General features: G+C 39.0%; 11 protein-coding genes and 1 long non-coding RNA gene across 13 annotated transcripts; 9 read left to right on the top strand and 3 right to left on the bottom strand.

Moving 5' to 3' along the window:
• Window positions 1-2,922: 2,922 nt before the first annotated feature.
• Window positions 2,923-8,175, top strand: LOC131331507 (uncharacterized). Its single transcript, XM_058365499.1, has 15 exons — window positions 2,923-3,029; window positions 3,136-3,187; window positions 3,295-3,426; window positions 3,520-4,128; window positions 4,230-5,513; window positions 5,610-5,681; window positions 5,764-5,876; window positions 5,962-6,061; window positions 6,168-6,263; window positions 6,356-6,463; window positions 6,566-6,703; window positions 6,779-6,894; window positions 7,127-7,193; window positions 7,280-7,388; window positions 7,937-8,175. Exons 1-15 carry the CDS (start codon window positions 2,962-2,964, stop codon window positions 8,173-8,175), a joined length of 3,303 nt encoding a protein of 1,100 aa, XP_058221482.1. The 5' UTR covers window positions 2,923-2,961.
• Window positions 8,176-11,200: 3,025 nt separating this feature from the next.
• LOC131336212 (uncharacterized) lies at window positions 11,201-12,336 on the bottom strand. The gene is made up of 4 exons (XR_009202764.1): window positions 12,290-12,336; window positions 12,132-12,192; window positions 11,937-12,024; window positions 11,201-11,264 (listed from the first exon to the last, which is right to left on the bottom strand). It is a non-coding gene; the product is annotated as an uncharacterized LOC131336212 (long non-coding RNA).
• Window positions 12,337-13,269: 933 nt separating this feature from the next.
• Window positions 13,270-14,805, bottom strand: LOC131336217 (pre-mRNA-processing factor 39-2-like). Its single transcript, XM_058371970.1, has 2 exons — window positions 14,733-14,805; window positions 13,270-13,907 (listed from the first exon to the last, which is right to left on the bottom strand). Exon 2 carries the CDS (start codon window positions 13,871-13,873, stop codon window positions 13,541-13,543), a length of 333 nt encoding a protein of 110 aa, XP_058227953.1. The 5' UTR covers window positions 13,874-13,907; window positions 14,733-14,805; the 3' UTR covers window positions 13,270-13,540.
• A 2,014-nt stretch (window positions 14,806-16,819) lies between these two features.
• Window positions 16,820-19,129, bottom strand: LOC131331512 (protein FAR1-RELATED SEQUENCE 5-like). Its single transcript, XM_058365508.1, has one exon. The coding sequence runs from the start codon at window positions 19,127-19,129 to the stop codon at window positions 16,820-16,822; it is 2,310 nt and encodes a 769-aa protein (XP_058221491.1).
• Window positions 19,130-32,208: 13,079 nt separating this feature from the next.
• On the top strand, window positions 32,209-35,841 carry LOC131324049 (probable glucuronoxylan glucuronosyltransferase IRX7). The gene is made up of 3 exons (XM_058355877.1): window positions 32,209-33,357; window positions 33,820-34,070; window positions 34,935-35,841. Exons 1-3 carry the CDS (start codon window positions 32,713-32,715, stop codon window positions 35,398-35,400), a joined length of 1,362 nt encoding a protein of 453 aa, XP_058211860.1. The 5' UTR covers window positions 32,209-32,712; the 3' UTR covers window positions 35,401-35,841.
• A 10,154-nt stretch (window positions 35,842-45,995) lies between these two features.
• LOC131335856 (uncharacterized) lies at window positions 45,996-50,018 on the top strand. The gene is made up of 4 exons (XM_058371402.1): window positions 45,996-46,303; window positions 46,390-46,462; window positions 49,310-49,375; window positions 49,589-50,018. The coding sequence occupies exons 1-4, from the start codon at window positions 46,272-46,274 to the stop codon at window positions 49,790-49,792; spliced, it is 375 nt and encodes a 124-aa protein (XP_058227385.1). The 5' UTR covers window positions 45,996-46,271; the 3' UTR covers window positions 49,793-50,018.
• A 912-nt stretch (window positions 50,019-50,930) lies between these two features.
• On the top strand, window positions 50,931-59,000 carry LOC131308503 (vacuolar protein sorting-associated protein 24 homolog 1-like). Its single transcript, XM_058335449.1, has 6 exons — window positions 50,931-52,073; window positions 52,222-52,298; window positions 55,943-56,045; window positions 56,877-56,998; window positions 57,952-58,146; window positions 58,591-59,000. The coding sequence occupies exons 1-6, from the start codon at window positions 51,962-51,964 to the stop codon at window positions 58,669-58,671; spliced, it is 690 nt and encodes a 229-aa protein (XP_058191432.1). The 5' UTR covers window positions 50,931-51,961; the 3' UTR covers window positions 58,672-59,000.
• Window positions 52,305-55,998, top strand: LOC131308490 (uncharacterized). Of its 2 annotated transcripts, none has more exons than XM_058335433.1 (2): window positions 52,305-55,528; window positions 55,773-55,998. In XM_058335433.1, exon 1 carries the CDS (start codon window positions 53,698-53,700, stop codon window positions 54,484-54,486), a length of 789 nt encoding a protein of 262 aa, XP_058191416.1. In that variant the 5' UTR covers window positions 52,305-53,697; the 3' UTR covers window positions 54,487-55,528; window positions 55,773-55,998. The 2 variants fall into 2 exon arrangements, with proteins under 2 accessions (XP_058191416.1, XP_058191425.1); XM_058335442.1 differs by having other exon boundaries at window positions 52,305-55,083; window positions 55,151-55,998.
• Window positions 59,001-67,446: 8,446 nt separating the features above from the next.
• LOC131308486 (transcription factor RAX1-like) lies at window positions 67,447-69,288 on the top strand. The gene is made up of 3 exons (XM_058335429.1): window positions 67,447-67,749; window positions 67,880-68,009; window positions 68,569-69,288. Exons 1-3 carry the CDS (start codon window positions 67,614-67,616, stop codon window positions 69,134-69,136), a joined length of 834 nt encoding a protein of 277 aa, XP_058191412.1. The 5' UTR covers window positions 67,447-67,613; the 3' UTR covers window positions 69,137-69,288.
• A 5,297-nt stretch (window positions 69,289-74,585) lies between these two features.
• On the top strand, window positions 74,586-79,214 carry LOC131308451 (probable CoA ligase CCL7). The gene is made up of 6 exons (XM_058335388.1): window positions 74,586-75,656; window positions 76,149-76,338; window positions 76,609-76,754; window positions 78,049-78,116; window positions 78,204-78,306; window positions 78,895-79,214. The coding sequence occupies exons 1-6, from the start codon at window positions 74,634-74,636 to the stop codon at window positions 79,006-79,008; spliced, it is 1,644 nt and encodes a 547-aa protein (XP_058191371.1). The 5' UTR covers window positions 74,586-74,633; the 3' UTR covers window positions 79,009-79,214.
• Window positions 79,215-86,280: 7,066 nt separating this feature from the next.
• Window positions 86,281-110,966, top strand: LOC131308459 (probable CoA ligase CCL7). Its single transcript, XM_058335400.1, has 6 exons — window positions 86,281-87,360; window positions 106,132-106,321; window positions 106,591-106,736; window positions 109,836-109,903; window positions 109,992-110,094; window positions 110,646-110,966. The coding sequence occupies exons 1-6, from the start codon at window positions 86,338-86,340 to the stop codon at window positions 110,757-110,759; spliced, it is 1,644 nt and encodes a 547-aa protein (XP_058191383.1). The 5' UTR covers window positions 86,281-86,337; the 3' UTR covers window positions 110,760-110,966.
• Window positions 110,967-116,004: 5,038 nt separating this feature from the next.
• LOC131308468 (probable CoA ligase CCL7) lies at window positions 116,005-120,566 on the top strand. The gene is made up of 6 exons (XM_058335410.1): window positions 116,005-117,070; window positions 118,065-118,254; window positions 118,903-119,048; window positions 119,821-119,888; window positions 119,985-120,087; window positions 120,231-120,566. The coding sequence occupies exons 1-6, from the start codon at window positions 116,048-116,050 to the stop codon at window positions 120,342-120,344; spliced, it is 1,644 nt and encodes a 547-aa protein (XP_058191393.1). The 5' UTR covers window positions 116,005-116,047; the 3' UTR covers window positions 120,345-120,566.
• The last annotated feature ends 5,409 nt before the right edge of the window (window positions 120,567-125,975 follow it).

Raw genomic sequence — 125,975 nt, forward strand, 5'->3', positions numbered from 1 at the left:
TCTAATCTTTGTTACGTAAAGTATAGACGGTCCCGATTCGGGAAAAAATAGCCAAGGCGGCCCAAGAGTGGTGCAGTATGGGACTTTAACGCTTCTGGAAGCACCAAATGTATTCCGATTATGTGGTTGTCGACATCCGATTATCACCGATTTTGGTGACAATGATTAAATAAACAAGATGTTAAATCCCATCGGTTTAGATCGAGCATTTGAAAATAAATTAGTTGCCAACCACCTTTAAAATCTATACATTACACTTTTTTTATTATGAACCAAGATCTTGTGCTGTAGTCTAATGTACAGTAGTCACACGACCGCATCACTATCACGACGATCGATACCGTTAATTTTATTGTACTTGTTGTTTTAATCATTCTCATAAAATTTTGGGTCTAACGGATTTTGAAAACTTTTTCATCAGAATGCAGATTCAATATTGTATGTTCGATTTTCCGATTATGTATGCAATTGGTCCCACCCATACAAGGAGAATCCCCCAAAATTTTGAAATCAGACCTTTTTACGGCAAAATTTTTGGGATTCAGATCCTCTACGAGGATTTCTCTGTTAGGATCATGTGATGCTTTTAATATGGAGCTACCAACACATTAATGAGAAGATCGAAGGGCCCAAAACAACTCATCTTTGTTTTTGACAGAACACGCTGCTGTAGGGAATAATTGTCTACCGGAAAAAAAACCCTACGTCCTAATCTTCTTCTTCTCCGTCGCTCTCAGTCCGTCGCTCTCAGTAAGTGTAACTTGCATCTTGACTTACGTTTCATCGCTGGTTTGATTTATCCAGAATTTGGAGGTGTTTCCTGAAGACAAGGCTATTAGTGAAGATGGGTCAGTTGAGGCAGGAGGATCTACTCGGAGTTTCAAGCTCTTTGGGAAGAATGTGCTAGTCAAAGATTCTAACAAGCCAAGTGAGGCATTTTGTGATCTGGCTTACATTAGTGAGAAAGGAGTGAACTTATCAGGTGGACAGAGAGCTCGTCTTGCTCTGGCCAGGTAACCATTGCTACTGTAAATAGGGTTCGTAGGGTTTTTTTCATGTTCCTGCACTTTTTTTTGGTTTCTTTGTTCATTAGAATAGTTAGGGTTCTCCTGCAATTCATCCGAATAGTTTTGTACGGCCGTGTGTTTCGATCTTCGGGGCTACGTGGTAAGAATATTTGTGGTATCAAACGCGTGATGATACAAATGCACATGTGCTCGAGCACACACTACCTCCACGGGCAGGGGATTGTTTTTTTTGAGTATTGGTTTCTAATAATTGGTTATTCCATAGAGTTTGACTTCCTTCTATGGCCGAACTGTGATGAATTTATTTGTTACGCAAGAATTGGACTTTTGTGTTCCACTGTGTTTGGAATTGAAATTTTGAATTAGGTTGAGCTATTTGTTACAACATTATGCAGTTCTCTACATGGGAACTAGTAACTCCAAATCCCTCGGTGTTACTACCATTCCCGGCTTTTAGAATTTCAGCAATAGGCAAATGGTTTGGATGAAAGTTCCCCATCTCTTTCTACAATTTCGGCTATGCAGTTGATTTGCCTATTCCATGTAGGTTTGGTATCATTTTGAGTAGTTATTTGATAGGAATAGTTATGATGGTGCCTGGCAAGAGGTTTTGAAGGGTGAATGTATCAGGAACATCACTTGCTTTGATGGCCTGTAATTTGTAAGTGGTTTCCAATGCAACGGCAGGAGCCACGATTCTAAATGCGCAACATTTGAGTTTCAGTGCACAGTTGTGTAATTCACTTTTACATTAGCCATACATAACTTACGGTCTTGACCAGTATTATAAATATTACGATTTTGATCATTGCAGTTGGTTAAAAAAAACGATACAAAGATGATCCAAAAGGAGGGATTAGTCCCTACAAGGGGCGGTAGAGGAGTTCCTTTGTAGAATGCCAGGGACTGCCCAGAAGTGGGAAGCAACTGCAGAATTGTAAACCAAACATTAGAAAATTAAATACCCTTTTTCTTCTTCTCTCTCATTTTAGAACTCATTCTTATCTCTCCATTCTCTATCATCTGCAATTCATATATTGTTAGGTCACATACTGTTACCAACACTCCTCATAGCTTGACCAAAGAAGTATATTCCACAATGGTTAGAAAATGCATGCTGCTGCGAAAAATTCTCAATACTGCGACACTAATAATCAGAGAATGTATAGCAAAACTTTTGGGAATCTTTCACCGTAACTAGAGAACGCAATTGCTATTGAAAAAATCATGGATTTGCACAATTTGATTGTTTTTTTGAGTATTGGTTTCAACTTGAGGTTGGATGCAATCCGGTCGTGAGTTGGGCATTCAATTGCTATTGAAAAAAACATGCCCAGATTTTAATGGAGTGGGTTGTCTCTTTGTGGCAAACTTGGAAAGACTGAAATAAGAAAAGTTTTAACAACTTGAATTCTAATGTTTACTCTAGCTACACGAACATCATTGCCTATGCCTCTGAAATGAATGAGGCATTCAAGTCCCCTCTTCACAATGTGGTAGTATATTTAGTTACCACTTTGAGCTTCATGGATTTGCACACTTTGAGTAATCCTAGAAACTTACATTTGGAGATGAAATGCTTTGTTACTATTATGTTTTGTCATATGTAGGCAGATGGTTATTTCTTTTTGCTAACTTTTGAGAATGTCACTAAAAGATTTGATCTCCATCCAGTTTATTAGGAAGGGGTAGCCCTAAGGCACGAGCAAGAAGGTCCATTCGGGACTATTCAATTCTTTGTAGCTATAAGGGTGTTTAATAACTAGTGACTCGTGCCATTAGCATGTCCTTGCACTAAATAGGGATTCTATTTCCAATTGAAGTTGTACGATTCCATTTCCAATTGATGATTAAACATTTTAAGCTGATTACATTTTCATCTCGATATTATGTTTGATTGTAACACGGCCATGATGAATTATGTATTTTCAGCATGACAGACGAGATCATTCAGAAGTATGCTTTGAAAGGAAGGGTGCCATCGGCCTTCATTCTATATAAGTATTCCTTGTTAATGAAAATTTAATTCATTTAACACTGATTTGGTGTTTAATTATGTATTTTCCTATGACAATGTTTGACTACTACTTTATGTTTGTGCAAGTAGCAATGAAACCATAGCCAATCTAAAAGATGCTGGTACCTTAATAACAAATCAGGTAAAATTATAATTTTAACTTAACATTTTGTCATCTAATTGCATCTATTTGATCTAATGTTGATGATGACAAATGATCATTGGTGCATGATTTGGTATGTATTGCAGACGAAGAGGGACATTGGTGAGCAATGGAAAAACCTGTCGAACGAACACAGGCAAAAGTACAAAGATTTGGCTGAGTTGGCCAAAGAGGAACTCACCAAGCATAAAGCTGTACTTCTGCCAAAACCCAAAAAAGTGAGTACAAATTGTTGGAACTTGTCTAGGTGAACATGATTTGACCTGATTTTGGAATGCCAACTTATTTGATGATGTTTGTTAAATTTGCAGAAAAAGATACAGAACCGTATTTCCTTAAAGTCCATCGTTCGAATAGTACAAAAGTTAAGCCCAGATCAACGTCGTGCTATTCAGCTTATTGGGTTGGGTGGAATATTAGAATTGAGGTGTACGGCTCTTAACCATCCGCTATGTAATTGGTTGGTGCATAAATTTGATCCTGTTTCTCGTTCACTTACTGTTCATGGGCAGACATTCCTTCTCACTGATTCCCATGTTCATGAGTGCTTGGGCATTAATGCACAAGGCAACCTTATTGAGTTGGAGGGAAATACGTCGGTAGAATTTTCAGAAGTTTATAAAAACCTTGGAATGACGAATGGGGTAGTCCAACTGAAAGAGTTGAGAGAGTACTTGGAGAAAACGGAGGAAGTAGATGATGTTTTCAAGAGGAAATTTGCCTTGTACATCTTGGGATGTTTTTTATGCCCAACCACAAAGTCGGGTGTTACTCGATCCCTTATTAATGTTGTTAGTGATGTTGCGGCAATGGCCAATCAGAATTGGGCGAACCTGACCCTAGACTTCTTATGCAAGGGTATACTAGACCAACGCAATAAGGATCATGCACAACCAAGCGGGTGCCTATTCCTCCTGGTGGTAGGTATTGAGTGATTCTGCATTAACGCATTTCATATTCCTTATTTCACTTTGGTTATTTATTTGTTATGCATTATTACTTTAATTGTCTCATAATGCAGGTTTTCTACTTGGATCGTGTCTCTCCAAGGCCTATAGTTATGCCTTATGTTCGAAAATTCCCTTCTTTGCTTGCTTGGGGTGATTCTGAAATTAAGAGTGTCTTGCATCGGTTTGACCAAATTGGAGGTTATGACAGGGAGGGGGTGGTGGTTCATTTTACACTAGAGGAAAAAACAAGTGGCAATGAAGGCGGTGTGTCCCAAATTTCAACTGGAGATGTAACTGTGATGACAAATACTCTTGCAACTATAGCAGGTCTTTTGTTGCGTCAAAATATATTAATGGCGAAGCACTTTGGCTCTGAAACGCCTTCTAAGCTACAACCACAAATGGGTCAAGAAATGGACCTAAACAATGTCCACCTTCAGGGAGAATTCTCTGCCCTCCTCGCGGGAGTACATGCATGTCAAACTTCAACACCGAACTTGTTTCAAACCCCTGATCTTGCACTCAACCAATCATCCAAGGCTGTCTCAACAAATCCATGGCTGGCCAGCCATGTTAGCGCTGAAACACCTTCTAAGCTGGAACCACAAACAGCTCAAGAAATGGACCCGAACCATGTCCACCTTGAAGGAGTATCTTCTCCCCTCCTCACGCAAGTGCATACATGTCAAAGTTCAAGTCCGAACTTGTTTGAAACCCTTGATCATGGCTCTGAAATGCCGTCTCAGCTGCAACCACAAACGACTCAAGAAATGGACTTGAACCAAGTCCACCATTCAGGAGAATCCTCTCCCCAATTAATGGGAGTACACAAAAGTGAAACCTCAATACCCAACCAGTTTAAAACTCCCGATCCCAACCAGTTTGATCAATATAACATGGGGATTGACACTCGAAAGAGGAGGATACAATTTGAGGTGGATGAGATCCTAGTTTTACCTTCAGCAGTATCAGACTTTAAGTCATGCGGTGGTTTGAGTAGAGGTACCGACACTCGAAAGAGGAAGATACAACAGGACATGGATGTGGCTGTATGTTCACCTTCACCGGTAAAGGGCTTTAAGTCGCGTGGTGGTTTGAGTAGAGGTAGGAAAAAAAAGTTGCTGAATGCCAACTATGTCCCGTCTTTCTGTGTTAATGATAATGTGGAAGTGTATGATGAACCACCGCGGTTGCGACAGCCTAATGAGTTGAAGAAAAGCCAATTCCAACGTTCCCCCTTTACGAAGGATGGTCTTAAAAAGAGGAACCCTCCTAACAAACAAGCACAAACTCAGTCAACGATTATTGCGGACCAACATCAAATTGTGGACAACCTGGATGTCAACGTTCCCACTGTATGAATCTTAATATCATTTACATTTATTGTCCCTTGTATACAATGTATTTCCAATTCATGGTTCTTATATTGTTTTTCCTGTCCAATTAAACAGTTTTGTGGACGCTATGGAAAATTCAAGTCTTTGCAGTTTGCTGGTGTGCAACAGTTGAATCTACAAACCAAGGTTACTAGTGATTCCCAATTTCCCTTCTACATTCTAGTATTTAGTCTAACTTGTTTTTCTTTTCTATTTGTTTCTTGTATAGCCGTATATTCGAGAAACACCTGATTATGCAAGGAAGTCAACCTCGGTACCCTTAAATGACCTTGAAAAGTTGTTCGCGGCATTCATCTTTGATCCTTGCGATCCATTTACTGAGTACATTTTTCTAATTATGTGTTTTCCTTTGTTTTCCCTTGTAAACTATGAGGATTGTTTTTCATTACCACAATCATTCTTGTAGGGATTCTTACGTGCATTTGAAATTGTTTTCCACCGAAAGATTTTTTGCAACCCGGTCTGAATTGTGCAGCTTGAAACCCGGAGTATGGATACTAGACACGGTTTGTGTAAATATGATTTTGCCACTTGGTTTAAGTTGAAGTATTCAATTTGTTATTACTTTTTGCATTTTAGTCCAATGTGGTTACCTATCATGTATGGTTGTAGATTCTAAATTTGGTAGCCGTGCAAATGACAAATGCGGAAAGGTTGCTCTATCCAGACAAGCGCCACTTCATGTGGTATTTGCCGGTTACTGTATCAGTGAGTATAATCAATTTTCCCTTTGTTTCTTATACTACTGGCATTGTTTTTTATTCCCGTAAATTTGCCTCTTTATTCCCATAAATTTGCAGAGGCAGATATTAGACAATCCCAACCTCAATGATTGTGATTTGAAGAAGTTATGCGGTAGCTACTTTGGAGATACAAATTTTACTGCTGATCTTAGCTCATGCTCTATGGTAAAGTTATAAAATGTTGAACTAAGTTAGTACTTTTGCAAATCAATTATAAAATAAGATTTCAATTGGTCTTGAATCATGATTGTTTACCTTTGATCGTAGATATACATACCAACAAATGATCGTGGGAACCACTGGTTTTGCATCAAAATAGACATGGGCATCCATATGGTTTATATTTTTGATTCAAAGCCCGCTACTCGATCCAATTTGTTTCGTAAGAAACTGACACAACGAGTGGTATGGCACACCTCGTTTAGACCATGTTTTACGATATGCCCGGTTTGTATTCTAACTACTTGTTTTTACGATTAGCTGGAGGGATTACATCGCGCGTTGCTCTTCCAATATGGAGAGCTCTATCAGGTTGATGTCACGAAGTTTAACATTGCTAATGTTGAAAAGCAACCCTTGCAGCATGAGGAGGACGGGTAATTTATTAAACATAATCTTTTTTAAGGCTTCACTTTTATGCCTATGAGACTAATAATTATGAAAATGTATCCCCGATGTATCCGTATCCTTTTTTTTAGTTTTTGCCATATTGCCGTATCCGTATCGTGTCGTATCCCGTATCTGTATCTGTGCTTTATAGGTTACTTGTGTTAATTGTGTTACTAGTGTTTGAAGTGGTTTACTTTATTCCTTTCTGCACATTTTTAGGTATGATTGTGGGCTATTTGTTATAAAATTCATGCAAGGGTTCAATTTCCCATCCGGTGTACACAAGGTTAGTGCTCGTAAAGTAACATCGTTATGTTGTATTTAACTGGTTGTGATAGTGTTGGATTTCTAAGCTAGCTTTGGGTTTTGTAGATGGACAATATTGAAAGGCCAAGGTTGTTATTGGAATTGTGTGGTGACAAGAATAATCGGGATGCCTTGGAGGTTTTAAAAAAATTTGAGGCATGGAAGGCAGAAAGAGGTAAAACGGGCTTTGTGTACGCAGGTGGTCACGTGATTCGTATATAACTAACAATCTGTAGGCATATTTTGTAAAGGTTAAGTTTTTTGGGGGCCTGATTTTACATGGGTTATCAAGTATCGTTCCGTATGGTAGTTTTAACATTTTAGGGTAATCCACTTTGTAATATATGGCGCATGATTGGAACCTAATGCTATGTTGTTTCGTATTTATTTAGGTGCAATATTTTGGTTATGTAATTTCCTTGTTCCATATGGGTGATCAAACTTAATGGGTATTCATTAATGCCTGCGTGATGGGAAAGAGTTACCTCACTACTTTCGAATACTTCTCGGGGATTCGCACATATGGTTATCCAAATTCTTGATTATACTATCATTACCCGTTCTTTCCATGTGAATCAATTGGCAAAGATAGTGTAATAGGAATTTGGACAACTTGGGGCAGGATCGGCAGGTTTTTGGAGGAGTCTGTTTTTGTTTTGCAAATCCAGGGGCTGCGTTTGTTTAGGTAGAGTAAGTTTATTGGTTCATGTGAGTTGTATACAGAGGTTTTGGCAGTTCATAGGAAGGGAAGTTCAGGGGGTGGTCATGGAAGTGTGTTAATGGAGTATGAGTTTTTCCCGGCTAGGAAAAGTGGGTGCAAAGGAGCTACTAGCACTTGTTCCAAGGCTGTGGAATTTGGGTTATTACCACCAGAAGAAGATTCAGTTGTAGTTAGAGTAATGGATGGTGGTGATTATGATGATCAAGAGGGTTCTTGCAGAATGGTGTTGCTAATGGAGTGATTACTTCTTTTTTACTGTGGAATTCTGCACCATTGTAACTGCTGCTTCTACTGTTGTTGTTACGGTACGAGTGCGGATGTAAGCCCAAGAGTCGAGTTTACCAAAGATTAGGTGCCAATTTGACAGAAGGAAGATTTTCCCAAGGACAGTCCACTGATTTGTAAGCCATTTTGATCATCTTGCTTCTACTTGTGCTATATATCAGCAAGGCAGGCTTAAAAAATTAGAGGGTTGCCACCAACTTCAATCAGAAATGACATCAATTCCAAAAGTATATGGCACTCCATCGGGCCGATCGATTACGATCTCTCGAAAATCAAATCGATTGCTTCTTCTTTTTTTATATAACTCAGGCGCCCGGACCAATTTTGTCAAGACCGCAATTGATGAAAATGTGTGTTTACTAGCTCTTCCTGTGTTTCAATCCTTGTGCTTCCGGTAGACAAAATCCTACAATACTTCTCCTTGCGTTACAAATTTTAACATTGATAGTATCTATTTTGAAGATGTCAGGTTCTCCTCAATTTGAACCAATTGGACGTCTTCCACCTCACATTCTCTCCTCTCATTTTGTTACGAAAAAGTTCGCATCACCTTAGCACGAACACAGCTGTATCAAAAGCAAACAACGAACACAAATCAACAAAGTGTAGTCCTTTACTGATTATAAATGGACAGATTCAAACAGCAATATGCCACACTTCAACTCATCCGTTGGACGTTATCATAAATGGATAGATTCAAACAGCTACTTTAATAGAACTCAATACAACCATCCGCTAAGCATTACAAAGTGCAGTCCTTTACTGATTATTGGATTCATAGGTAAAAATATAGTAATTCAAGCCAAGGAACAAATGCTCTCTCCCCGTAATTGAGACTACAACAACTAAGTCTGCAGCGATTGAATCTGACAAATGCTCTCTCTGCCCGTTGTCGCTGGGGCGCCTACACCCCTCACCCGGGTGCCGTGCACGGGTCTTCTCCTTGCACACAATGACTCAAACTTCCCATTTCCTGCATGCATCTTCTGGTGATCGCGAAAACACAAATAGACATTCACTAATCATAGATGCCTCCCAAGCTGGACATGAGTCCTTTGGAAACGTCACATTTGTCCTGGAATAATACAGTTGACATACACATACTAAAGCACAAAATTTAAAAATCAAACTAGTGAAACCATTGACAAGAGCATCCATGGGCAGACTAACAGCGTGTTAATACAAAAGAGAACCAAAATCAGCCAGTGATCACCAATACCTCACTTAATTACTGCTTCTTCTGACCGTCAATGATTTCCTTTTTGCGTAGAAGATAATACTTTTGCAGCATTGGAGACATCCCACTTGAATCCAACATCATGATTCTACGCTCGTCTCTCAATCGCTCTATTCGAATCTCTTCAGCTTGATTACGGTAGAGTTTCTCAAACATTTCGACTTGCATCTTGAATACTCTTTTTCTTTCTTCGAGCATCTCATTCATTAACTCCCTGATTTGAGAACTTGCACAACTATGGCTCTTTACTTTTTTCAACCGTCCCTTTTCAGCCTCACTGCCTATCGGTCTCTCCAACGCGCATAGGTATCGAGTGAGACATCATCTTCTGCTAGGTTGATTGACTCTTGTGTCCAAGGAGAAGATGGTGTAGCATTTCTACTTCTTTTCGGGTTTTTTCTTCCGGCCTTCAGCAACTGGAAGAGGCTGATTACGGGAAGAGCAAGGTCTGCTTGTGAATCCATCCCTGTTATAGAATGAAAAGAAACAAATGGAAAGAGAATGATGGTGGTGAAAGAAGGCCAATTCCAATTCTCACAAGAAAAAGAGAAGGCATATGAAAATTAAACCAACCAATGCTAAACTGAATCACTGAAATCCTCACTATTCACATTTCTATCTGCGAATAAAGCTTTCAAGTTTCAACCCCATATTACTTGTATAGATCTATGGAAAGGAAGCCAACATCAAAAGATTCAAAACCACATAAGATAGAACCTAAAGTATTGCACTCTTCTTTTACGACGAAGATACAGCTGCAAACCAGAGCCATACCAAACACAAGACCAGAAACCATCACATTTGGCACTAGGTAAATTCAAATAGATTAAGCAATTAGAAGGTCTACGCCTATGATAACTAACCATTCCATTTACAACAAACCAAAAACAGTTACTTGCTTCTCACTGTTTTTCTATCCACTGTAAAAAAGACATTTCATTCAAGAACAGTTACTCAGAAATTTATATTATTCCTTTTGGAAAAAAGTAAGCGATCTGATTGCCATTACCAAGCACGTTTTATTCATCTTTCATAGTGAACTTTCTAAGCCAATACACGAAAAAGGTTAAATCCAAATAGTACCAACTTTTCAACTAATTTATGTATATTCCCCAACTTATATTAGATAATATCAGCAGCCAAACATGAAGCCAAGCTTCCAATGATACTGAGCAATCTAAAACACTACTATTCTGGGATCAGTATAATAAAGAGCTCTAGTTTTAGATCATAGACAGCTTTAAACTACTAAAAAAACTCAACCATGCACATTTTTATGTATACAATGTATGACTACGTCAACAGCCACTAGTAACTAGTCTTGTGACACGGGCATCCCTATGAACTACCCAACTCCCATCCACCATAACAAGCAATGCTCATCTACTCAAGTTTCAACAAATTTTACTGCCTTTAGTTTATAAAACAATTTTCTATCTACTAGGTGAACAATTTTCACATAGTCCCATCCCATCCTCAAGAAATTGGATATCCATGGTTTTCGAAAATCGATATCCATCACATTTGCGAAAAGGAATTACTAAGATCAGGAAAGATATTTTTACCAGAGATTTTTGATGGTCGCTGCTATAGCTAGTACTCCTTGAGGACCAAAGATTTTTCACCACCAGCTGCTATGATAATTCTTAAACAGTGTTCAGAACCGTTAGTTGCACATGGATTCACATGCATTTAACGGTTCCGGACACAGTTGTGTCCAGAGTTGTGAAGACCTTAATGTCTTACGGCATGCAAGTTCAGAAGTTTTTCGTTTGTCAACTTCTCCAAAGACAGCGCAAGCTCCATTGCTATATCAACAAAATAGAGGAATTAGTTCTAATCAAATAAACTGAACAGATTCTGAATAATGCTTAGAATAAGAGTTCATGTGTGAGGAGAATGAATGCACGCGAAGTCGCAAACAAACAAACAAAATAATCTTGCCCTTTGCGAGAACCAACTTCTTGGCTTCTTGTTCATTCAGCATTAGCAACACCAATATATACAGAGCAATAACCAGAAAGAACTAATGTGGGAAGCACATCAGCAGTTAGAACACTACAAACTAACATAGGTATAACAAGGAAGTCCATATGGAAGAATTTGCACATATGCCCAAATGAAAGCTTCCTACTTTATCAGAACACAGATAAATACTGCCGCTTGAAGTTCAACCACATTCATGTCTCCAAAGGGACATAGAGAGGAACAAGGCTAGGCACGAGACAGCAACTTAAAGAATGGACCAAACTTTGTGACCTATACATATTATAATCTAACGCTAAATTGATCTCTTTTTAACAGAATAATGACCTCCTGGAAGTTTGTCTCTCTATATGTTTCAATTTCCATAAGATACTCAGTTACAAAAACCAATCTAAGACCAAGAAGATGAACATCTGGATATAACTATATGCGTAAAAGCTGTAGAAAAGCATGTTTAATTCGCACCATATTGCAAAAAGAGCATTAAAACCTACCATACAATGCATCTCCTTTCTCAACGTGATCAAACTCGGACAATGGCATCTGAATGGATTGCAGTTTCACTTTCCCACCACGTTTGTTCTGAAATTGATAGGACGGTAAATATCAGGATTCACCTGTGAAACAAAACCTACTCCAATTTTTCCAAACGAATTGAGAAACACCAAAACAATAATCACAAATCACACCTGATACTCCATCAACTTCTCCGCGTGCTCTCTTTCCTCTTCGCTTGATTCCTGGAAAAACCTACAACAAAAAATCACAAACTACAAGTCAGATTCCCATTCTACCAGAACATAGAGGAAAACCCCACGTGGAAATCAAGAACTGATGGAATGATTACCTTGCAAGACCCTTAAGAGCTACGTTGTCTCGATTAAAGTAGGCAAATCTGTTAACATCTGTTCGAATCGATAGATCATTCATAAAAAGGCATCCATAAAAAACGGAGCAACGTTATCGTTTCGGATTGAAGAATGACACTTTAACCATTGAAAAGTAAAACTGGTGCAGAGACAGATTTTGGGTCAACTTTAATAGCAAATCTATTATTGCTCAGGCATAACTGAAGCGCACGGGTTGCATCGTTGGAAAGCTCTACGTGTCTAGTTTCTAGCAAAGCAAGCGGAATGTGATTTCGAGTCTCAAGCTAGGAGATATGACTGTTTTTCCAACTTGTGTCGGTGCTGACTGCTCAATTCCGAATTTGAGCGATGCTAGGTTAAAAATTTCTATAGAGCTCAATACTTTGAACTAGATTCTGGAGGTGGGTTTAGGTTCCAGAGGAGAGTAGGAGAATTATCAATAATTGGTTTGTGGAGGTGGGTTTAGGTTCCATTAAGGTCTTTTTGTGAAGATACGGAAGCGGTAGTATTCAACTGCCTAAAGTCTCTTAAACAGCTCCACATTAAGCAGTGTCAATTTAAGCAGATGAAGTAAAAAGAATACTATGCAATGTTGCAGTCCAGTTCCACCCATGGCACATGCAGTACCTGTAGCAAAATCCTTGTGTGTTTCCTATTAAAATAGAAAACACATTTTATGCCGATTTCAACATATTTTCTTTTGAACATCAACGTAGATACTCTCATTGTCCTCCTGGCACAGAAGAAAAATCCTAAAAATTAGCATGTGCATGTGCCTATTGATTCAAATTTACTGTAGAAATTAACCTGGATATTATTTAGTGAATAATGAGCTCCACAAAACCGAATCATTCTTATTTTGGATCAAACACTAAGCCATTGTAGTTGTAACAAGACTAGCACAGAAAACTTGGAAAGTAGAAACTACCAGATGTGACAAGGTACAAGTCACCACCATGTCATCTTATCCTTCTTAAATGTGGGGTGGGTGGCCCGCAAAGGGACACATACCTTAAGAAATACTTCTGTTGCTCGGTCAAGGGCAAAGTTTGCTAGCTCTCTCCCTCCCTTAGCTTCCATAAATTCAACATAACGCATCCAGAATTCAGGGTAATCAGCGCAGGGGATTAAGCATCTTTCATAAAGCTTTACGGCCGACAAGTGGAAAGAGTTTCAGATACGGAATAGAAATAGGACATAGTCTAGATAAGGACCAGAACAGCAGATTTTCATACCCAATCAAAATCTTCTTGCATCTCAACAAAATCTAGATAGTGATGCCAGTTTTCTAGTTGATTATCATCAAGTGGTATAACATGAAAATAAGGCCTTCGAATGTTTTTCTCAAAACTACTTATTTTACTTTCTAATTCACAAGCTTCTTGGTAGAACCTCTCCCCAATAGATTTATACCTCTGCAGAGCTTTATAACAAAGGTAGCCAGTAGAAGGATCCAGCAGGTTGTTAATGACAGAGGAGATTTCATCGGTAAGTGCTGTGAATGCAGCATCATTGACATATTCTGACTCTATTTCAGCACTGTGGTTTTCATGCCGTTCCATCTCTGCTTCCAGAATGGCCGCAAACTTTTTAAAACTGAAATAAAGGGATCCAAGGTGTGTAAAAGTTAAAGTCAAAGTCATGACTCATTCGTCTACCAAGCAGATGTAACCGACAATGGAAAAACATGTGTGTCGATAGTAATATTGTTCAAAGTTCAAACCCTATCCCCTAATGTTCACATCAAATGATCAAGGAAGCCTCAAATTTTAGATCTGCAGAAAGGGGAAACTACAAGTAGATGGATACAAGCATAACAGAACTCCAATCACATACATAAGCTATAGCCATAATAGAATTAAACAAAAGCATGACAGAGAAATGGGGGTGTTTCTTGGTGTTGGTGGCGAGGGAGTGACATTCAGTGGAGGTTGTTGGCTGATGCAATGTTGGCTTTGGTTGCTGCTTCAGAAAAAGCTGGTGGGGTTGTCAGTCACTGCTGAGTGTTAGAAAGAGACGAGGCACCAGAAAAGCTTGATGATCCTATCTAATATGACGGTTTTGATTGCTGGTTATGCTATAATGTGACCCACCCTGGTCTTTACATATGTTGATCACGTCATCAGTCAGTGCGTTTGCTACTCGTTCTACTCAGTTCTTCCGTTTAAGTACACAAGTCACAAAGTTCAAAAAACAAGTTCTAAGACGTCCGTGTTGGGTAGCAAGTTCTCTATCCTTTTATTTTCCTTATATTTATTCAAGCTTTAAAAAGGATTGGGAAAATTCTTTCTTACCACCAAACTATTATTAGAACAAAAGAGACAAAAGTGAACAGAAACATTACTCATTACAGGAAAGCTACCACAATGCACAGCTGAAAAACCTACATTCATATTTCACCAAAAAAAGTGTGAGGCATACTTATCATAATAGCGATGTAATTTTTTCGTAGGAAACTTCAGAGTTTGGATATATATCAGGGCAAGTAAGCTCCACTCCTTTTACAGTAAAAGATACTGGAAGTAGTACTTAATATCAATTCTAATCATTCCAATACAGCAGGGCACCTGTTCAGTTGGTGAGCTTGGCCACGATAATGGCACAATAACCAGGTCTGTCCAGTGACTCCAGTTTCAACTCTCTTAATGTTTCCTTGATGCATGTGCTATGTGGGTGATCGAATGCATTTGAGGGATTAATCTAACCTCCGTGAGAGTAGTAACATGTTTTTATGAACCACCTCCAATATCATAAAAGTTAATTTGCAACTTCTCGAAAAAAATTAATTTGCAACTTTTCAGCAATCTTTCCACCACCAATATCATAAAAGTTTATGATCCAAAACACGTATGCAAAGATGCCATCAACCATGGAATCTAAGAATCCATTAGTTTTCCTCAAAGGATTGAACCCTACCCATGCTTTAGATGATCAACTAGGAAAAGAAAACTGAAAAGCTATACTAGTTCATAATGTTGGCTAATGGCCTGTGTTGTTTCATAAGGGTTCTCTATTTTCTGTAAATACCTCTCTGTCTATTGGTTAAATTAATCTCTTTCCTGAAAATGCTTGCTTACTCAATTGGTCATGTTATAGCACGTTTTACCACAGTAGGTTGAAGCTCTATCTGCTTCTATGGGACAACATCCTCAATTTCTGCTTACACCTTCTCATGTCCCCTAATGGTCTTGTTTTGCTGGACTCCTTCCTTTTGTGATAGTACAGAGAAGTAAATTGCTTGTGCATAACTGATAATTGATGGTCGATGAAATGAAGGATAAAAAAAAGGAATTTTTCAAAGCTGAAACCAAAATGTCCACAATGCTAAGATATGTGCCACTAACAGAGAATGTAACTGTAAGTTTGTGAATATTAATATGAAAGCTATAAAACTAATCACATAAGGAATTGAATACTTACGGGATATATTTTCTCAATCTTTGAGATAATCGAAGTCCAAGTATCAAAGTCTAATGACCCTCTGCGCATCAGTTCCTGAAGTTGTTCATCAAAACCTTGGGAAGGTGCCAACAAATTATATCCTACAGAATTTCATAAGGAAGTTACTAACTTGCTTAGTGAATAATAAGTAGCAAAAAGAACAAGTTCCGTTAATAAGACAATATTGTGTGCTGAGTATGATAATCATAAAGCATCAGTGCATAACACACGAATGTACAAAACCATAGTCAAAGAATACTATCTTCAATCTTAAAGAATCTCCCTAAGTATGTTTAAAGAGTGGAGTGACTATCTTACAGGGGACTGTTTTATTACCATTGTTAAGAAGTGGAGAAGCCCTGGAACAACCAAAAACACAATCAAACATTATAGCTCAAAGGGCTACCCATATTGTGCACATTGAGGGTACCAAGTCAAACCCAGCAGAATTTAGCAATCTATGCAAATTGAGGGTACCAAGTCATGGTATATTTAACTACAGACATGAAAATTGTGGAATAAAACATGACACAACAATATCACAAACCTCTGGAAGACGATAAAAATTGAAATAAGAAATTTGAGCCGAATGACATATAAACTACTTATCTCGAGCTAATGAAGGAAGATTGAATTGTACCTTTGTATTTGGATTCCGTAAAGAATGTGAGAGAGAACATCTATTCTCTTCCATGTTTGAGACATGTCAATAATCGACCTCGAGCATATGGGGCAACAATATCTGTATGACATATCAGCAAAACTATTTTTCATAGGTAAACAAACTACATCAACCTATGAAAAAACCTAAACCATTTCAACAGATTAAGACACTAACTAACATAGATTAACACACAAACACAAATCAACATCAACTAGGCCAAGGAAAATGAGTAATAAACATCTGCAATACAAATATTCCAACTGAACTTAGTAATTGAACTTACTAACTACTACAACAGTGAATAAGTTAAAGAGATCCATTTCTCATGATAATGCTCATACATTGAGGCCTTGAGTTTTAAAGTTCCACAGTACATCAACTTTAGGCAAATATAAAAATATGGCTAAATAGGAAGGTCGTCAATTGGATGCTTTGATGACAACTTTGGACATGTTCGCTTATCGTGACCTCGGCACTTGCAGTGGCTACATTTCCTGGGATTCCGAGAATGTTGGGCACTGGACTTCTTCCCAGGGTTGCCTTTGGTCTTGACCACAGGTGGATCGCCCACACCAAACAAAATTTGGCCATCACTTGATTTGCCAATCTCTGTGTTGCACTCCTTATTCTTTCCCATCTCCCAACGCTTCCTCATCCAGGATGTCATTTCGTGTTCCATTTGCCTAGCATCTTCAAATGAGTCCTGTGCATGTGACGCATAGAATGACATCAATTTGTAACCCGAACTCAATATCCCATACCTAGCCATGTGGGATATACTGCGAGAAATTTGGCATACATTTGGTTGTTGGGTCAGAGGTCGACCACGCCTTGTCCATCTTTGCATGACTAAACTAGGGGGAATGGTCGGTAGGTGTTCATATTTCATGACCACAATCATATGGCAACAAGGTAGACCAAAAGACTCAAACATCAAACAACTACAATTGATTCTGCTATCAATTGGATAATACTCGACCGTCCAATTGGATTCTGGATGCGAGTACATCTCAATGAAGTACAACCGACGCTCCATCTCATCAACACGACGCGCCACAATCAATGCAGATGCACGCTGTATTTCATCCTGAAAGAATCTGAATATGTATTGTGTGTACACCTCGGTTCCATTCTTCTCCAAGCTTTTCAATTGCGTGATCAAGACAGGGGTACTATGCTCCGTTGCCGTCTCAGCCTTTGCATCGGCAACTCGCATCCTAGCTAGACCACGGTGGTACTGTTGGACAAATTCAAAAAGCCGTAGCCTTACTGTTAAGAACCGATTTAAATAACGGTTCATACCTTCACAGCGCTGAGTACTCCTCATCCCTGCAAAGAAATGGCCGAGAAGATATGCCTCGGCCCATCTTTCGCGGTCGCTATACATCTCTACCACCCAAGTGTTTGTCTCTAGGCCGTAGTGTGATACCATATCAGCCCAAAGAGTTTCAAATTCTTCAACATCACATTCCATTTGCATCAAAATGGTAAAGTCAGATACGAATTCCGGTATATGAACATTTTTAGCGGCATTTCGCTCCAGATGCCACGAACATAGGCGATGCCTTACATCAGGAAAAATGTTTCTAATTGCATTGCGCATCGCCAAATCACCATCTGTGACCACCGAGATGGGCCGTTTACCATCCATAGCCTCTAAAAACGTTGAAAGAACCCAATTGTACGTATCCTCCGTCTCTTTTGACAACAATGCACAACCAAATATGGTCGTTGTAAAGTTATTACTCACACCTGCCAGTATGACAAATGGCTTCTTGTACGCATTGGTTCGATAGGTCGTGTCGAAAACTAACACATCTCCGAATGCAGCATAATCCATCTTAGACCTCCCATCTGTCCAGAAAAGTGTCTCCAACCGGTCATCCTCGTCAACAGTGTACTTGAAGAAAAATAACGGATCATTACTTACTTGAGCAGACAAGTATCCCAATGCACCCTCAGCATCCCCATTTCTTATTTCTTCTTTACGAATGCTATGCAATTTGTTACGCAAATCTTTTACAGTGAACCCCACATTATGGAAACCCCCAGACTGACATGTCATATAGTCCATAATTTGCGCTGGCTTCATGCCTACATTCCGCATGGCCATTACCTGAGCTATGTCTGCATCATCCACACGTCTATGCGATCGCAGAAAGGGAACACAATGTGGTGCTGCTAAGGGATGATTGTGGGTACTCACAAACTCTGTGACAACGTAATTTTTCATGGTTTTGCTCATACGACAAACCCGGAATTTAGCACCACAACCAGTTCTTGTTTCAGCTTTATGACGTCGTTTTCGATCAGTGCGTTCTAAATGCTTCTTATTTCTTTTACCTTCCCCAGAACAAACCCAAGTCCTCCACCTTACGTACATTTCATTGCCTTTTTGTGGTCTACTTTTATATTTGCGTACGCTAAAACCAATTGCCTTGGCATATGCATTGTAGAATTGACCAGCTTCATCTTCAGAAACAAATTTCATTTCCATAATCTCCATATCAGTGAGCAAGCGAAAACTATCATCTACACTGGAAACTAACCCATCCCCTTCCTTTTCCCCATCCACATCATTATTTTCATCTTCAGAAACAAATGTATTACTCTGCGAATCTTCCGAACTAGAACAAGAGTCAGAATTGGATTCCCAATCGTATGAATCTACCTTCACACCCTTGCTGTTGGTACTACTAATGGGAGTTTCCATTGTACCCCTAAATAATAAACCACATGCCACAACTTTTAATCCACAAGACTAGTTACATACAGAGGTGAAATAGGTTGCATACACATGACCTATAATTAAAGTGCATTACTTACACAATTGTCAGCTTCATAGTGATAAACAAAATAAATCTATTTCGTGACACCTCATATGCCTTCTAAATGGGTTTTCAAGAGACTTATGTCACCAAATCTACACAAACATTATAGACTTCGATGTCAAACTTTTGCATTACTATTTCTCAAAAAAAAAAAGAAAAGAAACGGAGAGTTGTTTGATTATTATTTGGACAAAACTGAGACTAAATTATCAATGGACCATAAACACCATTACTATATCTCACACTAACATCAAGATTCTGAAATTTGGAATACCTACAAATAATAATTGACCACTACAGAATCAACAATACATTTTGACAAACAACTTATATGCAAACACCTTAACCAACAACATATAAGGGCATTTGTGTGATCAAATAGTGTAACAAACAAAGAAAAATACTCTTCTCCCACTTCCTCACCGCCAACCATATGATTTTTGTAGAAACACAATACACCAGATTGTTTATGCTGTCTTTCTTTACAGTCCAAAGAAATTGGACTGTTATTTATGGCACAACAAAGTCCAAAGTGAACCAACATTCAACTAAACCATCATCTTAAATATAATGTATGGTAAAACAAGTTTACCACATCGGTATCTATTGGTCTTGTGTACGCTGATTGCACCCCCTTGGTGTTTTTTTCACACATTGTTTCTTAACAGATAAAACAAGAACAAAATATAAGCGCACTATGTTGTTCAATACTCAAGTACAAATGTAGGTGTCTACATGGCCTACTCGTAAAAGTTTCTAAGCACTAACTCACTAGACATGACTTTCAAAAAAAAATTCAAGGACAAACAGGGGCGGCAATGTATACGAATTAAGAGTTTGCTCTTCTTGGGTCTCAAGTTCGAAATCTCTTAGATAACATCTTATTCTTGGTGTTTTTTTCACACATTGTTTCTTAACAGATAAACAAGAACAAAATGTAAGCACACTATGTTGTTCAATATGCAAGTACAAATGTCGGTGTCTACGTGACCTACTCATAAAAGTTTCTAAGCACTAACTCGCTAGACATGACTTCCAAAAAAAAAAGAGTCATGGACAAACAGGGGCGGCAATGTATACGAATTAAGAGTTTGCTCTTCTTGGGTCTCAAGTTCGAAATCTCTTAGATAACATCTTATTTTTGTAAGGCAAGTTCGTATAGGACTTTAACCATCGTTTCTATTAATCACCTCTGTTAGGTATTTACAAGTACATACTAGTGGGATCCTTCAATTGGAATGTTGTGTCCAGTGTTCTATCTTTCTTGATTGAGAAACCAAGTTCAACCAATTGATTGATAAAGATGATTGACCACATTATTGAACCTCCCATGCGACAAAATCCTTGTGTGATTCTTCATGTGATGCAATGAAACCCACCCACCGCATTAGTTAACAATATGAGATGTGCATGTTGTAGGCCTCGATGTGTTTATCATCTAAATTCTCTATTGTGAGGGCACCAATTATTCATAACTTTAAACAAAAATTCATAATCAAGCTCAATTATATAAAAACAAAAAGAGTTTATCATATGCAAAAAAATTTGTAGTATACATGCTTCAAGGAGTTTCTAAACATAAATAAGCACAAAAATCTAAATATTCCTCGATCGCTAAATACTTCAATGTGCACTGTCATAGTTGACCCTATCGAGATTTTATATCTTGATCAAAGTGTGATTGTCTCACTAAGCTTCCATCAACAACATAACCATATCGATCCACACACACACATAGCACCAAGGTATCATTCGTCCATTGTCACGCTTAAGTAGCAGCAACAACAAGTCACAGCATAGGAGTGCTATAATCGTTAATTTGTGTTGCCCTAAAGTTAACACAAATTAGAAGATTTCAACAAATATGGGCCGTAAATAAAATTTGTTCAGAAATAAAATAGGGAATCAGATTATACCCAAACACAAATACTGGGTTTGACGTGGGCGTGGGGGAGCTTCAGGATCTCGGCCTTGTTCTCGTTGAAGGTGGGTTTCGGATTTGGATTGAAACCGGGTTGTCCGATGGCGGCCCGACGCCGTTGTTGTTGGTTGTGGGGGCGGCGGCGACGTCCACGGGGTGGATGTAAGGTGGGGAGGAGGGGACGGAGGAAGAGAAGAGAACAGAGAGAGAGAGAGAGAGAGAGAGAGAGAGAGAGAGGAGTTGCTCAGATCAATCCATTCCTCGACACCAGACGAGGAGTCATGATGGGTGGGAGATGAACATGGTTAAAGGGCGTGGGTTTTCTTTCTGGGTCGGAGTCTGGGAGATGAACGAAGTGCAGAGGGATTTTCCCTGGTTAAAGGGAATGATTTAGGGAAAAGATGTAGAGGATGATAGATGTAGGGGATAAAACTCTCTTAACCATGGTTAAACCCTGGTTAAAGGGGGCTAATTTCTTGTTCTTTTTTTTTTCACCGGCTCTTTAAGTATCCGGGAAATTTGTTATACCTTGGTTATGCACTATATGGTTTTGGTTATGTTCATAATGATTTTGTCATGCCAATTATTACGGTGTCCCCAAAATGACCGGGGACACCGTAGCATCATCCTATAAGGTTTGCATGAATTTTCCCTTTCAATCTGTTCCGTAGCACTGCAGCAGGCCAGCACATGCACGTGGAGACAGTGAGACACATGACAGATGCCCATATTTGTTTCCCTCCCAAAGGCACTTTGTACAATTCTTCTAATTTAATTTCTTCGACGGTCAAGTTGTTCGGGCTATAGCTTGCGTACACCGTAACTAATTTATTTCCCGGTATGGTCAAAAATAAATCATCCATACCAGAACAAGAGAATTCACAATAATTTATTTTCTTAAGACCTATCCCAATAATCAAACCATAGTGAACAAACCCATCAGCCAATCGGGCTTAACCTTTGGGGCCACTTTGTTCAATGCTACTCTGGTACCAATTGGTCACATGCACTTGACCACTATCTCTCTCTCTCTCTCAACTTTGCTTACTATGCATGTGCTCGCACAGCTCACACCCCAAACTTCAGTAGGGTCACTGTCCTTAAATCTCCAACGATTAGGACCTTCTCAATTAGAGGGAACCCCCACACTTCCGATTCTTTTCTGTAGGGTATGGAACCCCACAGTCCACAACACATTTTATATTTGGTTAGATTTATGTACATCGTCACCAATGTGTGTATTTGGGTGAGTGCCCTACCTGCCAAAGGAATATGATCCAAATTAAGGAGGGGCAAATGTGGACCTTAATGTTGTTCACTTTTGGAGGGTTATTTCCAGCTAGTTCGGCCCCACAATTGTCTCGATTGAGCCTTTACATAATCTTGTTCAGCTTGAACTCAAGGGGTTGGCCCTTTGATCTTACATATACGTTTACTTTTTCTCTCAGGTGTTATCGAATTTTTATAAGACTAGTTTATTCAAAACTTTAATTTGCTCTAGCTTTAGTTGAACATCTGCTTATAAACGGTGATATCGGTCTCCCATAATTATTTGAGGTACGCTTAAGTTATCCTAAATACGCTTAAGTTGCCTTGTGTTGATATGCCGTACCTTAGGGGATATGGGGCTGCCAGGCTGGCAACTGGGGTAGTGGCATTGGACAAAAAGGCCTTGTGCATGGAGTTGTGTGGTCGTCCATGTGTGGTACTTGAATGACCTTTTATTCTTTCTTATGCACAAAAATAATTGTATGGGGTCACCTTACTTTTGCCAGCCTGTCTCTCAAGGTGGTTCATTACATGAGAACAGGGGGGGCTATCGGACCTTGGGATGCTGCCGAGCATTCTGTTTGGCAGCAGTGTGGAGCGGCTCATTCGGTCATTCATTTCGACAATGGAATGGTTACATTCCAACAATTTCCCTTTCAACATTTTTGAAAAGTTACTTAGATTGAGTTTTAAATTTTTTTTTGAAAAATAGTAGGGATAATAAGTGGAGAGAGATAAAGAGAGAAATGTTGGAAGTATGGAGAATCTAGAGGGAATTTTTTGAAAAATTCTTTTTGAAAAGTGAAGAGAACAAGGCATTAATTTCAAAGAAAATAAGGGCAAAAAGGGAATTATATCCGTTTAAAAGTCAAATGGACAAACAAATTATATAAGAAGGGACAAATAAATTGGAACGGATGGAGTAATGGATCATTCGTTATTCAAATATTTATTCCATGGGTAGGATTTTCACACCGCTTTTTAATAACAACACTTTTTTTTTTATCTTATTGTTATGTGAATTCATGATATTGTTCTTCCAAATGTAAAAGACTGTACAAATAAAAAGGTTAATGTTATAATTTCACATTATAAGAGGACAAAAAATGAGCATGGCTATAAAAAAGGGAAATGTGAAAAGAGTTATGCTATATGTACCGACCATGGGGGAGGAAAATCGTACCGACGGCCGCCGGCGGGCCGTCTCCGGCCACCGGACAACCGATCCGAGCTGTCCAAAAATTCTAAAAAAAAAAACTGATGGGGCTTACGCGGGAATCATATACATATATACACGAAAAAAGGGTGCTCGAATCAAGCACCCTACACACCTCGGATGCCGTTGATTCCCGTAGAGGCCCCATCGGTTTTTTTTTTAGAATTTTTGGACGGCTCGGATCGGCCGTCCGGTGGCTGGAGACGGCCCGCCGGCGGCCGTCGATACGATTTCCCTCCCCCATGGTCGGTACTCATAGCTTTTCTGATGTGAAAATATATTACTACCATATTTATTTTATATATAAACTCAGCCTATAAACTTTTGTTCGTTTTGCATCAAATTATTTAAGGTCGTTTATTTGTATTGATGAGACAAGCTTTTAAAAAGTTATCTAAAGCAAAAAATAAAAATAAAAATACAGATATTTGAATTATTTTGTATTCTAAAATTTTTATTTTTATTTTTATTTTTATTTTTCTAATTCCTCTTATCAAAAGACAAATAAAAAATCCAATGACACAAAACTAGAGATATTTGTATAGTAGTATTTGTTTGTTAGATGTTGGTTTCACTAGTTTAATACCTGACGAGGCCTATATATCTTCCCTGCAGGCTGCACATGGTACATTTATTTTCTTGGATGGGTGTTGTTGCTCCATAAAGGCATTCTACTGTCTTCTTGATATTATCATCCAGCCAACTAAGATGACTATTAATTTGATGAGAATGAGAGCTATTAAGGGGGTGTTTGGACCCATTTTGTTTTGAATTTTAGATCATGATCGAATTGTAGATTTTGAATGATAATTAGAATAGATTACGAGTAGGTTGAAGTGTTTGAAATATATGTGCAGAATAGATGACTCAAGAGAATAAAGTTTAATTTGGTGATATAATTTAGAGAATACTATGATGGTAATTACATAGTAGTTACTTTTAGAAAATAATCGGAGTAAAGTGGTCTGTGCCGTTGTATACAAAACGAGAATTCAAAAACTCGTTTTTAGAGCTTATTTGTCACTCGTCAGAGATTGTCCATCTATATCTCATTTTTAAGAATGTATTTTAGCATAATATATTTTAAATTTTCTCCCAAACACTCAAAATCTTAAAATAAAAATCTAAATAATACTCCCAAACACCCCACAAGACTGTTGATCCTATGATATTATCAATTTATCATTCAGAATCCTTCGGGGCCAAAACATTCCGAACTCTATTCTGGCATTAATTGAACTCCTCGTAAATGAGCGGCATAATTGAGCCCTCGTAATTAGAGATGCGCGTAACCTGGCTAGCTACCCGTCGGGACACCTGAGTTATAAAAAAAAATTATACTATTATCATGGGTCTGGCGCCTCCTATTCTTAGCCATCACCATAGTTACTTCTCCCCACTGTAAAATTACCCTTAATTTCTTGGCCTTGATCAGACTCGAGTTGACATGGTCACATGGTTAAGGTTGCCAAAAAAGTGATGATGGGCGGCCATCATGGTAAAACTCAAACTAGATTTGTAACAAACCCTAACCGTACGTATGTGACTGGTCCAGATAATGATTAGGGCGATGATCAAGGATGGGATCAGGGGGTCTAGTGGCGGCGACCGCCACGACAAGAATTTAAAAAAATGGAATTATTATATGTAAAAAAAAACATTTATGCCCAACTTTTATAGTCTCGTCACCACTAGAATTTTTTAGTATACATTTCGCCACTGCTAGGGTAAAATCCTGGTTCCATCCTTGATCGGGATTATAATTAATTAATTATCCATGAGTTTTTAGATGGCCACAGAGCTCTAGGATCAATTGAGTAATGAATTATGAGGATTAATAATGAGCTTATCACTGTCTAGTTACTTTAGATGGATTTGGTTTGACCCGTCTTATGATTTCCTTAACATATTGCATGGTGGTCCATAGAATACCTCCCGTTGTTCTAATCAAGGGATGTCACTTTTGTGGAATAGTAAACATAGGTAGTATTCTTCAATTCCGACGTATATTCCGTCGAAACATAACTTTTGATTAAAAAGGGATCATAGACCGCATATAGAGACTCGGTTACCATCTTGAGTTCGGAAATCTGACTCTCAATGCCAACGAATAAAAACAAATTTTGGGGTCACTGAATATTTTGTTAGTTATTATTAACTTAAAACTCAAATTTTGAACAACCGGTTATCCGAATTAAGAAAACCAAAAAGATGTGGGGCAATATCTATGTCATTGGTGGCCGGGTGCTCAATAGAAAAGGAAAATTATTCCCTTTTGAGTTGGTGATCCGGTGATACCCCGGCCTTGCTTGTGTTGAACCGTAAAAGAGTTCTGAGGTACCGTAAAAAATTACTCACTCTTTTTTTTTTCAACTTTTTTATGCAAATCATATGGCAATTGAAGTAGCTAGGCCGGGGAATAATATATAGAAAAATGTTAGTTACAATTGCAGCTAGCAGGGGAGTAGAATAGAAGAAATTCATCAATTGCAAGTCCTTTTCAACGCCATTGGACTTTTTTCACCAAATCCTCTATATGATCCCTTATCGAATAAACGTAAGCTGAAGTCAGTAGTAGCAATATTGTCAATTCCAAAAAGAAATACCGTTCAGTTACATCACTATTTGTCATTAGTTTATACAGAGGTGCTACTGGTAGAGATATAATAATATTTGTACCGGTGCGTTCGTACAAACTCCTTTTTGGTCCTGTTTTGAGTCTAAAAAAGTAATCAGAATCGCTCATTTTGTTTAGAATATTTTATTTACGGCTCTTATGAAGAATAAGCTCAATCCGGTATCAGTTAGGACGTCTACAAAACATCCAACTTTGTCCTAGAATTCAAGCCTGAATTTTAAAGTAAAATTGGATGTTTCGTATATGTTCATACCAATATCGGATTGAGTTTTTTTTTTTTGCAAGAACCATAAGTAAAGTATTTTAAACAAAATGGGCGACCCCAAACAATTTTTTAAAGACCCAAAACCGGCCACAAAGGGGTTTGTACCATTAGACTTTATGTAGTTTATAACTATTCCAAAACACCATTCTATCTTACATAGTATTATGGTTTGGTACCTAGTCCTTTCATGCACAGATATATTTCTCCAGTATTAGGTTTGCAGTGGTTGTTGATTTAAATGCAAGTATTGATGAGGACTGCTACAATTGTTCTGATTAGTCCATACCTTAGTATAACGAAATAGGAGTATATATATTTTTCAATAGATAGATGGGATCATTTACATTGAATATGAAGTACAAAGCATAAACTCGGGATACTACATTAATTGTAAGAGTCCACGAGGCAACAAAGCCTGACAACTCAATCAATATGAAAAATAAGCCGATTATAGGATAGATACAATAAAAAATTAAGTAGGAAACCCCTTCTAAAAAGAGAACACCCACACGTAAGTAGGGAAATTCGAACTCTTAATCTCATGATAAGAGATGCAAGAGTACTGACTAATTGAGCTAGTCCCAATTAATTTTATTTTTATATAATACCGAAATAAAACAAGCGTAAATAATACTGTATCACAGTTTGTTCTCCATTTTACAGTATCTTTTAGTGAGCGATTTTGATGTTTTACCAATCTGACATGTACATAATTGCAACTTCTATGAAGCTCTGAAGAGAAAACTGACATTCTAATTCCACATTTCCACTTTATGCACTACAAATCAAATTCTTTTTTGTATGGATTGAGATTTTTGTCTTGTGTAATTTTGGACTATAAAAATACTTTTTTTTGGGTCATTTACGACCAAGGAAGGTGGGAATTCATTCTTTTGTGATATTAGAGGCATCATTGCCAGAGTAGTATCGGCCACTTCCACTATATAGGTACTCCTTCGAAACAACGTATTTGCTCTGAAACTAAATGTTTGACACGAAAGTAATTTCTTGTGAATCCCCAAATTCTGACGTGGATGGCCAGCCGCTTTTAACTGGACTAGTCAATGTGCACGTAAATTGACCAAGCCATCCAGCAAAACAAAAACAATGAAAATAATCAATTATTTTGGGGACATTGTTTGGCATAGTAATTAGTGGTTATATCCCGTGCACTCTGGGCACCACCTCATGAGGTTATGGACTTATCTCCTTTCTGTTACCTCTTTTTCTAATCTTGGATTTAGGCTAGAGATTGTACTCTCATTGCCAATTATGCAGAGTCAAGTATGCGGGTGTGATTAGTGTTGTGATGGAGTATTGTGTTCCTAGCATTATTATAAAATATATATCTTCAACACTCGAACAAAGTGAGCAAAATTAACTAACTCGAAAGCGACAAGATTAAACAACTATGGGTATTATTGTATTGACAAAATAAAAGTTGCATACTTTTTAACCTACAATTAAGAGTGTCTATATGAGTCGGATTGGGCAGGTTGACGGTGCATTTTTCAACCAACCCATACTTGGCTGGTTGACAATATTTTAACCATACGCCAACCCGCCGGCCTTTAAAACTAGCAGATTGCTTGATTTTTTTGGCTGTTTCGTCGCAGCGGTTGAGGCTGGTTGAAATATTTGAGAGTCTTTTTAGAAACTTTCTTTTTTACAACTTTTTATAATATTTAGCTCATCAAAAAAACACTCTACTGGTTACTATTTGCCCTAATAAAAAGTCGGAAGAATGGAATGAGGTGGGAACCGTAGGGTACTAGGCTAGATTTGGATTTTTATTTATGAGCAGGTGGGGCTAGTAAAGTGTAGTAGGGTCATGTACCTTACCATTGGTATGATGGCATCTTGTTTCTACTTGCGTAGATATAGCAAATTGGGTCAGGCTAAAGACAAGTTAGAGAAATTTTACCTATCAACCTGCTTAAAAATTGTGATTCATCCATCCAACTCAACTCGCTCGTGATTTTTATCCGTGATATTTGGCCAGTCGGTGCAAGTTGTCGAATTTTCTACACGCCAGCCCCTACCTACAATTACAGGTGAGTCATGCACTTTGGCATGAGTAGTAGCACTATCAAAGGCTCTCCTTGAAAAGCCATATAGAGATGAGAAATTAATGAAGAAGAGATAAAGTTAGCTAAACCCAATTCCGTAATTACCTCCACGGGCAAACGGCTTGTCCCAAAGTGTTGGAAATTACCAAAGTGCTTATCCAACCAAACAACAAAAGCAAGTTACATGCGTCACATCTATGCCTTCCGGTCACAACTCACAAGTGTTCCAATAATCCAATTACTCCAGAAAAGATGATGACAACGTTTAACTTAAAGCATAAGCATTTAAGCCACTTATTGTAGTAGTCAATTTGATCTTTATTTTTGTGTGTGGTGCCTTTAGCTCCCAACTCACACGCAACTTGAGTCATCGCTATCTACGACCAAACAAAACCTTAGGATTTTTATTGGTCGAGGTCTTATTCCCCCGAGTCATCATTCCCAAGTATTTTTTTATTCGACGGTCAGACGTGTCCAAACCAGCTTACGCTCACCACAAATATATTCCTCCCTCTCAGACCCGGCCCGGCCCAGCCAAAGGATGGCCATCTAGGTAGGGACTGTAAAATTCACCAAAAATTACTTTTATTGCGTCCCGACTCCAATAACCGAACCCTGATCGATCAATTGTGTACGAAGCAAACCTACCGATTCACAAACCAACCACCAAGTCATCATTCTAGAACATACTCAACATAGAGTATTCAAGCCGGCATTGAAGTGGACTGAGTATTACTCCTAGATAGACCCACTTATCAAAACTATATTAATTGGATATATCCTTTTGTTATTTTGATATACATGAGGGTGGATTTTTTTCCTTCATATTGCAACACATTCACACTCGTATTTTTCCAACTGCAGTAACGCGCGTATATATGGGACGTAAATTTGAAGGTTGCCCTCGTGGCCAAGACCTAATGCTTAAAGTCTAGGATACGAAATTTTCTATGTGCTAAAAACTTGTGTGTGCTAATAATCCACATGAGGTTTTATAATGGCTTTAATCGAGTCCTCCAATATTGGACGGTTCAATTAATTCACATGAATTAGTTGAGGTGCACAAAATTTGTCTAACCAATAACCTTAGTTATGAGGAAAACATTTACTACTATATAGATTGACCGAAATAAACACATGCACTGTCAAGAGATGGTGTATGTATTCACTTTTAATCAAAGAGTAATTTTTTAAGATTGAGAAGGACAGAGAGCATTTATATAAGGATATAAAATACGTAGTAGCTAGGAGCCTAGGATGTACCTCAGAAGATTCGAATTTTGCTTTTTCCTTGTTTATAAAGTTATAACCTTTATCCTGAAAATTGAACTAAGTTTTTAAAAAGGCTATTGATATAGCTTTTCAAATGTTTTTGTTTTCAAAGATTACACTTTGTTTGGTTTTTATTTTTTAGAAAATTTTTGATGTAATGAATGATAATGAATGAAGAGATGGATAGAAAAATTTATTGAGAATCGTGCAGAGAATAAATTTGTTTCTAAAAACTTGTAAAAGAACAAATGAAATAAACTTGTAAATTTGAAGGATGCAAATTTACATAGTGCACAAATACCCTTCCAGAAAATCAAAACGAAATAAATTAGGATGGTGTACTTTCATGGTTTTACCTACTTTACAATAACTATATTGGACCCTTCCACCAACCCCAACCCAAAATTTGTCAAAAAATATGCCTCAACAAAATTTCCCTCGACATTTTTAAGCTAAATGGACAATGGCGATAGGATGTCATAGCCACAGTAGCTAGGGGTGTGCAAAAAAATAAAAAATGGAAAATTGTGAACCCGTGGACCCGACCCGACCCACATGGTCTCGGGCAGGGCAAAACATGTGGTTCAGACGGGTGCGGGTTTACTTTATGTCAAAAATCAGATTTCAGTTCGGGGTTCGGGTTGATGCGTTCTTTACCCGTCAGGACCTGACCAACCCAAAAAGCCCAATTCAATTTTCGTGCAACCCGACCCCAAGTAAAGAATCAGGTGGACTGTTCTTACCACCTGTGCCATTCGGTTGCGAGCCTAAATATTTCTTACATGGCATGGTCAGGTTCAGGTTAAAACCGACCCGACTCAACCCGTGTACACTCCTAACAATAGTGCATGCATAAACCCTTGGCTCTACTGTTTTGATGATCGGATTTTGTCGAAATTTTAAGTTGAAAGTCTTCTTTTGGGTCCGGAATGTTTACGTTGAAAGTTAAAAGTCATATATTTTCTCATTCTAAATGATCATTTGACGTTTCACATTATTTGTTTCATTGTCAATTTAGTTATTTATTTATTTTTGTTTTTAATTGATTGACGCATATGCTTTGGGCACCAAATTATTCAACTTTTGCAGGCCTTTTAAAATTTCTTTTTAAGTACACTCGCTTTTTGAAGCTTTCTTGGTGGCACTATTTATTGTACTGCTACGTTAAATTCCAACTTTGCCATTATGAAGCTTTGCTGCTAGCATTTCATTAAATGTGGAAAATGCGAAATCGTACGTCTACAACTCTCAAGAGTCAAGACTCAACCATCGGATTGAGGTCCAGTCCATATTTTTTAGCGTCAAGTTTAGTTTTGGGCCTTTGTGGGTCCATTTTAGTCCCATAATTATGATCGAAATTGTTTATTTTGTGAAGATTATCAAGTATGACGTTCCTGCACAAAATTAGCTTGGTTGAATATCGATAAATATCTGAATAAAATAGATTTGTATAAAAAAATGGTCCATTATAAGTTTCAATTATGAATCATATGTATCTTGATCATCCATCCTATTAAATCGTCACTGCAAGCTAGCTGGTCCTACCACCTTAATCGACAATCATAACAAGTTCGTCCTTAATGCGGCTTCAATAGTGTCATAATATTTATAGAATACCGATAAATGCATGATCATAAAATAAAATAAAAAACTAACTCGCACAAGATAAATGTGTGTTTTGATCACGCATCTATCAAAAAAAGATAAACATGAATTTTGGCATGACTAATATTTTCGATGTGCTCTATGAGGTGGACATTTTCGATCAACAAAATGATAAAGCATATATATGCTGATGTGACAAAACAATTATAAGTTTGGCAGTAAAAAATGAGATCAATAAAAACTATAGGCACACCATTTGGTATACATCAAATATATACCGCATTGTGTGGGATCCATGTTGAAATCCAACAAATGATCGTAGTCCTTCAATTCATTTAAAATGTATTTTTAAGAATCTCTATAAAAAATTAGCTCAGTCAAATATCGGTAAATGCTTGAACAGCTTCTTTGTTCATTTTTTAAACAGGAAATTGAGCAAAAAATTAATTAAGTCCTTACCGATATTTAACTGAACTGATTTTTTTACAAAAAATATTCAAAAAATATTTTAAACAAATTAAACAGTTCTTATAACTTATAAGAAATCCTGAGATGACTCTGACATAACTCCGTGTGCAAACGGTGTACCCGTTGAAAGACTCAAATGGGATTGTGTGTAGACTTTTCCATTACACAAGAATCACAATCTTAAAAATCTCTGGGAATAAGAAAGGGTATTACAGTAATTTTATCAGAATAGAAAGACTCAAATGGGTGTGTAGACTTTTCTCTTTCTAATGGGATTGTGTGTAGATTTTTCCATTACACAAGAATCTATGGGAATGAGAAAGGGTATTACAGTAATTTTATCAGAATAACATTTCGAAGGACTACAAACCTGCTGATAAACCGAGACCTTTGGCGATGTTTCATCTGCTCCACCACAATGTGACTCCCCTGTAAATTCTCTCTCTCTCTCTCTCCCCTCTGCAACTGCAACACCTTCATTATCACTCTTATTTCTTTCTTGAAAACAACACAAGACTTCCACCAAACCCATTACTCTTACCAAAAATAAAAGACAGACCCTACCAAATTCGATTAGTTCCTAATTTCATCAAAACCTTTTCCTTTCCAACAAAGAAAACGAACTTCTACCAAAACCCGCATCTCCCCATTCCCCGTTTCTTGATTTCCACTTCATATCCCCACCAAGAACAACGAAAGCTTCGCCTCAACAAATTTGTCGTGGGTATCTCAATAAGAAGAGATGGCTAAAGAGCCCAACAAACTAACCAGAAACAACAGGGGATTCTACGTGAAAATGAGATTCATACACAGAAGGCAAGCGGAGAAGGCCTACTGTTACCGATACTCCAAATGGGTCCTCTGGTTTTCCCTCTCTTTCTACTTCCTCTCCTATTACCTCATCACCCACCTCAAATCCCCAAACTCTCTCTCTAAGACCACCGTCTCTCTCTCCAAATCCATCCTGGCCTCCCGTGCCCTCTTTGAATCCCCCAACAAGAAAATCCCATCCTCTGTTCTCGCCGGACAATTGAATGGTACGAGGGTTTACGTTTACGACTTGCCGTCGAGATATAACACGGATTGGTTATCCAACGAGCGGTGTTCGAACCACCTGTTTGCTTCGGAGGTGGCCATACACAAGGCCCTGATGAACAGCGATGTGAGGACGATGGACCCACTTGAAGCCGATTTCTTCTTCGTACCGGTCTACGTTTCTTGCAATTTCAGCACCGTTAATGGGTTTCCGGCGATCGGCCACGCGCGGGGCCTCATATCGTCCGCGGTGGAACTCATTTCGTCGGAGTACCCGTTTTGGAACCGGTCCCGGGGCTCCGACCACGTCTTCGTCGCTTCTCACGATTTCGGATCTTGTTTTCACACAATGGTGAGATATTAGGTCCGCAAAACGAAAATTTAAAAATAATACGAATTTTTCAAGAAAGATTCAAACTTTTTTTGACAATTTATTAGATATTCATAATTTCTTTTAACTTATTAGAAAAGTTAGCATTTTTTTCTCGTAGAATACGTATTATTTTTAAGTTCTCATCTTACGGATTCATTGGACATTTATTTTGGGACATATGTAGCAGTATTATTTGCTTTGGTAATGCAAGGTGCTTATGCGCTCCGTTGAGTCCCTTTTCATAAGCTTACACTTTGGGTGACCTGAGACCTTAGAAAAGAGAAAACCTGTAAACTCCTCTCAACCTTAGACCACTTGACCAATCCTGAGATATTATTTTGTTTAGGATTTGTGTTGGAAATTAAATATTTTTTTGTTTTATGGGAAATGGTTTTTTTTTTTTTTTTTTTTTTGATTTTTCGTTGGTTTTTGTTTTGGAAGGAGGATGTGGCGATTGCGGATGGGGTGCCGGAGATTCTGAGGAAATCGATTGTGTTACAGACGTTCGGAGTGAAATATCAGCACCCGTGTCAGGAGGTGGAGAATGTGGTGATTCCGCCGTATGTCTCGCCGGAGACAGTGCGGTCAACGCTGGCAAAATCTCCGGCGAATGGGCGGCGAGATATATTCGCGTTTTTCAGGGGCAAGATGGAAGTGCATCCCAAGAATGTCAGCGGCCGGTTTTACAGCAAGTAATTACTTTAATCCATTCCTTAATTAAAAATAATCTTGTTTGGTAAACTGACAGCCTTTTTTATTTCTACTAATCTTAAGCTTTCAAAATTAAGTTTCTTGAAGCTTATGTGGCAATTTGATGATAAAATATAAGTTTGACATCATTAAGATTACACTTCATCAAATATGGGGATTTTATATACTTTTAATTTTATAACTTATCAAGTTTTGATTGAGATAGGGTTTCTCATCCAAGTCCGTTAAAAACTCTTGCTAACAGACAAGTTTTTCTTTTTTGCTTCCGAAAAATGATTTTAGTACTTCATGTTTTGATAACAAAATGTAGAATATTTATCTTGTAGTGTGCATGTAATGTGATTTTTGAAGACTGAAAGACAAATTCAAGAGTATGATTATAAAAAAAAGTGGGGTGTGACTATCAATAATGTGACGTATTATAAGTGGAGGAACTATTTAATTTTTAAATTAAAAGTGACGTATTATAAAAAAATAATATGTCTCGTAAAATGATATTTAAAAAATAATAATCTAATCAGAATAGTGCCTAAATAAATTTTCGCAAGATGGAGACATTTTCACTCTTCTTGTACTTGAGAACAGTGTGGTAATTTTGCATGGTCTCGTAATTGTCAATTTTGTATAGCTTTTAACAAACGGTTCTTGAGACCATACAAAATTACTGTACCATTCACAGTTCTCAAGTACTACTAGAAAGTTGACAAATAATCTTTTAATTTCTACTTATTTTTTAAACCAAAAAAAAAAAAAAAACGAGCCTAGGTAGTTGCAACTGTTCTTCTTCGAAACTACTAACAAATTAGTCCTGCTGTGCTGGTGGTCCGATGTGTCTTTCTTTGCAGGCGTGTGAGGACGGTGATATGGGAGGGGTACGGCGGCGACCGGAGGTTTTACCTCAAGCGGCACAGATTTCCCGGTTACCAGACAGAGATCGTTCGCTCCGTCTTTTGTTTGTGCCCGCTGGGGTGGGCCCCGTGGAGTCCGAGACTGGTGGAATCCGTCGTTCTGGGTTGCGTGCCGGTCATCATAGCCGACGGCATCCGGCTGCCGTTCCCCTCCGCCGTGAGGTGGCCGGAGATATCACTCACGGTGGCAGAAGGCGACGTCGGAAAGTTGGGATCCATCCTCGAACACGTGGCGGCGACCAACCTCTCCGCCATTCAGAGGAACCTCATGGACCCCGCCGTGAGCCGGGCCCTACTCTTCAACGATCACGTGCAGGACGGCGACGCCACGTGGCAGGTGCTCCGTGCTCTCTCCGGCAAGCTGCACCGGTCCCGCAGGCGGTCGAGGGTTTCCAGCGAATGAGGTGTTGACACGTACGGGGTTTTGATTGGCGGGGAAGAGTTGACAGCTGGATAGTGGTAGACAGCTGGAATTCATTGGGACCTCTGACAAGTCAGATGGGTTAGACTAGAATATGTATATGTGCACTGCAGAGATTTGGATCCATGCAATGTGGGTCCCGATAAGGAGCATAGGTTCATGGCAATGTGGGGTCCCAGTTGAGGTGGCCTACGGGAATTGGTTGGGTTTCCGGTTGGGTGGGACAATTGACGATACTGTACAGGCGTAGAGGAATATTTTATTTTTTGTTAAATACTACTACTAAACATGTGGTACGATATGGTAGGGTCGTCTCTTGTGAGATGCTTTGAAAAGAGGATTCATTTTGTTTGTGAAACGAAAATTACGAAAAAGGAGGAATAGAATTATAATGGTCAAAAGAAGAATCGATTTTTGAGCTAATTTATGGGGTCCTTCTATAGGCTACAGGCGTGGGCGATCCTGCCTCTGTTTCGCCGGTAGATATTCGGATTTTAATTTGAATATTTGACAGTTCAAATAAAAAATAATTGTCTATTGTCAAAATGAACGGTTGGATCAGCTGTCATACAGTCCCTGTAGTGTAGCCATAGAATTTCCCAATTTGTTACTACCTCCGTCCCTATTTAATTATTCATTACGGTTTTGCGTGTATTTTTTCAATGGCTTATATTTCTAGATGTATATTATGTTTTATGTTTTTGAAATTATTGTCTTATAGAAAAAAATTGAGTTCTATCAAACAATATCCATATTACATATTCTTAACCATATACGTCGGGAGATATAAGACGTTGCAAATGCACGTAAAATTGTAGTGGACAATTAAATAGAGACGAAGAGAGTAAAACATTAGCAAGGTTGGCTTTTATTGTGAATGGGAGGGTGTTGGATGTAACATTAGTAAAGTTGGCTTTAGAAATGTAAAAGCAAGGTTAAAGGCTGAAACTCTCTGAATCCTCTCCAAAGGGTGTGAGATTAAATGCATAAATTAATGTGTCAATTTAATGCTAGACGCCTTTAACTTCACCGCTTTTTTTGGTTTCAATTATAAAGAAAATTCTAAAATCAGTTCAGTGGGCTGACAATAATGAATGTGTGAATATGTATTAAAAGGTATAAAAAAACACAGAAAATACGTATTTTTCTTATCTTCTAGTGTGCTTATCGTCAGCCCAGTGAGCTGACAATAGCAAGACCGCAATTATAATAGTAGATGGTTATAAACTTATACTCTCTTCGTTCCAAATTGAATGTCAATTTTGATGTTTGTGCCAATTTTAATTTTTTATATCTTTCAATATGGATCTAAAAATATATGCAATATATATCTTGTTTGATAGTTCTCGATTAGTTTTATTATATAAAATTTTCATACTCATAAAAAATATTATAGATTGAAAGATATAAGCGATGAAAAATGACACGAGTTTTAAAAATTGCCATCCTTTTTGAAACGGAGGGAGTATGTAGTATTGTTAACTAGTTCCTCTGGTCAACCTGCGATTGTAATTCTTTTTCTTTTATGATACGATCAAGATTAAAATTTTGGCAAAAAAAAAAAGTAGAGGAATCTTTCGACGTATGATGAGTTTTTAAAATATTCGATTAGTTTTACTGAAGAATGTGTAGAGATTACAATACTAGTCCATGTAAATTGTTTCTCCTCCTACCTGATTCTAGTATAAGGCTCTGTTCCAGAATTTTTTTTTAAAAATAAACAGTTTATTTTATATTTTTAAACTTAAAAATAAAATAAATGAAAAATAAATTTTTAATTTTTTTTTTGCATCTTATAAAAGATCTCATCGAGATTTTTCAAATAACATTCATATTACATATTTTTAAATTTTAATAAATTCATAATTTTTAATCTTAAAATTATGTTTTTAAAAAGTAAAAATTTATTTTTATTTCCAAAACGGAGCCCAAAATACTTCTAGTTCTATGTTTCTTTGACTTTGCTAAAATCAATTGTTTAGGCTTGCTACAATGTACCCGTACCATGAGAGGAAACGATGTCCCCGGGTCTGCGTTTGTATGCAATCTTCTCTCTCTCTGTCTACTTTCTATTGAGTGGAGTTAAAAGTATTCACGGGTTGGTTGGATTATCAAGCATTTGACAGAGAGAGAAAGCATACAGTACAATGTTAGTACCAATAATAAAATAAAACCAGCAGGGGGACAGGTGAGGTAACTGTCATAGGCTAGCTTCGAGTTTCGAGTTGTGTTAAGAGCATCTCCGATCCATCTACTATCCATCTCCATTTCCTCCAAAATAGAGTATAGATGTAACATATTGAGGGGAGATTTTGTAATTTATTCCATTTTTTCTTCACTTTTTGTACTTTTTGGGAGAATCTTTGAGGAACCCATCGTCCTTTTTAGAGTTTGGAGGAATTTTGTACTCAAAATTTACTTTTGATCCTCCATTTTTAGAGAATCAAATTTACTTTTGGAGGACCAAACTCTAAAAAGGACGGTGGGTCCCTCAAATATTCTCCCAAAAATTACAAAAAGTGAAGAAAAAAGAGAATAAATTATAAAATCTCCCCTCAATGTGTCACATCCATCCTCTATTTTGGAGAAATAGAGGTGGATTGGAGATGCTCTTACCGAGGTTTTTGGTGATCATCGGTCAGCGACAGCGTGCTCCTGTTTATCTGTATTCACTTGTCACGGATGTTCACAATATCTAATCAGGACCGCTCGTTTTTTATAAAAGGATTGTGCTAAGGACAAAGAAAATAGGCAAAGAAAAGACTCTTAAGTGAATCTGAGCCATTTATGTATACTTTAAAAGTATTTTCTTTGCTCATGTTCTTTGTACTTAGCATTTCTCTTTATAATAGCATCTCCAACCCATACTTCATTTCTTCATTTTGGAGGAAAAACATTCTCCAACTCATCTTCTAAAACTCATCCTCTATTTGGGAGGATAAACTTTGATCCTCTAAATATAGAGGATGAAGGAAAAAATAGAGGATCTCCTCCAAATATGTGTTGGAATTGAAAAATAGAGTGTTGAGTTGAAGTTGAAATAAATAATACAATCCTCTAGGGATGGCATTCGGGGCAAACGGAGCGGATATTGGGTATTCCGTACCCGATACCCGAAACCGAAGTACCACCCATATCCGCCCCGATAACCGAACGGGGAGGAAACTGGGTAACCATAACCGAACCGAACGGATATCGCGTAGTAACCGAACCGAACGGATAACCGAAATCAAGCAAAAATACTGAATCTTTTTAATGAAGAAAAAACCTAATCCTACCAAGTTTATAGTGAATAACACCTTTTAATCAAGCAAAAATAACCTTGTAAACGAATAATTGACCTTTTCTTGACAAAAATCAAAAGACTAATACACCGTTGACAAAAATCAACTAAAATATTTCATTTTAGTTGGTTTTTCCACCAGTGAACCATTTTATACTCCAACATTCTCAATAGATAATAGCTACCAACATTCACAACAAAACACCAACTACATGCTGCCTGATATCAGTCCACAAAACAAATACAAAGCAAAGTAAAACTAATACAAAGTTCAGTCAATCCAGTAATTCCAGTCACCACATGCACACCAATCAGTCCAGCCAAAGTTGAAATAATACAAAGTTCAGACACCACATCGCACTACATCACAAATCTTGAAATAATACAAAGTTCCATTTGCAGAATTAAGAGATAGAAAAATAGAATCAATTTTGATTTCCATCTTGAAATGCCAACTTCCATTTGTCGAGTTCATAACTGTTAAATTGAAGGGCAAAAAAAATGAATTAATATCAACAAAAAAAATTCAATTAATATGAGCAATATGTAATGTTAAAACCACGAGAGATGTAAGAGAAATGCCAATTACCTCCCAAGTCACGCACGAATCCCCCGTTTCCGCATCATCTAATATAGTGGCGTACCCTGATGTTGATTCACCTAACAAATATAAAGTAAAAAATTCATAAGTACTAGTTTTAGTTTACTAAAGTAGAAAAATGCAAGATACTAAATTCATTACCTTTCATTTCGGCAGCCCACAACCAACTTTGAGCACACATCAAGGCTTCCATCGTGTCGGGATGAAGTCTACTACGATGTGGACTCACCAACCTACCACTCGTGCTAAATGCAGACTCAGAAGCAACCGTCGATACCGGAATAGCTAACAGATCCCTAGCCATGGCTTGCAAAATTGGATACTTGGGTTGATGTGATTTCCACCAATTCAAGACATCAAATCCCATGGATTTTGGCAAGACATCTTCCGACAAATAATGATCCAACTCCAATTTTGCAGTATCGATTGTCCTACTTCTCTTCGACTCCCTAAGCATGTAGACATCATACTTTGATAGTGACTCTTCATCAATGGAACTTGATTGGGAAGAAGAGTCACCAATACCCTCCATCATTGAACTAGGACATTGATACTCCTTAAGCAATTTATAACAAAGTGCACGAACTTTCTCAACTTCTTCCTTATAACTTGTTGGAAACAATAATTTAAAGTAGAATTCCAACACGTTGATCTTATACCTAGGATCCAACACAGCAGAAACCCCCACAACACCATTTACCACAGACCAATACTTGTCAAATTTTTCCACCATTCTTTTGGCCATTTCCCTAATCACCTGATTCTCAGAACGGAGCCAATCTCTTAATTCAAGTCTAATCTCACATATATTTGGAAAGCATTGATTAGTAGTGGGGTATTTAGTTCCAGAAAACAACTCTGTCACCTTAAAAAAAATTTTGAGCTTCTGACAAACATCTTTAGCAAACCCCCACTCACGTTCACTCGGTAAGGAATTATATTGAGCATCCCGTTTGCTTAAGCGAATGAACACATCCTTATAAAGTAGGGCTGTTTGAAGCATCAAGAATGTTGAATTCCACCTAGTTGCACAATCAAATCCTAATTTCTTAGTACTAGTCACATTCAATTGGCGTACTGTTTCTTCAAATTTTTCGTCTCTTTTTTGTGATGCTGTCCAATAAGCTACGCTGTCCCGAATTTTCTCAATACCCACCTTGATAACATCCAACCCATCTTTAACAATAAGATTAAGAATGTGCGCACAACAACGCATATGAAATAAATCCCCACCCAACATGAGCGACGCACTATCAAGTTTGTCCCACAAAAGATCAATCATGGCATCATTGGTAGAGCAATTATCAACCATTATACTTGAAATCTTCCTATCAATGTTCCAATCCATCAAACAATTCAACAATTGGTCACATAGAACTTCTTTTGTATGTGGACATGGCACATATATGAACCTAACATGCAACATTGATATTTAATTAAAAATAGAAAAATGAAGATTTACATTGCATAAAGGAATAAATATAGCGATATAAGTTAGAAATACCTCAAAATGCGACTTTGCAAAGTCCAAGAATCATCAATAAAATGCGCTGTGACAGCCATGAAGCCTTTCTTTTGATTACTTGAAGTCCACATGTCCGTTGTGATAGCTAATCTACTTGCATTACTCACCACCAAACTCATTGTCTTCCCCCTCTGGTACTCATAAATCTTAAATATTTCAGCTTTCATTGTGTTTCTACACGGCACCTTAAATAAAGGTTGAAGAGCATTTGAATACCTCCTAAATCCAACATGGTCCACAATTGAAAGGGGATACTCATGCATGATTATAGCACTTGCAAGTTCTTTCCGTGCTGTCTCATGATCAAAACTATATGAAGTTAGTAGCGGAGGACGGTCGTTGTTCATAAAATTGTTTGTTAGAACTTGTTGCCTCATGTTATCCTTCTTTTGGTGTTTCCTTAAATAATGTTCTTTCAAATGCGAAGTTCCATTCCTTGTTTCTCCAGAAATTTTTGTTCCACAATACTTGCAAATGGCCTTGAAAATCCCGTTAATTTTCACCCTATTATAGTGAGCCCAATAAGGACTCCTTAACCTTTTTCCACCATCATCATCATCATCGGATTTTCCTGATACAACTTCAACTTCATCAGTAGGATTGTCACTTGGATGAATAGGATTGTCACTTGCATGGTTATCAAGAGGGGATGATGATGGTGCGGGGCTACCACTTGGTTGTGATGGTCCAGAACCATCAACCGGATTTGTTGACTGAGCACTCGAACCGATAGGTGATTCAGACATAATTAATCTAATCCTAAGAAAACACCAGCAGATTTAGACATGATTCAAGCTACAATTACAGATTTAAGCTGCAATTATAATTCAAGCTACAATCAGATCACAAACTAGTTAAGCAGACTAGAGGGGCTATGCGCCTCGTTCTCAACACAATTCTATGGGGTTATGCCACCGCCACGTTATATAACTAAAAGCAATAAAAGGCAATTGATGCTCAATTTAGCTTCGTTACACCTCAAGTCGAATTGGAGGCTCAGTTAGAGGTATCCGCTAAATTGAGTTCAATGTACGCAAAGGGAGCCATAATCAAACAAAGGGAGCACAAACAATGACTATTCATAAGAGAAAAAAAATAATCTTGATTCATCAGAAGTTGAACAGGTAAGCAAATTTATGCTCTCCTAGTACAAGGATCAAAGCTTCTATTTCTATTAGCATCCTGTCCCGTGAAAGATCATGAGCTACCCAAAATCTGACTAAAATCCTAAACCCCAATATTATCCAAACCCCAACTTCCATTTTTACTTCCAGCCAACACAATTGACACTAATTTCACAACCATATACCCATTAGCATTTTGGTGCACGTTGGACTATCTTACATTAACACATAAACTAAGAAACACTTCCACCACAAAATGACACAAAAAATTAATAAATAAAGTGATCATGTTTTCCTTGATAAGTGGCAAACAAAGTCATAATGTTAACACATCTCTCATATTCTACATAGCTCATTACATTGAACCATCCCCTTGAATATATCCTCATATACGAATACACACACAAAAAAACCCCTACAAAATTGTCTTCTTTTGTTTCCTTACTTGGAGGCCTTAGCCTGGGGAGGACAAGATTCAAAATTGCCTTTAACACAAAATAAATACACCTTCCAACCTCAATACTGCATCACTCAAACAGTTTGCTCTCACCCGTAGGTGAAAACAGTTTGCTCTCACCCGCAAACAAAGCCTATATGCCTAACTGACTTACACTACCAACTGGAGATGTAATTCCATGAAGTATGTGGCAAGGAAACAACTAATTTTGCTAATTGCTGTTCGCTATGAAATGGAATGTGATGAGAGTTAAATTTAGAGATACTATACATATTAGGTCATACAATGGTAAAAAGAATCAGTGTACCCTGCACAAGGGAATCATCCAGAATAAGGAACCTTCGGCTAAAGGCAGTAAGCAGATTACACAAAAAAAAAAACCTGTGTGGCAATTGAGCCCCACAGAGTACTCATAGTCAATGAAATTGCATACTGGACGGTATGCATGTGTTAGTAATACAAATTCCGGTGTATGTGAAGGGAATTTTCTTCCCAAGGCATCAATTATTGAAGAGGGTCAAAAGACCCCACCCAGGCAACCGGGCAAAATGATCTGTTTTTCCCCCCTTGCCCCCCCTTTTGTGGGTAGCTTCTCACAAATCAGAATATTAGTCAACCCTTCAAATTGGCAATCACTCCTTTGTTTAGATTTTTTTAGATATTTAATTGGTACTTAGTTAATACACTAATCAACCAAGACACTTATTTGTTTTTCTTTTGTTGTTAACGGAACGTTGGGAAAAAAGAAAAACCTTCAACTCAGGGGTGATCGGGGATGAATGATGATCAACCACCCTGTATAATAAAAAACCATATACATATATGTTTTTTTTTTTGCATATGTAACAGTCCCATTTCAGAGGCCAAAATAGTCGATCACCGAGGTAAATTCATAATAGTATTGAGTCCGATCAAGCTTATTTTTTGTGCATATATACTTTGCAGTTATGAAAATTCTAATCACATATATACCTCTAAAACACACTTTTCAAGCATATATACTTTGCAGTTATGTGACTTTCACAACCTGTGTGGTTTACATGTCCACAACAACTGGGAGGTAAAACAGAGCAATATGAAAAAATAATCTAGTGACATCGGACCAAAAGACTGTTGCAGTAAATTCAAGCATATAGATTTGAAGCAGATTATATTTTCGAGCACGAGAGAGAGAGAGAGAGAGATAAACCAATGATAACAGTCGACTGCGTCAACTGGGCTCCGAAGACTGGCGACTGCGGAGTGCGGACTATCCGACTGCTGCAATTGATTTCCTGAAAAAACCGAGAATTGAGAGACAAGATCGAGAGAGAGAGATAGACAGAGAGAGAGAGAGAGAGAGAGAGAGAGAGAGAAAGAGAGAGAGAGAGAGAGAGAGAGAGAGATCTCACGATCGAGTTACAGTCGGCTGAGTCAATAGATCGTCGTAGCCTGCAAAAATAGAGTTACAGAGACATGAGAGTGTGCAATAGAGATTAGAGAGTCCAGATTGAGAGAGAGACTAAGAGAGATCGAGCGAGAGAGAGAGAGAGATCTCACGGAGTAGTCGTTGCTCTGGAGCTGTGGAGTCGAGTCTGGTCTGGAAAGGTTCGAGAGGAATCAGGAGTGGCCGAGTGAATAGAGATTAGAGAGAGAGAGTCCATATTGAGGGAGAGACTAAGAGAGATCGAGAGAGAGAGAGAGAGAAAGATCGAACAGAGCAGTCGCTGCTCTGGTGGAGCTCTGGAGGTGGAGGCGAGTCTGGCCTCTGGAGAGTGGAGACTGCCGAGTGAAATGAAAACCCTAAGTGGGAACTGGGAAGTGTGTATATATATATACAAGGGTATTTTTGTAAATACACTGTTTCGGTTCGGTTCGGGGAACGGTTCGGTTCGGGGAACGGTTCGGTTATTAGCTCCACCGTAACCGAACCGAACCCGTTCGGTTATCTTCCAACCTCCACCATATCCGCACCAACGGGGAATTTTTCGGTTATGGTTCGGGGAAAAAAAGCGGTTTCGATTCGGGTACCCATCGGTTCAGCCGAGATTGCCATCCCTACAATCCTCTGAATCTACTTTTCAAATAAAATAGATTAATTTGATTCTCTCAAATAGAGATTTGGAGGGTGTTGACTCCATTTCTTCATTTTGGAGGAAAAATATTTTCCAACCCATCCTCTAAAACTCTCCTCCATTTGGGAGAATGAACTTTGATCCTCTAAATATAGAGGATGAAGGAAAAAATAGAGGATCTCCTCCAAATATGTGTTGGAGTTGATAAATAAAGTGTTGGGTTGGAATTGAGATAAATAGTACAATCCTCTAAATCTACTTTTCAAATAAAATAGATTAATTTGATCCTCTCAAATAGAGATTTGGAGGGTGTTGGATTGGAGATGCTCTAAAAGACAACTTAGGCTTTGTAAAAATTGGAGGGGGGTTGTGTGTTTTCTACCGTTCACAAGGGGACGGCATGGGTGCTGATCCCGTGAAACACCACTGTTGTCGTCGTGTAATTTGTCATTTTCCCTTGAGTCCTGTTTGGTGCCCAATAATCGAGCATGATGATTGACGATTTCATGGAGCCAATTTTTGGTCCCAAACAAATATTTCAAATCACAAGTTATTATTAAAATATTTTTTATTAATTTTATAAAAGTTAGTTCAATTCGATATATCGGTAAGAATTTTTTCAAAATTCATAGGGCCTATACGAGCTTAATTTTTTTGTATGAACCAATAAAAGAATTGTAAGGCCCGGTTTCTAAAAATGCACTTATGTAACTCTAATTAGGTTACAATATTTCTTTAAAAAAAAGAAAAAAGAAAAGTGATTACAGTAAAATGAATATTTTCAGTCAACGTTTTTAGGATATGTGGATAGCATGATATAATTTTAGGGATTCAGTACTTTTCTTTAGAAAGCGAGCAGCACTGTAATGGCGTACACATTTTAATTGACCTACGTAAGTAATTTTTAAGAGATTGGAACCTAGAACCCGGACATGAATTATTGAATCTGAACAATTTTACCTCGAGTTATGTTTGGTGCCTAATAAACAAGCAAGATTTTTTTTTGAACAGAATAAACGAGCATGATGATTGACGATTTTAAGGAGCTAATTTTTGGTCCCAAATAAATATTTCAAATCGCAAGTTATTCGTAAAATATTTTTATGAATTTTATAAAAGTTAGTTCAATTTGATATATCGGTAAGAACTTTTTCAAAATTCAAGGGCCTATACGAGCTTAATTTTTTTGTATGAACCAATAAAAAAATGCTTTAAGAATAATGAGCGATTTGAATCATCTTTGTGAAATCTGAAATGAGCCTTACAAAATATCAATAAATCATTAATCTAAGATTGAGTGACCAAACACTCCATTTTAGATAAGTGATCGATTATTTTTTTTGGGAGGCCCGTTTCGGGTTCTAAAAAGATAATTCAAACGGTAAATCTTAGAATCATAAGTTACACGGGATTCGTTGAACTTGATCCCCCATTATTTGCATGGCGTATGAACCCAATAATGGGTTGTGTAACTGGTGAAGGTGTTTGTTCTCGACACTACAAATGGGCCTTGCAAGTGGAATTCAGTGATAAACCAATGGGCCAGTTTTCCAGGTAAATACTTTGGGGCCTAATACGAAAACCCATCGTATCCTTCGTTCTGTACTGAATTCTGGAGGAGGAACCCTCAACAGCAGCACTTCTGGTGATATATTGAAGTTGGAGCGTTCTTTTTCCTGTACTGGTAGCTAAACTTGCTATAACCCTCAACAGATTCCTCTCTGAACTGTTCGCACTTGATTCGTCGCTTCCGGAGAATTAGGGCTTTTTCTTGTACGGGTCAAGATTAATAGTGTCTAGTTTGATCGAATGGATCCTAGATACACAGGAGAGATGTTAAGGTGAAAACCCCTTTCAGATTTTGCAACCTCGTGTATAGTTTTATGATTTTAATCTCTCTATGTTTTGAATTCATACGTATGTGCAGGCACTTGGAGAAGCAGAATGAGCACCTCATGGATGCCTATCGATCCATGTCCCACGAATTGCATAAACTTCAGGTGCTTTTTCGTTTTTCGAATTGTTTTGGTCGATTGTCGATTTCGTTGCTGTGTGTATCTCCTAGTTGATTTCTTAGCCTGTCGTAACAACAAAAGAAAACTCCATTACCTCTTTCCTGGAAAGGAATATAAACATTTCTATAAAGACCTCGTGCGACACAGCATAATTTGCACTAACCTCAGCGTACCATCGGAGACACTTTAGCTACTTCTTAACTCATGATTGAAGAATGAGGGCGATCAAGAAAGACCTCCCCCTGAACTGGAAACAATGTCAAAGACCTTTGTACTGCTTGAAATCCTTGTAGAATTGCAAGGAAGCTTCTGAAAGCACATTATTGTTTTTCGAATTTAAACGAAAGCTTGTGACAATATGTAATTGAATTGCAAAAACTACCATGCCTAGACCTTTTGGGCCAAGTTGTTTGATCGGATATGTGCATCAGAGTGGACAAAATATTCTAGGTCGCCAATTTTAGTCTGGGGGGTTAAGAATCCCTTCAATAGTAATCCGCAAATTAGCCAAAAAACCTGGCCCCTACGGTAACTTTTGCCGTTAGAGAATTCTGAAGAGTATACTTCCTGGACATTAGAGCATTCTGATTGACTGATACAAGCTTAAAGTGATTCTACCAAGAAAAAGATAGCAATCTCTTCTCCCAACCTCCCCTGTAATTTGCCCATGTTTTCACTTTTCCATTGTCCATTGCTATGTAACAATTTGCCATAGGTTAAAGCTGATAAATAATGCCGAGAGCCTTGAAAGGTATGGCTATAAGAATGATTTTTTGGTGGCTTCATACACCATATGTACCAAAGGGGGTTTGTGTTGCCTTCAGCAGCACTTCGAAGAGGTGGTATGAATTTGTCCAAAAACACCTTGTATGCATCACCCGGTGTAAGTAAAAACATGTTGACATGCATGGGATATGAGTAAAAAGTTTAACAAAGCGTTGGCTAACTTGGGATACAATGGACTCAATTGAGAGGAAGCTAGTGAACGAGAAGTTTAAGTTCTGCAATTAATATTCAAGAACATGTAGAACCTAAGAAGCACAGATAGGGACATGGGACACAGATACGACACAACACGGACACGTGGATATGTAATTTCTATATAATGTACGATAAGGACACCTTGAGGATACATTCGACTATATATCTAAATATATTTTTACGTATATACATCCCAAATTATTATATGATAGATGAGATACAATAATTTATGAAGTTGACACGGGACTCAAGAAAATCCTCAAAAATAGGCCATGGGCATGGTTAGAAGTGTCGGCTAGAAAGAGTGTTGAAAACATGTCCGAATTAAGATTTTCATTTTCTATTTTATGGACACGGAAAAAAGAGTTTCGGACACGTGTTCGATTGTCTCCGAGGAGTGTCGGTGCGGCGGTGCCATACACGTGTCCGAACCCGCCACCTTCTTTTAAGTGTCCGTGCTTCTTAGTGTATAATAGCATTTTGAACTAACATTGTTGCCCAAAAGGGTTGCTCTTTAAACTATGTTCTATAGTGCACTTTACTATTGGATCTAAATAACGTGGAGGTGAATTATGGTTAAGCACTCAGTTGGATTAATGTAATGCCGATCTGCAACGACCTCACTTTCAAGATCAAGTATGTCTTGCCAGGGGGACAGGTGGTGGAGGAGCGTGGTGGTGTCCTTAATATAATGGGGTTGAGGAGCTAGGAAGGTGTGGGATAAGTTTCTGGGCTGCACTTATTGGGTGGAAGGATATGGGATGAGTGTCTGTTTTTTTCACATGTGTGGTCTGTGGAGGGAGAGGTTTCAGACTACATTTCCTTCTGTTTTTTTGAGTGTGGATAGAGATGCTACAATGGTTGACCACTTGGGAGTACTCGTTGTTTGGGATGTTGCAGAGAGCTTGAGATTGGGAGGTGGCACAGTCGACGAGACTGTTAGAAGGACTGTGCGGGAGGTGAAGCATGGGGATTGGAAGTGGTATCATATAATGATATTGATGGTTATTAAAAACATTCAGTTGAATAGAGCATTTCAAGGTTAGGGTGTTTCCACTTAAGTCCTTTGTTTGCCAAGGTCAGTGAGGGGAAAAGAAGAAGAAAGTTCTGCGGTGTGCCATTTGAGCTGTGCTTAGCCCTTTGTACTCCTCGGTGCCTGCATTAGGGTGGCCTCACCCTTAATGGGTCGAACGTGCAAATCTCAGTGACTGTAGGAGCCTAGGATATGGTCCTTTCCCAGAAAGTCTATTACTCGTTAGAATAGTGTAAGAAACTAGTGTGGGGGAAAAAACTCTATTACCCAGCCCAAAATTGGGTGGTTGTGTTGTGTACGAGTATTTTTTCTTTGTTCTGTGTGAGTATGAATCATCAATTCAATTATTTAACTATGAAATCAAAGAAACTGGTGTCGGAATTTGACATTTACCAATGAAAATTATGAAATCATTCTTTTCCTTCTGAAATATGTGACTGATTAATTGACACTAATCCGTAAGCCATGGCATCCCCTTTGTTATAGGACACTACAGATTTCTTCGAAGTAATTTGTGGGAGTGGTTCGATTGTTATCAGACCAGGGACATATTTTTGAAAGAAAGTCGAGAGGTGGAATAGGGTGTGAGAATGCTCATTTAATGTTTCCCCACCTCGTTTTAAAGATCTTTTGGATGGCCTGTACGAGCTCCACTCAACAGAATCTAAAGTGTTAATAGCACAATAATTTTGCAAGTTTCCGATTTTATGACATGGTTTATTGGGATAGTACAAGAGCTCTTTGTAATTGTTCTTGTTATGCATTTTGATTTCAGCGTAATTCACATTGAACTTTTTCCTTTTATATGATGTTTGCAGGTAGAGGAAGAAATGCTGATGCGCAAGTTCTATGAACTGATGTCGGCTCAAAGTCCAGCAAGAAAGGTGTGTCCATTCAAACTAGAGTTTCAAACTGCTACTGTCTTGGTCTTACAATAAAACACATGGTGTATATAAGACTTGGTTTCTTTTCGCTGGCAAGTCAAAAAGGTTTTTTCATATGAGTGTAGTGATTGATTTATTTACTTACTACATTACTAGTAACATTTCAACTGTGATTACCATGTTAAGTTGGTCTTATCTTGCTCTCTTTTGCAGAATGAGGAAGAAAGTTCTACTTTACCGGATGATGGCAGGAACGGACAATCCAGCGCTTTGATTCTAGCGTGCAACAATGAGCCAATTGGACAATCCAGCGCTTCTTTGATTCCAGTGTGCAGCGATGAGCCTATTGGACAATCCAGTGCATTGACTCCTGTGAGCGGAAATGAGCAAGAAATAATGGGGGATCAAGTTCAATGAATCCCGTATAACTTATGATTCTCTTTATTCTTTCTTTCAGCGGGTATCTGGGACATAGTTATGTATATTCATATTAAGTCCCTCTTATGACCAAATAGTAAAAGAAATTGACGGGATAATTCACCTAAATTTTTTGTTGCTTTGGAAATTTGTAGGACAGTGCGAAGTTCTGTGAAAATATTGATATAATAGAGAACATACAGCCAACCCCAAAAGTTTGGTGCAATTACGTCGGTCTCCCCACCAGTATTGGTTTATAGACGTGTGTGTGTAGACACACACACATACACTTACTATAAATGTATTTTGTGTCAAATTCGTAATCAAGTCCCAGAGTGTGTTTCCACTAACCTAAAAGTCGTGGACTATAAATTTTTTGTTGTCTTTATTCAATTTTTTTTTTTACATTTATTAATTTTGCGCCAAACTTTTAGCGGAAATGGGGTCTGAATCTACTATGGAAACTTTTAGCGTTTATTAATTTTTTTGTTTTGTCTTTATTCAAAATTTTTTTTACCGCGTTGGTTAGCGGGATAGCAGGAATGCGGTCTGAATCTACTATGGAAGAGCCGTGAGGCTCTCCAAAGTCCAAGGGCCTTTTTAATCTTTCGGAATCTCTTTTTGGTCTTTGATTGGAAGAAAAACCGACTATTTTTAGTGCAACTTAATGCTTTGAGGAAGATGCTCTCCAAGTCTCTATTCATAATCTCAACTGAAAATGCTTTTAGAGGAAGATGCTTTGTGCGACTGAGAATTGTGTTGATTCAGAGTGACAACCATGTGCTCATACCAGCTATTTCTTTTGTGTGATGTATGTTTATTTTCTTTTGTGTGATGTACTATAAAGTGTGAAGTAAAATAAAGTAAAAGTAGTAAGATAATTGTTACTTTACTTTTAGTCATGTCATTTCTTTAGGAAGTGGTGAATGATGTATTATTTATACGTGTTCATATGTGTGTAAGGCATGATGTACTGGTCTCAGAGATTCCACCAGAAGTGTTTGTATTAGTAGCTTGTCAAAGATGCCATGATGTATCACATGTGTAATAGTAAATGTATGTAATAGTTACATTCTGGGAATCTTCTTAGGCCTCTTTTCATTCTATAAAAAGAGGAGGCCTCCACCAATGTATTCTTAGACTTAAGCAATAATATATTTCTTGTGTTGTGTTCTTTCTTGATCTTAATCTACTTTGTGTTTGTACTTGTTCTGGGTGAGAGAATTTCTATTTGGTACTAGGTCTCAACAAACCATCTCCAACCATAAGCTAAATTTTGCCAAAGATGGTAGCGATAGCAAGTTGCTCAAATCAACTTTTTTTCGTCTATCTATTCTCTCTCTCGATCGATGCTCCTAAACGAATGGTATCTGTGAAGTTTTTCTCTCAATGTCTCATCTCTCTTAACTATTCATATAACATTGCTAATTGCTATAAATAACTTTAACTTGTTGAAATCATTGGGTTAGCTCTTGTGAATATTATTTTCATGATACCAATAAGGTGTTGGTTCAATGATTGAAAACTTGGACTGGTTGGACAATGTCTTTGTTCATGTCTCTACATCCCCTTATTGATACTTAACATACTCCTAACACCACTCACACGTGATGAAATTTTAGCTTTGGTCCCAGCATAGATATAGTGAAATTCTTTACTGATAGTGGTGTGATGTGACCGGGTAATACTTCTTGTTGGAGTTATAATTTCATTTTGATGTACCAAAAATAAAAGAAAATTAAGATAAAAAGAAAAGAGAAGAAAATTATTTTCAAGAGCCCACGTCGACCGTCGTCTGGACTTTTAGGACGCGGGGGTCAGCGGCCTAAAAGCCCAATCCAGTACGCGCTCCTCCCCTCCCTCCCTCTCTCTCTCTCTCTCCGTCAAGCTGTTAGAAACGGTAGCTCTGGATCTTTTGGATGGAATAAAATAGGGGCGATTTCAAAATTCTGATCAATCGATTCACCAAGTTTCCAAATCAAAATACCACAACAGCAGTTGAGGAATTCACACGCGAAAGAGCAACAGGACCATCCGATCCAACTCCGATCTTCGTCTTCACCGATCAGATCGTGTCCGCCTTTTCTTGGCATCAATTCAATTCAAAATTTTCATTCTTCGCTTCTTCTGATCTCTTTGAGAGAGAGAGAGAGAGAGAGAGAGAGAGAGATGGACAAAATGAAGAACATGTTGAAACCGAAACCTAGCCCCCAACAACAACTGAGGGACTGGCAAAGTCATCTCCGCAAAGAATGCCGCGGCATCGAGCGCCAAATCATAGGTAAATTTTCCTTAATTTATTCTCTATGTATTTCTTGTTTTTTTTAAGCTTCTTCTGGCAATTTTGACGTATTGTGGAAGGGAAAGTCGATTACCAGTGAATCCACTAAATCTTTGGATTCATTTGATTTTTCCCTTTTGTGTTGTAGACATACAGAGAGAAGAGAAACGTGTGCAGAAAGCAATTAAAGATGCTGCTAAGAGAAATGATATGGGCTCTGCTAAGGTACTTGCAGCTCTTTTTTATACCCCGTACTATCTAATACTTCTCCGTCGCTACTGTTCAATTCAAGATTCATGTATGTACTTTGTATTGATGTCATTTCTTGTTGAATCTTGTAAAATTTGACTTCGGATACATTGCGAGTCCATGAACTCTGATTACAACAATTATAAACTTGATGGCTTGATGCTAAACAGTAACGTTGCAAATCAGATTACATGAAGTAGGATATGATTTTGGAATTAATTTTGTGTAGTGGCATTAGGTTAGGATACTCTGGTAACTGACAATCTGTTTGGTTGAGACCTAAACCAGTTGTTTGTTTGTTCTTCCGATAAAATTATGTCCTGCAAAATATTTGGAAGACAGAGTTCGGGAAACCCTAGGGCATCGAGTGGAATTAATTTTGTGTAGTGGCATTAATTTTGTGTAGTGGCCCAATCAGATTCCCGTAACTAAAACTTTCAACGGGAAAGTGATGTAGTGCGCCTAGAGGAGGAGTACCACTTAAGGCATCGAGTGGCATAATCGTGACGAGCTAACCTTGTCAGCTGAACCTTGCCGAGCTCACCTTGTGAACTGAGCTCCTGAGCTGACGCCTACTTAGGGCCAGTCTGTCGGGGTTAGCCCTTATGGGCGAGGCTTGATTGGGCCTAATCTGCCGTTTTGGAAAATATTCCGTTTGCTTATAACTTTTAGTAGGAAACTCCAATTCTGTCCGTTCTTTTTGGAGAAGTCTTATTTTTTTCCTTTATTTTTTGAACATGTAATAGTTTTGGGTTTTTACACAATTAGTGTTTTTTCGTTTTCCTACTAGGGTTAGGGCTTGCTGCCTTATAATAAGTTGTAAGCCTTAGGGCTAAACATTTAGTTTTTGATTATTATTGAATGACAAAGAGTCTAGAGAGAGTTTCTCTAAATTTATCCCGTTTGTGATTGTCCTTGTTGCACGTTCGATCTTGTTTCGTATTATGCCCTGCATCAGTTGGTAACAGAGCTTCAAGTTCCAAACCTGACCATGGCTGCAAGACGTGCAGTTGGAGGTCGAGGGGGATGAGGTGATTGTACAGCTTTTGTGGATGACGTTTATGAACGGGATGATGTCGCGCGAGAAGCACGAACAGAGGTGCGGATTCAACAACTCGAGCAGCGATTGGGGGACGCCATCGGTACCCTAGCCGATTAGGCTGCTGCCCTGGCTGTTGCAAGCCGGCCTCGCCGTTTTCTGATTCAATCTTGGTTTCCGAAAGAGGAGGAGGTATCGGATGATGTTTCTATCACCATACCTTTGTTTGGTAACCATCAGTCAAAGAGGAGGACAAGGGCGGTTGTGGTTTGTAATCAGGATCGGCGACTTTGGAAGACTGGTTCAAAGATCAACTTTCCTGAGTTCAAGAAAGGTATGACACCAGAAAAAATCTTAAAGGTTAGTACAGGAGAAAAAAAAGTCATAGAAGAATTTCTAGTTGAGGGAGACGTAGGAGACTTTCTTGATGATGTGTTAGAGGAAGAGTCTGATAAAATATTTTCGGACAATAATCCGTTGTCGTTTCAGTTAGAAATTGATTGGGAGTCACCTCCAAAATATGATGAGTACCCGGACGATGAGTATGATATATGTGAACTTATCATTGTTGATGGTGCTCACGTTGCAATTCAAGAAACTGGAAGAATAGCTTTGCCTAAGAAAAATGCTTCTGAAGCTAGCCCACTATCCATTAGTGCAGCTAGTCTGATGGATATTTCTATTAATCAAGAGCAAGGTGATAAAGAATGTGCATTTGATTGCATCCCAGTCAAAGAACTAAATAACTTGAAGGAGCCAAGCTCTGTTTTTGCTAATGGCTCATGGGTTTTTCCGAGTAGTGAAATCCCACCAATCATAAGATGCGACAACCCTACTATGATCAATGGATTCTCTTTCCAAGATGGTAAAGTGACAGAAGATGGTAATTGGGTTTTCTATGGTGGAGCTTGGGATGGTTACTTTTTGGTTGTAGCCTCTTATACAAACGTGAATAGGGGTACAAAACTGATGGGAAAGATAAATTTGAGGTACAAAGCAGATGCCGATAATCAAAGACGTGCCAAGTTACTCCAAGCAAAACTTGAGGACGAGTTTTCTCAAGCGGGGGAGAATGATGCAGTGCGCCTAGAGGAGGAGTACCACTTAAGGCATCGAGTGGCATAATCGTGATGAGCTAACCTTGTCAGCTGAACCTTGCCGAGCTCACCTTGTGAGCTCACCCTTGCCGAGCTCACCTTGTAAGCTGAGCTTCTGAGCTGACGCCTACCTAGGGCCAGTCTGTCGGGGTTAGCCCTTATGGGCTAGGCATGATTGGGCCTAATCTGCCGTTTTGGAAAATATTCCGTTTGCTTATTACTTTTAGTAGGAAACACCAATTCTGTCCTTTCTTTTTGGAGAAGTCTTATTTTTTCCTTTATTTTCTGAATATGTAATAGTTTTGGTTTTTCCGCAATTAGTGTTTTTTCGTTTTCCTACTAGGGTTTGGGCTTGCTGCCTTTATAATAAGTTGTAAGCCTTAGGGCTAAACATTTAGTTTTTGATTATTATTGAATGACAAAGAGTCTAGAGAGAGTTTCTCTAAATCTATCCCGTTTGTGATTGTCCTTGTTGCACGTTCGATCTTGTTTTGTATTACGCCCTGCATCAGAAAGAGCCATAGAGGCATCCGTATCGATTTTGTTGACTACTTTTTTTTACTAACTTCAGTTTAAATATGGATAATGCATCTCATACCGAATTGTTATATGGCAAATCTCGTAGGTACTAACTTCAGTTTAAATGTGGATAATGCATCTCATTCCGAATTGTTATCTAGCAAATCTCGTAGGAGATCTTGAAACTCACTCCCCAACACTAATGACTGATACGATGAAATGTCACTTTGGTTCATGTCTACCTGGTCTTGGTTTTTTGGATAGAGGAAATTAGGCCCAAAACACAAAACTATGGGTGGGGTTGAATAAACCAAGTATTTGTTGCAGGGTCTGCAAGTGTTTCACCAAAGGGACATGTGGAAATGTGGAATGCTTGCAGGGATAGTTTAGAAAGCAACTAAGAATCTTTTGGTGCGCTGGAAAATATGACTTGAAGAAGAATCTCTCAGAAGAGAGAGAAGAAATTCCCTTCATGGTGCTGGAAATGGAAAATGTGGAGTAGCAGAGTGAATATACCCTGCTATTGCTGTGGAAGAAATTTCAAGCAGAAGGTCAGCTAGTGTTTGTATGTTAGTAAATGAACTCTTAGGCATTGGTCGTCAGCCCATAACAGTCTCTATGAAAGTGCCACTCGCACTCAATGAAAGCCCAGAACTAGTGGGTTTGTTCACAATTGGTTATTCAATATAATAGTATTTATGTTTTTCTACTGCCAATCAGATAGGTAGGGGGGACGCCGAGTATTCATTGAGCTAAATCCTATGTTTATGATATTATTCTGGTGCCATCACACAGAGATCTGGGGTTGAGAGAGATTTTGGGTGCTCCCCTAACCTGATCAATCTGTTGCTACTATGTTGAGAGAGATTTGCATGCATCTGTGATCTTTTGCAGAATGTAATCTCCTTTTCCTAAATTTCAATTCTCTCTCCGTTTCTTTTTACCAAGTGAAATTTGGGTTTCAGGCACTTGCTAAGGAGATTGTGAGGTCAAGGCGAACTGTCAACCGTCTCTATGAAAACAAGGCACAACTAAATTCGATATCAATGCACCTTGGGGAGAGTGTTGGTACACAGCTTTCCATTATCTAAGCTAATTTGTTGCTTTCACATGTATATTATCATTTATCACCATTTGAGTGTTTTACTTATGACTTGAAAAAGTAGGTTGTTGTGATCATAGCCAACGTCTAGTGTAAGATTTGTATGAGATCCCTAATGAATGTAATTAGATTGCCTTATCATGTCTTGTCTAGGCAATCAAATAGTGTTACAAGGCTTTGTTTTATTTAGTTGACTCTTTTGAAAGCCCTTCACTTCTTCATTTGTCCAACAATTCCAACCCAGTCCTGATTGGGTTTCCATTACTTCCTGTACATTGAAAAAGTCCAGGCTTTGAAATAATTTTTGCTAATTCCAACCACAACATTTGTTCTTCTTGCAAGTACAGCATTCAAGCTCAGGAAGATTTAAAGAGATCCTGAAGCTTAACTATGCTTCTTTTACCATGTAGGAATAGGGATTGGGACTCTTATGGATACATGTAAAATAATTAGTGTCGTAAAAGTACCTGAAGCTTGGTTTTCTTCAGGTTTTTTGCATTTGGATTTGTGGAAGCATTGACCTGGTTTACTGGAATCATAACACAGTACTTTTCCCTAATAAAATCATGAGTTTTTGCTGATGTATAATTTATTAACACGAGAAGAAGCAGGTTTGACTAAAAGTCATAATAGGCACTTGATCATTGTTTGTAAATCTTTGTGGTGTTTGTTTCCTGTATTTTTCCATTATCCTGGTTCGTCATCTTTCCGAACATCTTCAAATTTCAGGAGTAACGTTGAAGTTTGGCTTAAAAATAATAAAATATCTTCGCTAATATCTTTGGCTTGAGTTGCAGCAATTGCCCGTACAGTGGGACATTTGAACAAGAGTGCCGAGGTCATGAAGCTTGTCAATAACCTCATGAAGGCCCCAGAAATCGCGGTCACAATGCAAAATTTCAGCAAGGAAATGATCAAGGTGTCTTTACTTTTAGTGTTTCGCAACCAGAGTTATCAAAGATATTATAATTGCAGGGATGGAGCCTTTTTTGCGTTGCATCTTATTGAAATGCACAGTTGTAGTTCTTTTTAATGTGAGTTCCCGTAATTAAAGTGTTAATCCTTCTGCAACCATCACCAATTCCTCGGTCCTTTTAAAATGCATATTCTTTCAGTGGATACAAAATTTCCATTTACAACCTGCCCAATTAAAGGAAATTTGCTTGTATTTCACATTGAAAAATGCCTCATTTTACTCGAGTTCTTTTATACATATGCCCACTATTTCTTAACATGACAGGAAAAATCATGCAGCGACTGCTAAACTTCTGTGGTTCTGACAGAAAATAATCCTGTTGAATATCAACCTCGTATTCTGTAGGAAGCTTTGACATACTTTCTGACTTTCTGTTTCTGTTCTCCAGCTTTGTCAATGGAAAGAAACGAAAGGACAATGTCTTTGAATCTTATGAAACCTGGTTGCTCTACCAATGTAGTTCATTATTTGCAAGAATTTCTACCAGTCTTTCTCTAGAGTGTAGAGGAACAATCATGACCTATAGGAATTCTAGACAATTCGTCGGAGAACTTGCAAACCTGTAGTTTGATACTTCAATTTGTCACTCGCTTTGATTCATTGTCAGAAGCTGTGGATGTGCTGCATAAAAATCTTTTTGTCCATTCCGTAAGAATTTAAGGTTTTTGGACTCATGGTATTAAAGTTATTGAGTACAGCTGTACAGGTCTTTAACTAGGTTTGTGTGAGTGAAAACTTGAGTTTGCCTGTGGTCGTTCATTCCATCTATTTTTGCACTCTACTTGGTAATCATGAATGAAAGTTGTTTTTGAAAACCAGTGATCCGTGAAACTACAATTAAGCTAGGATGGTAGTGAGTGTCAATATTAGCACTTAATCACGTTTGTGGTTTACAGGCAGGGTTAATTGAGGAGACTGTAAATGATGCTCTCGACTCAGCACTCGATACAGAGGATATAGAAGAGGAAACTGAAGCAGAAGTTGACAAGGTCTTGACTGCACTTGCCGGAGAGACTGCTGCTGAGCTTCCAGAAGCAGTCAGGAAGCAGAAATTAAAGCAACCAGCAACTGTGGCAGGAGCCGCACGAGAGGTAAAGGGTCTATGGACAACCATTCAAAATCATTTTATGTCTCCATTTTGCCCATAATTTGCTTTGAAAGAAGCTAAGGGTGTGGTTGGAGTTCGTGGAAAGAAGGGGAAAGGAAGGGATGTAGTTGTTTTCCCTCGCCCTTTGTTTGGTCCTTACTAGGAAAAGAGAAAGGAAAACAGTGTAAGAACAGGTAGCTGGTTGTTATTTTCCTCCGCTTTTTCTTCCTTAATTTGTCCTTTTTTAAAGGGTGAGGGAAAACAAGCGTAGTATTATCTCATCTTTTTCTCTTCAAAACCAAGCATCATAATTTATTTTTCTTCTCACTTTCCTTCCCTTTTCTATGAAAAAACAAAAAGGGGAATGAACATTTTCCTCAAACTTCTCTTCTTTTCCTTCCCATTGAGCAAGTTCCAAACACACCTTGAAGGATGACTTTCTTTACAGGATGAAGCAATAGCCGAGGGTGCTGAAGAAGAGGAAGATCTTGAAGAAATTAGGGCACGACTTGCTAGAGTTAGGTCATAATTTGAGCATCTTCTCCGGTACTCGAGTCTTTACATGGCACTCAACGGAGGGGTCATCACATTCAGCAGGTAAACCCTGGTTTGCCTCTTGAGAAAGAGATGAAAAGCATATGGCTATATTGTACTACTAATTCATACCAAAATCAGCTTCTTTCAAAATATACAAGCTTCATTTGTATATGTATATTCTATAATTCAACTTGTAGTAGTAGTAGTATTTGTGAATGAAGTTCTTTACTTTGCTCCCAAACAAAAAATCAACAATATTTTCGTTTCCAAAGTCACCTCAAAGGCACTCTATCTCTGGTGAAGAAAAGAATTGGAGTTAAATCCTTGTGGTTTATATTTACTTTATATCCTTCGCTTATTACTTGGAGAATTGTATAAATAGAGGATATTATAGGGGACGCTAAGGGTAACCATATGACATTTTCACATGATAGTTTAACTAATTACGTACATAATTTTTTTTTTAAGTGCGACAACAAAAATCACTTTTGCTGGGTCATAGGGAGATCATAAGGGATGGGATGACACACGTCTGTTTATCTCAAATGGCCCCTCAGCGAAAAAAGCTTAGACCTCCCTCGTGCCTCGAACCACTCAAAATCTCTCTCATTAAATCCTGAGATAAAATATAAATATTGAATTTACTGCATTTTAGACTAGAAAAGGGAGAAAAAAATTGGTTTAACAAATAGAACAGATTTCTCAAATTCTTGACGAGGGAACGGGTTTGAATGATCTAATCGGCACCATAAGAGTCGCAACTGTTTCATAGTTTCCCAAAAATGGGCAAAAATCATTTCTGTTGGGTTGCGGGAGATAAGGAATGACACACTTATGTCTGTTTTGCGATTTGAGGTTTGGGTTTCCACATTGCATTTCTCGTGTATGATTTAGTTATGGATTACACAATCTCATACTACTTTCTGGCATCTGGTACTTAGTATTTATAAAAAAAACAACATTTTCCCTCCTCCAAATGATTAATTTTTGGACTTAAAACTCTTTAAAAATGAAACAATTATTATCATTTTCTCCAAAATCCAAGTAGTTATCTCATTAGCTCTCTTTGGCTAAATTAAATTCCCAATCTGCCACTAACTGCTGATCAAAAAAAAAAAAAACTGCCACTAACTGTAATTAAATTCCCAATCTGCCACTAACTGTAATTAAATTCCCGGATAATTACTCGTGGGAAGTCAATTGCCATTTGGGCTCTGTTTGTTTTGATGTAAAATGTTTTAAAATGTAAAAATATTTTGCATGTAAAATATTTTTTCAAAAAACAAACTTTAAATTTTTATTTTCCGATGTTTGGTTAGCATATGAAAAATATTTTTAGAAATCGATAAAATAGTAGAGAGAGAGAGAGAGAGAGAGAGAGAGAGAGAGAGAGAGAGAGAGAGAGAGAGTTTAATGTAGGTCAGGATTGACAATTGAGGAAAAATTGAGCAGTGAGAATTGCAATAGAAGGCAGCAGGTTTATGGAAAAATTGAGCAGTGAAAATTGCAATAGAAGGCAGCAGGTTTATTTCGGAAAATAACTTACGAAAAATTTAAGAGTTAGTCATTTTCATCCATTTAATAGAAATACAACAAAATACCGAAATATGGGTAAAACATTTTACGCCCAAACATACATAGCCTTGATAATTAGTTCCACACAACGTGAAATATTCAAATAATTGGGGTACTTATGTAGTATTGGTGATCTCATGCTGATGGAGTACTAGCTCGACCGATGAAACGTGTAATCGAAAGTAATAGCTATATAAATATTACTCCATCATAGTATTGCACATATTATTATCTATATACGAAAGGAAATAAAATGCGAACGAAAAAAAAAATCTATATACGAGAACTATTAATGAATCCTTATCTAGTTGAATTGTACAAGCTCTGAACCATGACATCTCATTACAGAGTGTACAAAGTAATTGGTGAGTCTTCTTTTTTAAAATGCAGGATATCTCGAGCCAGCTTGCACGCATTTCGGACTAAATTCATATAGCTCCTCCTAAAGCCGTTTCACACACTTAGGGGTGGAAGTGGGGTGGCTCCGAGAGTTGTTGGTAAGGAGAATCAAACCTGAGACTTTAGGATGAAACAAACATTTAAGTCTTAGGCCAAGACCACTTGGTTATTTGAATGAACTGATAGCAAAAATTTTGGTTGTCTGCGTCGGAAAATAATGTGGAAAAGCACTACCAAGGTGCATGCGCGGATAGGATTTTATATCTAGAAATCAATTAAAGAACAGATAAACAAATTAATTAAAACTAGAAGCAAATTGATAGGATATACTGGCATGCATGTAATTAAATAAAGAAAAACAAATTAATTCTTTAAACCGATTGTTGACTATTTCTGTGACGATTGGTTGATTAATTAATTACTGTACACACACTGATACGACCTATTCTTGTCATGAGTGATCTAAATTTCTAAGGACTCTAAATAATTTGCAAGTACAAATTTAACCTGTGGAGGTTGCTTCACGAAACCTATGACTTTACTTTGAAAGGATGCGTCACCCAAAAGAATTTTTCACCGTCACAAGAAATTTTCCACAATGACATGGTAAATTCTCGGCCTAATATTTATGACTTGGAATTAGTATACTTATTATTAAGAGAGGGGCATGCAAAAGTAGAGACAACTTTGCTAAAACCGCGCACAACTCGCACCCACGCTTGCGCCGCTTGGTTTGTGATGCGAGTGCGTGTGAAAGCGTATGTGCCACGCTACAACATGCATGAGAACAACACAACATGTATGAGCTACAACACCATTTTAAGGTCATGAATTCTTCTTTTAAAAAAAAAACGTTAAGGGATTGTAACGTGATCAGAATTGCAGATCGATGTGCATATAGTACGTAGGCTCCGTTCTAGAACGCCTTTTTAAAAAATAAGTACTTATTTCACATTTTCATACTCAAAAATAATATAAATAAAAAATAATTTTTTAAATTTTTTTTGCACTGTATAAAGGATCTCGATAAGATCTATAAAACAAGATCCATATTGCTAAAAAAATTATTTACGTAAACACATTATTTTTTAACTTAAAAATGTCTTCTTAAAAAATAATTACTTAAATCGAGTTCTACGTCCTTCATTTAGTGCGAGCTACTAGCATTTTTCTTTCATATATGTCGGTAAAACTGCTACCAAAACTTAAGATGATTAGCTGTCGAAAAAAGTAGTAGGAGAGAAAGTAGGGCGTACGCGGTCATGTGATCTGTTGTTCGATCTGAATGAAGGACGCAGACGTGGACCGAGATCTCCTGTCCGATCCCAATTCGGATAGGGGCCTGTCCCACTCCTCTCGGTCGTTGATCTCGCAAATTAACGGCTATGTGCCGAGCAATTTTTGCTTCAAAAACGACATCGTTTTGGCTCGGCACATCTCAGCCATTGATTTGCGAGATCAACAGCCGAGAAGGGTGGGACAGGTTCCTGTCCGGATTGGGGTCGGACAAGGGATCTGGCTCGCGCAGACGTACGTAGTCAGTCTCCGTCGAGTCATCGCCAACCATGCACCGCCCACCTCTTTCCAACTCCAAGCCATCTCATCATAAAAAAAGTAAGAGAGTAGTATATATAGCTTCTGATCACTTTATATTTGAGCTAATTACTACCCTATTTTTTCTACCGTTAAGGGATATTCGGGTTCGTTTACGCCCGCATTTCAACTAATTCTCTTTCTGGTCTAGTCAAAGAAAGGTCATCTACACAAGGAGTAGAGAATTTAGAAAAAATTACTTTCTTGCGATCTGATAACAAAAATCGAATTTTAGTCAATTGATTATAACGTGATCAGAATTGCGAATGTGTATATAGTACTTAGTGCGAGCTAGCATTTTTCTTTCAGGCGCTAGTGTAACCTCCCGAAACAGACATAAAAAAAAATGTTATTGGAGGGATGAAGCTATATAAAAACTGAATTTCGAGAAAGGTCAAAATTAGTCTTACAAAAGTAAGTCGGCCAACATCTAAAAAATTAACATTTTCACACATAGAATATTGTAAAATTATCTTATTAATTACTAGAATTGAAATTACTATGTAACATATGAACAAAAGTGGATATGATTTGAATTTTCTGAAAGAATTCTCCTAAAATACCTAGAGGATAGAACAATGTTCAAAGCTTAGAAGAAGAATTAGGCTTGTTTGAAGTCCATATGTGGACTGCAGAGATGCATTCGTTTGGAAGGTTGTGAACCGTCGGATGGTGTTTTTAACGGTCGAGATTTAAAAAAATCTTTTCCCTGGAAATTTTTTATAAAGTTTGGATCGTTGGATGAAAAGATGAACGGCTGAGATTGGGCTGCATGGACTCTCTACAGTCCAACTGCCATTTCATATGTATTAGCAAATTTTCAAACATACCGTTGAGATATTCAAAAATTTTAAGGGACGTCATCGCCACCCTCGGCGCCCTCCTCCCGTATCACTTATTTTTACCCTTATTTGTGAAAAGCGCGGAAATATTAATAGTATACACTCTAGAGCTGTTTCCTATTTTTCATAGGAGTAATTAAGGCTCCGCTTATTTCGATGTAAAATATTTCTTAACAGTTTGCGAGTACATATACAAGCAAGTAGCTACAAGCGCAAAATAAATTGTTTGACAAAAATCCAGAAAACACGACTTTTGCTACAAATTTGCCACCACAAACAGTCCTTAAAAGTTGTTGCGATTAAATTTATTCGTGTACCCAGTTGATTCTTTATGGACGCACCACTTTTTTTTTGGTAACGAAAGAACAGCCGTACAGTCAATCCATTAAATGGACCCAGTTGCGCAGTCCAAACCTCCTGGAGATCTAGCACAGCCACGCCAGTCATGGCTCCTCACTTGTTACAAAGTTTGAACATCTGTCCGAACCACTAAGACAATGCCTGGGTGTGTATGAACATCACATTTTTACTGCGTTCAGCTACTAAATTCTTGGGGGGGAAATGACAAACATGCACAAACAAGAAAATTTTCTATTTAAGTTTGGTGAAAAGGACACGCTTAATTAATCTAATGCGCTAATTAATAATCCTAAACCTCTCTCTAAGGAAAATCAATAATTGGTTTTGTCAAACTCTATCTATGTACGTATCTATCTATCTTTTCTCTATGGCAGTCCAAATTAAACTAGGAATAAAAGGAATGAGCATATGAATGTCGTAACCGATAGGACTCCCCAAATGAATTAATAATCCTGCATGTGGAAAAAATTACTAGTAATTAAATACAACCTTAGTTAAGGAGTCAAAACTAGGCATGGTAGGGTTGGTGGGTTGCATAATTATTAGGCTCCAATTGCGTGCGCAATGACTCCATCTTTTTGCAGTATCAACAAAACTACACTAACATTTATGCACACAGTGTCCGCATCTTTGACAGGGGTGCTGAGCGGTTGATCAGGTTGGTCATCTCGGCAATCGACGGCTCAAAAGGGCAAAATTGTACAGACCTGGGGTTGGTGCTGCCCTTCAAAAGGGTCAAGTGTATCAAAAATAATCTTGATCGGATATCATTAGGTGTCTAATTGAAACACATATAACTTTGCAATAATGGATTCCAATGGGTTTGATTTAGTGTTTCGGATCCATACTTTTTAAGATAAAAATATTTCGATTAGGCACTTAATGATATTCGATCGAGCTGATTTTTGATATGTATGTTTTACTCGATAAGCTGTACGGAGTGAACGTTTTCAATCATTGAAGCGAGACTGGAACGGACCGCGTTCACGGGGAACAACACGGGGCTGTCCCTGTGATGGGTTGCACCAACTCCAGCTCCCAATTGTACGTAGAGACGTTTGATATATGCGGACTCGATCACGTGCATTAGACAGCTCTGCACAGAGTTGTATCCGAAATTGTATCCCTAACGTTGCTCTTATAAATGTGCGTGTAAGTGTTTGTGTAGTTTGAAAAAAACAAGTACCATTTTTTTTTTATACACAAATCAAATCAATACGAGAATAGAAATCAATGCAACGTTTGAAAAGGAACCTCTTACCTCCCATTGCATAAGGAACTGGGCGGTGCAATGGGTCCTTTTTTGAACCTCAGGACTCACCTCGATAATTGAAAAAGTTGATTTTGTAGACTTTGTCAATGTCAACAATCTTGTTAAATTTTAGGTTGAATGTTTGACACCGATGATACATGATTCTTACACTTTATCTTGAAAAAAGAGAGATCCGCCATGGATCAATGAAACCTATTTATTTCGAGATTAATGTGTTACGATCATGTGTTGATTAGTATCAGACAAATATGATTTTTAACATGATTGATAATCTCAACAAGACATACAAAATGAACGGTTTCGATTGTTGAAGTCGCGCCAGAGAAAGTTGCACAAAAGGTCGACAACCGACCGGAGAGAGTGCGTTTCTATTTGAATTTGTCTCACATCGGTTAATTATCACCTCGAAAACTAATATATGAGCTCAGGCGGTCTCTCCACTCATTACCAATTGATTTTGAGGTGGATGTTCTAACCATTTCCAAAATTAAAATTAATAATCTCGACAAAAAAGTATTTTAACAAGAAGTGACTGGGCCAGATTCAGAGAAGCAACTCGATTTAAAATGCATGCGTGTTAATTAATCAGTGAATTATTAAACAAAAGTACTCTTAAAGAATTAATGCCCTCACTTAATTAAATTATATTTCATGGAAGGATTACTTGGTCTGGTCTTCTGATTGACCAACTGGAATTTTCTTACCCCGAGGTTATTTTTTTATTTTTGGTAACCGTGGAACAACTCTGCAACCGAGCCACTATTAGATCCGATTTCGCAATCCAAACCTCGGAAGAGACTACAACAACCCACCGCCATGGGCCCCCACTTAAATCATGGTTGGTCTGCAGGGGGAATCGAATCCTGCTATGTTGCAAGCACATGTTCACTCTTACCACGTTGACAACCCATGGATGGGGTACCCAAGGTTATTATTTAGTCTTTCTCTAACGGTTTCGGAGTAACTTCTGATCTTTTTCTCTCTTATTTAAATAAATAAATAAATCTGCTCTTTTAAGACCGAATAGCCATTAATATCATCCTCCCCGAACCTGCCCCCGTTCACGCGGTTGCAACATCACATATGATGTATATATTACGAATTAATACTACTTACACATGAATTAACGTTCAATCTATATTTTGTGCATGCTATGATATATATATTTATTTGATGTGTTAATACTGATGCATATATTATAAGTTTATGTAGATATTATGACTTGAGATGAATTTAAGGGGTGCAATACTTCTGTTAGACTTGTCTCATATCGCTCATTTAAGCCATTCAAGCTTGGTTAATATATTTTAGAGGCCATTCCACCTCTGACCAATTGGTTTTAGGTTAGAACCCTCCAAAAAATCTAACACCCCCTAATCGAATGTCAAGATGTTTGTAGGTCGCAGGCAAAGAGCAATATCAATTTAATTATTTTATTTTATGAGAGGTTTTGTTACAAACTTCAACGGTTTCAAGTATTCTAATGCCAGCTTGTTGACGACAAAACGTTAGTTTTTCTCCATTATTAAGAATACAAGGCTAATGAAAGGCATCCTTTTCCTTTCACATGGGAAAGCAGAGATATGAAGTCAATACGTGTCCACGTGGAAAAGTTACAAAGTAGCAATTTTCTTTGGATTTACCTTTTCTCCAATGACTTTCCAGGATAGGCTATCCCTGAAAGAGTCTCTGTTCATATTGCGTGGTGCAGAGGACTTTTCTTGTTGATTGCAGGGCATTTGATTTGATACATAGAGCCAAAATCATGCATATTGGAACTTTTTTATGTTCCAAATCTAATAGTAGAATTTCCATGTGATTCCTCATGTATATATAGACTTTTAAGGGTCTTTTTTAAGGATGTGACAGTTGGTAGAAGGCCCATTTGAAGTAATGCTGCAATACGAGGAAACAAGTGAATTTTGACTGCCTACTGCATACAAATTATAACGGTGACAATTCACAAACTACGTGTCGATCACGGAAAATATTGTCTTCCCTAATCCGTTTTTATTGGGAGCATTTTTGTGTGTCTTTTTTCGGGATTAAGTTGATTATTGGAACCTTTCATATGGGACATCTCCTTAGAACAAAAATTCGGTTGAAGATCATGTTGATGTGTTAGGAGTGATGTAGCTTAATGACGTCTAAAATATGAGCAGTTCTGATCAATAAAGAGAGCCCTAGATATACCAAAAATTGTTCTCTAGAGGGCGCACTAATCCTGATTAATAAAGAGAGCCGAGAGCCCTAGATGTACCATAAACCGTTCTCTTGAGGACGGTCTAATCCCTTTTTAGAACTGGAGAAAATCCGGACCCTTTTGCAAAAACATATACCTGCATGTAATCTCTAGATGATATGCATATATATGGGAAACCTACAAGTATATAATTTTAGTACATTGTCCTGTACTTATAGGGTTATTGAAATTCGGGATATGCTACTACTAGGAAGCTACCTAGCTAACTGAAAATAGCAAGATTAAAGTTACCTAGCTAATTGTTTGGAAAAATGTCACAATTTTAGATATCCATAGCCATCATGACTTATTAGTATATTTTAGATATTTCTTGTTGATAAGACTTTACATCCATTAAGAAGAGAGATTACTGAGTAAGGTTGGATATGGGGGTTTCAAGTGTTTGGTATGGAAACTTCTATCCACAGCCACCAGTAGTTTTCTTTTAGATACTATAATTGATCAGAGAAAGATCAGTTTAGAAGAAAAGGACTAGCTGGTATTTGACTTCTGTTTTTATCACTAAACAAATGTCCTCCAGTAATTGTCCCCAGCCTCAGCTCTCTCCATAAAAAGCAGCCTAGGAACTTTACAACTCTGTCCATTTAAGAAGAGACCCACTTTGCTTCCTCAGAGAGAGAGAGAGAGAGATGGGGAGGGCTCCCTGCTGTGACAAGGATAATGTGAAGAGAGGGCCATGGTCAGCTGAAGAAGACTCAAAGCTTAAGGATTTCATACACAAATATGGCACTGGTGGAAATTGGATCTCTCTCCCTCAAAAAGCTGGTAATATAAGTAGCAAAGATGAACTACTTTTTTTCTGTTGTACCCGCGGTGTGTCCGGGCGAACTTGATGCGCTAGCTCTGTGTGTCTTCATTTTTGTTGTTTTTGATTGGATTTGGTTTTGGTCATCAGGTCTGAAGAGATGTGGAAAGAGCTGCAGATTGAGATGGCTAAACTATTTGAGGCCCAACATAAAACATGGTGAATTTTCAGATGAAGAAGATAGGGTAATCTGCACCTTGTTTGCCACCATTGGAAGCAGGTACTTTTAGCTTCACTATTTTGTCATTCTGTTTCCCAAATTTTAAAGACAGCTCCATTTCCTCCTTTATTCCTTTCTGCTGTTTTTGGACCTGCAAGACTTAGTATTCCTTACCCAAATTGATCATGTTTTTGTGAATAATGTACAGTAATAGAACCCATCAACAAGGACACATAAAGAAACAAGAAAGAACCTTTGACTTATCATCTGTTAATGAACAGTGTGGATAAGCTCGAACTTATCTACTGGAGCTTACTCTTGTTCGGCTCGTTAAAAGTTCGTTCGATGTCAACTTATTAACTAAGCGACTTTTCTGCTCATGATTGGCTTAATAAAAGTTTCGAGAAAGGATCATTTGACGCTAAGTTTTCGAACTAAATAACACACCGCTGGGCTTGAAGTTGTTTGTTAAGAGATTCTGCTATTTTTGGACAATTTTGTGCATGCCTGACACTTGAGTTCTAATACCCAAAACCATTTCCAGTTGCTCAGTTCAAAACACAGAATCTTTGAGTTCCTTTTCTCTACTCATGGGACATATTCTCATGAACAATGGCAGGTGGTCAGTTATAGCCGCTAATTTACCCGGCAGAACCGACAACGACATCAAAAACTACTGGAACACCAAGCTCAAGAAGAAGCTCATGGGGATAGCAATTCAATCAAACCAAACAGAACCCCAACCCATTCAAATACCACACCCCCAGTTCCAATCATTACCCACTACTCTATCCCCCATGTATACAGATTTCGGTTCAAGTTACAACACCAATCCATTTCCAAACACTGGTTCTCTCATTCAAACTCCAGAGAGCTTCTTCTCCTCTTCTGATAGAAGCTACAGTCAGATCAGCTATGGAGGAGACATCAAACAAGAGGAGATGTGCTTTCAGAGCTTTATCCCAAATGGGTATGAAGAAAACCAGAAGTTCATGATTGATTTTGGCAACAACATTGGAGGAGGTGATGAAAACCTGAGTTCATGGAATGATGATCAGAAGCCAAATGGGTATTTTGGGAATACCAGTTTTCCAGTAGAGTGTGATCCTAATAGTTATGGGAGCAACGGCTTTTCCTTGTTCAATGATGAAAGCAGGACACAGCAGAGGAGTTTGTACTATTACTGATATGAGTGATTTGTAAGTAAATGTTCAGAAAGATTTGAAGGGGATGGAGTGGTTGGGGAGGAGATTTTCAGACAAATTGACTTTCAGTTTCTGGGGGTTTGTGGTGTGATGCGTACATAAAAATGAAACAAAAACGTTCTTCTCTTTTTTTCCCTCCTTGTTTTTTAGGTCGTATTTTTGCGACTTTGGTAGCAATACTTTAAAACACAACTCCGGACATAATTGTGTTTAGAACCGACCAGTGCACATGCATTCAGATGCATTGAAAGGTTCTGTTTGTTTGTACTGATCATTTGACTGCAGATCTCCCAGAAAATGTCCCAAGAATTAGATAAGTTACCATCGTTCAAAATTCAACAGAATTTCAATTAGTTTTAGAATTAAGATTAGGAAAGTCATTCGTAGAGTGAATTGTGTGGTTAAATTTACTTCGGTTTAGTGTTCTTCTAAGGCCTGTTTAGACTTAAAAATAAGGTCAGATTTTTTTCCCTCTTTAGTCAATTTTTTTTTTCTTCCCGCATTTGTTAGTTATGCGTTAAATTCCTAGAAGGTCACGAATTCGAATCTCCCCAACTGCGTGTGAGTGTTCTTCTCTTAATGGGCTTTTCATATATTTCTTTGTTTCTACTCTATAATGAGCTTATTTATTATTGTATTGATTGAGTTGTTGGGTTTGGTTGTGTCGTGGACTCTCACAGTTGATGTAATGTACCGGGTTTGTACTTTTTAGTACTTCATATATGATGTAAATAATCTCTTCTATAGATTGACAAAAAAAAAAAAAAAAAAAAAATTCTAAACAAGCAATTCCATCGAGTACGTAATTTTTGTGTTAATTACGTCTTCATTTCAAACTAAAACACCCCTTACCTGCATAAGATAAGATGGTACCTATATTTATTTAAAAAGTTTTTATTATTATTATGGCATTATTCTTTTAAATTACTACATCCATATTATGTTCCCAGCGCACTGGATTAAGTTTCCCATTGATTGGGACTTGGAGAGAGAACTGGATTGATTTGTTAATTACTACTAGAGATCATTGACAATTGTTTTTTGCTTATAAATATAATCTAATGCTTCCGATATAATCTAATGCTTCCGACAACAGTTGACTCTTGTGTGGCCTCACAATCAGCTTAGGTAGGCTAACCCTTTTTTCAGATCAATTATGTGATTACAGTTGGATAAAAACACTTTAAAAAACAACATTTATCATGCAGCAGAATATTATATATATATATATATATATATATATATATATATATACATACATACATATATACACACACACACACACAACTTCCAAGAATTGTAATTTTTAGCATCCAACATGCATAAAATATCACTATTGATTGGTCGTTTAAACAGTAAAATGACCTCTCACGAAAACTTGCAATTCTATTACATATGATCTTATCAGATCAACCCAACGAGCTTGTGAAACTAAAAGCTTGATAGGTCTTGGGCACACCCGGGTGTAGTGAATAATTTCGCCATATCAATTGGAGTTTTATGTGTTTTAACTTTTTTGTTATTTTTGGAGTTGGTTAATATGCATGTATAAATAAAGTTGATAGTATTAATTAAATGGACTATTTTCTAGACGAGTTCAAGTTTTCTAGTGATCATAATCTTTTTGTTTCATGTAATTTTCTTTTTCGGCCAAATTGGTTTTTGTAATTGGAGATAGTTTAATAAGTGAAAAACCATGGATTTTGTTGGGCTTAATTGTATAGGTTGGGGATTAATCATTGGGCTTGGTTCTGAACCATGCTTAACCTAGCCTATGTGAAAAGCCATGGATTTTGTTGGCCCAACCCAACAAGCCTGTCTAATCTTAGTACTTAGAATTTGTAAAGAATTGGTCTTAGGTTCACTATGTGAGCTTGGGCCTGGTCCACCTTCTAGTTTGGTAGAATGGCAGGTCCATTACTATATATGTTTTCTTAAGTGCTGAGGTCCACTAAAATTAAAAAGTGATTTCCTTGATTTGTTTAAAGGAGAGATTATTTTTTAGAAGGAAAAATAAAAGTTACTCGATTTGTTTTATAGTAGTAACTGAAACAGCAGTGCCACAGCCACCGCACCACCGCACCAAAAATGCGGTGGCCAACCACTACACGGCGTGTGGGGCCCACTCCGGGCCTTGCATGGATGATCCGAGCCGTTCAATAATTTTTTTAAAAAAAACCGAGTGGGCATCGCGAAACATCAGCTCGATTCGATATGTGTAGGTGCTCGGATCAACCTTCTCATCTTTCTGTACACCAGAAAATTAATCTTTCCATTTTTTCCAATTTTCCAAAGATGAGAAGGTTGATCTGAGCACCTACACATATCGAATCGAGCTGATGTTCCGCGATGCCCACTCGGTTTTAAAAAAAAAATTTATGGAACGGCTCGGATCATCCGTCCGAGGCCCGGAGTGGGTCCCACACGCCGTGCGGTGGTTGGCCACCGCATTTTGGTGCGGTGGCTGTAGACTTTTTGTAACTGAAATGAGGGGTGGATAATATACAATGGTGTGAATTTTCTATTTTACTCTCCTACATAGCAAACTGTTTGTACCCAAAATCAACCATTAAATTAAGCGGGACCGCTTTTTCAAATACTCGACAAAATGGAGCAATTTTGTTTCATTTCAGAGCCAAAATTAACCATTAAATTTAACCTTTATTTCGTTAATGAAAATCCTTTGAGTCCGGTGCTCGATTTCCTTTTTCACATCACTTGAGAAGATTTGAAGTCCACTTCATTGTGGGTGCAAGGAGACTCGCAATCTCTTGTTTGAAGTCAGATTTCCGCGCACTCGCATCAATTTTCACAATGGACCAACCGTGGTTCTGGCACGCTTGCGTATTTTCTCATCACACGCCAACTTGCATTGGGGCTCTCTTTCTCCTGCTTCTTGGAGAAAAAGTGTGTCAACACAGACCCTTCAAAATACGAAGGAGTATTTTGATAATGCTCCAAGCTGGATAAAATTTGGACCCCAATGGGGGTGTCTAATACTTATCCCTCTCCAAGGAAATAAGAATATCCGGGTGTAGTTCATAACGGCTTCTATATCCTCCAAACAAACATGCCAAAAGACATACGGCCCTACCCTATCTGGCCTTTGCCGTCACAACTTTTAATTCTTCTTACAAACATCACATTCTATATATTCATACTAAGATTAAAGAAGTACTGTAGTCTAAAAAACGTTGATGTCAACATAAATTTAAATGATTTAGGAACTCGAAAAGTCGCTTAGAATTGGTGAACAACCTTGGAGACTTTGGAAACTATTGGTTCTCTTGAGAAAATAGAACTACACTAGTCCGTGGTCAAATTCTTTTGAAGTTTTGGACCATTTGGGTTAGCACAAGTACAGATCAATCCGCATACGGAACACAACAAAATTAAGTGCATAGTACGGTACTATGCCAGTAGAATCAGAGTCGGCCCAGGGGTAAAGTGTCATGCATAATACGGGCTGGGGCAGCCCCCACTATGGGCAACCAAAAATTTTCTTATGTAAAATTTTGCCGAGTGAAGTAATAAAATCAATTGACATCATTAATTTTAAAAGGTCTTGTTAGGGAGATGGTGGTTTCCAAGATGACATAGGTTACTTATCCAATTTTGTTGACTATACCGCTAGTTGATATGATGGAGATGAGTTTTTCTATATTGATGTTGATAAAAACTTACGTTAGAACTTAATTCCATGTTGCAAAAGAGATTATGTGGATATGAATCATACGATGACTTAATTGAAGAATTTGCTTCAAGAATGCAATTAGAAATTGTTTTCTTTTTGGATTAGATTGATATAATCGTAAAGCACTATAACCGGAGTTATATTTTAGTTTTAATATTTCAAAATTCAAACTAAAAACACAATTTAACCTTGATTTTTTTTTTTTTTGACTTTTATGTCTTTTCATTTTTATATGGCTTAATAATATGTGAGCAACCAAAATTTGGAGTCTGGCTTGGACAACCCATACGTCAGGCGGCACTAGTAGAATATTACTCCGTCCGGCCTATAATTTATATCCCTCCTGAAATTTCGTGTCATTTTCAAACAAAATAATTTATGGTACAAATAATTTTCTAATCAAAAGATCTCAATAAAACTACTCCTCGTGCTCAACATGTTTTTGGATTGGATTTGAAAATGACTCTCCTAGACGGCTGGGAAAATCATTTTTTGTTTGTTTATCTATCCTTTTCTCCCTTTGCAGCCTGCAGCATAGTCAACGGAAGGAATCTGGTTTTCGGCTAGACGGCATACAAAGAATTTTGTGTTCGGTTTAGGTCTAAAGACCCAACTCTTTTTTTTTTTTTTTTGTACACGGTTCTTAATAGGAATAATTTTTTTTCTCAATTATTACGAGTCCGAATTTGGTCACCCCATCACAAAAAAGAGGATCAACAACACACCACTCTATTGGCTCTTACCATCTTATGGATCCCTGTTTGTCGTATTATGGTATAAACAGTCCCACACTAACCCACTCCATTCTCATATGTTTAACTATGGGTAGTTCTACTATTATGCACAAAAATAATTACAAAGCGCGGAAAAAAAGAAGAAGCCCTAGTTATAAGGTTGGATGAAGAGGGATCGATTGATTCTCTTTCATGCAGGAAACGAACACCATCAAGAACAAAATCATTTGGGATTCCCCATGAAAAAATAATTGCAAGACGTGTTAGTTTTTGTGAGCTTCATTTGGGATTTTCCATGGTTTTTTTTTTTTTGCTTACAACTGGGTGGTATATTATGTACCGTGTTTTGGGGACAATGTTTGTAAGGTAAAACCAGTTAATTTGAGCTCCGTATTTGGAATTTCTCATGGTACTTTTTGTTATATTTTTTCAAATTTAGAATTAATTTTATGTTCTGTTTTCTGATGTAAAAGTTGGAAAAATTATTGTGTGTTTTCTGGCCACTTTTGGGTTGAACTCGGCAAATGAAATGGTGGAAATTCGGAGGAACTTGACAAATTATAGTGGAGATGAGAAATAATTTTGGTCAAATGCTCTACTTGATTTATTAATTAAACTCGCTATCTTTATTCTTATTTTTTAAAATGTTAACTATGGTTATAATTAAACTTGATTGGTGTGGAGCCCATAAGACGGTAAGAGTTAACAGAGTGAGTATTGTTCACTTTCTTTGTGGGTGGTGAGCAAATTCGGACTCTAAACCATTTCTCATTCCTCCATATATATCTCTCCATTCATCATTCCAAAAAGTCTCTCTCAAAATTCAAACCGAACAAAGTACTGTCTGATTCAGATCCTCTCCCAACATTATCCCTCTCACTTTTTTGTGGACATTTTAAAAAGAAAGTGACACCTTATCATCGTTAGATTACCTCATTAATGATGAACTGTGAAACACTGTAGTGCAAGAGTCGCACTACACCATTAATGATACCTCATGATCGTTACTTCTGTAATAAGAACACTCTCAGAACCAGAATTCGAAAAGGCAATGGAGAAATCTGGTTATGGGCAAGACGGCATATACAGATCGCTTCGCCCTCCTCTGCTTCTACCCACTGACCCAAGCCTCTCCATGGTCTCATTCCTCTTCCGTAACTCCTCCTCTTACTCCGACAAACCCGCCCTCATCGACGCCCACTCCGGCCACACCCTCACCTTCTCCCAATTCAAATCCACCATCGCCAAACTCTCCCACGCCTTCCTCCACCAATTGGGTATCAAGAAAAACGACGTCGTCCTCATCTTCGCCCCGAATTCAATCCAATTCCCTATCTGTTTCTTCGCAATCATCGCCATAGGAGCTATTGCCACCACTGTTAACCCTGCGTATACGGTTTCAGAGATTGCAAAACAAGTTAATGACTGTAATCCAAAGGTTATTGTTACCGTTCCCGAGTTATGGGATAAGGTTAAAGGGTTTGGATTGAAATGTGTTATGATTGGCAGTGAGGAAAATTCCAACTTGATTGGTAATAGCTCGAATTCGAACGTTGCATGGTTCGTTGATTTGGTTAAGAATTCTGGGTCGGCGTCGGATTTAGTTCCCGTGGCTGAAATTAAATCGAGCGAAACGGCTGCTCTGTTGTATTCTTCGGGCACGACAGGGGCAAGCAAAGGAGTGATGTTGAGCCATGGGAATTTTGTGGCGGCGGCACTAATGGTTACTTCTGACCAAGAACTCGTGGGGGAGATGCACAACGTGTACTTATGTGTATTGCCGATGTTTCACGTGTTTGGACTTGCTTCGATTGTGTTCGCGCAGCTGCAGAGGGGGAATGCGATTGTGTCGATGGGGAAGTTTGATTTGGAGATGGTTTTGAGGGCTGTGGAGAAGCATAAAGTGACACATTTGTGGGTTGTGCCGCCTATTGTGCTAGCTCTGGCTAAGAATAGTGCAGTAAAGAAGTATGATACATCGTCGTTGAGGCAAATTGGGTCCGGTGCGGCGCCTTTGGGGAAGGATTTGATGGCGGAATGCACCAAGAATTTCCCTCAGGCTGTAGTTATCCAGGTACTTTTCGTCATAAATTGAATACTGAATTAATTGTTTTAGGCCTAGAGTTTTGCGTGTGCATTGGTGGAAATACACATGTTAGTATGTTAGTATCGAATATGAGGACATATGAATGTTTATGTTTAATGTGGAGCTTATGAATAGTCCTGTGCATGATAAACCTAGTTCTTGGTCTCCATTCAAAATCAGTCCATTTTTGCATATTGAAGTTGTCAATTGTCATTGGCTTGAAGCCTTGAAATATTCTCAATGCTTGAACTTGTAAGTCCCCAATTAGAAAAGCATCTTATAAAGATACAAATCATTGGTTTCCGTGTTATTTCTTACATCCAATTACAAAACTTGGGTGAGAATTAGGCTGTCGTACTTGGTAATTGGCGCGCATCTGATTGGTTGATATGAATGACCTTACTTTTGTTCATGTAGTATATGAGATAGGATTGGGATCTTAAATTAAACTCTAAAGTGGAAAAGAACTCTTGATTTTAGGGCTTTGGAATGACAGAAACTTGTGGGATTATCTCAATGGAGGATGACAGAAAAGGTCCTCGAAATTCTGGTTCAGCAGGAACGGTTGTTGCAGGGGTGGAATGCCAAATAGTTGGTGTAGAAACTCAGAAGCCTCTTCCTCCTAAACATTTCAGGGAGATATGGGCTCGGGGAGATAACATGATGCAAGGTAATGTATTGCAGAGTTTCGTGGTTTGTTATTGAGGAGTGGTTCATCAGAATGCAAATATATAAACCACTCAAACAAGAAATAGACAGATTAGATGGAATGGCATTTCACTGTATTTGTTATCTGAAATATTCTAACTTCATCCATCTGTATGACATAATTTGAATTGCTCTAGTAAAGCCTCTTGAAGAATGCTGCTTTGATAGTATGCTCTTTTGCTTCCTTTTACATTCAATAAAAGTTACTCCATAAGCTGTATTTTTTTTCCAGGTTATTTTAACAATCCAGAGGCCACCAGACTTACTATAGACAAGGAGGGTTGGGTCCGCACAGGAGATCTTGGATATTTTGATGAGGAAGGACAACTATTTGTCGTTGACCGGCTTAAAGAGTTGATCAAGTACAAAGGGTTTCAGGTATCTTTTTTGTTCACTACAACTAACGCTCCATTCGTCCTTAGTAGTTTTCCTCTATAATAACAAAAATAAAAATAAAATAAATGTCGTCTTCATCCAATTTGAGGAAGTCCCTCCTGGAACTAAGTAGTATGTCTGGGTGCTTCCTATTATTGAAAGGGATTGTGCTTCTTGTAATTAGGCAGTAGTATTTTATCCCTACTCAGAAATTGTCATTTTTTCTTGAAGCAATTTCTGTTATTTCTAATTTAATATTTTACACAGATATATGTCATTTGATTTGTGATTGATGTATACCACTATTATGATTATCACTTGCAAGTGATAAATATTACATCAATGACAAGTCAAATATATCATAATGTACTACACTAAATTAAAACAACAATTTCATCGCCTTCACATATTCAAGCATCACATTGGATTGTTAACCGGAGCGCTAAGCAAAATTGAACGGACGTTTAAGTCACAATCAATTGGGGTAGGTTATATGAATTCGTTTCTTCATCAATTGGCTCTGTCCAGGGCATCTCTATTGAGGACATAGTATTCCATAATATAGAAAAAACTAAATCCCTTCGAACTAGTGCCTCCGGCGTAAATTTTAGTCTACCCCTTCCCTTAGTTTTACCCTCAACCGTACCTATATCACTCTTCTTAACTATTGCATCGGTCAATCTATGATAAAATATGTCCAACGCACATTAATCTATTTTTTATCATCTTATTTTTTAGTTCTCGTTTCTAATTCTATGTCGCAAAGTCTTGTCGCACATCCATCTCAATATTATCATTTTTAGCTACACTCATCTTATTTGTATCTTTTTTTGGATAAGTATTTGTATCTTCTTTCTTTTAGTAGCCCGACAACCCGTGCCCAGAGTACTTACTCTTGTCTAAAATCTGATGTATTAGTTTTACCTCAGAGGATTGCCTAATTGGGAGTTATTGGCTTTGCTTTTTCGTATAAATGGCTTTATTTTCAAATCATTGGAAAAAAACCTTTGCAGCTTTCTTGCCATACGGTAGAAGAACTTACTTTACCCTAGCCCATCCAACTAACCACAGCGGATATCAAACTCCTATTAAGATTTGAACCCGTAAGCTCACAGTACGTAGTGTTACTGTATAACCAAAAGGCCAACTACCCAGGTCAAATATTCTGGTTTTTCTCGCCCACAGGTCACATCCTTCATGGTTCCTCATAAAATTACGTGGTCGATCATGTTGTTGCACTTGATTTATCTCGTAGTTCATAATGTTTGTTTTTTTAATTTTCTTTTATTCTTGCTAGGTCGCACCAGCAGAGCTTGAAGGGTTGCTTGTTTCTCATTCTGAAATACTAGATGCTGTTGTCATTCCGTAAGTAAACATGGCAATTTCTACAACTTTAAACTTCTTAGCCCATGAAAATTATATGAACTTTTTTTTGGTAACTCTTCCTTTTAGGTTTCCCGATGCTAAAGCTGGAGAGGTCCCGGCTGCATATGTCGTCCGCTCTCCTAATAGTTCTCTTACAGAAGATGATGTGAAGAAATTCATTGCAGACCAGGTACTGTACAGCATTAGATGACTAATATTTCATAGATAGTAGTTCGCATGCCCAAGTCAACGGGTCGCCAAAGGGATTTCTTCTGGAACTCGCCCAAACCTGAGAATGAGGATCTTATTCAATTAGGGATAGACTGACCAACGACAAGGCTTGCTTGACCACATACATTGGGCTCCTTGATTCTCTGATCTGGTTTGGCCCTCTGGTGTGCGGGTTGGTGGACCTGCATGCCTGCAGGCCCCTCGAGCTCAGTGTTCCAACTGTAAGCAATGCTACCTAGTATCGTCATAATATCAAGTTATCAACTATTCATTGTTGAAATGGTTGCAAAACAATAGACGGTGTCTGCTAAATGTTGTTTGTAGGTACTATTTGCTTGGTTAACGTCCCAACTAGGGCATTTTAGTACACGAACATTGGGTTCAATTTCTGATTAGCGTTTCTTAAGCGTATGATCAAAAAGTGAGGAGATTTAAGGATCAAAAAGTGATTAGTGTTTGCTGTTGTTAACCATTTTCCTTCCTTAACTAACCATAACAAAAAATACTTAACATACATTCGATTAATTGTCTTCTTGTTCTTCTTCAGGTTGCATCTTTCAAAAGATTGCGGAGGGTAACATTCATCAACAGTGTTCCTAAAACAGCTTCAGGGAAGATCCTCAGAAGAATGCTCATAGAGCAAGTCCAGTCCAAGATATGAAGTCCTTCAATCATGCCTGAAATCGGCATCAATGCGAAACTCAACAAATGTACTACGGTGGTGCGTTGTAAGTTCCTGGAGGTCTTTTAAATTCTTGGCTTTACCTGATTTGTTCAAGATTAGCTAGAGTATTCTTCAATAGACTATGTTTATTCAAATTTGTGAACATTACTTTGCAATTTAAGCCAATGTACTTTTGCCCTTCAGTCTTGTACTCATGAGTTATGCCTGTGTTTTTGTGATATCTGGGAAAAGCACAAAAGAAAATATGAAGTTGGGGCCATCCTCTTTCGAGTTCTTTGCGATTAACACACAACGCTTAAACCCAGCTTCACAACTAACTACTTAACACAACTCAGCAATCAAACACAGAGTTTGAAAATGGCCTTTTGTTCAAATGATCAATTTTTGCAAATTGGAGCAAACACTTAGGTGGGATTCAAACGCCTTTTGAGATGGGCCAAATGGGTTTAATTAGATACTTCTAAGGGATTTACACTACGGAAGAATGCACAAAAATCATCAAGAGATGAATGAAAAGTTGTCTGGTAAAGTGGACATATGGTTGAGACGGTAAAAACTGACCTCCATCCTTGTTACCAATATTTTTCTCCTCCAGAGCGGATAGGGAGATAATATGCAAACAAAGGCAACAAACAAAAAGGGCTCGAGTGTGGCTTATTTCCCAAGACGAAGAATGATCCATCGATCATAGTATCTCAGGACTTCAATATTTGACGTAATGTGACAATCAAAGCAATGCAAAATTGATGACAAGAATAATATTGAAGACTAACAAAAGATACTTCTATTAATCTTCAAAATCGATTACATGAAGGAAGATCGAAGACGGAAGGCAACACATCAATCTTCAAGAACAAAATCCATACATAGGATTCTAAGTTGCTACTCCTACTCTTAGTTATACTCGTGGTACGCTTGAAAACACTAAAACAATCATTTATTTTTAATGATATTTACCTCTCATCGATTTAAGATCTACTATTTTATGCGAAAATTTTACTAGAAATAGTTGATGTAAGAGAAGACGTGATGGAAAGTTTGAAAGGTATATTTTTTTTCACTATGAGGTGGAAAAATCAAAAGAGATATGACATGAATATGAGTGGCCGAAGTGAATTATATATGATTTTGTACTTTTTGAAAGAAAGTGTGGCGTGCATCATATACATGCTGGGAGTATACAAAAGATTTATATTTGTTGGAGATAACCTTATACCATGAAGTCTTAAGAGGTTATTTTTCTCTCATTTCTCTATCTATTTCTTTCCAGTCTCCACTCATTATTTTAAAAAATCCCCCACAGAATCCAAACCGAATAAAGTACTACTGGATTCAGACCCTCTCTCAATATCTTCCCTCTCACTTTTTTGTGGACATTTTAAAAAGAAAGTGACACCTTATCATCGTTAGATTACTGTAGTGCTGAATAAGAGTCAAACCAAGCAAACACAAACACACAACACAGAGAAACACAAGGATTTACGTGGTTCCCCAATAATCGGGTACATCCACGGAGGGGCAGCGGATTCACTATATTTACTGGAGGAGGATTACAACAATCACTCAGACTCACACAGTATTGCCTCACAATCTACTCGTGTATCACTCTCTTCTCTGATTTCTAATACAAAACTTTGAGCCAAAGGGTCTCCATTTATAGGCCATTCAAAGAATGGCTGTCATGCCATTTTCAACAAAGGCTGCACCTCTCAGCAGCCCATGTGGTTCAACAAAGGCTGCACCTCTCAGCAGCCCATGTGGAGAATTGATGCCAATTGTCAACAATCTCCACCTTGACGACAATTCTCCAAAGGTCCGATGTTGCCCCCAACACACAACACTGCCCCTCTGCGCCCTTAGGCGCGCACTGCTCGAGAGATGTTGATCAAGTCCAAGCAATGTTGGAACTTGATCCCTGCAACCACTTTGGTGAGCATATCCGCAGGGTTATCTGCAGTCGGAATCTTCTGAAGAAGAACATCCCCTTCCTCTACAATCTCCCTGATGAAATGAAACCGAACATCGATATGCTTGGTGCGGGAATGGTGAACCTGGTTTTTCGCCAAACAGATGGCACTCTGACTGTCACAAAAAACCTCCACGTTTTCTTGAACAATTCCCAAGTCCTCAATCAAACCATGTACCCAAATAGCTTCCTTGAAAGCCTCTGTCACTGCCATATACTCTGCCTCTGTAGTAGACAAAGCCACCGTTGACTGTAACGTTGACCTCCAACTGATTGGCCCTCCAGCAAGTGTAAACACATACCCTGTAGTCGACCGTCGCTTATCTAGGTCACCAGCATAATCGGAATCCACGTAACCAACCAAATGCTGACCAAGTTTTCTGTTTCTCTCGTACTTCAATCCAACATCCACAGTACCCTGAAAATACCGTAGAATCCATTTCACAGCCTGCCAGTGCTCTTTCCCTGGATTGTGCATGTATCGACTGACCATGCTAACTGCATGTGAAATGTCCGGCCTCGTACAAACCATAGCATACATCAAAGCTCCCACAGCATTGGCATAAGGAACCTGAGCCATTTGCTTCCGTTCGTCTTCCTTCTGCGGCGACATCGATGCACTAAGTTTAAAATGAGCGGCCAAAGGTGTACTGACAGGTTTGGCTTTCCTGTCAATCCCAAATCTCTGCAACACTCGCTTCAGATACTGCGTCTGAGTCAAACAAACTGTGCCTTTCGCCTTGTCCCGCTGAATTTCCATGCCGAGTATTTTCTTTGCCTCCCCGAGATCCTTCATGTCAAACTCCTTACTGAGTTGAGCCTTCAGTCTGTCAATCTCCACCTTGCTCTTACATGCAATCAGCATGTCATCTACATATAAGAGCAAATAGACAAATGATCCATCCGGGAGTTTGCAGAAGTAAACACAATGGTCAAAGTGACTTCTTGTGTACCCCTGCTCCATCATAAACCGATCGAAGCGCTTGTACCACTGTCTCGGCGACTGTTTCAACCCGTATAGCGACTTCTTCAGTTTACAAGCCCAATTCTCCTTTCCTGCAATTCTGTAACCATCTGGTTGAGCCATATAGATCTCCTCATCCAGATCTCCGTGTAGAAAAGCGGTCTTGACATCGAGTTGGGCTAACTCAAGGTCAAACTGTGCTACCAATGCAAGCAAGATCCTGATCGACGAATGTTTGACGACAGGGGAGAACACCTCGTTGTAGTCGATCCCCTCTGTCTGTGCGTAACCCTTGGCTACCAATCTTGCTTTGAACCTGACTTTCTCAGATCCTGTACCTTCCTTCTTCGCATAAACCCACTTGCAGCCAATAGATTTCTTGCCCTTGGGAAGTTGAACCAAATCCCATGTCTGATTCTTGGAGAGTGAACCCATCTCCTCATCCATTGCCTCTTTCCACTTGTTACTATCTGTACACTGCACTGCCTCCCGGTAAGTGGAGGGGACATCATCGTCTGTCACTGGAAGTGCATAAGCTACTGTATCAGCATATCGAGCAGGTTTCCGGATTTCCCGCCTCGGTCTGCTGGTTGCAATGGATTCTGGCTGCTGTGGTATTTCCTGTAATGAAGCCTCCTCTTCAATAATGACATCCTGATCAACGGGTTGATCCTCAGGACGGCTGACTGTCTGAACAGTCTTGGCTGGAACAAGGGGAGTCTCAACCTCCACCTGTTCTGAATGCTCCACCTGCTGCTGGGCATTCGGCTCCACATTCTCCTTGGAAGGAACCTGCTGTAACATAGCAGATTCGTCGAAAGTAACATCCCTACTTAGAATCACCTTCCTGGACTCGGGACACCAGAGCCTGTATCCCTTAACACCTGAAGTGAAACCCAAGAAAACAGCTTTCTTGGCTCGTGGATCTAACTTGGACTCAGTTACATGATAGTAAGCAGAACAACCCCAAACATGTAATGAATCATAATCTGTAACTGGTTTCTCAAACCATACCTCCATCGGAGTTTTCCCTCCGATTGCTGCTGACGGTAAACGGTTGACAAGATGGGAGGCATATTTGAGAGCCTCACCCCAGAACGCCTTGCTAAGCCCGGCATTTGACAACATGCACCGAACTTTCTCCACCAAAGTACGATTCATGCGCTCTGCTACTCCATTCTGCTGCGGCGTCCCCGCAACTGTGAAGTGTCTGACTATCCCCTCCTCCCGACAGACTTGGAGAAAAGGATCTGACTTGTACTCGCCACCGTTATCTGACCTCAGCTTCTTGATTTTCCTTCCTGTCTGCGTCTCCATCATTTTCTTCCACTGAAGGAAGATTGGAAGGACCTCATACTTGTGCCTCATGGTATAAACCCAGACACGTCTGGAGAAATCATCAATAAATGTCACGAACCATCGTTTGCCTCCCAAAGTTACATTTTTGGTCGGCCCCCAAACATCTGAATGAACATAGTCAAGAATCCCCTCTGTGCGGTGAACTCCAGTGCCAAACTTGACTCGAGTTTGTTTGCCCAATATACAATGCTCACAGAAGCCAACTTTCCCTGTCTTGGCCCCTTTCAACAAGCCTTGCCTTACTAAACCCTGTAAGGCCTTCTCGCCAGCATGCCCTAAACGCATGTGCCATAGCTTGGATGCATCGTCTTCGTCTGAGCTAGTAGTAACGGCCACTCTCCCTGTGACTGTGCAACCGTCTAGGAAATACAAGTTTCCTTTTCGGCTACCTTTCAAGACAATGAGCGCCCCTCGAACTATCTTTAGCACTCCACCCATCATCGTAATCTTGTATCCTTTCACATCAAAGGCTCCAAGCGAAATGAGATTCTTCTTCAAGTCCGGAACATACCGAACGTCTGTTAGCACCCTAAACGTCCCATCATGCAACTTCAAACGGATTGAACCTATCCCTTGGACTTTGCAAGCGGTGTTATCGCCTAGCAAAACAACTCCTCCATCGAGATCTTGAAAACTCGAGAACCAGTCCCTGTTGGGACACATGTGGTAGGAACATCCCGAATCTAGTATCCACTCATCTGAATGGTCAGGTGATGATGAAACTAATAGTGCTGACTCTAGATCATCCTCTGTCTCCTCTGCAACATTTGCAGCTGGTTGTTTGTTCGGACAATCTTTCTTCCAGTGCCCCTTTTGACGACAAAGGGCACACTCGTCTTTCCCCAATCTTCTCTCTACAGACTTCCCCCTTGATTTTGAGCGAGACCTCCTTCGCCCTCCACCACCAGTCCTCCTAGTGTCGGTTCTGCCTCTTGTTGTCAAAGCTGATGCGGACGGGTCACGGTGAGCTTGCTGATCCCTCTTCCGTACCTCGTTATTCATCAAAGCATTTGAAACGTCATTAAACTTGATTTCTTCTTTACCGTACAATAAAGTAGTAGTCAAATGATCATAAGTATCAGGCAATGAATTTAACAACAGTAAAGCTTTATCCTCATCTTCTATGGAAACGTCTAGATTTTGCAAATCAGCCAAAATCTTATTGAAATTGTTCAAGTGTTGGTTCATAGTCGTACCTTGCACGTACTGGAACCCGTAGAGCTTCTTCTTGAGATACAACCGATTCTCAATACTCTTCGTCATGTACTTGTTTTCCAATTTCTCCCATAGCTCTTTAGCTAACGTTTCCTTCATCACGAAGTATTTCTGATCCTTCGTAAGACAAAGTCTGATGGTGCCACAAGCTTGGCGATTAAGCTTTATCCAATCCTTGTCTGAAATGTCGTCCGGCCTCTCCTCTAACGTAATATCCAACTCCTGTTGATACAGAACATCCAAAACTTCGCATTGCCACATGCCGAAGTTACTTGTTCCGTCAAATTTCTCCACCTCGAACTTAGCATTGGAAACCGTATTCCTTTGCCCATAACTGCTCGAAGTGACCTTGGGATGCTCGGTATTCTTCTCTGCAGATGAAGAAACTTCCGAGGTCTCCTTAAACTCTTCTTCCGCCATTAGAACTCCTTAAACTCCACCCACGTGAATATCCGGTGCACAAAAAACACCAAAAACGCGCTTTTTAGCCAACCAACGGACAAAACACCAATGTCGGAGCTGAGTTACGGAAAACGGAGTGCGGCGTTGGATCCGAAACGTCGAGAATAATCAGGAACGACTACTCACTTGCGCAAATCAGAGTTGAAACGGCTCCGAAATCGCAAAATAACACTTTCTGGAATATTCCTTGGATCAGAGAATATTCCCTCTGGTTAGGACTGACTGGACCTGCTGACTCAGCAATAAATGCTGACTGGGCGCTAATGACTGGGCCTTTTTGCTGACGTGGCGCACACCTAGCGCTGACGTGGAAAGACACGTGGCTGATGATGTGGCTGATGACTCAGCCCCTCTTATGATGTGGCTGGTGACGTGTCTGGTGACTGGGTGACACGTGGCGTGCTGACTGGGCGTAACCTTATGAAGCTTCTGGATCGATGATGTCAAGCTGACATCAGCGTCTCTAGGTGAGCCAGTAGCACTGGATAATTTTTCCCTGGCTTTGACTAGTCAAAAAACCAGCACCTGGTTTTCCTCCTTACAGATATTAAAGTAAAAAAAACTCTGTTTTCTGAAAAGATAAAAAAACAGATCCGGCGAGCAGCAGCTTCTTTCACGCTCAACCGTCGAACGGAGCGTGTGACCTCGTTGTTACTCCGTTTCCGATGGGTCTTGGTGCGTTGGAATCGTCTCGCAAGGACGCACAAGACTCAGTGGTCAAACGGATTCTTGGATCAGAAAAAAACGTGGCTCTGTGACTCGGACAGAACACGGACTGAGAAGCAGAGTCGGAAACTATGGTGGTTTTTGTGTTCTTGGTTCTACACTACGTGCTCTGATACCAATTGTAGTGCTGAATAAGAGTCAAACCAAGCAAACACAAACACACAACACAGAGAAACACAAGGATTTACGTGGTTCCCCAATAATCGGGTACATCCACGGAGGGGCAGCGGATTCACTATATTTACTGGAGGAGGATTACAACAATCACTCAGACTCACACAGTATTGCCTCACAATCTACTCGTGTATCACTCTCTTCTCTGATTTCTAATACAAAACTTTGAGCCAAAGGGTCTCCATTTATAGGCCATTCAAAGAATGGCTGTCATGCCATTTTCAACAAAGGCTGCACCTCTCAGCAGCCCATGTGGTTCAACAAAGGCTGCACCTCTCAGCAGCCCATGTGGAGAATTGATGCCAATTGTCAACAATTACCTCATTAATGATGAACTGTGAAACACTGTAGTGCAAGAGTCGCACTACACCATTAATGATACCTCTTGATCGTTACTTCTGTAATAAGAACACTCTCAGAACCAGAATTCGAAAAGGCAATGGAGAAATCTGGTTATGGGCAAGACGGCATATACAGATCGCTTCGCCCTCCTCTGCTTCTACCCAATGACCCAAACCTCTCCATGGTCTCATTCCTCTTCCGGAATTCCTCCTCTTACTCCGACAAACCCGCCCTCATCGACGACGACTCCGGCTACACCCTCACCTTCTCCCAATTCAAATCCACCGTCGCCAAACTCTCCCACGCCTTCCTCCACCAATTGGGTATCAAGAAAAACGACGTCGTCCTCATCTTCGCCCCAAATTCAATCCAATTCCCTATCTGTTTCTTCGCAACCATCTCAATAGGAGCTATTGCCACCAGTGTTAACCCTGCGTATACGGTGTCAGAGAATGCAAAACAAGTTAATGACTGTAATCCAAAGGTTATTGTTACCGTTCCCGAGTTATGGGATAAGGTTAGAGGGTTTGGATTGAAATGTGTCATGATTGGTAGTGAGGAAAATTCCAACTTGATTGGTAATAGCTCGAATTCGAACGTTGCATGGTTCGTTGATTTGGTTAAGAATTCTGGGTCGGCGTCGGATTTACTTCCCGTAACTGAAATTAAATCGAGCGATACGGCTGCTCTGTTGTACTCTTCGGGCACGACAGGAGCAAGCAAAGGAGTGATGTTGAGCCATGGGAATTTTGTGGCGGCAGCTCTAATGGTTACTGCTGACCAAGAACTCGCAGGGGAGATGCACAACGTGTACTTATGTGTATTGCCGATGTTTCACGTGTTTGGACTTGCTTCGATTGTGTTCGCGCAGCTGCAGAGGGGGAATGCGATTGTGTCCATGGGGAAGTTTGATTTGGAGATGGTTTTGAGGGCTGTGGAGAAGCATAGAGTGACACATTTGTGGGTTGTGCCGCCTATTGTGCTAGCTCTGGCTAAGAATAGTGTCGTAAAGAAGTATGATACATCGTCGTTGAGGCAAATTAGGTCTGGTGCAGCACCTTTGGGGAAGGATTTGATGGTGGAATGCGCCAAGAATTTCCCTCAGGCTGTAGTTATTCAGGTACTTTTCGTCATAAATACTGAATTAAGGGAAATACTACAATACACACTCTCTGTTTGGGTGTGTATCATATGTATCCTTCAAAATGTTATGAATTATAGAGAAAACTTTATATCCATTTCAAAATTTATTGACAATGAGTGGAGAGATCCCAAATGTTATTAAGTGATCACCCATTCCACTCTCAAGCAATGTGAGATTCTATTTCCTTAACATCCCCCCTCACATGTAGCCGCATTTGAGGTCTGTCATGTGTGACCACTTTTGGGTCCTATCATCGTGCAATCTTTTTGCTAGTCTGTTATCATGGGGTGTGGATTGTGAATTTTTTATTTTATAAAATGTGGAGTAGAACGAGCCTTGCTTTGATACCATGAAAAAACTTTATATTCAACTCAAAATCAATTGGCAATGAGTGGAGAGGTCCCAAATGTTATTAAGTGATTACTCCTTCCACTATCAAGCAAGAGTACTACTATATACACCGACCATTTTGGACCGAAACCGTACCGACGGCCGCGCGCGGCCGTCTCCGGCCACCGGACGGCCGATCCGAGCCGTCCAAAAATTTTTAAAAAAAAAACCGAGGGGCCCAACGCGGGAATCAACGTCATCCGATGTGTGTAGGGTGCTTGATCTAAACACCCTATTTTTCGTGTATATATGTATACACGAAAAATAGGGTGTTTAGATCAAGCACCCTACATACACGAAAAATAGGGTGTTTAGATCAAGCACCCTACACACATCGGATGACGTTGATTCCCGCGTTGGGCCCCTCGGTTTTTTTTTTTTAAAATTTTTGGACGGCTCGGATCGGCCGTCCGGTGGCCGGAGACGGCCGCGCGCGGCCGTCGGTACGGTTTCGGTCCAAAAATGGTCGGTACACATAGGATTTTCCATCAAGCAATTTGAAATTCTATTTCCTTAACATTCCTCTCACGTGCAGCCGCGTTTGAGGTCTGTGACGCATGGCCATTTTTTGGGTCCTATTATCGTGTAGCCTTTTTCACTGGTCTGTCATCGCGGGGTGTGGATTGTGAATTTTTTATTTTGTAAAATGTAGAGTGGAATGAGCCCTGCTCTGATACCATGAAGAAACTTTATATCAAACTCAAAATCAATTGGCAATGAGTGGAGAGGTCCCAAATGTTATTAAACACAAAAGAATGACAGTTGTACTCCACTACCTGTACTCCACTAATTTTAACAGCTGTAACCACCTAAACTTACACACTAATTAACCCCTTAACAAACAACTAACTAATTGACTAATGAGCTTAGCTAACAACCCCCCTCAAACTCAGGGGGAGAGGCTTCACCATGAGTTTGGAAGTAAGATGTTGAAATCTAGCAACAAAAAGAAGTTTAGTGAACACATCAGTAGTCTGTGCTTCTGAACTCACATGCTGAACACAAACTTGCTTAGCCATGACCTTTTCGCGCGAATGAAATGGTAGTCCACCTCAATATGCTTTGTGCGAGCATGGAAGATAGGGCTATAGGCAATAGCAATGGCGGAGAGATTATCACAGAAGATAACAAGAACACCATCCAAAGAAACACAAAAATCTTTGAGCAACTATTGAAGCAACATTAACTCAGCAGTAGTTTGAGCCAAGGCTTTATATTCAGCTTTTGTACTAGACCTAACAACCGTGTGTTACTTCTAAGCACTCTAAGAAATGATATTATCACCCAAGAATACACAAAAACCAGAAGTAGATCTGCTGTCAAACTAGTTGCCGGCCCAATCAGCATCACAAAATGCAGTCATAAACAGAGAAGGAGTAAAGCAAAGACCTTGATGTAAAGTATCCTTCACATATCTCAGAATTCGTTTTACAGAAGCAAAATGGGACTGAGTTGGAGAATGCGTAAATTGGCAAACATAGTTCACAGCATGAGATAACTCAGGCTTAGTAATGGTGAGGTATTGCAAGGACTCAACAATAGACCTGTAGAGGTTAGCATCATGAAAAGGAGCAAAATCATCCATAGCACAAGATGATTTGGTAGAGGATGGAGACAAACTAGGCTTACAGTCAAGCATGCCTACTTTAGTAAGTTCTTCTAGAGCATATTTATGTTAAGTAAGAAACAAACCAGTAGAATCTTTGAGAATTTCTATCCCCAGAAAATAATGAAGATTTCCAAGATCTTTAATAGCAAACTTGGCCAATAAGGTGGAGATGAATGCTGAATTGTTACCAGTAACAATGATATCATCAACATAAATTAAAACATATGTAATATCTGATCCTTGAGCAAGAATGAAAAGGGATATGTCAGCTAGACTGTTACGAAACCCCAGTTGTTATAGATGCCTGGAAAACAAGGCATACCATGCACATGGAGCTTGTCTAAGTCCATATAGAGCCTTAATAAGTTTACAAAAAAAGGAGGGTCTAGAAGGATCCACATAACCAGGGGGTTGCTTCATAAAAACCTCCTCATGAATAATCCCATGCAAAAAAAGCATTAGAAACATCTAATTGCTTCAAAGGCTAGCCAAAATGAACAGCTAGAGCAAGAACCAGTCTTAGAGTAGGTTGTTTAATGCCAAGGCTAAATGTTTAAGTAAAATCCAATCCTTCATACTGTTGATTACCTCTAGCAACCAACCTAGCTTTGTATCTAGCTATAGACCTATCAGATTGCCTTTTTAGTTTGAAAATCCAATGACAACCAATTATGTTAGCATGAAAGGGAGGAGGAACTAAAGTCCAAGTGCCTTGGGGATAACAAAGCCTCATATTCAGTAGACATAGCTTTCTGCCAATGAGTAGATTTAATAGCTTCAGAAAAGGACTTTGGTTCAGTTGGAATTGAAGAAGTGACAACAGATAAAGAAAATGGAACATTAGGTTTGTAAATGCCACTTTTAGAACGTGTGAGTGATAAGCACCCGATATTACCTTTGAGGGTGCGCTAAGTCTCTAGTTTAATTTGATTTTATTGTTAATTTAGTTGTTTATATCTACTTTTGCGTGCAAAGGTGTTTTCAAGTCTTGACAGGTAAATCGTGCAAATAAACCGTCACTAGCACCGTGGCTAACACGTGAGTGCAATCAAGTGCCAAACGCCAAAGCTATGAAGGCTCGGAGGTGACCCGACGACACGAATGGCCAAGGCGAGGACCAAAAGTCAAGTGCTGGAGAATAAGAGCTCGGTACCAGTACTACATAATTTACTCTATCGGTACCGAAATGGTCAAGACCGTAGCAGATGAAGACCTTAGTATCAGTACCTCATCATAATTTCTATTGGTACCGAGTGACTTGGATGTCAGCCTTAATGATTTCGGTACCGGTACCATATTACCCTAAGTATCGATAGCGAGGGCCTTTGAAGAGAATTTTCAAGGCATCTTTTGGGATATTCCGTGTGCGAATGGGCTTGATATAAAAGAGTGTGATGTCACCGAATTAGGGGGATAGATTGTATTGCATTTTTCTAGATCTAAGATAGATTTTGAATTACTTTTTGAATGTTCTTATTGTTTTTCATTTCCAGCCTTTAAACTTGCATTTTCTGCTTTAAGTAATTTGTTTTTGCTACTTTAGCTTTCATTAAAGTTGTAGACAATCTTTCGATCTATCAAATTATCTAGTTTATTTCAAATTGTGTCATTTCAATATGTTAGCTAGATTTTTGTTTGTTTTTATCTCTCTAGATATGAGTGAGTAGTTTTTCAAGACTAGGTCATGGGGTGACTAGCACCTCATGGCTTGAGTTAAATTTGCTTTTCTTATCATAAAGTTTGAATCTTTGGTTCAAAAAATGATGTGTAGTTCAGATTTATTTGTCAAATTGCTAAGGTGTTAACCTCCTTAATCATGTGTAGGCAAGAGCGTTGCCTACTTGCCACACATGATGCTTAGAGCTTTGTCGCTTGAGGTGTTTGCCAATGAATTCTAGAGCTAGCTTGGTAATCAAACCATGTATCTTCCGAGTTGAGAACCTTAGTTGAGTATCTCAAACCGAGTAATAGGATGAGACGAGTGATTTGACTTGAGTTGTGGGTGTTAGGATCTCCTAGACCTAGCCTACCTTTCATTCTAGTTAATTCGCCATTTAATTTAGCCTTTTAATTTCCACCGCATAAAGTAAAACAAAGTTGGCTGTCTAAAAGCCGAAAACCTTGCTTACTTCTACAAATCCATTCAAGCCGTATTAATTATTCCCTTGGATACGATCTCGATCTTCCGGATTATTATGCTTCAAATGACATATTTACCCTACGCTTGTGGTGATCATATTTCTATATATTAACGCAAACGAAGCATTTTTGGCGCCGTTGCCGGGGATTATCTTATTATGGCTTTCTTGGAGGTTCGACAAATCACTGTAAGTATCCCGCTTTCGTCGAGTAGTTTAGTAATATGTTTGTTAGCTTGTATTTAACTTAGTGGATACCTTTAACCGATCTTCATATCATAACCTGAGGTGTAACGAAGCTAAGTTAAATGCTGAGTCTGTTTTTAGTTATTGTAGTTTAGTTTAGTTAATTGCGTTAGTTGATTGCATTGCTTAGCCGAGGTGGTGGCATAACCCCTCGTATATTCTGTTGCTGAGATGAGGTGGCGGCTTAGCCCCTCCATTCTGGTAGTTTGTTGGTAGTAGTAGTTTTTTTTTGTGTATGCCTGTGTACCGAAGTCCTATTTCCAATCGGCTTCATTGTTCTTCTTCTGCGCCTAAAATCCGGAGTATTGCTCGGGCATATCCTGCCCATTCTTCGCCTCGGAAATTATTTCGCAAACGTCATTGCAAAGGCCTAATGGCCGAAGAAGTTGTAGTTTGCACTTTGCGTGAATATCTTAATCCAGAACGGGGTCCTCAAGTATCACCTATAGTTATTCCGACTCTAGCAGCTAGGAATGCCTTTGATTTCAAAGCTGAATATCTCCGGGTGGTTCCAGAATTTCGGGTGCTGAGGTTGGAGGATCCGTATTCTCATATCCGGGAGTTCGAGTCTGTTCTACATTCCTTTATCCCTGCTCAGAATCAACTGGATCGGGCTCTTCTCAAGCTGTTTCCGTTCACTTTGAAGCATAAGGCGAAACAATGGCTTAATTCTCTAAAGCCTCGGTCACTGCGTAACTGGGGAGAAGTTCAAGATGCTTTCACGACCAAGTTCTTTCCGGCCAGCCGAACAAAGTTGCTTATGAATCAGATTCAGAATTTCAAGCAAAGGGATGGAGAGACTTTTCACAAATATTGAGAAGGGTATAAGGACTTACTCATGGCGGTTCCTCATCACAATTTTTCTTTGTATTTGCAAGTCAATTACTTCTACAGGGGGTGTTCTCAAGGGAGTAAACAACTTCTAGACACATTGGGAAGAGGCAACTTTATGGGGAAAACACTTGAGGATGCTTGGGATTATTATGAGAAGTTGGCTGAGAAAACTCAAACATGGCAGTTTGCAGATCCTGGGGAGAGGGCAATGCACAATCAAGGTCCTACTGGTTCGGGGAAATTCTCTATTGCTGAGCAAAGTGCTTTTGAAACTCGCTTGGAGGAAATTTCTTGGAAGCTCGATAAGTTGAAATTGAAGAGTGCTCAATCTCAAGAAGTCAAAGTGGTACGTCAAGTGGAGGAGGTGTGTATCATATGCGAAATGGTGGGCCATTCTACTGAGGCATTTCCCAGTATTTCTTCTCTCAAGAATGTGATTAATGGAATTGCTCTCGAGGAGGTACATGCAGTGCAACGTTTTGATCCCTTCACCCAGTCTTACAATTCGGGGACAAGACAACATCCAGCTTTCCAATGGAATCAATCAAATGATGCGGGTTCTTCTCAAGTTTCACCTCCCGCTCCATAGTTACCATGGAAGCAACCTCAAAATGCTTTCTGTTTCCCTCAAGCGCAAGGTCCACAAGGTTTTGCTCCTTCGGGGCCCTTTCCAAGCTCAGGCCAATTTCAGCAACAACCCCTGAAACTTTCATTAGAGGATCAACTGAATATATCCTTGCAAGGGCAAACAATCATCAATGAACAATAAACTCAAATGATGGGTGATATCAGGAACCAGTTGGGCAAATTGACAACTACGGTGGGTTTGTTATAGCAAGAAAAAGGGAAGTTTCTTATGCAACCTCAACCTAATCCGTAGAACTTCTAACCCGCCTAATGCACTTTCTCAAGGTCTTCACTTTGCTAGCTCTTCGGTGACTTTTCCCGAACAAGCAAAGGCTATTATTTCTCCTCAAAGTGGCAAGATGGTGGATAATCAAGTGGTGATGCCTCTGGAACCTACCTTGTTGCCCCGTCCTATCGAACGTTCAACTCCAACATCAACTCTTGGGGAGTCTCCTAAGGAGGTAAGCAAGGAGGTTCTCGAAGGAAAGGAAAAAGGCAAGGAGAAGGAGAGTGTACCGGATCCTCGAGTTATTCCAACACTGGCACCATATCCTATTCGTTTGAAGGCCTTGGCGAAACCAAATCTCAATGCGGAGTTACATGAATTATTCAATCAAGTGAAGATCAACATTCCTCTCATGGATGCGGTCAAGCAAATCCCCTCGTATGGAAAATTTCTTAAGGATTTATGCACTCGAAAGCGCAAGCTTAATGTTCAAAAGAAGATATTCCTTACTGAGCAAGTGAGTTCTATCATTCAAAGGAATATCGCTCCAAAGTACAAAGATCCAGGGAGTCCTACCATTGCCGTCACCGAATTAAACCTGTGTTCAATAACCTCCCACACTTTATAAGCATGTTCAAGCCCTAGAATTAATGGTACTGTGGAGGCAGAGATTGTAGCAATTAGGCATGATAACAACTGACTATCAACAATTTTCCAGAGAGCAATATCAGGATAAGAAAGAGAAACTTCAATAGTTCAGGTAGCAGTGGGCAATGGACATGGAATTGTTCCATCAACATATCAAAAAAACCCATTAGCTTTCAATGCATGTTCGATTTGTGTTCTCCATATCACATAATTGTGGGATTCGAGTTTAATAGGAACAAACAAATTAATGTTTGATATCAAGAACACTAGAGATGGAGGTAGATTCAACTTTATAGTCACAAGTTCTGTAATAGATGATGAGGTAGTTGAATATGGGGATGAATTCATTACTATCGCCATTACCTAGGTCATTGTAGGGAGGTATTCCCGAACAGGTACAAAACGAGCCCGAGTACGGTCAAAAGAAAAGGTCAACACGCTATGGACCAGTGACATGAGAAGTCAATGGTCCAGAGAGGTTGTACGATTCTCGGTGCAATGACACGCGGTGTTGCTGGACCAAATACAAGGAAAATGACATGAGATGCCACTGTTCAAAGAAACTTGTTCGGCAAGAGAGAGCCGAATAGGAGGAGAGCTCCTTAGAAGGGATATGGTCCAAGAAGTTTCCTGAGGACCAGTTACATGTGAAGTAACTGGTCCAGGCCATCTGTTCGGCCATGAGATGGCCGAACAAAGAGAGAAGTCCTATTAGAGGGAACATTCTAGAAGGGTCCAAAATCACTGGTATTTCGTTAAGGGATGAGATCCCAAGAATATAGGATCTAAGAAAGATATCCAACGAGTATGGGATGTTCGGCCTGTTATGGAAAGAGTCTTACAAGGATTAAGGAAATAAACTGATAAGGGAACGAGAATCCAAGAGATCCTAGTTTTCCTATACGAGGTAGGAAACCTAGGGCAATATGAATACTTGGGCAGCAAGCATCCATAAATCTATAAATAAGAGGTAAACCTAGAGGAAAAAGGTACGCAATACATTGCTTTTTGATTGCTTTCCTACTGATAATTAGGGTTTGATTGCTAGTACGAAATACTAACAAAGGCATCGGAGGGCCTTTGCCACGAGAGGCAAAGGTGCACTCACTCCTTGTCTGTTTTGCAGGACAAGGGTTTCATTGACAAATTAGGGTTACGTTCAAGAACCACGTGAAGCCGCTGCATTCTAGTGCTGTTCAGAGCACTACTTGAATTTGTCCACCTACAATTGGCGCCGTCTATGGGAAACGAAAGAGTTCCCTTTGAAATACGACCATGGTGGAAGTAGATCCAGCAACGCCACACGACCCAAAGGATGTATTAATTGGAGGAGGGGATAAATCTCCACCCGGGGCTCCGAGAAAGCTCGAAAGAGGACACAAGAGGACCACGAGTAAGGGCCACCCCCTTACCATCCACGGCGACTCCAAAAATAGAGATGGGGAGACGGCATCGAAGTCCACGAGAAGGACTAAATCCCATCGAGGGGATGAATCGATTGCACACTCCAGGAGTGTATACCGTAGCGAGGACGTTCTTGATAAGAAGAGAAAAGAAATTGAGGAATATGCTCGTTTGATCAAAAAATGAGAACATGAGATCAAAGAACTAGAGAGGATCAGGGAACATTCGGAGGACTCCGGACTATCTCGAAAAAATTCTAGAGGCAGTGAATATGCTTTGGTACAGTACAAAAAGGCTCCTTCACGAGGAAGAAGGAGCAGAAGCAGAAGTCTGACCCCAAGGCGACATAAAGCTTCTCCACGAAAAGGAAGGAGGAAGATCCGAACACCCGAGCGAAGGAGGGTATCTCCGAGAAAGAGGAGAAGCAGAGGTCGAAGCTCTACCCCCGAGGAGGAAGGGAGTAGGAAACATCATAGGGACAGGTACGAGAGACCTGATTCCGATTGGGAAAGAACTAGATCCAAGAAAGGACCAGAGGATGAAACCATGACTGCACGGGAAGCAGCACGGAAAGCACTTCAGAATATAGCATCCTCCCCTTTTGCAAAAAAGTTACAGGAGGCTAGATTGCCAACCAGGGTAAAGCACGGAACGTACAGCCTCTACGAGACAGATGCTGATCCCGTGGCCCATATATAGCATTACCAGCAAGCAATGTTTATGCATGAAGGAGATGATGCAATCATGTGCAAGATGTTCCCGTCGAGTTTAGGGAAGGTTGCTTTGTCTTGGTTTCACAGATTGGGCTCACGCTCCATCCGAACATGGGTGCAGTTGGCCGAGGAATTCACTGCACGATTCTTGATGAGCAGGAAAGCTCCCAAAACCTTTGAGAGTCTTTCTTTTATGAAGCAAAGAGAGGACGAGCCGATCAGGACTTATGCAAAGAAGTACTGGGAAACCTTCAACGAGATTGAAGGATGTAGTGAAGAATACGCAATAGCCACGTTCAAAACAGGCTTACCTGTTCGGGGGGAACTGCGTAAGTCTCTAAACATGAGTCCCGTGCAGACATTGGCAAAATTGATGGAGAGAATTGAGCAGCACGTCAGGAACGAGGATGACATCCTACGAGAGGATGGTAAGTTGGCCGCCGAGCAAGTAAAGGGGCCTATAAAGAAAGCTGACAAGCTAAAGCCCAAAACTTATCGTGAAAGAAAAGATTATGGGCAGGCGAAGAAAGAGCAGTACAAGGATAAACAAGCCCCGGATCCCAAGTCATTCTTTTCAATAAACACGATTTGGAAAGAGCCCATTTATAGGATTCTTTATCGAATAAAGAATCAACCTTATTTCAAATGGCCCCCAACTCTTGGTGGGAATAAAGATGCAAAACGTGCTATGAATCAGCACTGCAGTTACCATAAAGATTGAGGTCACATGACTGAGGACTGTGAGATGTTTAAACGACATCTTGATGATTTGGTCTCACGAGGTTATCTCAAAGAATTTATCCAAGAAGATTCCAAGGATAAAGACAAGGCAATGGAGTTGGATTACGAACAGAATCCAAAAGGGGTAATCCATATGATACATGGATTAGCCGAACCTTATACGAGAAATGAGGTGAGATTGCTTCAGAGACAAGTGAAACATGACCAACATGTAATGCAGTTGGGAAAGAAAAGAGGGCGCAATGAAGGGGCAAGCAACGAAGGCATAGTTTTTACGGATGAAGATCTGGGAGGAGTCCAGGTACCACACAACGATGCTTTAGTCATAACCCTACGAGTTGGGGAATATGATATGGAAAGAATCCTGGTGGATTCAGGGAGTTGCACCGAAGTGCTATACTACGATGCATTCAAGAAACTGGGGCTCACACAAGAAGATTTGGTACAATCAGTAACTCCATTGGTCGGATTTGGGGCAGGAGCAGTTTGGCCATTAGGCAAGGTAACTTTGCCTGTTCGGGCTGGGACAGTGGTGCTACGAACCGACTTCCTAGTGGTGGATGTACCATCCTCCTATAACGTGATTATAGGGAGAGCATGGTTGCACAAGATGAGGGTAGTCTCCTCAACTTTCCATCAGATGGTAAAGTTCCCAGGGTCTAATGGGATTGAGCACATCAAAGGTAACCAAAAGATAGCTCAACAATGTTTGGTGTCCATCATAAAGAGAATCCATAATGCCAACCATGTTAATACTGTGAAAATTCCGGATCTGCTGACCATTGAGGATATTGGAAAAAACCCAACCGAGAGGGTAGTTGAGGATTTGAAGAAAACACCGATCAACGAGATTGATCCAGATAGGTATTTTCTGATCGGGGAATCATTGTCAGTAGAGGAAGAGAATGAATTGATAAGTTTCTTAAAGACTTATATCCATGTATTTGCCTGGACACCAGAAGAGATGCCTGGGGTAGATGCAGACGTCATCTGCCATCATTTGAACATAGATCCACAGCACAAGCCGGTCATTCAGAAAAAAAGAAGGGCAGCCATACAACATGTTGACGCTGTAATTGAAGAAGTAGACCATTTGTTGGAAGCCAAGGCAATAAGGGAAGTTTATTATCCAGAATGGCTATCGAATACTGTTGTTGTCAAGACAAAGAATGGAAAGTGGCGAGTCTGCGTAGACTTCACAGACCTAAACAAAGCCTGTCCGAAAGATAGCTTTCCACTTCCAAGGATAGACCAACTCGTTGATGCCACTGCAGGGTACGAACGAATGAGTTTTCTCGATGCATATCGAGGATATCATCAAGTTGCAATGTTCGGGCCAGATCAGGAGAAGACTTCTTTTATTACACCACGAGGGTTGTACTGTTACAATGTCATGCCCTTTGGATTGAAGAATGCAGGGGCAACGTTTCAGAGACTGGCAACCATCATGTTTAGAAAATTGCTCGGCAAAACTATGGAGGTTTACATAGATGACATGGTGGTGAAAAGTAAAGCTGGACAAGGCCATATTGCAGATTTGAGAGAGGCTTTTGAACTTTTAAGGAAATACAAGTTGAAACTCAACGCCTCGAAGTGTGCGTTTGAAGTTGGCTCTGAAAAGTTTTTGGGCCACCTTGTAACCTTGAGGGGGATAGAGGCGAATCCCGACCAAATAAAGGCTTTACAGAATCTGCAAAGTCGTCGGACAATGAAAGAAGTCCAACGGTTGACTGGGATGGCGGCGGCTCTTAATAGATTTATTAGCCGATCAAGTGACAAGTGCAGACCTTTCTTTCAACTGTTAAAGAAACGAGAAGGGTTCGAATGGGGAGCAGAATGTGAACAAGCCTTCCAGGATCTAAAGGGATATTTGGCCTCTCCTTCCCTTCTTTCGACTCCAGAACCAGGTGAGTCTCTAGTTTTATACTTAGCTGTTTCTGAGCATGCTGTGAGTGCAGTACTTTTAAGAAATAAGGGATCCGAGCAAATCCCAGTTTATTATGTGAGCAAAACTTTGTTAGATGCCGAAACAAGGTATTTGCCCCTCGAGAAATTAGTCCTGGCATTAAAGACAGCAATGAGAAAATTGCCACATTATTTCCAGAGTCATGAAGTTGTGGTTTACACTGAGTTCCCGTTGAAATCACTGCTACGAAAGGCAGACTTCTCGGGAAGGATCTCAACTTGGTCCGTAGAGTTGAGCCAATACGACATTGATTATCAGCCGCGTACAGCAATCAAAGGTCAAGTGTTGGCTGATTTTGTGGCAGAATTCTCACCCACAGTAGCACCTTTGCCTCCTACGAGAAAGGAGCATGAGGCAACGCCACCTGTAACGAAGAAACAGGAATCAGCCGAACAAGATCCCTTAGAATGGAAGCTGTTTGTTGATGGGTCAGCTTGCAACACTGGTTTAGGAATTGGAGTTGTGCTTTTACCCCCTGAAGGGTCAATGTTGGAACTATCTGTTCGGCTAGGGTTTAGTGCATCAAATAACGTGGCAGAGTACGAGGCACTCTTAGCTGGTTTGAGAAGTGCAAAAACCCTAAAAGCTGAACGTGTTAGGGTGTATTCTGATTCACAACTCGTAGTCCACCAACTGTCCGGGCAATATGAAACCCGGAGCGAGAAGATGGCGGCATATGTACAGGTGACCAGAGATCTGCTCAATACCTTCGAGAGGGTGTATATTGAGCAGATAAGTTCTGGAAAGAATGCTCATGCAGATTCATTGGCATGGTTAGCCGCAGCTATACCATCTGAGTTTAAAAGAAAAATAGCCGTGGAGTATCTGACTGAGCCGAGCATTGGGAGAAGTGTGGAGATGGTCTTGGACGTGAACCAAGGACCAAGTTGGATGGACCCAATAGTGGAGTTTTTACGAGATGAAACACTCCCTTTGGACAAAAAGGAGGCTCATAAAATCAGGACCAAATCTGCTCGGTTCTGGTTATCCCCAGAGGGAAAACTATATAGGAAGTCTTTTACAGGACCCTAGTTGCTTTGTGTGCATCCTGAGATGGTGCAAAAGTTCCTCCACGAAATTCACGAGGGAACTTGTGGAAGCCATGCTGGTGGTCGGTCCATAGCCCACCGAGCAATCACCCAAGGGTATTGGTAGCCGTACATGTAAGAAGATGCTAAGGTGTACGTTAAAATTTGTGAGAAGTGTCAGAAATTTTCACCAATGATTCGAACACCAGCCGAGGACCTGGTGCCGCTGACAAGTCCCTGGCCGTTTGCTCAATGGGGAATGGACATAGTAGGTCCATTACACAAAGCAACTGGGAATCGAAAATTCCTACTAGTTGCAACAGATTACTTCACTAAGTGGATCGAGGCAGAGCCATTGGCCAAGATCACTGAACCTATGATAGAAAGGTTCGTGTGGAAGAGTATCATAACTCGCTTTGGGGTACCTTATTCGTTGATTACAGACAATGGGTCACAATTTCAGAAGAAGTTCAAAACTTTCTGTGCCCAGTATGGGATAAGAAATTATTACTCAACTCCAGCCTACCCTCAAAGCAACGGACAAGCAGAGGCTTTAAACAAAACAATTCTTGATGGGATTAAGAAATGTTTGGATAAGGCAAAGGGGAAATGGCCCGATGAATTGCCATTGGTTCTATGGGCATACCGAACAACGCCTAGGAGGTCTACGGGAGAGACCCCCTATTCATTAGCATATGGAACAGAGGCTGTTATTCCATTGGAAATAGGTCTGCCGACCAACAGGACCACTTTGGTTGAAAGTGGAGGAAATGACAGAGCCTTGGAGATTGAGTTAGACTTTGCCGAGAAACAACGAGATCGGGCCCTGGTGCACTTGGCCTCATACCAAGAGCAGCTCATCAAAAGTTATAACAAGAACATACACCCACGAGAGTTCGGTGTTGGAGACCTTGTGCTACGAAAAGTGCTCAGCAATACTAAAGTGGCTAATGAGGGAAAGCTAGGGGCGAATTGGGAAGGCCCATATCGAGTTACAGAAATCATGGGCATTGGGCTTATCGATTGGCAGACTTGGATGGGAACCCAGTGCCAAGACCTTGGAATGTCCATAATCTGAGAAAGTTTTTTATATGAATAAATTTTTCTTTATGCACATCGTGATTGTGTGAGAGTAACGAATAAAACTCTCTTGTGTTCTAGTTTTGTTATTTTAGCTGCAAGGGGTACGAATAATGCCCTCTTGAGTTTTGCAGATTATGAATAAAGTTACTTTTTTAGTATAACTGCTGTTTTCTCGGTATTTGTTTTAAATACAAATTACGAAATTAATTTCCCTCATTCGTATTGGGGAGCGGGGTATAGGATATCCATTTAAGTACGTGACACTTAAACACAAGTTCGAAACACTTGTGAAAATTTCAAACATTTAAGTACGAAATACTTAAACGCAAGTACGAAACACTTGTGAGAACGCAAGTACGAAACACTTGTGTAATGTTCTAAGTACGTGAAACTTAAAGTGTGAAAACACTTGTATGGAATTTAAGCCACGAAATATTCAAGTACGAGAAACTTAAACCCTTGCAATGCATACGAATACATGCATAGAGCATACGAGAATATGCACAAATAGTCCATAGCATATGAGAATATGCACAAACTTGGAAGCATACGAATATATGCATAAGTACGTGAAACTTCAAACGATTAAGTACGAAAGACTTACATAAGTACGAAATAACTTAAACATTTCAAACACCCATGATAGAAACATTTGGAACAGGTATCTTGAAGGGAACAATTCAAAACAGATGTAAAGAAAGACAAACGAAGACAGAACTCATTCATCTTCAGTGAGATCTTGCACAGTTGTAGGAGCAATTGTAGGAGCTACTGGAGCAGCCAGCTCTTCTGTGGTATTTTCATCTTCAAGTGGACCACCACTGACTTCTTTTTGGCTAGGGTTGGTCATATCATTATGCGGTTCCACTTCAGGAACAGGTTGTTCAGACACGTTCACCACCTGTTCTTCATCCCTCTCCTCTGCAATATCTTCCTCACAGCTAGCAGCAGCACTTGGTAAATCCATATTGGTCCAAAGGGGAGATGATTCAGGAATCTCTGCTTTTGCAAGGCAAGCAGTCTAGGAAGCCACCCAAACTTGGTCCTGCATTCCAAGCATTTGGCTTGTGTAGCTTTCAGTGGCAACCTTGATTCCTTCGTTATACCCCTTCTCAAAAGCAGCTTTGGCTTCCGTCTGGCTCGCTTCCAATTCTTTCAGAGTTTGATGTAAACTATCCTTAGCTCCCTTCAGTTGTCCTCTAAGTCCATCAGCTTCTCCCAGGGCTTGGTTTCTTTCTCTCTCAAGCCTGATGATGGTGCGTTGAAGCTTGTTGTTCTCGCTGACCAGTTTGGCACGTTGGGGCTCAAATTGGCTGAGTTTTTGAGCCATGGCCACCATTTTTTGCATCACCTGGAACGTTCAACAACAACTGTGATAAACATACATATCAAACGCTATATACGCTATGGTTACAAAAAGAAACTTTACCTTGGCGTTATGGGACATGAAAGAGCTAAGGAGGTTGTCAGGAGACATTGCAACTTCTTTTTGCATATCCCCAGGCAACAGAAAGGCTTGGGACAATGCAAGTGCAGTCCCTTCAATCTCAACAGTGTCCCGAGCAGTGATAGCTCGGTTCCCATGAGAGAAAGAGGGAGCCCATGCTGGAGCAGGAGATGAGGAGGATGGTGGGGGTCTTTCTTGAGATTCTTCCACCCGTTGACGTTTTTCTCTGTGGAGGGCTTCAATTTCTTCTAGAGAAAATCCAGGAGGAGCATCGGTTTGAGTCTGGGGGCGACGACCACGACCTTGAACACTTTGGCCCTGACCACGACCTCGACCAGGAATGGTGAGGAGGCTGCCCAAGTCAACTGGCCGGTTTATCTCTGAAGGTGAGAGGGTATGGCCGCTGGAAGACGAGTTGGATGTGGAACTGGAAGCTTCCTCAGCAAGAGGGATAGGTTCGTCAGAGATTGGAAGAGTCCGGGAACGCCTCTCTTCTTGTTCGGGGATTGGTCTTGAAGGACCAGCTACTGCAGGGATGTCAGCTGCTCGGGTTCGCCGATCAATAAACCCACCGTACGAAGCTTTATAGCTAAGAAGTACTTGAGCTGCTCTTGCTCGGCCTGCAAGGTATGTCCCTTCGCCGTTGAATGCAAGTGCTCGTCTGATATCAGCTATGTGAACTTGTGGGGTTATGATGTTATAACCACGGTTAATATTTGATGCTGAAACAAAGCAAAGCACAAGCAATTAGAAGCACGAAAAAGCTTTTCTTATGAAAAAGGACAAAACATATGAAATTAGGGGAAAGCACTAACGTGGGCTCCCGGATATGTGAGGGGCATGAAAACCAATCACTTGGTCGTCCTCATCTCTGGGTTCGAAGTTGCCCGTAACGATCAGAAAGTTGTCGTCATCCCCTCGAGCAGAGTCAGGGAGTTCAAGGACTAGCTTCTTTCTAGAATTCCTACTTTTTAAATAGTAAGTGAGGGCGTCCCCAGTTCTGGAAATACTAGATAGGTGGTGAATATCGTACAAGCCTAGAGAGGTCCCTAACATTTGATTTAGGGCATTTATACCCATAACTACTCGAAAGAAATTAGCAGAAACCTGCATTGGCGAAAGCCTGTAATACGCTAAGACTTGGCGGAGCAGAGGGGCTAAGAGAAACCTAACTCCGCCTTCAACGACGGCAACTACTGGAATGTGAAGGGTGTCGAAATCGAAGCTTTCACGAATGGCATCCTCAGGAGCCCAAATAGTAGCTACGTTGTCAGGAATCCCATATCGAGATCTGAAACTAGCCATGGTTTGAGGAGTATTACAGTGTCTCCGAAATCTTCCCATTACCAGAAAGGTTTTTGGGGTTCTTTGAAGTATAAAGAAAGGGGACGATGAAACCCTAACGAGAGATTGTAAACAATCCACCAAGAGAAATAGAGCAGTAAGGAGAGGAATGATGACTTACGAAAATAGTCGATTGAGTCCCTAAGAGCAGAGAGGAGGAGGTCTTGAAATGATGAACAGAGCTTCAATGGCGGGTAAAACTTGAAATCGTCTCTTTCTGCAGAGGGAGTCTAAGAGAGAGATTGGGGTTTTTGAAAATGGGACGAAAACCCAAAAATACCTTAAAAGTTGGTGGCGTACGTGAAACGTCACCCCAGACGCCGTTTGAGCGTTCCGTTTTCCAAAAAACACGTCTGTTCGTATTTAATGTAAAGCAATATGATGATCGACACGTGTAAAGGTTAGGGCTAAAAGCCTGTGACGGCCACACGAAAAGATGATTTTGCCTTAGCAACATGATGAAACATTGCACCAATATATGAAATAGGGTGCAGAAACAAAATGAATTTGCTCGGTAAAAGAGCTTTACTCGTTATCTGAGTAAAATATAAACGAGTAAGGCTGGGGAGCAATTGTAGGGAGGTATTCCCGAACAGGTACAAAACGAGCCCGAGTACGGTCAAAAGAAAAGGTCAACACGCTATGGACCAGTGACATGAGAAGTCAATGGTCCAGAGAGGTTGTACGATTCTCGGTGCAATGACACGAGGTGTTACTGGACCAAATACAAGGAAAATGACATGAGATGCCACTGTTTAAAGAAACTTGTTCGGCAAGAGAGAGCCGAACAGGAGGAGAGCTCCTTAAAAGGGATATGGTCCAAGAAGTTTCCCTAGGACCAGTTACATGTGAAGTAACTGGTCCAGGCCATCTGTTCGGCCATGAGATGGCCGAACAAAGAGAGAAGTCCTATTAGAGGGAACATTCTAGAAGGGTCCAGAATCACTGGTATTCCGTTAAGGGATGAGATCCCAATAATATAGGATCTAAGAAAGATACCCAACGAGTATGGGATGTTCGGCCTGTTATGGAAAGAGTCCTACAAGGATTAAGGAAATAAACTGATAAGGGAACGAGAATCCAAGAGATCCTAGTTTTCCTATACGAGGTAGGAAACCTAGGGCAATATGGATACTTGGGCAGCAAGCATTCATAAATCTATAAATAAGAGGTAAACCTAGAGGAAAAAGGTACGCAATACATTGCTTTTTGATTGCTTTCCTACTGATAATTAGGGTTTGATTGCTAGTACGAAATACTAACAAAGGCATCGGAGGGCCTTTGCCACGAGAGGCAAAGGTGCACTCACTCCTTGTCTGTTTTGCAGGACAAGGGTTTCATTGACAAATTAGGGTTACGTTCAAGAACCACGTGAAGCCGCTGCATTCCAGTGCTGTTCAGAGCACTACTTGAATTTGTCCACCTACAGTCATTTTCTTGCTTCAGATTGAGTGAATTTCTGCAGGATCACTTTAGTTAGACAGATGTCGTAGAGCTTTGTACCATGTAGAAATTTTATATCCATCTCAAAATCAATTGGCAATGAGTGGAGATGTCTCAAATGTTATTAAGTGATCACTCATTCCACTCCCAAGCAATGTGAGATTCTATTTCCTTAACAAAAATGTTACGAACCATATTGCTAAAAAGTTACGAATCGTATAAAGGTTACGAGATACACCAAAATATTATGAATCATAACGAAAATGTTACGAATCGTACTGCTAAAAAGTTATGAATTCTAAAACAAAAGTTATGAAACACACTAAAATGTTATAAATGAACCATAAAATAGGTGCATATGGTACGAACATCATTTTAAGAGTGTATATTGTAGACTTTTCTCTAAATTAATTGTTTTCGGCCTAGAGTTTCGCATGTGCATTGGTGGAAATAAACATGTTAGCATCGAATATGAGGACATATGAATGTTTAATGTGGAGCTTATGAATAGTCGTGTGCATGATAAGCTTAGTTATTGGTCTCCATTCAAAATCAGTCCATTTTTGCATATTGAAGTTGTCAATTGTCATTGGCTTGAAGCCTTGAACTATTCTCAATGCTTGAACTTGTAAGTCCCCAATTAGAAAAACATCTTATAAAGATGCAAATCATTGGTTTTCATGTTATTTTTTTACATCCAATTACATTGAAACTTGAGTGAGAATTAGGCTGTCATACTTGGTAATTGGCGCGCATCTGATTGGTTGATATGAATGACCTTACTTTTGTTCATGTAGTATATGAGATAGGATTGGGATCTTAAATTAAACTCTAAAGTGGAAAAGTACTCTTGATTTCAGGGCTTTGGAATGACAGAAACTTGTGGGATTATCTCAATGGAGGATGACAGAAAAGGTCCTCGAAATTCTGGTTCAGCAGGAATGGTTGTTGCAGGAGTGGAATGCCAAATAGTTAGTGTAGAAACTCAGAAGCCTCTTCCTCCTAAACATTTCGGGGAGATATGGGCTCGGGGAGCTAACATGATGCAAGGTAATGTATTGCAGAGTTTTGTGGTTTGTTATTGACGAGTGGTTCATCAGAATGCAAATATATAAACCACTCAAACAAGAAATAAATAGCTTAGATGAAATGGCATTTCACTGTATTTGTTGTTTGGAATATTCTAACTTCATCCATCTGTATGACATAATTTGAATTGCTCTAGTAAAGCCTCATGAAGAATGCTGCTTTGATAGTATGCTCTTTTAATTGCTTCCTTTTACATTCAATAAAAGTTATAAGCAGTATTTTTTTTCCAGGTTATTTTAACAATTCACAGGCCACCAGGCTTACCATAGACAATGAGGGTTGGATCCGCACAAGAGATCTTGGATATTTTGATGAGGAAGGACAACTATTTGTTGTTGACCGGCTTAAAGAGTTGATCAAGTACAAAGGGTTTCAGGTATATTTTTTGTTCACTACAAGTCTACAACTAACTGTCCATTCGGCCTTGGTAGTTTTCCTCTATAATAATAATAATAATAATAAAATAAATGTCATCTTCATCCAATTTGCGGAAGTTCCTCCTAGAACTAAGTAGTAGTATGTCTAGGTGCTTCCTATTATTAAAAGGGGTTGTGCTTCTTGTAATTAGGCAGTGGTATTTTATCCCTACTCAGAAATTGTCATTTTTTCTTGAAGCAATTTATGTTATTTCTAATTTAATATTTTACATATATATGTCATTTGATTTGTGATCGATGCATACCACTACTATGATTATCACTTGTAAGTGATAAATATTACATCAATGACAAGTCAAATATATCATAATGTACTATACTAAATTAAAACAACAATTTCATCTCCTTCACATATTCAAGCATCACATTGGATTGTTAACCGGAGTGCTAACCAAAATTGAATGGACCTTTAAGTCACAATCAATTGGGGTAGGTTACAAGAATTTGTGTTTTCATCAATTGGCTCTGTCGAAGGCATCTGTATTGAGAACATAGTATTCCATAATATAGAAAAAACTAAATCCTTTAGAACTAGTGCCTCCAGCATAAATTTTAGTCTAACCCTTCCCTTAGTTTTACCCTCAACCGTACCTATACCAATCTTCTTAACTATCGCATCGGTCAATCTACGATGAAATATGTCTAAAGCACATTAATCTATTTTTCTCATCTTATTTTATAGTTCTCGTTTCTAATTCTATGTCACAAAGTCTAGTCACGCATCCATCCTAATATTATCATTTTTTAGCTACACTCATTGTAGACACTCCAATTTGGGCCTCCGAATAATCTTTAAGTTCCCCGATAATGAAATAAGAAAAAATATACCTTTAAGACTTGGATTGTTGCTCCTCTGTCACTTCTTCTTTAAACCTCAAAAAAAACCCCTTCCCAAACATATAGGGTGGCCCCCGGTTCAATTGCAAAGAGAAAAATGCGTTTACTTGGTCAAAAATAACTTTTTTCATGATACACTGATAGTAAAATGGACACACATTTCAATATATAAAATGTCTTTGAGTGAAACCAATTGGGTTAGAAAGAGGACTTGACAAGCTTTCCAACGCTTCGAACCATGCCTAAATCCGAGTTTGGGAGTGTTTGGGGAGCCCCCGCGAAGTTCAATGTACTGAGCTGTCTCGAAAAACCCCGCGGCATTTCAAAACGCGGCGTGGCATTTCAGAAACGCTGCTTGGCATTTCAGAAAATTCCAAAAAATTGCTCCACTGCACAGGATTTCAATATGCAGCATGGCATTTTTCATTGTGTTGCGCGGCGTTTCGGAAAAAGTTCTGACAGTTGTATGAAGTTGTCGGCCACGCCTGCAGGTGCAATAATCTTGCCTATAAATACACCCCCCTCTAGTTGAGAAGTACCCCTTCAACTCCAAATAAAGTTATTCTGCCATTTTCTAAACTCTCACTTTCTCTCTCTAAAAATACCTCCATTCTTCTTCTATTCTTAAGTTCAGTAAACTACTGATTTAGGAGGACCTCCACCTCAAAACTTTCAAACAACCTCACATCCTTCAATCCCCATTCAAGTATTTCAAGTCCAAATCAACTTCCATTCCCCTATCTTCAAGCACATCCAAGTTTCAATCAAAAGGTATAAACAAATTCCTTTGGCTAAATCACGTTTAGCTTTGAGGGAAGCCGATCGAGGCTCTTCTCGGTCTTTCTATACTGAGTTTGGGTCTCAAACGAGCTTTATATTCAGAAAGCACAAAAAAATAATTTTTGCACTAGATATGCTATATCGTGCGGCAATTTACAACACCGCACAACGTAGTGTATTATACCATGCATTATTTTGTTTCTTGTACATACTTCTTTTATGTTATTATGTTTAGTCTGTTTATTGTTTTTTGTGCGGGTACATTCCATAGTCAAGTTTCATGTTAAAAGTCATTTTTTTTATTAAATCTTTTGAAATTTCAAAGAACTTTTAACATTACTTTACATGAGGAGATGAACAAAAGGGTCTCGTAAATCATTTTTCAGAAATTCAGAAAATCTAAAAAACTATTTTGCGGACCTATGGTTTGTTTTGTCATGTAAAAGTGAACTGATACTAGAATATGTAGACAGGTGCACCGCACGGTGTTTTAGTTACACCGTGTAATGTATCCGAGTCGTCGTGCGGTGTTTCACATGATATTGGCGGACTGCTGTAATACTATTATTTCATTTTCTGTACATTGTTCATCCATTTCATACTGTACAGTTCGTATCACAAGCACGCCAATGTGTTATATTTAATCCTGTGTTCTTTTCCCGTACATGTTTTAAAGTTAAGTTTTTCAAATGATATTAAATCCCTCATTTAAAATGCTTAGTAGAGACCGATTTTTACCAGGCGAGCGGGGTACTTTTTTAACAAAACCTTCCCCGCTCGTAACGTGGCTCTCGGATCCAAAATCTCGATGTTTTCGCTAGACCAAAGCCCTTTTTTTCTCAAACAAACTCTCGATTTCTTGGATCATCAATCTCAAAAATCCAGATGGCGACTCTTCGATCGCGCCGGACGGAGAGCCCACACTCATCTGACTTGTATCTTTTTTTGGATAAGTATTTGTATCTTCGTTCTTTTAGTAGCCCCCAACCCGTGCCCAGAGTGCTTACTCTTACTTGTCTAAAATCTGAAGTATTAGTTTTACCTCAGAGGATTGCCTAATTGGGAGTTATTGGCTTTGCTTTTTCATATGAATGGTTTCATATGAATGGCTTTCTTTTCAAATCATTGGAAAAAACCTTTGCAAATTTCTTGCCATACTGTAGAAGAACTTACTTTACCCTAACCCATCCAACTAACCACAGCGGATATCAAACTCCTATTAAGATTTGAACCTATAACCTCACAGTACGTAGTGTTATTGTATAACCAAAAGGCCAACTACCCAGGTCGAATATTCTGGTTTTTGTCGCCCACGTCCTTCATGGTTCCTCATAAAATTACGTGGTCGATCATGTTGTTGCCCTTGATTTATCTCGTAGTTCATAATGTTTGTTTTTTTAATTTTCTTTTGTTCTTGCTAGGTCGCACCAGCAGAGCTTGAAGAGTTGCTTGTTTCTCATTCTGAAATACTAGATGCTGTTGTCATTCCGTAAGTAAACATGGCAATTTCTCCGACTTTAAACTTCTTAGCTCGTGAAAATTATATGAACTGTTTTTTTGATAACTCTTCCTTTTAGGTTTCCTGATGCTAAAGCTGGAGAGGTCCCGGCTGCATATGTCGTCCGCTCTCCTAATAGTTCTCTTTCAGAAGATGATGTGAAGAAATTCATTGCAGACCAGGTACCGTACAGCATTAGATGACTAATATTTCATATATAGTAGTTCGCATGCCCAAGTCAACGGGTCGCCAAAGGGATTTCTTCTGGAACTTGCCCAAATTAACCTGAGAATGAGGAATCCTTGATTCTCTGATCTGGTTTGGCCCTCTGGTGAGCGGGTTTGCATGCCTCCAGGCCCCTCGAGTTCAGTTTCCCAACTGTAAATTAGTCGATGACTTGATATTATGACGATACTAGGTAGCATTGGATATCATCATGGGAGCAGTTCATCGTTGAAATGGTTGCAAAACGATAGATGGTGTCTGCTAAACGTTAGTTTGTAGGTACTATTTGCTTGGCTAACGTCCCAACTAGGCCATTTTAATTAGTACACAAACAATTTCTGATTAGTGGTTCTTAAGCATATGATCAAAAAGTGAGGAGATTTAAAGGCTCAATGTTTTTCGGTCTCTATGTTGGCTGTTGTTAACCATTTTCCTTCCTAATTAACTAACCATAACAAAAAAATGCTTAACATATATTCATTTGATTTGTCTTCTTGTTCTTCTTCAGGTTGCATCTTTCAAAAGATTGCGGTGGGTAACATTCATCAACAGTGTTCCTAAAACAGCTTCGGGGAAGATCCTCAGAAGGGTGCTCATAGAGCAAGTCCAGTCCAAGATATGAAGTCCTTCGATCATGCCTGAAATTGGCATCATGCATGCGAAACTCAACAAATGTACTGCGGTGGTCGATTGTAAGTTCCTGGAGGTCTTTTAAAATCTTGGCTTTACCTGATTTGTTCAAGATTAGCTAGAGTATTCTTCAATAGACGTTTATTCAAATTTGTGAACATTACTTCGCAATTTTAAGCCAATGAACTTTTGCCCTTCAGTTTTGTACTCATGAGTTATGCCTGTGTTTTTGTGATATCTGGGAAAAGCACAACTAACTACTTATGAACATTCGGTTGAAGATCATGTTGATGTGTTAGGAGTGATGTCGCTTAATGACGTCTAAAATATGAGCAGTTTTGATCAATAAAGAGAGCCCTAGATATACCAAAAATTGTTCTCCAGAGGGCGCACTAATCCTGATCAATAAAGAGAGCCGAGAGCCCTAGATGTACCATAAACCGTTCTCTTGAGGACGGTCTAATCCCTTTTTAGAACTGGAGAAAATCCGGACCCTTTTGCAAAAACATATACCTGCATGTAATCTCTAGATGATATGCATATATATGGGAAACCTGGACCCGGGGGCTCTGCTGCCCAGGAGGCCAGCAGCCCCTACCCAGACTCAACACGTCGCCGTTTTGGTGAAAAAAAAAATTCAAAACCTTCCATTTGCAATCCTAAGAAGCAGAAACGTAATTATGAGAGTCTTAAAGACAAAATTTAATTATGGCTCTTTAGAATAATATGATCAGAATAATAAGATTTTTGTACAGGTTCAAACGGAGTGAAAATTGAAGTAATTAATTTTTTAACCATATTTTTTAATATATAACCGTCTAAAACCCAGCTTCACAACTAACTACTTAACACAACTCAGCAATCAAACACAGAGTTTGAAAATGGCCTTTTGTTCAAATGATCAATTTTTGCAAATTGGAGCAAATACTTAAGTGGGATTCAAACGCCTTTCGAGATGGCAAAATGGGTTTAATTAGATACTTCTAAGGGACTTACACTACGGAAGAATGCACAAAAATCATCAAGAGATGAATGAAAAGTTGTCTGGTAAAGGGGACATGTGGTTGAGACGATAAAAACTGATCTCCATCCTTGTTACCAATATTTTTCTCCTCCAGAGCGGATAGGGGGAGAATATGCAAACAAAGGCAACGAACAAAAAGGGCTTGAATGTGGCTTATTTCCCAAGACGAAGAATGATCCATCGATCATAGTATCTCAGGACTTCATTTGACGTAACGTGACAATCAAAGAAATGCAAAATTGATGACAAGAATAATATTGAAGACTAAGAAAAGATACTTCTATTAATCTTCAAAATTGATTACATGAAGGAAGATTGAAGACAGAAGGCAACACACCAATCTTCAAGAACGAAATCCATACATAGGATTCTAAGTTGCTACTCCTACTCTTAGTTATACTCGTGGTATGCTTGAAAACACTAAAACAACCATTTATTTTTAATAATATTTACCTCTCATCGATTTAAGATCTACTATTTTATGTGAAAATTTTACTAGAAATAGTTGAACATAATAAGAGAAGACGTGATGGGAAGTTTGAAAGGTATATATTTTTTTCACTATGAGGTGGGAAAATCAAAAGAGATATGACAAGAATATGAGTGGTCGAAGTGAATTATATATGATTTTGTACTCTTTGAAAGAGAGTGCGGCGTGCATCATATACGTGCTGAGAATATACAAAAGATTTATATTTGTTGGAGATAGCCTTATACCATGAAGTCTTAAGAGGTTATTTATAAAAAATCAAAATTTTCAATTCTTATCCTTCTTGCAAAAAATAAAAATTTAAGTGAATAGGAGCACACCATGTGTCTATATAACTTCCAAGTGAATCACACCATGTGTCGATTACGCGATGTGCCTAATTTGGTTTTATGATTTTGAAAACTTTGTTCAGTAGAACTTATTGATATGTATCAAATAATATTCATATTGTAAAAAAAAACATATAACCTATTAAAACATATAACATATAACCGAGGTTAGAATAGACCGAGAGATAAACAAATTGGACGGAGAGAGTAATAGCTAGAGGGTTTCCACGATTACAAGTAAAAATAAACTATATCGTGAAAACAATGCCGGCCTCATCATTTGGGTTAAAAGCTAACCCAAGTGAATGATTTGTGATGGTTACACTAAAAAATAAATTACACGGAATAATTAATGAATCATCAATTTTTACATCTTTTAAAACATGGGAGTAGCACCTTAATTTTTTTTATCGACGGATACAGCAAAGCCTTCCCGGATTAAAACCCACTGTCGAAAGTCACGGGGTGACTACCGGACGCATTGCCTCTGTTGGCTGGCCAGTGAGAAAAAAAAAAAAGGAACACATGAAAGATAACGATGTGTTCTGGATTTGTTTGTCACTTGTCTTCTTGACCGTTGGTTTGGATAAAAAAAAATTGACGTAATTTCAATGGTAGTTTTTTTTTTTTTGTGGTCAAGCGGTATACATCAACGAAGGTTAGGAGAAAGTTAGCAGTTAGTAGCAACTAGACCACAGGAGATTCAAGGACCCTCCATAGCCCTGGACCACACGACGCCCTTCATGAGGCTCGAATCCTGTCCTCCTACAAGAAAAGGAACATGAGGTGTCATTGAGCTACAAACCCGCTGTCATTTCCATGCTTAGTTTAAGGTCAGGTAGATTGAATGAAAAGGTATCTCTTTTCTATTATGTTAGTATATTTTGCCAGTCTTTTTCTACCGGAACTGAATAATTCAACATATTGCCGTATAATTGAATCCCATTGTTTTTTGGTTGGATTGCCGGGAACATAATTATAATATTGCCGTAATAATATTGCTTTCTTACTTTTTCTTTTATTGAACGTGTGGTCCTAGGCTAAAAGGGAGCCGGGATAGAAAATGAGGGACAAATAATCTGAATCGGTCAAAACCCCACCGGGTCTTTGGGGATGGACGGTCCTGTGCGCCCCTTCATCAAGAAAAAGTATAAACCAATTTACATTTAGAAATAGGATTTGGGGTTGAGAGACGCCACTGAACTTGTTCCTGATTAAAAATGAAAATGCTAGCTAGTCCCCGTTGACCTGGCATTTGCTGTCTCAACTGTGGAATTAAACTAGTAGTGTGGTATTCTAAAGAAAATACTACTACTATTCTTTTCCGTGTCAAGTTCTTGCCAAGTTTTGGACCATTTGGGCTGGTAGAAGTACACAAATCCTGATAGTTCACCCATTCCATTGTCTTAAAATAGATTGATTATTGGGTGGTCTTGCCGTACCGTCACATGGCGTTCCAAAACCTCTTAACATCACGTGAACCTTGCAGAAATTCGGTGCTGGCACGTTTAGTCAATTGACTTCTTGTCTGTGTGTGTTTACTTAGATTCTTTTTGAGCTATTATGTTTTTATGGTAAATTTGGATAGAGAACATGGCCTCTGTTTTGAGTGTTTTTCCTTTGGAGTTGCCTCGTCGGCATTTGGGTATCCACTTTCTTTCGCAAGCCAAGCCAATATGCTTTGATCTGCCCGAGGTCTCGAAGAGATGGAAAAGGTCTTGGGAAAGTAGTTTTTTATGATACACTAAAGAATTAAACCTAGGAAATTGACTTCTACACTCTCATTTTATCACATACACTTCCTTTTATGTCTTTATTTTGTGTGAATTTACTCTATTGCCCCTCAATGTGTAAAAAAGTGAACTTATGAAGGGGTAAAAAGATAAATTCACATGAATAAGGACAAAAAGGAGTGTATGTGATAAAAAGAGGAGTGTAGAAGTCAATTCCCTTAAACCTATCTAAATATTCTTGCTATTTTATATTTCCTTGGAAAAAGTACTCAACTTGATATTTTTAAAAAAAGGCAGAAGTGGTTTTATATCCTGAGCTTCTTGATTCCCGTAGTTTGTTAAAAATAGGGATGACATGGAAGAGGTCTTGGGAAAGTGATTTTTATGATCTGCTAAAAAATCAAATGTATTTAAATATTCCTGCTATTCTATATATCCTTGAAAAGGGTACTTAACTTGATATTTTTAAAAGGCAGAGGTTTATATATCCTGAGCTTCTTGATACCTGGAGTTTGCTGAAAGTAGGGATGAGTCAACTTCGGTCCCTGGTCGAACATAAAAAGAAAGTTGACTATTTGTGGTATACAACTACAGTATGTTCAGTTGGTCAAAACTCTTGCATCTCACTAGGAGGTCAGGCGTTCGAATCTTTCCATCTGAGTGTGAGTGTTCTTTCATTAGAGGAGTTTTTCCTTTCTTTCTTTGTAAATGATTTCTTCTATCAATTGACAAAATAAAATTCAGCATGCAGTTTGCTCACTTGCAAGATTGAAGAGAGTGAACAAAATTGCACTTTGAATGATCTAAACCATTCATTTTGTAAAACTCATTGAGAATTTCAATAATGATAAAAAATCATGTTCATCGGATACCGAACAATCTCTTTTCGGAACACAATTTTTTTTGAGAAAAATGAACGTAGGGATACTGGATCAAATCCAATTTTATTGGTATTAATTTTGTCAAAGGAAAATGAGATATTGATCAATCTCCGATGAAAGCATGTCATGATTAAAATTTTCAATAAGCTCTCCAAGTGAATGACCTAGATCATCAAAATGGACCTGGTACGAGCCCGCAAATCGGCTAACTGCATTCTGCAGATGGGTTGGCAAACCAATTTCTCCTTTCCCGTTTACATAGTCCCAAACAATAAAATACAAACCGTCCTGCATCAGAAAGAACGCCGCTGGGCCAATTATCGTCATGGAACAGACGTTATCTTGGTGGCATCATTCTGGAAAATATAATATGCGTTTTCGGGGCAACTTACGCGTACAATGACTAATTATGCCAATGAACAAAATGCGCGTGCTATTTTTGGATTTGAAACTGATTCGGTGACCTAGGAGGTGGACAAAAATACAGGTTTTGTGGGTGTATATCTTTCTTTGTTTTTGTTTTTTCGGAACGTGAAATTGTAGGAATACAATAGTTTAGGAGTACCGCCACGTGGTATTCTGGACCACCTTACAATCACACGTTCATGAGGGGTCTACACAACCACATGGCGGTACTCCTGTGGGGACCGCTTTACAACTACGTAGCACTATTGAATTGGGAACATTTCAGCGGGTATATCCAATTTTGGACTTCTTCTCTCCGGCGTTAGCAAGATTACCTCATTAATGAGGTGTCACAAGAATTTACTCCTATATAACTTGTGTAAGTACCCTCTCACAGAACCAGCATTCGAATTAGCAAATGGAGAAATCTGGTTATGGGCATGACGGCATATACAGATCCCTTCGCTCTCCTCTGCTCCTGCCCAATGACCCAAACCTCTCCATGGTCTCATTCCTCTTCCGGAACTCCTCCTCTTACTCCGACAAACCTGCCCTCATCGACGCTGACTCCGGCCAAACCCTCACCTTCTCCCAGTTCAAATCCACCGTCGCCAAACTCTCCCACGCCTTCATCCACCAATTGGGTATCAAGAAAAACGACGTCATCCTCATCTTCTCCCCCAACTCAATCCAATTCCCCATCTGCTTCTTTGCGATCATTGCAATCGGAGCTATTGCCACCACTGTAAACCCTCTGTATACGGTATCCGAGATTTCAAAACAAGTCAAGGATTGTAAGCCAAAGGTTATCGTTACCGTTCCTGAATTATGGGATAAGGTTAAAGGGTTTGGATTGAAATACATAATAATGGGTACCGAGAAAAATTATAACTTGAGTGGTATTAGCTCGAATTCAAAGGTTACATGGTTCATTGATTTGGTTGAGAATTATGGGTCCATGTCGGATTTATTTCCTGTGGCTGAAATTAAATCGAGTGATACGGCTGCTCTGTTGTACTCTTCGGGCACAACAGGGTTGAGTAAAGGAGTGGTTTTGAGCCATGGGAATTTTGTGGCGTCGGCTCTAATGGTTACTGCTGACCAAGAACTCGCGGGGGAGATGGGCAGGGTGTACTTATGTGTGTTGCCTATGTTTCATGTTTTTGGACTGGCTGTGATTATGTATTCGCAACTGCAGAGGGGCGATGCGATCGTCTCAATGGCGAAGTTCGATTTGGAGATGTTTTTGAGAGCTGTGGAGAAGTATAGAGTGACACATTTGTGGCTTGTGCCCCCTATTGTGCTGGCTCTGGCTAAGAATAGTGTAGTAAAGAAGTATGATACATCGTCGTTGAGGCAAATTGGGTCCGGCGCAGCGCCTTTGGGGAAGGAGTTGATGGCAGAATGTGCGAAAAATTTCCCTCAGGCGGCAGTTATGCAGGTATTTTTCACAAGAAAATTAAATTAATATATATATATATATATATATATATATATATATATATTATAGAAAATTTTGATTGGATTTTCAAGAGTAAATCGTTGGAATAGTGTTGTAGGATCTAGGAGTGTAAATTTGGCCCAGCCCTGCTCACAAGTCATTGGGCTAGTCCGGTCCAAGCCCATTAGGTTCGGCCGAAATTCATGCTCAGGCCAAGCCCGCCTATGTGAAAAAATATAGGCCTAGACCCAGTCCATGATCCTAACACTTCGGGCAAGAGCTTGGGTTCGGGCTTAGACACCGGCTATATAGGGTCTGTTTTTTAGAACTTTCTTTTGAATGAGTAAACTGTAGTTTTATTTTTAGAATGTATTTATTACTTTAATTACTTGAAAATGAAGAGACTACACGGTTTTAAAGTTTGGACTTTTAACACTTGAGTTTGGGTTTTAGATTAAAAACATTCATATCATATACTTTGTTCTTTGGACGTACAACTTTATGAATTATAGACATATTACTCATGGTGGACTTAGATCGGCGGGCTAAATCCTTCGGACTTAGGGCCGGGTTAGTTGGGTAGCCCAACATGTCGGGCTTCAAGTAGGGCATGGCTTCAAACTTTTAGCCCAAGCTCTATCCATTGAGATCGGGTTGGCCAAGGGCCGAGCTTAATTTCAATGGACTCGGCGGGCGTCGGGCCACTGGGCCAAATTCCCCCGCACCAAGTAGTATCAAATATGACAACATATGAATGTTTTATGTGGTGTTATGAATGAGTGCATGATAAACGTTGTTCTATGTTTTTCTTGTTGTTTAACTTCCAATACCATTGAAACTTTAGTAAAAATGAGATTGTCATATATGGTCGGAATTCGGCATGCTGCTTTGAATGGTCGACATGAATGACCTTACTACTTTCTCATTGTAATTTTTTGAGAGTGGATTGGGATTGTGAATTGAGCTCTAATATGGAAAGAGTTCTTGATTTCAGGGCTATGGTATGACAGAAACTACTGGGATTGTTGCAATTGAGAATCCAAGATTAGGTCGTCGGCATTCTGGCTCAGCAGGAACCCTTGTTATAGGTGTGGAATGCCAAATAGTTGGCGTAGAAACTCTGAAGCCACTTCCTCCTAAACAGTTGGGAGAGATATGGGCTCGGGGAGCTAACATGATGCAAGGTAATGCATTGCTGAGTTTTTCAGCTCGGTAATTGATGAGTGTTTCGTAAGAATGCAAATATCTCCTTATTTCAACCAAGAAATAGACCAATTAGATATTGAATTTGGTTGGTTGTCTTCTTAATTTCGTTGTTATCTAACATGACAGAACCAGATGTTACAATGCATGGTCTAATGTCCTGGAAATCGCATATCGCTAGATTCAATATTTGGAGTACTATACCAACTTCATACATTCTGCATGACCGTCTGGTTTTCTCCCAAGCGGATAAAGCTCTAGTAACAAGGAAAAATGATAGAACACAATGACCACTTTACCCAGTTGAATAGCTTTTGTAACTAGGACTAGGAAATACGACACACGGAAATTGAATACGCCTCATAAACTTTTGCTCAACGTACGCCTGGTGTGGAGTTTGCAGCAACCAGGCGGTACCATAGTTGCTGGTTTTCATCTCTGGAAGAGATGTAAATTTTCCATTTTTATTCAAGTCCTACAAGCTTCAATATGTACTTTAATTTTGGTAGTCGTTTTCTCAAGAGGCCAACTGTTACATTAGTTTATTCCAATTCCATGTCACTTCTGTTTTGATCCAGGCATTTGCTTCCCTTGACATTCAAGAAAACTTATAACTTGTATTGTTTCAGGTTATTTTAACAATTCACAAGCCACCGAACTTACTACAGACAAGCAGGGTTGGGTCCATACAGGAGATCTTGGATATATCGACGAGGAAGGACAACTATTTGTCGTTGACCGACTTAAAGAGCTGATAAAGTACAAAGGATTTCAGGTATTGTCGTTAACTACAACTAATGCATAATTCGGCCTAGTAGGTCTTCTATGATACATAATAAGTTTTAGGTTAAATTACATTAAACACCCTCAAAATCTTGTCATGTGAGCAAAACATGACAAGATAAATAAAAATTAAGATGAAATTACCCTTTTCTATATATTCTTATGGTAATTTTTCAAAATTAGACGAGGCTAAGAAATGAACAAAAGAACCTAAGTCTTAGGTAGATCAGAGGAATCTTGAGTGATCGCGGGGAAAGATGTAGTTGGAGTTTGAATAGTTTTCGTTGGAGTGTGGTGACTGAATTTGATTTTTGATCTGGTGGTTTTAGGGAGGTTATGGGTGAATGTTAAGATGAAAAGAACATGGTAGGCTTATAATTGACGGGCAATATGGCAAATTGTGATCTTCCATTGACGACATCCTTGACATCTATGATATGTATAGTTTAAGGGGATTAAGTGTTGAGTTTTGAACTTTAAGGAAGTTAAGCCAAAATGGGTCATTGATGAGGAGGTTTTAATGTATTATTACCCTACATTTTATCATCTCCATCCAATTTGCAGAAGCACCTATGTAATCCAGCAGTACGACTAAGCATTACTAGGATGAAAGAAACTTTGCGATTAAAGGGACATGTTTTCGAATACTCCGGTTAAAAGTCATCAACATATTTTCTGGCTCCTCAAAAAATTACATGATAATGCTGTTGCAATTGGAATTATGCCTACTTCCTCATGTTTTTGTTTTCTTTTATTATCGGTAGGTCGCTCCAGCAGAGCTTGAAGGGTTGCTTGTTTCTCACCCTAAAATACTAGATGCTGTTGTCATTCCGTAAGTATATTAACATGCGAAATCTCTATGACTTCAAACTTCTTAGCGCACGAAAAGTTATGAACGAACTTTTGGTTTGGCACTTCTTCCTTTCAGGTTTCCTGATGCTGAAGCGGGTGAGGTCCCAGCTGCATATGTTGTCCGCTCTCCCAACTCTGCACTAACCGAAGAAGATGTGAAGAGATTTATAGCAGAACAGGTAAGTTTCATCTCAGATGACCAACATTTCATGAATAGTAGTTCGCATGCGCAAGTCAATAGTATTACTTATCGACCATTTCCCTTCTCTTAAGTATCCTTATTAAGGAAAGTGTAAAATACCTGTGTTCTTTTCTTCTTCAGGTTGCGCCTTTCAAAAGATTGCATCGGGTAACATTCGTAGACAGTGTTCCAAAAACAGCTTCAGGAAAGATCCTCAGAAGAGTGCTCACGGAGAAAGTCCGGTCCAAGATATAAAAGTCAGCGAATTCATGGCGGTCTTTCAAAATCTTGGCTTTACCTGGTTTGTTCCAGATTAGAGTATAAGGATGTATAAATCTCCAGTAGGCGTTCTTAGAAATTTTTTGAACAAAATAATTTGCAGTATAAAGTATAAACCAATGAAACTTTAGGCACTATTCGTTCAGATACATGTCTCACTATCAAGATTATATGAACATTTGCGCAGAATTGAACTTTTGCCCTTTCAGTTTTGTAATGACGGAGTGTTGGCCTGTTAATAAGCAACAAGTGAGTAAGATGGGTGTAGCTGAAATTGCGATGTTGAGATGTGTGTGTGGTCATACTAGGCGAGATAGAATTAGAAACAAAACTATTTTGTGAGATGGTAGCAGTTGTATCTATACAGGATAAGTAGAGAGAAAATAGATTAAGGTGGTTTGGATATATTTACCGTAGACTTGCAGATGCAGTAGTTAAGACAAACTGATTTTGGATGCCGTGATTCAAAAGGATTTGAGTTTATTAAATCTAAGTAAACAGGTAGCCCTGGATAGAACTCAATAAAAAAATAAGATTCATGTAGCCGACCCCAATTGATTGAAACAAATGTTTGGTTTGGTTCAAGTGTATCGTGCAATGATTCAGGACCGGTCTTGCATTATAAAAAAAACGTTCACTTTCTTAAGCTCGTCGATTAGGTTGTTCACAGAAAAAATTCAGGCCAATCACATATACCGGTAACAATTTGATTAGACCACATACATATTGAAAAAGCTAGACTACTTAAATGAGTTTGAAATATACCAAAAGTTAAATACACGTTGATCACATAGTTACTGGTATTCAACCGGTCTTTTTTTATTTCGAAGAGCTAAAATCTGAATGAAAAGGTCGAGATGCCAGTAAGATATTTCAATTCTTTTAGTTGCCAATACTAAACTAAGCTGTTCAGGAATTGTTTGAGGCTCGGATCATAATGACTTGTTCTTGTTCGATTTGTTTACTAAATGAACCAAACCCAAGTTTCATTCTTAGGCTCGTTTCCTAAATGAGCCGAGCCCCAACTTAAGAGTATTCAGTTCGAGTAGGCTGGGGATCGAACCTGGGATCCAAATAAATAATTTTTTGGAGGACAGATAATATTTTAGTATGGCATATTTGCATTGTTATAGATATATCATATAAGATTTTGTTGATCATGTTCTTGATTAAATTTTTAAATTTTAGTTTTTGGCTTATATTACTCCCTCCGTCCCCTTTTTAATGTCCAGTATTCCATTTTGGGCTGTCCCTTAATAAGTGTCCATTTTGTAAAGTTAGTGGGTAAAAGTGGGTATATTTCTCATTTTGCCCCTAAAAGTAGATTCTTTTTTGAGAAGTTAGTGAGTAAAAATGTAATGGTGATGTCTCCATAGAGGGTAAGTAGGAAAAGTAGAGGTAAAAGTTAATGTGAGAGGTGTAATGATGATGTTTTTTTAATAAGTTGGAGTTACGAAGCGGGACACTTAAATAGGGACCGAGGGAGTACGTAATATTGACATACTACAATACAAAAAAAAAAAAGCCCCGAACTCGATCCTGAATTTGGCTTGTTTAAGTTTAACGAGCTTTGACGAACCTAGACCGAGCTTTGAGAATTCTAAATGAACCGAATTGAGCCGAGCCCGAGCCTCAAAGATTTTAGGGGAGCCAAGCCCGAGCTCAATTGTTCAAATTTAAATCAAACCCAAGCCGAACTCGAGTTAGACCAATATTTTATCGAGCTAGGTTGAATAGACTAGTTCGGCTCACTTGCACCCCTACGTAGCACCTATTCTCCATGCGCTGATACGAACTGAGATGACCCGCCTTTCTTATAATAAGGTCAAAATAAACAATTCCCAACATTTTACGAATGATGGGTGCTAAAGTCCTCAAAAATGCATATAAAAAATACTTAAAATCCCAACATTTTACACATAGTTAAAAAGTACTTAAAATCCAAATAATCTTATGCTGTTCCATTCGGCTGCCACTGATTCGTTCCATACGTTGAAGGCTGACACCACAAATTTTTTGGTGTATGGTGTACCAAAAATAAGTTGCGGTAAGTATTCCATGTACAGTGGTAAGTATTTTACATGAAGTGGTAAAATTTTGAATGTTGGAATAAGTGCGATATCAAAAGAATATGAAACGAGAAGAATGAAAAAAGTTCTTTAGAGATCATTTGGAATGCATTGTACACATTTGGTAATAAAACATAACCGGAACTCATGATCACCTTGACCGTCGACTATGCAGATTTTATCTCTACGATGAACATGCTAAAATTCAAACAGAGGTATTTCCCGATTGCTATGGACATCATCCATGTCTATGGTGGGATTTGTCGCACGCGGTGTGGAAAGAAAACGTTAATTGACTTTGTCAAGGCAGTCTTGAAATTGGAACAATGAAACGGCAGAAACACATGTGAAAATTAAAGGTTAATTTGCTTGTCAATGCAGTCTCTCATGATAAAAAAAAAAGAGAAAAGAAAAGAAAAGAAAAAGTTAAGGCAGTCTTGAAATTATTTAGAGAAACAAAAGATGATGTCAAGGCAGTCTTGAATTGGAACAACAAAATGACAGAAACGTGTGGGAAAAAAGTTTGCTTATTGTGCGGATTTGAATTTGAAAGGTAAAATTAGAGAATTATTTGGAGAAACAGATGGAGGCCTGCTTTTCCCCCCCTGACACACACACACACACACACTTCCCCCCCCCCCCCCCCCCCCCCCCCCCCCCCCCCACACACACACACACACACACACACACCCACACACACACAACCCCCTTCCCCTCCACTCCGCCCATTTACTTTTTTTTTTTTTTCCTTCCTTCTTCTCCCGCACCCCCTTCCACCCATTTACTTTTCTTTTCTTTATTTTTTTTCTTTTTCCCTCTTTATTTTCTTTTTGTTTCTTTTCGGCTGGAAATTTTTTTTTTTCGTTTTTTTTCTCTTTATTTCCTTTTATTTCCTTCCACTTTGAATTTTTTTTATTTTTCAATTATTATTTTTATTTGTTTCTTTTCCCATTTACCTCCCTTCTTATTTTTTTTTGGTTAACTCAAATTCTATTTTCAATTAAAATTGACTTTATACTTAATAAATTTATATTATTTTAATTAGTCTTAACAATGAATAATAAAAATAACTTGTAATGAACAATAATAAATTGAAATAAAATTTCATTTTATTATAATTGAGTACATATTGTCAAAACATTAAAATACATAAAAACACAAATTCTAATCAATATCTCCTCCAAATGCTGCTCCCGACGTGCTTATACCCATTACTTCGTAGCATAATTGCAAACGTGTTCCATAACTGGCAGCCCATCCTTTAGCTTCGTCCGATGCATGCTCCTCCCACCATATTGGGATGGGTGGTACAGGGTAATGAGGTTGTCAGAAAACTTGCACGAAGTGATCGTTGTTAACACAAGCAATAGCAATTTCCCGACGGTATTCGACTGGAACTGGAGGGGACCTCAATGACAAATGAGTAAAACAACCGTAAACATCCTCATCAAATGTATGCAGTACAAGATTGTACCTTGTTGCTTCAAAATACTAAGAATCTCACGAGGCGCGGTGCTGTTGGCCATGTCAACCACAAATTGTTTCTCTATTGGTTTTAGCCTTGACGGGTACTCGTGGCCCTCAATATGTTTTGCTATTTCATGGTTATGGACACCACTAATAACCTGTAAACCCCACCTAATACCGTATGGATGTTGTGGTATACCTCGCAGTTGAAATGGGTAATCGCATTTTCTAGTTCTAGTGTTTCTTTGTAAGGATTGCCCTTCAACCAGATATCGTGGCGGTTCGTACTTTCCTTCTCTTTCACAACCAAGAATGCACTTCGGCAGTTTGCCGCCTTTTAACTGAGCAGAATTTAAAATAACCACCACAATACCATATTTTAGACCAATGCGAGTAAAACAACCGTAAACATCCTCATCAAATGTATGCAGTACAAGATTGTACCTTGTTGCTTCAAAATACTAAGAATCTCACGAGGCGCGGTGCTGTTGGCCATGTCAACCACAAATTGTTTCTCTATTGGTTTTAGCCTTGACGGGTACTCGTGGCCCTCAATATGTTTTGCTATTTCCTGGTTATGGACACCACTAATAACCTCTAAACCCCACCTAATACCATATGGATGTTGTGGTATACCTCGCAGTTGAAATGAGCAATCGCATTTTCTAGTTCCAGTGTTTCTTTGTAAGGATTGCCCTTCAACCAGATATCGTGGCGGTTCGTACTTTCCTCCTCTTTCACAACCAAGAATGCACTTCGGCAGTTTGCCGCCTTTTAACTTAGCAGAATTTAAAATAACCACCATAATACCATATTTTAGACCAACGCTCCGCGCCCAAGCTAACATATTTTCTCTACTTTCAAAAATCTATATAAAAAATAACAAATATGTATAAATACAACATTAACCAGTCTTAACATAAATAAAATATGCAAAACAATAATAGTAAAAACAAACCTGGTCGGTGGTAAATTCTGGTGTATAATTGCGACTATTGTGGGAGACACTCTCCTCACTACGAACATCATTCTCAAATGACCAACTATCTGAAATTGAAAAGTTGTAGTCATCCATTGTTCCGTACTGAATTTTTCGCTGCGGCGTTCCTAAAAAATTTGACAGATACACAGTTTGTGAGGAAAGTCTAAGTAACCATGCTAAATTTTCACCAAAAATCATTATTCTAAATTTTGTGGATTATGTTTGACATAGAAATAACCAGGAAAGTTCCAGGTCGGATGGTCGGATGGCCGGACGAGTCCAGTTAGAATTACCATTCCTTCCTTAGTCAGCACGAAGCTAGACTTGTTGACAAACTTTCGAGGTTGTTAGCCTTGGGTTACTCCACAGTTGTAAAAACGATCGAAAAGCATAATGTCACATGGACGAACACCTTTGGAGTGGAAACCACTTATGCTTTAGACCAGTAATTTTAGTATAACAAGTTTGCTAGCTATTTTTAGTACTTTAACTTAACATGCATTTATAAACACAAAAAGAAAATATAACTAAAATTTTCACTACAAAAGGTGACTAGAAATATTTTACCATTTACGGTAAGCTTACGGTAACTTCGAAAGAGAAAAGAAAAGACTTTCTTTTTCTCTCGAAACTAAATCTTGACTAAATTTTTTGGATCTAGAGGCTGGTCGGGTGGTGGTTTGGTGGAGGCCTTGGGTTGAGTTTCTTGAAGAACTCAAGAAGAAGCTCAAGAATACCAAGAACAAAGTAAGAACAAACACAAGGTTTCTAGAAAGAAAAGTTGGAGAGATTGAAGGAGCGAGTTAAATGGCTTGACAAAGGGTCCTATTTATAGGAAAATGAGGACCTCTCTCCCCCCCTCCCCATATGGCCGGCCCCCCCTCCCCCTCTCTTTCCTTTGTATGAGTTTCTAGGCTTTGTAAAGTAATTGAGAGAAAAAAAAAGTGTTTCAATTGATCATTTAGTTAAAAAATATAGTTGAAACACAAAGTCCTCATTTTATAGCCTCTAGAAATAATATTTTTGGCACACGAATGAACATTTTTGGATCAGTCGATCACTGCCTTATCTTGGCACACGAATAAACAT

This window comes from Rhododendron vialii, chromosome 1a, assembly GCF_030253575.1.
Source record: "Rhododendron vialii isolate Sample 1 chromosome 1a, ASM3025357v1".
Classification (NCBI taxonomy): Eukaryota; Viridiplantae; Streptophyta; class Magnoliopsida; order Ericales; family Ericaceae; genus Rhododendron; species Rhododendron vialii.

Coding starts and splice junctions, on each gene's coding strand:
- LOC131331507 (XM_058365499.1), top strand. CDS start 2,962: ATGACAGACGAGATCATTCAGAAGTATGCTTTGAAAGGAAGGGTGCCA. Junction 5,877..5,961: donor CCTTGCGATCCATTTACTGA/GTACATTTTTCT, acceptor TCATTCTTGTAG/GGATTCTTACGTGCATTTGA. Junction 7,389..7,936: donor GGCATGGAAGGCAGAAAGAG/GTAAAACGGGCT, acceptor AGTTGTATACAG/AGGTTTTGGCAGTTCATAGG.
- LOC131336217 (XM_058371970.1), bottom strand. CDS start 13,873: ATGGAACGGCATGAAAACCACAGTGCTGAAATAGAGTCAGAATATGTC.
- LOC131331512 (XM_058365508.1), bottom strand. CDS start 19,129: ATGGAAACTCCCATTAGTAGTACCAACAGCAAGGGTGTGAAGGTAGAT.
- LOC131324049 (XM_058355877.1), top strand. CDS start 32,713: ATGGCTAAAGAGCCCAACAAACTAACCAGAAACAACAGGGGATTCTAC. Junction 33,358..33,819: donor GATCTTGTTTTCACACAATG/GTGAGATATTAG, acceptor TTGTTTTGGAAG/GAGGATGTGGCGATTGCGGA. Junction 34,071..34,934: donor AGCGGCCGGTTTTACAGCAA/GTAATTACTTTA, acceptor CTTTCTTTGCAG/GCGTGTGAGGACGGTGATAT.
- LOC131335856 (XM_058371402.1), top strand. CDS start 46,272: ATGGATCCTAGATACACAGGAGAGATGTTAAG. Junction 46,304..46,389: donor TACACAGGAGAGATGTTAAG/GTGAAAACCCCT, acceptor ACGTATGTGCAG/GCACTTGGAGAAGCAGAATG. Junction 49,376..49,588: donor CTCAAAGTCCAGCAAGAAAG/GTGTGTCCATTC, acceptor TCTCTTTTGCAG/AATGAGGAAGAAAGTTCTAC.
- LOC131308503 (XM_058335449.1), top strand. CDS start 51,962: ATGGACAAAATGAAGAACATGTTGAAACCGAAACCTAGCCCCCAACAA. Junction 56,046..56,876: donor GCACCTTGGGGAGAGTGTTG/GTACACAGCTTT, acceptor CTTGAGTTGCAG/CAATTGCCCGTACAGTGGGA. Junction 56,999..57,951: donor TCAGCAAGGAAATGATCAAG/GTGTCTTTACTT, acceptor TGTGGTTTACAG/GCAGGGTTAATTGAGGAGAC.
- LOC131308490 (XM_058335433.1), top strand. CDS start 53,698: ATGACACCAGAAAAAATCTTAAAGGTTAGTACAGGAGAAAAAAAAGTC.
- LOC131308486 (XM_058335429.1), top strand. CDS start 67,614: ATGGGGAGGGCTCCCTGCTGTGACAAGGATAATGTGAAGAGAGGGCCA. Junction 67,750..67,879: donor CTCTCTCCCTCAAAAAGCTG/GTAATATAAGTA, acceptor TTTGGTCATCAG/GTCTGAAGAGATGTGGAAAG. Junction 68,010..68,568: donor TTTGCCACCATTGGAAGCAG/GTACTTTTAGCT, acceptor GAACAATGGCAG/GTGGTCAGTTATAGCCGCTA.
- LOC131308451 (XM_058335388.1), top strand. CDS start 74,634: ATGGAGAAATCTGGTTATGGGCAAGACGGCATATACAGATCGCTTCGC. Junction 76,755..78,048: donor TCAAGTACAAAGGGTTTCAG/GTATCTTTTTTG, acceptor TATTCTTGCTAG/GTCGCACCAGCAGAGCTTGA. Junction 78,117..78,203: donor CTAGATGCTGTTGTCATTCC/GTAAGTAAACAT, acceptor TCTTCCTTTTAG/GTTTCCCGATGCTAAAGCTG.
- LOC131308459 (XM_058335400.1), top strand. CDS start 86,338: ATGGAGAAATCTGGTTATGGGCAAGACGGCATATACAGATCGCTTCGC. Junction 106,322..106,590: donor GGGAGCTAACATGATGCAAG/GTAATGTATTGC, acceptor TTTTTTTTCCAG/GTTATTTTAACAATTCACAG. Junction 106,737..109,835: donor TCAAGTACAAAGGGTTTCAG/GTATATTTTTTG, acceptor TGTTCTTGCTAG/GTCGCACCAGCAGAGCTTGA.
- LOC131308468 (XM_058335410.1), top strand. CDS start 116,048: ATGGAGAAATCTGGTTATGGGCATGACGGCATATACAGATCCCTTCGC. Junction 119,889..119,984: donor CTAGATGCTGTTGTCATTCC/GTAAGTATATTA, acceptor TCTTCCTTTCAG/GTTTCCTGATGCTGAAGCGG. Junction 120,088..120,230: donor AGAGATTTATAGCAGAACAG/GTAAGTTTCATC, acceptor TTTCTTCTTCAG/GTTGCGCCTTTCAAAAGATT.